The sequence below is a fragment of the Musca autumnalis genome, unplaced genomic scaffold, assembly GCF_047663935.1.
Source record: "Musca autumnalis isolate F117 unplaced genomic scaffold, ASM4766393v1 scaffold_2, whole genome shotgun sequence".
Classification (NCBI taxonomy): Eukaryota; Metazoa; Arthropoda; class Insecta; order Diptera; family Muscidae; genus Musca; species Musca autumnalis.
In genome coordinates, this window is record NW_027411755.1 from 151,599,222 (window position 1) to 151,743,400 (window position 144,179).

Sequence of the window (144,179 nt, forward strand, 5' to 3'; positions counted from 1 at the left end):
AATTTTAATAGGCAAAAGTTCATTCACCGTTTACATATAAACGTACTATTATAGTACGTTTATATGTAACCAGATTTAACAAACCCACCGGGTTTCAAATGTCAATTCCTTTGCGTATGCGTAAAATAAATCCTCATTAATATGGTTAACCCTGCAAAAGGCTATAATATAAACATTGCCTTACACTTAACTGGATTTAATAAGCCCACTGGGTTTCAAATGTCAATTCCATAGCGCAACCCAGCAAAAAGTTTGCATCCGCGGATGCAGTTAAATCACTAGAACAATTGCCGCTGGAGTACATCTTTTCCTATGAATTCACCTATGAATTTTAAAAGAGAGTGAGCAGCTAGGATTATTACATAAACACAAATTATAAAAATGCTCCATTACATTTAATCGTAATTGAGTTTACTCCTCTGCTCTGCATTTTATGACACCGCAACTGATTTTGCTTCATCATCCAAATGGTTTTTCATTTTCCCCCCAGCTCCAGTTCAAAATTTACAAAAAACTCCAACTCCACTTCAAAAATAATTTGCGTCTCGTGAATTACAACAATGTTCGTAAATTTAGTTTGTATTTCTTATTTTTTTTAAACAAATTCTTATAATTTAAGACACTCTTTCTTGTGTTCAGAAAAGAAGACTTCGACATTTTTAGGGATCAAAAAATTGGCTTGCTTGGCTAGGTATCTTTAAGGGAGTGCTTCAAAAATGTATCGAGCTGAGTGCATTTTTCATAACTCCGTGTGGACTGTATCGAAAGATGTATTGAAATCATAACTCTGCTTTGCACTACTTCCACACTTTTTTGCTGGGAAACGTCAAATAAATCCTCATGAAGTGCGAGAACCAGGAAAAAAGCTCTAGTGTAACCGTGGAATTATTTGACGTATACACAATGTCCCGGTTCACACTAGTAATTTCGCTGAAATTTTGCGTTTTTGCGAAAAACGCATAATTTCAAGAAACTGTTGAACACGGTTTCATGTGTTCGTCAACTTTGCTTTGTTGCAATATTCGTATGTCTGTGTTTAGACACACAAATTTCTCGGGAAAGTAAATTGAGTTTTTGGGAGAGAGCGGAGAGGAAAGAGCTCCTCAATACTCTTTCCTACCCCCTATTGCCTAAAAACTGAATTTACTTTACCGTGTGTGTAAACACGGACTATGAAACAAACAGTCCGTTTCATGTTACATTTTCTTTTAGTTTCGGGCCACACTAGAGGAATTTCAATGAAATTTTGACATGAAACTTTGCCTTTTTTGAGAAAAACACATAATTTCAAGAAACTAGTGTACACGGTTTCATGTGTTCTGCACTTTTGCTTTGTTGCAATATTCGTATGAAACAAACATACCGTTTTATTTTACATTTTCTTTTACTTTCATGTCAAAATTTCATTGAAATTACTCTTAGTGTGGCCCGGGACTTACTTTCATATCAAAATTTCAGTGAAATTACTCTTATAGCCCGTTTAGACTATACCCTTATACGATGATTAAGGGCATTATCTCGATTTAAGTGCTTAATCCACCCAAATCCGCCCTGATTTACCATACAAAATTAAATCAACTCAAAACTTGGATTTGTTTTAAATCAAATGTTAAATCGAAATATTTTGATATAAAACACTGCTTTTTGCTACTAAAAATACAACTATTGCAGTCTGTACCAATATTGGCAACTATGTTCATGTGTCGTTTATTTACTAGGGTGATGACTTTTTGACCTTTTTTCTCAAAAATGATTTCCTGTAGTGAGAGTGAATGAACTTTTGCCTATAAAAAATGTTCTCCAAAATTGTTTTCTTGTTGCACGAATAAATGATATTTTGCCTATTAATGACTAAAATAATTTTTATTCCATTTAAATATTGAAAAAGGTCCCGCACAAAGTACTTTAAATTTATGTGATACATGGAATAAAGCTTTATATGATATAAAATGATATATATGTAATAATATGGCGATAAAATTGGTGAGAAACAGAATCTTATGTCATTCTGGATATGTCGTGTGGCTTTAACGATTGTTTTGAGTAATTTATGTGCTTAAAGTGAGTCCAATCTATAAAAATTAAAAGCTTTTTGTGCGTGAGCTTTTTTCTATCGAATCACCTTGTATTTTATCTAATCTTATGCAAAAGCTCATCAAAATATGACACAGGGATGTGAGGTTGTAAAAAAGTCATAACCCTATTATTTACATTTTTCAAATATTATTTATTCAAATATTAAATATGTTGTATACACAAAGGAATTGACAGATGAAATTGAGTGGATTTGATAAATGTAAGCATAGTATAATTTCATGAAATTTTTTAATGAAATTCACGCTAGTGTGGACCGGGACCATGGATTACTGACAAAGAAATTTTCTCGGCAATGGAGTTGAAAGTTGGTGTGGCAATGAAAATGTGTGAGTGTATTCAGCTGTAAACAGATACAACGTTTGGGTAAAGTTTTGTGTCGTTTTGGCCGTTTTTACACTGTTGGGCATGATGCCGAAAAATTCAAATTCATTTGAAATGTATGCCGGCAAACAGATAAACGCTGGACTTTGGTATCGTCGTCGCCCTGTTGTTGTTGTTTTTTTCTCGACGCCCAACGCAAAACTTTAATCAAACGTTGTATCTGTTTTCAGCTTTCTTCGTCGTTTTCGAACTGCCACTTGCATGTGTAAACGGGAGGGTAATGCAAACGCCGTTTAATGTAAAGGCAAAACCTAAATTATTGCGTGCTGTGTGTGCGTTCTTCAAAACAACAACAAAATACATGTATATCAAATTTGAACAACTTGTATTTTATTTTGAAGAACGCACACGCACTAAGGGGTAGTTTACACTATATGTAAATGTCATATGACATGAAATTTTCCATCGTTATATATTCGCTAATATGTGTAATATTGGAGATTTTCCTTACGCCATTTACTCTGTGCATCCAAACCAGCAAAATGTAAAAAAAACTACGTCTCCACATTGCCTCCGTGGGTAAATATGGAATGTTTTTATTTCGTGTCATATGACATTGATAGATAGTGTAAACTACCCCTAATGGCCCCGACACATACGGTCCGTTGCGAGTGGCGTCAGGCGTTTAAAACAACAACCACATGAAAACTGTAAGTGATGCCAGGTTTGTTCATGAATTTTTCATGTGGTTGTTGGAACGCACGCGGCACTCAACGCACCGTATGTGCCGGGGCCTTAATTTAGGTTTTGCGCTAATACCTCGTATGTTTTACGCTCCATTTTCATTTAGGGCAAATGATAACTAATATATTTATTGTGTCTTGGCAACCCAGTTCTCCACAAGAGAAAAAACAGGCACATTTTCAGCCGTATTCCTCGAGAAAAAAAACATTCTAACGTTGACGTGTGAATTTTAAAACGTTTTTATATAAATAGAATTATTACTAAGATGCCGGACGAAGTACAGCAAACATTTGTTCGTAGCTTTATTGACTACCTTAAGAAACAAATCGATTCACAGGCATTTTCTCCAGATGCCCAAGAGAGCTGCGAAGTCGCAATTCAATGTCTTCAAGCAGCATTTGATCTAGGCGACGGGGAAGAAGAAGCCACAGCAGAACAGTCACAGACGACTGCAGCACCGGCAGGTACTGAAGCCGGTGCCACCGAGGCAGCATCTAGCACATCAAAAGTAAATGCCAAGGAGGTGAATCTTTATGAATTGTTTGAAATGCATTATGTGGAAAGAAATCCAGAAATATTGAAAATGACAGAGGCAATTAAGAACGAAGGTAATCGGTTGATGAAAGATGGGAAATATAATGAAGCTTTGCTGCAATATAATCGTGCTATCACCTATGATCCCAAGAATCCTATATTTTATTGTAATCGTGCTGCTGCCTACATTAGATTAGGTGATAATGAAAAGGCAATTACCGATTGTAAATCTGCTCTGGTATACAATCCAAGTTATGGTAAAGCTTATGGTCGTTTGGGTATTGCTTACTCCAACTTGGGCAAGTACGAAGAAGCACAACAAGCATATGCCAAGGCCATCGAACTGGAACCCGAAAATCAAGATTATCGCAACAATTTGGAAGTAGCACGTAATGCTCGCAATCATGTCAGTGCCAATGTGATACCCAATCTTCAGGAGGGACTTAATGCAATGATTTCCAATCCTGCCATACGCAATCTATTCAGCAGTGCTGAAATCGATTTAGATCAACTACAGTCAATGACACAAAATCCCATGGTCATGAATACAATTGGTCAATTGTTGTCGGGAATGCAAGGTGGTGCTGGCGGAGCTGGTGGTCTGGGCGGTTTAGGTGGTGGAGCTGGTGGTATTCCAGCCATGCCAAATGATATGTTACAATTGTTCCAAGGTTTTGCTCAACAATTGGCCTCTGCCAGTCAAGGTGCGAATGCAGGCAATCAGAACTCTTCATCGAATAATGATCAAAATCCACCACCGTCATCGAACTAGATACGCCAGGCAGAGAATTGATCAGCGAATTTGTTGGGTATTTTAATAGAGACGTCACAATATACAAAAAATGTTTAATTATTACTTTTTTAAATTAAAATTCTGTATTATTTTTTATGATTTTTGCATTTGCACTTTTCTTCCGTCGTAGTTTTAATGATCGCGAAAAAAGGTAGAAAGTGAAATATGTATAAAGAAAACAAATATTTAATATGTAATGTTCATGGACTATTCGTAAAGCAAACTGGTGAAAACTTGTAGCGATATTTTAAATACATATATAACAGAAAAAAGCTTATGTAATGCAGACATATTATATAAAATGCTTCGTAATAAGCGAATATATACAAAGATATTTAAATAAGATGGTCTTTTATTTACTTCCAATAACACGGAAACTTCCCTTCTAATAGATGTCATGTCCTGTACATTTTCTTCATCATCAAAAAATAATTCCACTGAACTTATCATTTTAAAATATTTTTTTTTGCGAATTGTGCCTTTTGTACAAAGATTTAAATACATAAATATTGGATAACTCAATTGTTAACATTTGTCAATAGATGGAGTTAAGCTCTGTTGTTACGATATCATAACAACATTCTGTTAAGTAGTTAACCATTTCAGGCGTTTTTAACCGCCAAGTTCATATTCAATGAACTGGCAACTGCTATGGAATACAATCCTGAGTTCAACTTTTTGCTTTTCTATAATTTGTATAAGCCGAATTGCGCTTTAATTTATATACTTTGTTCCATAAACATTTGTGCATTATGCATCTTTTACAGTCTTTACAGTTCTATGTCTGTGTTTTGTATTAATATACAGCCCTATTCTGAACATTCCCATGGGAACTGTTTCCCATGGGAGCGAAATTTCCCATTCCCACGTTTTCCATATTCTAAACGACGTGTTTAGTTACACCAAATTATTATAGCATACTTTTGGGAGCTGTAATTTTGTTTTGTAATACAAAATGCCTATTTGCATTGAATTCGCGGTTTTTGAATTAGATTAGCAAAAGCACAACTCACTTAATTCAACAACCGTGCATTGATTTATGGATTTTTAAGTGAATGGAGTCAGCGATGTGTGATGTTGTTCTAATAAGCACATTTTCTTTAGAATGTGCGAATTGGTGTAAGCATTTTTTTAATTAGTAGGCAAAAATAATTTTTGTGTATAAAGTAATCGGAACTTTTAAGTTTGTAACGAATTTAAAAATTTAACGAGTATATCGCTAGTTTTACTTATTCCTAATGATCGCTAGAACTCGTATTTTGCATATTTAAAAAAAAAAATTCAAAAAGATAAATTCGGATATTTTTCTCAATTATTGCATATTTTTGTGTGTTATTACATATCGTCACCATAAATTTCCGAAGAGGATCTCAAAAAAAAAAAAAAAATAATAATAATAATAATAAATAAATAAAATACGTTTTTGATTGAATCTAAAACTAAAACACGTGCCCTTGAAAAATTTCAAGCTTCTACGTTCAAAAATAACGATCCTTTTCAAGAAAAGGCATTTCGGAAAATGGAATAGCATTGCAATAATTAGGCATATATGTATGTACGTTTGTGTGATCGTTGTCGTGTCGTTGAGGAGACTAACACGTTTTCAATAGAACGTTATACGGCGTTTATATTATAGTTTTTTGCAGGGTTAACCTTCTTTATGAGGATTTATTTGAAGTACACACAAGAAATGGCATTTGAAACCCAGACCCACTGGGTTAACCCGGTTATATGTAAACGGCCTATTAGCCGTCTGATTTAAAAAGCCCGAAGGTTATATTACGAAAATGAATAAAAGTTGTAAAGATTGTATATATTATGGTTATTTTCCAATATATTTTAATAATTATTGCCAAACATTCTTTTGAAATTGATTTGTTTTTACTTGCTGTGCTGCGTTAACAGAATCAACCATGACTCTTTTCTCGTATTTCAATACATATGGTCTGTTCCAGAACTGCAAAAATCTATTTTACTACTTTTTCTTGTTTTGTTCGATAACATAAAGGAAAATTTTTTATCGGTGTGAAACAGATTCTTGCAGGTTTTTGTATCATATAAGAATATGCAAAATCCGAAGTCTACTAATGACATATTTTACAGTACATTTTGTATGCTTTTATTAAGCAAACACATGGCGATTATAAATATTTGCAATAATTTTGTCGTGTAGATGTCTTAAAATATGAAATTTCATAAAAATATGAAATTTCTTTAAATTTTTTTTTCAAACTCCCACACTGTTTGCTGGGGAGATTTTTCCCACAAAATTCTCCCACAATTCAAGATAGAGAATGTATACTTTTTTCCCATGGGAACAAATTCCCAATTCGAACTTCATTCAGAATGAGGGGAGATGGGAAATGGGAAAAAAACTCCCACAAAATGTTGTTCAGAATACGAAAATGTGGGAATGGGAAAAAATTCCCAACTCCCATGCGTTCAGAATAGGGCTGATAGAGTTCACAAGTTTGAAAAAACGGTGATCGATAACACGTTGCAAGTGTGACTCATTGATGATCCCTGGCGTTCACACTATATCGTCTCAATCAGGCACTGTCATAAACTTCACGCCTCAAGCATTTTGTTCGCCCCATTTACTCCTATTTTTGGCGCTAATGGCTATATCACACCATATGCATTTACACATGTATGTTGTCACTTTGGGTATACTAATATACAGACCATCTGATGTCATACATGTGAAAAAGCATATGGTGTGATATAGCCATAAGATTTATCAGGGTATTTAAAAAGAAGGGGGTACTCTTCTTCCATCAATAAAATACTCGAAAAATAAGCGTAAATGGGGTGAACAAAATGTTTGAGAGGTGAAGTTTGTCACAGAACATACCCGATAAATTCTCATAAAAATGCTTAATCCGAAAAAAAGCTCTAATGTAAACATGGCGTTATGACCTTTTCCTGATCGTAGCTGGATGAATATTCAACGGACCGTATGTATTTGGCGTATGTGCCGAGCAGGCCTGTGGAGTTTTATGGGCCGATTCCGTACAGCGAGGCGAGTCATGTCGCGTCGTCTATCGTCTCTGTGACAAAATTTAAAAAATGCACTACGTACAACGATAGAAAATCATCGTCGATAACAAGTTATTTTTATTTTATTTTTATTCGTTAGTAAAAATGAACGGCGACAGCTAATTTGTTGTCGCCGGAAAATGAATATTACGGCGACAAAATTTGACGTCGTCGTGCGACTTTTGCCATACGTAATGGAAAAATTGCAACTGGCAACGCGACACGACTCGCCTCGCTGTACGGAATCGGCCCATTAATCTCCGCGTCAGTACAAAACATAAAGCATGTTTACATTTATGAAATTCAGAGGATTTCATGTCAATTCCATTGTTTATACGTCAAAAAACCTCCAGTGCCTTTTTTTTCAAATGTATGCACACGTAAAATAAATAGGTGTTGATTTCGTAAGTCGAGTGTATTTCAGATCACAAATGTAAATTAGCTATTAGTTAAAAAATAGTTCTTAAGCGCTCGGCATATAATCGTCGTTAATTAATCATCGTTCCAATACGATTGTATTTATATAAATATTTCAAGAGTTTGATTAATATCTTGACGACATAAAGGACAGAATTTTATTCCACGTTCATCCATTATGCGGTCGGCACAGTTGGAGCATAAACAAATATGTTTGCAAGGTAACAGAAGAATGTTTCTGGTGCGCTCTAAACATACAATACAATTTAATACAGAATCATTGTTGGCTGTTGGTGTCACGGATGAGGCATGTTTATGGTAAATAGCAAGTAGAACCTGCGGTAAATAATACAAATAATTAATTGAGTTCTATTTACTACAAAAATATTGTACCTACCCTCTTGGAAATTCTAAAACTAGATGATAATACATCTTTTAGCCAAGAAAATCTGTTGGAATACTTCTTAGAAGTTTGTTTAATTGATGACTTTCGTCGTTGCCCTGTAAACTAAAAGAGAATTGAGGAAAATGATAAATAAGGAAATAGGTACTCTTATTTTTTATTTACCCTTTTCAAGACTCTACTAACGCTTATATGCCTTTTGGGTGTTTCTTCGTTGGGTTGAATTCTCTGTTCAGCTAGCTTGAAGTTATACAATAAATAATTTCGATTTATACGTCATTGTTTACATTTCAAAAGCCATTCATACCTTTTTCAAAATAACAATTGGTCCCACCACTGTATAGGCAAAATAGCTAAAAGCAATCTTCCTCAAATCCGGATGGAATAAGACCGCCACAAGTCCACAGCAAATCACTAATGACTCCCAATGATAAGTTTTCGAATAAGAATAAAAATCCATTGTAATTCTGACATTAGATTCGGCATAATTAGCATTTAATTTTGTTTCATGGTAATTGTGTGTTAATTTGGTGGGTGTGCCAAATCTACTTGTCTTGCCTGCCTGATACAACAATTTGTGTTTATGTACGTTGGCTTTTTTGTTTACATTTTTTTCTTTGACATAACCATGGCACAATTGCCAGATAGATGCATCAGCCAACAACTACAACAAAAACCAGTTCAGTATAAAGCGATTCACATAATTTTTTCAACAAAATGTTGTTAGGCAGATCTTAATAAAAGCATTATTACAAAAATTCACAATTTTTCGTTTAAATTTTTGTTTTTTTAATTTTGTGTTTTCAATCAGACAACGAAGCGAATTGATTTTTTCGGCGGCGGCGGCTCATCATTTGCAAGGACGGCGGCGGCGCGCCATTCGTACTTTTGTCGGCGGCGACTGAATTTCGGCGCAATTTGTTAAAAATCAAATATATACATACTCTAATTTTCTTACCTCTTGGAACCTCAAATATCGAAATACTGCTATTTTTTAGAAGGCCAAAACTTAGAACTATGCGTGTTGCGTATAAAAATACAAAAACAAAATACATGTATTTCAATTGAATTACATGTATTTTGTTTTTGTATTTTTATACGCAACACGCATAGTTCTAAGGGGTAGTTTACACTACATGTAAATGTCATATGACATGAAATTTTTCATCGTTATATATTCGCTAATACATGCAATATTGGAGATTTTCCTTACGCCATTTACTCTGTGGGCCCACACCAGCAAAAATGTAAAAAAACTAACCTGATCACAAATATATAAAACATTTGTTGCGGAAATCCATACTTCCCGAGATAGGGGCCTTTGAATTTCCAAAAGTTCCCTTGTAAAAAATGCCACCTAATAAGACAAAAATTTAAAAATAAAAAAATGTTGCTCCCTTGCTCTAGGTTTGCACCTGTCCAAAGGATAAAGTCTTAAAATGTCGGCCGAAGTCCGGCTAATTAAAGAATTACAATTAAACCAATTTTTTTAGCATAGTGAGTACATTCAACTTGCTCCGTATTCTGAATGACCAATCTTCTGTAGACCTTGGTGGAGGGTATAAAAAAGTTGTTAATGTATTAAAACTTCATATCATTCTGTTTTATATAAGAAACCGAGTTGGAACTGATCCTCACAAGTGATATAAGATTTTTTTTTTAAAAAAGTGGCAGTCTATTTGCACAAAACATACCGTGTAGAAACCGCTTTACCACTTTTGGGAATTATACAACTTTTACCACTTTATAATGTACAGGAACAGGCCAATATTATAGCTTCTTGCCGGGTGAACCTTTTTTACCGCGATTTTTTGACATATGGAAATGATATTTGAAACGCAATGTGTTTAATAAATCCGGTTATATGTAAGCGTACTGGATTCATTGCATTTTTTGCAAGATTATTTTTCGTAGCCAACAAAAAATTAGTCGACATGATATCCAAAACTTCAAAAACTGAAGGCATTACAATTCATGAAGGAAACCCAATAGACAATCGAATCGTTGATGACATTTTCGTCGACGATTCGTTGAGGAAATCTACGAAATTGTCATGTACGACAACTTGCATGACCATGTCTTGCATTGTGTCTTGGCAACAAACCCAAAAAATGCTCAAGAAAGCGAGCTTTGAAATAATTGTACATATATTTATGAAAATATTCAATTTTCTATTTGTAATAAATTTAATATTATAAAATCATAAAATTTGGAAACCGCGTCACGATGTAAACAATTATTTTTCATAGAAAGTGCATTAAATAAAAACGGTAAGTAAAAATAAGTAATTACATTAAAAATAATTGTAGTTATTCTTTAAATACGTGTATTTAGGTTTGAGGCATGGCGAACTTTGAAAATCGCAATATGAAGCACGTGGTATATGGTAAGATTTTCGAAAATATTAGTGGTTATTTACAACAGTCATTTATATGTATGTATTTTTTTGCAGAATCCACAAAGTGAGCGAGATCGCCCCCTCAGTCGGTTGGGGAAAGAAGTGAGTCGCGGAAAAGGTGGAAAAAAGTGCTGACATTCAGAACATGCGGGAATTAAGTATAATTAATTTAAGATAACATTTGTAGACATAATATACATATTTTATAATTTAATAAAAATAAAAAATTGACACACAACAAAATAAAATTGTCTTTAGTATGGTCGTTAACGACAAATAGCAAGACAATGTCTTTAAAGCAGTCGTCAACGAAATAATGGGTTTTTTGTCATCCAAGTCGTCATCGACGACAGCTTCGCTTACCATGTCGCCCATGTTGTCGTGCATGAATACTGGGACACTTGTGTGAAAAAGTCGTCAACGATTCCAAAGGGCTGTCTGCAAAGAGTCGTGAACGAAATGGAAATGTCGTGCACGAGTCATCAATGTTGTCTTGAAGACACTTTCTATTGGGAACCCCCCTTCGATTGTATATGTGTATGTATTGAGAAAATGATTCCTAGACAAGACACTAGGGTGACTTGATAAAGAAAAAGACTTCAATAAATACTTCATAATTACAAATTTGTAAAAATGTTTGTATAAATAGAAGTTATCAAAATCAGCCTTTGTCTTCTAGCCATTAGCATTCAAATACGCCTGATAAGCCTGGCTTAAACCACCTGGCGAAACGATCGTAGCGTAATGGTTGAGTGTGTGGTATTTCGCTAGAATTCATTTTTCAATGCAAAACTCCTTAGGCCATGTCAGCTCGATTAATCCAATTAATTAATTAAAAACTTTCATAAATAACGGCCTTCGTCCTAAAAAGACAATAATAAATAAAAAAAAATAATTAATTCACTAAAAAATTTCGGCGCGCGCCATCCTCGCTCGAATTGACAGCTGCGCATTTTTAGCCGATTTGAGCCGATGTAGTCGGCGGCGGCTAAACCCCTAAAAAATGATCGGCGGCGACGCGCCGCCGACTGAAAGTCGACTCGCTTCCACCTCTGTTTTCAATTACAACTTTTTTGACAGCTTGCAGTACATCAGCTGGGCTGATGCGGGTACCTGTAGGATGTAGAGGTAGGCCAGGTATGAAAATCACTGAGAAATGCCAACCTGCAGCCATGGCTTAAAAGTCAAATGGCATGGTACAATAATAATGGTAGATGTACCTGCATAGCTATCCCGTATTACAAAAAACATATGGAACTTAGAGCTTCACTTTTGGTATGTTAAAACATTTCTTTAGCTAGGCTCCAGAATATTCTTGTTGGAAAAGTGTTCCGAAAATAGCAAAAGTTCTTCCCAAACTTATGACAATGAAAAAATGTCATTCACTTATTTTCTACTTGACAAGTTTGGCTAATCTGACATCGTGATTGCTGGCATCCGATTTGCAGATAAATGTCAGCAGAATTTTTACAAAAATTCTAATTTTTACATTCCCGTACTTTTGGAACAAATTTAAATTAATATCAATATTTGATAAATTGTTCATTCGTATGTTTTGCTAAAAAAATCAACAATTTTATTTTGCCGCTCGAATACATATTTTTTGTCCTTGTTTTCAATTTTAAGATATAGTATTAGTCCCAATTTACATTGGGCGAGTTTACTTGCGGCAATTGTCATTTTGTAGGAGAGAGAGGTGAGGCACATGGTAACCCTTTGCCTCTCAGCACCCTCTCTCACCTACAAACTGACAATTGCCGCAAGTAAACTCGCCTAATGTAAATTGGGACTAACAGCAGAAGTTTTTTGTTGGAACAATTCAGCGATACATCTACCTTTATGATTGCATAATATCAAAAACAGTACAAAATGTCAGCCCTGCTTTTGACAGATTAGGCCATAAAAAGAAAAAAATTATAATCAGCTGTTAGCTGTGGCCTACCTTTACTTTATTCTACCATGCACTACAGTTTTTTGCCGGGTTAACCCACTTTATGAGGATTTATTGCTTAATCTGGTCAAATCTGACCAGATTTGCCATACAAAAATTAAATCCTCTCACGACTGGGTTTATTTTAAATCCGGCACAAATCCACCAAAAATACAGTGTTGTATTCGGTATTTGTGCAAAAAATCCAACTCTACTCAAAAAGTACCAAAAGTTGCAACTGTTTTTGCAACAGAGTTTGTCGTGTTTTACACGTTTACGATTGGTCGCATGAGATTTTATGGAGTTAATAAATCTAAAGTCATTTGAAAATCATAAAATTATTTATTTTTTTACATTCTTCTTCTTCTTTATTTACTCATCCGTTATCCGGATATAAGTGATCGTACAATTCATTTTGTTTTTTAATCCCAGCAAAATAAATTGGAAGTAGTGCAATGTAGACTGCTTCTATCACGGCATGTTTTGATGCCGTTCAAACGGAGTCGTGAAAAAGGCACTCCAATCCTCACATTTTAACCGCATTTGGATGCAATCCAAAGAATCACATCCACTTGTCACATTTTAACAACATCCGGATGCAGTTCAACGGAGTCGTGAAAAAGGCACTCCAATTCCTCACAATTTAACAGCATCCGGATGCAGTCCAAACGGAGTCGTGAAAAAGGCACTCCGTTCGCTACATTTTATTAGCAGTTGTTAGAGATCCCTATATGTACATAAATCAGATTGTACATCTCTACAGGCAGCGGCTTTCATTTTCCAAAAAGAGATAAGCGTGTTAACTAAAGCTGGCAAAAAATCGATGGCACTATCGATAATATCGATTATTATTTAAAAATTCAATATCGATAGATAGTTTTGCCTATCGATATTATCGGAACAAAAACCCCTAACCTGAATTTCATTCAAATAAATAGAAATTTCGCTGCTTTTCGGTTATGTGTGTGTGAGGAAGTAAGCCCGCAGTCCCACATACACATTTTTCGGCAAAATAAATGGTCTGTTCCAGTACTGCAAGAATCTACTAATTTTTACTATTTTTTCCGATAACATAAAGGAACAAATGTTATCGTAGTAAAAAATAGTAGCTTCTTGCAGGTTCTGGAACAGAGCAAAAATGTATTTTTTTATATTTTTTATAAAATAAATGCAGTTGTTTATTCTTCTTTACATTTCTCTGAACTACTTGTGCAAAATTTCAAGAAAATCATTGACATTTCCGCCATTTTTCATCTCCAAATTAATGGTGATGACAACTTATCGATAATATCGATAGCAATCGATATTTTAAAACATTATATCGAAAATATCTAATGTTGGGAATATCGATGGTTTGCCAGCTCTAGTGTTAACATGTCCAAACATTTGTTAATACAAACAGAAGAAAATTTCCGAATGGAGTGCTGTTGGAGTACGTGTCGAAATCTTAACTGGTGATGGGAAGACAACCCATTTAGCAAATGAAGCAAAAACAGTTCAGCTTGGAACAAATGCAAGCGCAGGAAACACGCATGTTTGCGATTGAATTCAATGGAGAATTTTCATCATTTGTGTTAATGTAATAAAGTTGTTAATATTTTTGTTTTGCACAAATAATAAATACATTTTATTTGTTCTGGCATATTTTGTAATGGCTTGCACAATTTCCGCAGAATGCCTGTACCAAACACGTGCTTTGGACTGCCTCCTATTCTACCCCAAAGGGTTAGTTAAAATGCAATGCCAAAGGGTCAGTTAAAATGCAGTGCCAAAGGGTTAGTTAAAATGCAGTGTTTTGGAGTGCATCTTTCAGTAGTCACGCTCTTGTAAAAATCATCAGTGAAAATGCATAATTTGATGCACATCCAGATCACTTGTACATATCATTTAACTGCATCTTTGGAGGCAAACATTTTGCTGGGATATTTATCGCATTATATTTATGTTATAGTATAGTGGTTGTCAGCTCTCTGTGTCTTGCAGCATTCAGCAGATCAGTTTCGTCGGTATAACCTGTCCAGTCCATGATGTTTTTGAGCCAAGATTTTTCTTTTCTTCCTCTAGCACGCCTTCCATCAATTTTTCCTTTTAAAATTGCTTGTAAAATGTTGTATTTATTGTTCCTTAATACGTGTCCAAGATATGCTATTTTGCGACTTTTTATTGTTGTTATTAACTGCCGGCTTACATTCATCCTTCTTAGTACTTCGTCATTAGAAATTTTCGCAGTCCATGGTATTTTCAGTACTCGCCGGTAAATCCACATTTCGAAGGCTTCCAATTTTCTTTCATCAGAGGATTTGAGCGTCCAAACTTCTGTTCCATATAGCAGCACCGACCAAATATAGCATTTTATAAAACGTACTTTCGTTGTTACGTTTATGTCATGGCTTTTCATAAGTTTGTTGTATTTACAAAAAGCATCTCGCGCCATCTCTATACGACTTTTAATCTCTTTCGAGGGATTCCATTGGTCGTTTATTAGTATCCCTAGATATTTAAAAGATCGCACTCTTTCAATTTCTGTACCTTGAACTTTTAAGGTCACATCTGCATGGGGATTTTTTCTGCTTATGACCATATATTTCGTCTTCTTCATGTTTATTTTAAGGACATATTTCCCACTTACACGTGCAAGTTTCTCCACAAGTTTCTGGAGACCGGATATACTTCCAGCCAGTAACGTGGCATCGTCCGCATACCTTATGTTATTAATTATTTTCCCATGAATTTTTATTCCGACGTTTTCTCCTTCTAGCGTTTCTTGGAATATTTTCTCTGAATATACATTAAACAATAAGGGAGATAGAAGACAGCCCTGTCTAACACCCCTTGAGATGCCAATTTCTTTTGTTGGTTCTCCACTTACTTCAATTCTTGCCGACTGATTCCAATAGAGACTTTTTATGCACATAAGTTCATTGTCTTGCATTCCTATATCATGTAATATTTCCATTAATTTATCGTGTTTGACGGTATCGAAAGCCAATAAAACACATGAATACATCCTTCTGGGCATCCCTACATTTTTGTGTTATAATTTGGATGCAGTATAGTGCTTCTCTTGTACCCATTCCTTCTTTAAACCCAAATTGGGTATTTCCCATGTGTGCTTCACATATTTTGTATATTCTACTATGAATAATCTTTAGAAATATCTTCAAGGCATGACTCATTAAGCTAATGAGTCTGAAGTCACTGCATTGTTTTGCATTATTTTTCTTGGGTATTGCGATGAAGGTTGATTTTAGCCATTCTTGTGGATAGTTTCCAGTGTTGTATATGTAATTAAAAAGGTTGACTAGTAGGTGTATATTGCTGGAATCAATAAGTTTCAGTAATTCTGATGGGATTTCGTCCGGTCCTGTAGCCTTTCTGTCTTTCAATGATTTTATAGCGCGTTCTACTTCGCTCTGCGTTATAGGCGTCCCTCTTCTTGGAATTTCCGAATCATCCTCATAAGATGATCGTTCGCTATCAGTAAAAAGATTGGTAATATATTCCTCCCATATATGCTTCCTTCCCTCCAAGTCAAATACAGCTTCATTGTTTTTGTTAATTAGAACTGGATTGGTTATTTTCTTTCCATATACTCCGGCGGCTCCCTTTAGCTTCTTGTGGAGGTTAAAATCATCGTGTATACTTTGTAGAAATTCAATTTCCTGGCATTTGGCATTCAAATTCGCATTTTTGGCTGTTCGGGTCGCAGATCGTATCTCCTTATTTATCTCCCAGTATTTTTCATAGTTTTTATTTCTGTATTTGCTTCGCTCATTCCATAGTTCTCGAATCTCGTCGGTAATCCATTCTTCTGTTCTTGATGATGTTCGCTTTCCCAGAGTGTTCTTTGCAGTCGTGTTTATAACATATTTCACCTTGTTCCACAATTCGTGCATATTTTCTTCATTCAACTGTTGTAGTTGTCCATTTATATTGTTTTGCAGCTCATGTTTAGTTGCCGAGCCTTTAAGGTTTTCAATATTCATTTTATTTTGGGGCTGTTTTATCCGATTTGATGCGAGCTTAATTCGTATATTTGCCACGAGTAAGTTGTGATCCGATGGCACATCTGCTCCTGGGTAGGTCGAACATTTTGTAACACTGGAGAAATATCTTTTATTTATTATTATGTAGTCTATTTGGTTTCTCACAATTTGGTTTTCATTGTCCTGTGGGGATTTCCAGGTGTATAACCGTCTGGGATGTAGGGGAAAACACGTATTGGTCACTTTCATACAATATTCCTGACAAAATTGCACTAGTCTGTCTCCTCTATCATTTCGTTCGCCTAGGCCATATTTTCCCGTAATATTTTCAACTTCTTGGTTTCCGACCTTGGCATTAAAGTCGCCTTGTATTATTGTTATTTCGTGTTTTTTTGTCATCTTTAGTAACTGCGCAATATCATTATAAAATTCTTCGACTTCATTCAAATTTGCATCTCCAGTGGGAGCATAGACTTGTATGATATTAAAATTTAGCGGTTTTCCGCTTATTTTTAACAACACTGTCCTGTCTGACTTTGGAACGAATCCCGTGACACAGGCCGCTATATGATTTTTAACAATAATAGATACTCCTCTTCTGTGAGCACCCTCCTGGTTTCCTGAATGATAGACCGTCATACTTTCTGATCTGAAATCACCGCATTCCGTCCACCATGTTTCGCTGACACCTAAGATATCAATTTGGAGTCGGTTCATCTCGCTTATTGTGTTATGAAGTTTTCCACTTTCGTAAAGACTTCTCACATTCCAAGTTCCAATTACAAGTTTTTGTTTAGTTTTACCTCCGGGGATTCTTAGCACCCTCTGATTGCCGGAGACTGAGGGCCGTTTGTTTTGCGTTGTATTGTTCATGTTTTGTACGATTTTCAAGGGATTATACATCAGTGGTTTCCCCTTGCCTTCTGATGGGTTTATAGTTTCCTTCTATATATCAGCCGCTCCACTGGAGTACAGACGCTGCTTGCTGCCACCGAATCTCGATCAGACGCTGCATTTTTCCTTTTTTTTTTTTGGTTCGCCCCGCATATTTTATTTTTGCGATACCCGTCATATCTGATGAGCGTTCCCCTATCCACCACCTGGGGAGGCGTCCGATGGGAGAAAACAAGGAGGAAAAAAACTCCGCACGGATTTTTTTTTACATTAGACACTTTTTTAACAAAAAGTACGCTTGATACCATGATACAAAAATGTATCCCTGTGTGTAAAATATACCAATATGAGCAAAGAGGGGATGCTATCTCATACGAGAAATTGTAAAAGTGTAACACACGACTTTATCAGTTATTTTGTATGTATACGTAAACAAACATCAGCTGACAGTTTATATCCTCGAAAAGCTAAGTGTAAGCAGCAAAGATTAACCCACTGGATCTATTAAACCCAGTGGGTTAACCTTCAATAGTGTAACCGGGGTATAACTTAGTTCGGTTTCTCAATGGGTGGAAGAACTCTACGAAGAAAATAATCAATAAAGATTCATATTTTGGTATATTCCCAATATGACGGTACATACATTTTGTATATATAACAATTTTAATCTTGGAAGTAAAGTGTGAATATTGCATTTTTAGTTTCACATAAAAGCTTTGTTCCAGAACTAAAAAGTTTTTACAAGTTTTACGACTTTAAAGGCCTGCGTACATAAGCTGCTTTGCCTGATTGCCTTGCTTTGCTGCTTCAATAAAAAAAATAAAAGAACAAAGAAGGCCGACCCAATTTCCAACTGATGGCAACCCAGTTCGAAATTTCGTCTTTATTCTATTATTTTTATTACGTCAGAAATGAAGCAGGTAAGCAAGGCAATCAGGCAAAGCAGCTTATGTACGCAGGCCTTTACACCTTTTACCCGAAAACCCGTTTCCGTACACAAAAAATTTGTAAAATGTTCACTTCTCTTCAAACAAAAATGGCGCTGAATGACGCTCTCCATGGTACAATCATGGCATAATAAGAGAGGTAAAGTCAGGCAAACATATGATTACAATTTTTTTTAAAAATTTGTCTTTGACAACACTCAACTTTCAAATGAAATGAAAACATGCAATTGTCAATTGTGGCAAATAGTATTTATGTATACATACTTTTATGACAGTTACCTTTAAAATTAATTTGAATTTACAAATTGTGATTTCAAACGAAATATTTTCAATTTTTCAAAATGAGATCCTGCTTTCTGTGTGAAAAAAAGGACTGTGGAAGAAATAGTTCCTTCTTCCACATCCCAACAGATGAGGTAATGCGCTTGAAGTGGTCAGAAGCATGTGGGATTAATTTCAGTAGTAAAGAATTTATATGCGGAGACCACTTTTTGCCATCTGATATTTTAAAGATTTCCAGAGGATATTATTTATTACCAACTGCCGTACCATTTGTTGTTACATCTGGATATGACGAGCTTGAGTAAGATTACAAATATTTCAAGAAAAGAAATAAATTAACGAGAATTTTTTGGTATTAGTGAATGTCTTATGGCCGTAGATGAAGAACGTGAAATCTTGGAAAGTACTGAAAATGTTATGGGCTCAGATGATGAACTTGAATTCTTGGAAAATACGGAATGTTTTATGGGTATGAATGGGGAACGTGAATTCTTGGAAAATAATGATACCGTTGACTCAATTGAAAATGGGTAAATATTTATTTAAAACATGATTATTTAAGTCGATGACATTGTCTTCATCGAAACAAACTAAGTCACTATGGCGTATACTAAAATTATATTTCTGCGACTAGTCTTTATTATTTGTTTTCATACCCTCCACCATAGTATGGAGGGTATATTAAGTATGTTTTTCCGTTTGTAACGCATTGAAATATTCATTTGCGACCCTGATTGTGTACCATTACACTTGTTTATTATAATACATCATTCGTCATTTATTATTCCAGCTCGAAATACAAAAATTCTTCAAGAAACTAAAAATGTTAAAAATGACCCCACTGAATTTATGGTTTTAGGATCCAATGATCAGATCAACCAGAATATAATGAATTCCTCTAATTTCAAAGAGCCTGAAAACGAAGGCGTGGCTTTATCTTCAAATAATCAGGTCAATCCGATTTCCAATTGATCCCTTGAATTTCGAAGAGGCTGAAAATGAAGATGTTGCTTTATGTTTCAATGATCAGATGAATACTAGTGAAATTGATCCCTTGCTTTGTGAAAGTTCTGAAAACGAGCTGGTGGCTTTAGAATCCAATGTTCAGATCAATCCCAGTGCAGTTGATCCATTTATTTTCGAAGGTATTGAAAACGAAATGTTGGGCTTTAAAGATGTACAAAGAGAACCAGTTGAAGATGTCGGGCAACTCCAGGGAGACGCTCTCGAAAAAATGGCTGGGTACGTTATTTTGAAACTGAATTTGAATGAATACGAAGATCACGAGAAAACCGGCTCTTGGGTGGATCAAATTTCTTTGGGCTTCCTTAAAAAACCTAATCAAGAGTTCTTAAAATATATTACAAGTCTTGAATACGTCTTTGCATCTATTAATGGCTCAAAAATAGATCATAATAACAATTTACAGCGTAGACTATTGCAACTTAGCAATCAAGTAAATTTACCAGAGAAGGTAAAAAAATTCTTTTTTAAATGCCGAATGCATTTTAGAATTAGACATTTAAATAACAATTTAGGAATAGTGAAAGCAAAAAGCAAATTGAAAGGATATTCAAAATTGGCAAAAATGAAACTATAATCGTTATTAAATTTATCTTCAAACTACTAAAACTTTTCAAATGTACGGTTTAGGATTTTAAGTTGTCATCTAACGCATAAACTATACAAATATCCGATATGAAATACTGTTGAAAATTAAATAAAAATATATTGTTCTAAAATGTTATATATATATAAAACAAAAATTTTTCTGTTGGTATTCATTTTAAAATAATCTAAGAAGAGGTACGTGCGTTTGATAATGGTGTCACGCGGTACTAATTTTAAATACATGTATTTTGTCGAATTTTCATCTACCACGAAATATTCAGACTTCCATTTACACCATACATGTTCGGACATATGGCCTACAGACGTTCTATACCCCCACCATTGAATTAAACTAGTTCTACGAAGATATTTTTATTGAAGTCTCATATAACAGCATATCCATGACAATACCTTGTGTCAAATGTGATTTAAATTTTCAACGTATCGCTCATTCACTCAGTGAGTTTCTTATTTGAAGGTTCTCGAAAATCATCATAAAGAATCGTCAAACAATGCTTAATCTTCTATATATTTACCACTCATGTCTATTTAGTTGTATGCCATTGATGGCCTGAGTTTGTAAAAGCGAAGTTGTTGTGTACATTAAAACTATAACAAAATACTCTTTCTAGCTCGTTTTCACGTTACCGACATAAACTGGTAGAATTAAATTACGGTATTTGAGCAAATTCAATACTCTCCAGCTGGAGCTTTTCATCCTAATTACAAAAATAAAAAGTTCGTCGAATGAAATAATCCCACGCTTCCCGGGATATGGGCCTTTCAAGTTCAGAAAATTCTCTTGTTTATAACTTCGCAATTTTTCAATGGATCATGATAATATGATTACCATCGTAAACTTTAAGGAATATCATACACAGTATAATGTATATCTATATTGTCGGGCTTCGGTCCGGGATGTAAGACTTTCTCCTATGGACAGGTGCAAATCTGGGACATGAGATCAAACTTTTCTATTCCAAGTAAACAACGGAATTTTCGGACCTTCAGAGGCACATATCTCGGGACGTATGGATGGAGTTTTTTATTGTTTCATTGTCGCAGTTATCAACCCAATAGAGCTACAAACGAAATTATTAAAAATTCAGACTTAAATGCACTAGATTGACTTCAATTACAAACATCTTACCCCCTAAATAGGTAGAATACCAGAATACCACACATTGCTCATTGTTTATCGCCAAACTTATTCGGTGCAAACATATCTACTGGGTTTTTAAATACATATTTTTGATGCTTTAAAGGCGATTAATTGCACACCATCACTTTTTTTACATGCATATATCACATGTCATACTAATGTTTGTATTATTGTTTGTTGCAAAAAAAATTTTACTTTCAACGTTATATGACTTGAGCTCCAACAATTTTTATTATTACACACCATTGAAGTAATTGGAGCCAATTTCATACATGATTACATTACAAATTATTTCTGCCAGTATTTTGTTTATTTACAATTGGATGTTGTTTTTGTCATTTCTTGTCATAAAGTCTGTCTGGTTACTTTCCCAGCAAGAATTGTCCAGCAAGAACTTTCTCAGAGAGTAAGGGGTTTTTATTCTCTTTTGCTAGAAAACCCTGTGGGGACGAAAATTCCAATTGTCGCAATTTAAGTAGTCCAGAACTAGTTCTAATCAGTACTAGTACAAATATTAGCCCCTAAGTAATGCGAAGGGAACCAATTGTCACCTTTTTATCCCCAAGTAAACGAGGAGGCGTCAGTTGCGACTTAATTAACTTAACTTAAACGACGAGTTGTATAAATAATTCACATTTACATTTTCTTCACAACTTTAATATAAATGAAGCATCCAATAACAGAAGCTAGTGTTGATGGAATGGATATCTTCGTTCATATTATTCATATAGTTCTGGTATAAAAAAGGAATACGACGGAAATATGCAAATCGCCCTATTCTTCTCTCTACCCGCTAGCAATTCCAATTGTCGCAATTTAAATAGTCCTAAACTAGAGGTAAGTGGTACTAGTTCACAATTGACCCATAAGTAATGTGAAGGGAACCAATTGACACCTATATATCCCCAAGTAAACGACGAAGCGTCAGTTGTGTGACTATTTCCCACCACTTTTTTTTATAAATAAACTGGTATATGACTGTAAACCTGGAACTAGTACAATTCCACCTACAGGTAATGCATAGAGTGTCAATTGGTTACCTCCTATGACATCCCCATGTTAAAGTTTACAGTTGATTGCACTGTGAGGGGTCAGAAGTGGAACTAGTTACTGTAACGCTGAGAATCGACGAGTTTCCGATGCCGAACTAGCCCATCGCCCAAGCGGGAATTGTAAAAAGTAAACAGACACCTTCCCAGCAAAAACCAGCAAGCAATCAGCTGATTTGCCAAAACACAACAATTTGTCAGCCAACAAAGGAAGCAAACACGTTGTATTTTATTAAAAATAAAAAAGAAAATGAAACAAAAAAGTATTTTTCCACTTTACAAATTTGTTCTCCATAAAACAATACAATTAGACTATGTTATTTCCACAATAAAATTGTTTTTAAGGTTCACAAACATAAATCAACAAAAAACTAAAAACGGCTGATTGATTGTTTTCAGGAAGAAGAAGAGCTTGCAAGTGCTTGCTAGAAGAAATTTGTCCAGCAAGAATTTGCAAGCTCTCAGTGAAAGAACTGTCAAAATGTCTCTCTCGAATCGCTCTCTTTTGCTGGTTTTTTGTGTTAACAGACGACTTCCAGCAACAATTGGTACAAGTTGTTACAAATTTTAGGGTAACCAGACACAGCTATATCTGAAAACGATGACGCATATACGCATGGCTGTATTTGTATTTTTTTTGATTGATGAGTTACAGATTTACAGAGTTGTATTGTCATTATTCTAATGACTTTACCTATATTATTATGCCATGGGTACAATAAAGTAGAGGTGGGCCAGGTATGAAAATCACTGAGAAATGCTACCCTGCAGCCATGGCTTTAAACGTCAAATGGCATGGTACAATAATAATGGTAGATGTACCTGCATAGCTATCCCGCATTACAAAAACATATGGAACTTAGAGCTTCACTTTTTATATGTTAAAACATTTCTTTAGCTAGGCTCCAGAATATTCTTGTTGGAAAAGTGTTCCAAAAATAGCAAAAGTTCCTCTCAAACTTATGACAACGAAAAAATGTCGTTCACTTATTTTCTACTTGACAAGTTTGGCTAATCTGACATCGTGATTGCTGGCATCCGATTTGCAGATAAATGTCAGCAGAATTTTTACAAAAATTGTAATTTTTACATTCCCGTACTTTTGGAACAAATTTAAATTAATATCAATATTTGATAAATTGTTCATTCGTATGTTCTGCTAAAAAAATCAACAATTTTATTTTGCCACGCGAATACACATTTTTTGTCCTTGTTTTCAATTTTAAGATGTAGTGTTACAGCAGAAGTTTTTTGTTGGAACAATTCAGCGATATATCTACCTTTATGATTGCATAATGTCAAAAACATTACAAAATGTCAAACCTGCTTTTGACAGATTAGGCCATAAAAAGAAAAAAAATTGTAATCAATTCTACCATGGTAGAATTCTTGCAAAAATGTTTGGGGTCGCTGGTAATTCATTGAAAAAAGAGAAGCTTTTTCAATCATTTGCTTTTGAAAATAAAAAAGTACATGTTTATTACGGCTTTATTCTTTTTAAGTTTAACAAAACACCACACATATTAACAAATATTGTACCGCCTCTATAAGCGGTGTTTAAGTGTGCGGCATGTCGTTCGGACCCTTGGGGAGGTTACATGTCAATAATATGGAGGAGTCTTTATGGGAAATATTTTTTTCGGATGAACAAATTTGTTCTTAAAAAAATATATGTATATCCCTAATATAATGGTCTGTTCCCGTACTTTATAAAGTGGTAAAAGTTGTAAAAGTCGTAAACGATTTTCATATAAATTTTGTGTACGGGAACGCAAAATGTGTAAAAGTGGTAAAAATTGTAAAAACTTTTTAGTTCTGGAACAGAGCTAAATATATAAAATGCCGTATCGAATTTGGCATTAACACTACAGCCCAGTTCAGTCAGCTGGGTATTGCTGCTACCTTTTCTTGTACTACCATGACAAACTCTTGTGCCAGACTTTGAAAATAACACATGAAAATATTTTAGCTTTTAGGAGAGAGCGGAGGTGAAGGAGCTCCCTTTCTCCCTTCTTACCCATAAGCTCAAAACATTTTCATGAACATTTTCATAGTGTGGCATAAGACTTACAATAATACAAAACTTTTTTAATGAAACTGAAGTTAATGTGTGATATCTGGATACATACTTTAAAAAAGAAAGTGCGTTATGTTCGGACCAAACACTTCTCCAAACACTGAATATCTCCATTCGACATATCCGCGAATGTAATCCCTGTATTCGAACGTGGATTTATATTCACCACTTTTTGCATGGAGGTTCTTCCACCAAAAAGATTTCCAAAATCTATATTACTGACGATATTTTTAAAAATTATGCTAATAGCCTCGAATTATAGAAAATATTGCGAAAGCTATTCTCTACGGGATTTAGAACCCAAAATGCCAGATAAGTTGGTTGAAAATTCTGGGATGCACTACCAAAACGTAAATCTATATGGGTAGATATGAAAGATTATTTAGTTATTGCTTCAATGCTGTTGGAGAATTTGGTTAAAAACTTGTGTATGGGGACTAAGCCGAACGTGATACGGTTCATTTTCAATTCTAAACATCCAAGGAATAATATATTATACTCTGTTCTAAATTTCAATCTAGCATCTAAAATATTGTGATCTCTCTCTATTGAATGTATATACTTTGTGGCAATATTGCATATACATAAAACAAACTAAAAACCTTTAAAATAGCTTTAGTCCTTAGGCCATGATCTAAGGAAGTATGGACGTGCCCCGAAAAAAAATTTACAGTCGTAAAGGGAGCCGCAAGGGGGAGCGCTTAATCTTCACTTTACCCAATTTTGTGTGGGAGGTCCCGAACGAGTGGAGTGGAACACAAGCCACATCTCTAAGTAATAATACGATGTGCAAAGTTTGAACCAAATCTCTTTCTCCCTTCAAGAGTTATCGTTAACAACATTTTACAGAAAAATTTTGAACTTTTGAGAGGGGAAGTACCCGAAGGGGTGGACCTACCGTTATTTCGATGAGGCACATTTTTGGTGTATATACCCTCGTTAGCCTAAAGGCTGAGGGTATAAAAATACCGGACTCGGAGAGATACTGACTACATCTTCAACTGTGGATGTATCACAGGAATGCATAAGTACAATCGTTGTCAAGGTGTCGATCATATGAGGCTTCAAAAGTATTTTTCCTATTGCATATTCTAAAATGATTTAAAATGAAATTAAAAATAGACTTACCCTTGCATTGGTGTTGCCCCCTTCCTATGTGAAAATTGCGAGCATGCGTTGAAGATTTCGCACATAAGTTTGCGTAGGCATCGATCAGTTAATACGATAGACAACCCGACCTGTATACGGACTATTATTATAGAGACAAAGAATAAATGTAGTTTCTATTATTACCAACTTTGAAAGGTCCCGCCTTTCTGGCCTTTAAAGTATGGACAACAATGTCCTACTGGAAACTAATAAAACTGCTTGAAACGGATAACCTGATTGTTGCATTAGCGGGAGCAATTGAGTTGGTTGTAAACTACTAAATCTTTCTCATCTTAGGTATTTTATTAAAAAACTCGTTTTAAAATACTTTGTACAAAAGGACTCTTAGTTATACTACACATACTTCTTATATTTAAAGTAATTATATACTAGATGGATTAAAAACAAAATCTCCCCACTATAGTCACGTATATACCGACATTGAATGCACAATATTTGTTCGACACAATGGGCACGTTTGACGTTGTCCCGAAAAGAGAATATAATCTGCACATTCATCGCACAAGCACAAATGTTTACAGGGTAAAAGCAGGACACATTTAGGACGATCACGACACACAACACAACGTTGATGGGTATCGATAGATTTCTCACTTGTTGCCGGTGAAACACTTTGACGTGGTAAACGTGATCGGGTGGGTGTACTATTTTGTGGTTGTCCATTTAGGGAGGGATTTCTTCTTTGGCGTCGAAATAAACGATTGTACAATAAAATTAGGCGACGATAGAATAAAACAAGTATCTGTAAAGAAATATAACATACATAGGTATATAAAATAAATAAAATTACAATAAGAATTGTTTGAGCATCTTATCAATTATATACCTCCAGACAAACGAACAAACAAAAGAGAAATTACTTACATCTTTTAAATATCTTATAGATCGGATTACAAATAAAGCCAAGCGTCTCTTATTATGCCATACAACAATAAGCACTGTCACCGCAATTGTTATCCGGAATATATCCTCTATTACTACAGTAACACTGTATACTATAGCTTTTCGTATTGTTGTAATAATTGCAACTATTGCATCTCCCACGGCGATAAGGAGGTACAGCAATATCCTTGGCACAAGCGTAATCAGCCACCATACACAGTCGGCTATTAGCAATAAAGCATTTCTCAGCAATTCAAAGAAATCACATACAAATGAACCTAACTTGGTGGCCAATAACTTCGAATGTATTCGGGTGTTGGAGAAGAATTTACTCAGGTGACGGCAAAAGATTAACCCAGCATCGATAACGCTACTCACTCCGCCATTTGCAGATGTTCGTACATAGTGCGAGACAGCACTAACACTTGCATTTAACTCACATAGAAAATTGTACAATTCTTCTCCTATGACGATCAAAGCGGCAAAGAGATCTCTAATAAAATGGCATATTTTCAACAATATCAAAAATATTGTACGTCCAGTGTGATAGCCGGTGCTCAGGATAAATACACTGATTTTGTGTAATAAATGCATAAACTGAATGACCGGAGTTACAATATATGCAAGCATTATTTGTTGTTAATAATTGATGTACGCTTCAGACATAGCTCTTTAAAAATAATTTCTGGAATACTTTGTTTTATATTTTTCTTTTAATTTTGAAACGGCTGAACTTTTGGGTAGTGTTGGCGATCCTGTGGACACAAAAGGCCAGAATTAATTCAAAAATTGTATATTGATTCTAAAATTTAATAAGTCCTCCATCAAAAACTATATTTGTAAACAAACAAATGTGAAAGCCGGGTGCATGGCCCAATTATAAAGGTCCTCTCTCAAAAACAAATGATTTTGATTTGAGCTGTCAAAATTCATATTTGTCATTTGAATTCGCTGTGAGGTAGAGAAATGTCAAACTGTAGAGGAACAGGTAGATGTATATCGGAAAAAGAAAACAAATCCACTTTATGTTGTACACGTAAAATGTCAACATTTGTTGTGTTTTGTATTAGAATTTAATTTACAATAACTTATTTTGGCAGTTAAAGATCGATCAGCTGGTATTTTCTGTTACGCCAAACAAAAATAACTGCGTCAACAACTTTTTCTCGGAAAATGTTATATCTGCATCTACCTTAATTGACAATAAAGAAATTCGCCTCAAACATATTCCGTGTGGGAGAAAACAAATTTTTCGCCTTTGTTTATGAATTTTGACATTTCAAATCTTTGTTATTGTTTGAATTCGCTTGAGAGAGGACCTGTATAATTGGGCCATGGCCGGGTGGCAGTTGTTTTTATTTTGAACAACAGAGTTGTATTTGCCACGGCGTGTAATAATAGGTGTGTTCGTTTGCTCAATAATTTGTACAAGTCCAGTAACTTCTTGTAATCGACTAAGGTCTTTTGCATTGTACTGTAGGGTAAACGAACAACATCCAGTAACAATTTGTACAAATTTTGAGTAAACGAACAAACATTATATGATTTCTTTTTACGAAATCCTAGAAATAAATGAAGTTTATTCACAATCACACAACACACAGACACGATAATTTTAATTAGAAAAAACAGGATTTTCACAGCACAAATGTTTATCAACTGATTTGACTTAATTAAAAAAAAAACATACGTTTTGCAAGTTATTTTAACAATTTATTTTCACTTTTCTTAATTGCTCTGTTCCAGAACCTGCAAGAAGCTACTATTTGTTACTACGATAGCATTTTTTCCTTTATGTTATCGAAAAATTAGTAGATTCTTGCAGTTCTGGAACAGACCACTTGTTTAAGTATTTCTGTTTTTCTCCATCATACAACAACAACATAAAACAGTTGCATTTTTCGGTAGTTTATGACGAAAAAGCAGGGTTGCGTATAATAGTATGGTATTTTCGTGCGTTGTTTATAGCTGGTTTATAGTACGGTTACACTACAGTTTTTTGCCGGGTTAACCCACTTCGAGAGGATTTATTTGACGTTTGCGCTATGGAATTGACATTTGAAACCCAAACCCACTGGGTTAATCCCGTTAAGTGTAACCGGGGTATTATACTGCACATATGCATCTACCATGATTATTGTGATATGTTTGAAATCAATAAAAAATGAGTGTAAACAACGGGATGTATTTCATGATTTCGTGAAATCCAGTGGATTTCCTAGCATAAGTATAAGGCCATGTTTATATTATAGCCTTTTGCAGGGTTAACCTTCTTAATGAGGATTTATTTGACGTATACGCAAAGGAATTGGCATTTAAAACCCAGTGGGTTTGTTAAATCCGGTGATATATAAACGAACTATAATAGTGCGGTTACACTACAGTTTTTTGCCGGGTTAACCCACTTTATGAGGATTTATTGCTTAATCTGGTCAAATCTGCAAAATCACGAAACGATGCCGAATGTAAACCATCGTCATTTATTTTTGTATGGTAACCCAGCAAAAAGAATTGGAAGTTGTGCAATTGGAGTTATGATTTCACAACATCTTTCGATGTCGTCCAACAGAGTTATGAAAAATGCACTCCGTTCGATACATTTTATAAGCAGTTGCTTTAGAGAATCCTATAAAACAAAAACAGTTGGTTGATCTCTACCCGTCGACATAATTTCTTCAAAAGAGAAACAAGTGTGAATATATTTCGAAGAATTTGTTATAAAATAAAAAATACAAACTAAAGTTGCGAACATTTTTGTGGTAATTTACGAGACGGAAATTTTTATTGGAGTGGAGTCCATGCCGAAAGCTGAACTAGTGATGGGAAGGCAACATAAAAACCCTTTAGGATGGCGATGCAAAATCAGTTGCGTTTGGATTAAATGGAGAACGGAGGAAGTACACTGAATTGTGTTTGAATTTAATGAAACATTTTTTAATAAATGTTTATATAATAAAGTTCTTTGTATTCTTGTTTTACACAAATAATAAATGCATTTTATTTATTCTGGGATATTTCGCAATAGCTTGCATTTTTACTGCATCTTTGGATTGATTAAAAACACAATCTGAAGAGAGCCTTTAAATTCAATCCAAAAGACTACATAAAAAGTTGTGATTTGGATCGAAAACGGAGTGCATCATAGTTGTGTGCTGTGGAAACAAAATGGAGTGCATCCTAGCTGCGCGCTCTCTTGTAAAATTCATAAGTGAATTCATAGGAAAAGATGTACTCCAACGGCAAATATACTGCACACTTCTTGGGAAATTACGAACAATTTTGCCTGTTTTAGCAAATAAATGACTATACGGCCCTAAAACCTAATTTTTGTTCTAATGTAAAAAGCATATAAAGGCCCGGGTACATAAGCCTTGAACGCATTTTACATTCAACATGTTTTATTTCAAATATCAATTCCATACACTATCTGTCAAATAAATGACGTAAACTCCCGAAACACTCTGTCGGGAAAGCCGACATTTAAGGCCTGGGTACATAAGCTGCTTTGCCTGGTTGCCTTGCTTTCCTGCTTCATTTTTGGCACAATAAAAATAAAAGAATAAAGAAGGCCAAGCAAATTTCGAACTGGGTTGCCCTTTTCTTTTTTATTCTTTTATCAGAAGCAAGCTAGGCAAACAGGCGAGGCAGCTTATGTACGTAGGCCTTTACTTTTTAACTTGTTTCTTTCGAGTCTTCCTAATGGGTGGTTTACACGATATGTTTTTTTACATATGAGTTGTCACTTTGCATATACATTTTGTATGGTAGAAGTGACAACTCATATGTAAAAAACATATCGTGTAAAGTAGCCATAAAACTTCAAAACAATGTATACAATATGTCAAACAAATTTAAAAACAATCAGGAACAAGTGTCATTTAGGGGCACCTCTCGGATCGGTCTGAAATTTATAACATAGATGGGACCCTGATCCCAACGATATATAGTTTTCCGGGGAAAGTCCATACTTCCCGAGATATGGGTTTTGACATTTCGGAAATTTCGTACATTACCACAATTAGGTTGTTTATGGGCACCTCCCGGATCGGGCTGAAAATTTATCATAGATGGCCCTTGGGACCCTGATTCCAACGATATATAGTTTCTCGGGGAGAAGTCCATACTTCCCGAGATATGGGTCTTGACATTTCGGAAATTTCGTACTTTAACACCATTACGTTGTTTATGGGCACCTCTGGGATTTTTACTATAGATGGCCTTTCCGAGGAGAAGTCCATACTTCCCGAGATATGGTCTTGACTTTTTTATTTTTATCACCATTATTTCTAAAACCTATGCAAGAGTATTTTCCAATGCGGCCAATAACTAATAATGGTTATTATATTTTCTAATAATAATTTAGTAAATTATTATACGTCAACATAATAAAAAAGTGTTTTTAAGTAGTCGGCCTTCGGCAGGGGATTTAAGACTTTCTCCCATGGACAGGAGCAAAAGTGGGCTACGCGATCAAAACATTCTTTTAAATTGTAAGTGTTTTTAATTAGTCGGCCTTCGGCCGGGGCTACGTGGGCTACGCGATCAAAACTTTCTTTTAAATTGAAAGATTCCTAAATAGCCGGCTTCGACCAGGAACTTAATCACCCTAGGCGTTCAAGTGTCGTAGACGTAGTCTTAGGCGTAGTCAATAATTTTTGGTATTATGTAAAATTTTCGACTACGCCTTTTTTGTAATAGATTGAAAAAATACATGGTGTTGAAGATTATTAATATTTTCGACTGTTACACACCACCCTGTTATAAAAAAGAAAACAGAAAATAGCGCCAGTTAGAAAAAAAACATTTATTTGTTAATAAACCATCAAAATGTTAAGTGTGGGCTATTTTATATCTGACGATGAGGATGAATATACTCGGAAGTAAACACTTAAACAAAAAAAAAAGGAAAAATGTTGATGCTTTGTTTTTAGATTTGTTCGTTACTTCAGGCTTACTAAGGATGCATTCAAATATGTTCTCGAGCAAATTGATCAGATTTTTATGATCAGATAAGGTCGACATGTGTACCAAATGAAGTGAAACTCTCAGCAACAATGCGGATACTTGCTGAAGGCAGTTATAAAAAGGCGCTGGCAACGATTTCAATATCAGCCTTTCACAGTCGTCTGTGAGCAATGTGTTCCGCGAATGCATAAATGTAATGTATAAGAAGCTCTGCCCGAAATGGATATCCTTTCCCACTCGAGAAGATGAGAAATATGAAATTAAGACACATTTTTTCGAAAAAAACTGGATTTCCTGGTGCAATTGGATGTATAGACGGGACACACATCAAAATTGTTGCTCCAAAAATGGAAGAACGGTTTAAATATTTGAACCGGAGGGGTTTCTATAGCCTTAATGCAACTGTGGTATGTTTTATTTCGTTTAAATAATGCACAAATTTATAATGATAAAATTGTATTTTGTAGGTTTGTGATCACAGGTTATTCCATGAGTGATACCTATGCTTATGGGGGTTATTGTGCGGGGATCCTGACTCACTAGGACCTGCTGCTATTTTGGATGAGATATGCTTACGCTTGGAGGGGTAACTGTGCAGGGATCGTGATTTTCTAAATCTTCGTGGATTATACATGCTTCAAACAGTTCTTCCTCAGTGGGTGTTTCTCGAAGCGATGAAGGCTGCTGGATTCCAATTGATTGATTGTCCGCGTTTACAATTGTATCCAATTGTTACAAGCTTGATGCTGTTTCTTCCGTGTCTGTTAGTATGTACTGCATGAAGGATCCTCCACCTGTAGTACGACATTCCGCCTTATTGTGAACTAACTTCTTCCTTAACATGAATTTGTAGTCAGCCCAGACTTTCATCCAACCCTCACCTGTTCGTACTGGCGGTCCTAACATATTGAGTTTTGTACTAGTTTTATTCCACTCTTCTTTCACGTAAATTTTTTTATTCCATTGCTGTAACCTCTGGCCAAATTTGGATTGTTCTGCAAAATCTGGACCATTGTGTCAAACTGCTTCTTGGTGGTGACTTTTGTTCTAAAACATGTGCAATATTATAAAATTTATACGAATATATAATCTTTTTGTAATATAGACACATACCTTTTGTTTAAATCCATTTTATTTGTTCGTTTTTATTAACGCTTTAAGAAATTTGTCTGTTGTCGTCAACAAAATCTCTAACGACTAATTTCACAGCGTTTCTCGTAATAGAACGCCTCCCGTGGTAGCAAAATTGTAAAAGAATGGCATACAGAGTTGTAATATCTCGTATACTACATACATAATACCAATTAGTCGTTGCGAAAATGTCGTGTACGACATACATAATACCAATTAGACGTTACGACACGTCAATTTGCAATTTTTGATACGACTACGCCAACCTGAAACGGATCGCCTCATTTTATATTGAGTACGTCCATTCTGTGCCGACCTTAATATGTTTGACGTCGTACGCGATGATATACGCTTACGCCAATCATTAAGGTGGACTAGTGGCAACACTGCAATTGTCATCACTGATAAACCCAATAGCATTAACTAACACATATGTATGCATGTGTAAGTAAATGTCAAATTGGATCTCACACTGATCATTTTATAAAAACTTTCGAACGAGGCGGACAAAAAAATAAATACACTCGCGCTAAATAAATTTAGTCAGTGCAAAATATATGTATTTTGAAGTCGACATTTTCTTTTTATTAAACACAGTAAATAAATGTATGCAAAAAGACTTTACATAGTGATCAGTGACTTTCTTCCATACAACGAGACATCGACAAACAAAGCAGAGTTTGTGATAATTTTCTTTTGCATTTTTATGCAAGGTAAGGAAGAAAACATATTGGTGATTTATGAGTGCGAAAATAAAATTTTTTTTCGATTAGGTTCAATAGTGCCTCGACATCATTATTTTAAATCCGTGCTGTGCCTGCATAATTCCAAATTTGTAACGAGTGCAGTTAATACATATTATTGGATAAAGTGTCCCAAGGAAAAAAAATATTGGATGTATGACGACATAACTATATTGCACAAGCCACAGAAGACGTCCGTAAAGAAGAAATCCTCCCAAGAGTGGTTTATCTGGACATATCCACACACATAATTTATGCGGTGATGTACAAATGAAATTTAAAATGTAGTGAAAATCGACATCAAAGCCTACATCAATTATTGCAAAATTGAAATCCTCCAATTAACATATTTCTCTCTTATCGAATTTTTGACATTTTATATAATATTTGTTTGCCATGAATAACGGTTCATAACCGACCTATTTACATATTTGTATGTATGTAATACATACTTAAACATATTTTTTGGGTTTATTGAAATTTTTGCCATTTCTGAAATTTTGCTTTTCCTGAATTTCTTGTTTTCTGTACATAACGGTACATAATTGACCTTCATGTACATAAATAGACATACATTTTTTTTATATTTTTTTGTAAATAACATCCCGTTAGGATTTAAGAATAGTTTAGTGTTTTTGTAAAAGAAGATGAGTGTCAAATATTAGAACACAACCCAGCAAACATTTTTTGACTTGACCCAAAAATAATATTTTAATGGGTAATTTTTTTCGAGTGCTAGATTATTGAGCTCAATCATCAGGCTATTTTAATAGACTTTTTGGTTAGTGCCATTGCACAAAATGGGGTTTTTGTTATAAACAAAAAAAATATTTTGACATTTAGCCTTTTTCTTAGTTTTTAGCTTTTTTCTATTTAATTTTTTTTAATGTTTAATTAATTTAATAATTAATGCAAATATGCAATTAATTTTTCATTTTTAATTTCAATTATTTTCCCTAAATATTATTATGAATTATGTTTAATAAAATGAATTTTGTTATGAATATGAAATGCTAAACTGACTTCGCATTTAAAAGGAATGTTGGGTAACCAAGGCTTTTAGGTTTTGAAGGTCACATTAAGGGACATTGTAAATTAAAGGTACATACAATGTCATAGGCGACAGGGTGGGACAAGTGTACCTAGGTATGACATTAGACCTCGTCATACCACAAATGGTCACAGGTAAGATACAACAATGACTCACAATTGACTTTGTGCAATATAATTTAAAATCAACTCTACTTTTAATAAACGTTTGGTTTCCGTGGCATGGAATGTTTATTTTAATATGTTCGCGCGCTGAAGAATAACGGGTTGAGAACTTACCTCCTGGATGAGCTAGCCAGGCAAATTTGTTATCTTACCATGCCCAAACCGACCTCGTATATTTTTCATACATTTTCATTCGATTTTATGCTTTGATTTTATTCAGCGGATAGCCGGCGCGTAACAAACCGTAATAAGGCTGAATATATTCTCCTATAAACAAGTGTAAAAATAGATCACGTGCACAAAACTTCTCTCCATAAGCTTTAAAACGATACCTATATTGCCCACGATATAATTGTAAAATGTCAATACCCATATCTCGGGAAGTATGGACTTCCTCCCAGAAAGCTATATATCGTTGTATTAAGGTTGCCAAGGGATATCTACTGTAAAATTTTCAGCCTGATCCGAGATGTGACCAAAAAACCCAATGGTGTTTAAGTGTGAAATTTCGGAAATGTCAAGACCCATATCTCGGATAGTACGGACTTCCCCCGGAAAACTACATATCGTTGTATTTAGGTCGCCAAGGGATATCTACTGTAAAAATTACAGCCTCACCCCAGAGGCGCCCGCCCCTAAACGACATTTAAGCCTATTATTCTCAAGTCCTATTACTTTTCATTTTTATGTGGTATGTTGGGTACTTTTTGAACAAAGTTGTATGTGGAACTCATTTTTCCAGTTCGCTCTTTTGCTACTTTTACCATTAAAAAGTATGCGACGTTTTTTTTTTAGAAAATATATGACAACACTGGTTCATATGTTATCTGTTTTTAACGGTTTTAAGTACAGTTGTTTAATATGCAGCACTGTTTCCTGTTTATTAGACCGCACACTCTTCCCACTCTCTCTCACACGCATTCAACGGAATTTATGCTGTTTGAGCTTTTTCAGTTTTTCAAAACTTTTGTTATGTTCATTTTGACTGTCTGTGTCAGTTGATGGTCTGCATGCAAAGTTGTAGCAAGTCGTCGTGTTTTCTTTTGTCGTTTCGTTGTTGTGTCCATTGGCTGGCTACTCTGGACAAAATTGTCTTCGTTTCCCCATCCCGCCCTACCAACCCATGACGTATTATTTTCATGTTTATTGTGGATGAAAAATTATTTAATTTTCAATAATTTCTTGTGTTAAAGTTTCCTGGGCGTACGTTTTTCTGCGAGTGTGTTTATATGTGTGAATTGGGTATTAGTTGGCGATTAGTTGCCCGTCAGCGTGCAACCAACAAAAAATTAAAAAAAAAACAATCGTTTTGAATACATAAACAAATATTGAATGCAAAGTGACGTCGTACAACAAGAAGAAGTGACGAAGAAGCAAAACAAAAATCCACAAAAGAGACAAACGACGAATTAATAACGACAACAAACTACTCTCCACTGGGGGAGAGGGGGCTAAAAAGTTATGTGGCATTAAATTTGTATATTCGGTGGCAACAGATTGTTGCGTAAATTGTGTTGAAAGAGTAAGAAGAAAAACATAAAAGATAATACATTTATTAAATTTGTTGATGGCGGGTTTAGATGTAAACAAACAAAATAAAGCCAAACAATAAACGTGTTTGTGACAATTTGCAACATAAAGAAAAGAGAAGGGCAAGAACAGATATGCACACTGTGCAAAAAATACAAAATAAAAGAAATTAAAAATCTGTGCTAGTGCGTCATCTTCCAGTTTTTTTTCTTTCCTTCTCACTGCCATTCGTCTTCGTCCTGCCAAGAAAGTCATTTCATCGTGTTGGCCTCCCAGTAGTGTTCGTCGTGCATTGTGTAGTGTAAAGATTAGGTTGTTGGCCTGTTAACCTAAAGTGAAAGAAAACCACCAAACAACTTGCCAATTCGCCTTTCTTTTTTTGCTTACATGTTCGTGTCCTTTCTTATTATTGCCAACAACTGTGGTATTACACCCCATCACCCCACCCCATTGTCTTCTGTAGTAATCGTATAAAACTTTTACAGATTTAAGTGATTACTCCCACTTGTCTCCTTCCCACAAAAACACTTATACAAATAGGATTTGTTGTTGTGATTGTGTGTATTTTTTCTTTCTTGGGAGAAAGGAAGTCAATCAATTACTCAGTGTGTGTGAGTGCATTGTAACGGTTTTCAATTGTGGCGCCGTATTATTTAAAAAGTCGTCATCATGGTGCGTTTAACGCGTAAAGAACGCCAGGACAAAATCAATTTATTGGCCAGCACCAATAAGGTCAATAGCGATGAAGTGGATGCCACAGATAATGGTGAGTAAAAAACATTTGTTTTTCCTCTTTTTCATATTATAATCTTTAAAGAAAAATCACAATTTACATATCCAAAGTATACTGAGAAAAATTATGTGTGAAATATTTAAGAATAAAGAAAATACCTATATTTGGAAGATATCTTATTGAAGAAAGTTTATGAACCGAATACGCAATAAATGTCGTTTAGGCGCATCTCTCGGATCGTATTGAAATTTGTAGCATGGATAGCCCTTGGTACCCTGATCACTAGAGTTGGGCAATCTCGTTCAATTGTACGATCCGAATCACTGTAATTATTCAAAGACGAATGAGTAACATCATAAAAACCAACGTGTGAAATTAAGTATACGCAGTTTTGTCGAAGGAATTACCGGTGTCCATTGAACGAGATATTGATCCGGATCGTTCAATTGAACGAGATTGCCCAACTCTAATGATCGATATATACGATACGAACGATATATATACAGTTACTGCCACTGAAAATGATGCAACCTGAAATAAAAAATGTAAACGTTGATAACTTGGAAACGAGTTGATAAGTTGTATTAATTACGTCATACAAAAATATTCTGTTTACAGTACCGTTATACTAAAATTTTACCGGAAAACAAGAAATGGGCATTTTTAAATTGAGCATTAAAAATGATGTACCAAAATAATCGATTCATAATTTCCAAATTCTTCGCTTTTTATGTCATTTTAGTAATCAGAATGATGGAATAATTTGTTCCCTATTGTTTTCAGCAGTTTTGTCATTGATTCTGATAGAAAAATGATGTTCTAGGCATAATTTTGGCATGATTGTAATTAATGTCCCTTTTAAGCAATTTGGCTAGAAATTTCTATGAAAAATCATTAGGGGTTATATCCAGAGTACGTAGAAACAATCTAATGATATCTGGAAAGTCCTGTATTAGCCAGCCAGTCTTTGACGGCGTTCCCCTGATGAAGGTAAAAATCAGGGCATAGGCATTGAAAATAGTTTTCAGAAATATTGTTAACAATGTTTTGACCATTCGAAATTTTCAATTTGTAATTCGAATTATTCTATTTGTAATTCGAATTATTTAATTTTTAATTCGAATTATTTCACTTGTAATTCGAATCATTTTATTTGTAGTTCGAAAGAACCAGGTATAAAATCAATACAAAAAATATTTTCTATTTTTTGTTTCGAATTTCAAAAAAAAAAAAAATAATAATAATAATAATTCAAATTACAAATGAAATAATGCGAATAACAAATGGAATAATTCGAATATCAAATGGATAATTCGAACTACAAATGAAATAATTCAAATTACAAATGAAACAATTCGAATAACAAATGGAATAATTCGAATTATAAATGGAATAATTCGTGTTACAAATGGAATTCTCGAATTACAAATGAAATGTTACGAATTACAACTAAAATTTTTCGAATTACATCTAAAAAGGTGTATCTGGGGCAGGGACAAGTGATATTTTGTTTACTACCTACAAAGCAGTAAGCCGCTCAAGCACCTGCGAACCGCTACCGAATGTGTCCAGATGTCGAGTCTGGACCATTCACATGAGGAGGCATGGATTTTGTCATGTTGCTCACTAGACAGTTGGTGCTGGCATGACATCAGCCATCGCATCCCAAGCATCATATTGTGGTACAGGATCCATCCCCTACACGCAGAGAAAAAATATTTTTCGGTTTTGTTGGAACAAAAATATCTATTTTGGTTCCAAAAATGTGTTTGTTTTGTACAAACATTGTAATCCAAATCCAAAAATACCATCTTTTGTTCCGAACATAGAAAACAAAAACAACTTTCGAATTTCCGTAATATTGTAAAAATCGTTAACAATACCGGTTGTAGGAACAATCATAATCTAAATTTTTTACAAAACATATTGTCAGCCCTGAAAACCAGATACTAAATTTTTTGATTTGAGTGTTTATACTTCTCATATACACTTTCCACACAACTTTGATATAAATATCGCGTATAATATTACGAGTATTGATGAACGCAATACATGGTTTGCTACTTTAGCTGACAACAAAGACAAACAAAAAACCACAAGCAGCCACCACAACATAAGGAATAATTAAACACCATAACAAACATGAAAAGGAATGAAGAATGAAATAAAGAAGAAGAATGAAACAAAACAGAAACAAATAAAAACAAGAGTCTCATTGTTGGTATACATACAAACAAAAACAAAGATAAAGGCAGCATGTCATACAAAAACCACAACTCACCAACATTGTTTTTTCAACACGGCATCGAATAGCGAGAGAAGAGAAAAAAAATTTCGGAGAAAAGAGAGAAATATTGTTCAGTTGACACAAACTATTTTTGGATTTAACAAAAACGATTGTTGGATTCACAATACTACATAAGGAATCCAACAATATGTTAACAATACATATTTTGCTCTTGGAATATTGTTGGATCAAACATATTTTTTTCTCTGCGTGTAGGCACATCCAACGTTACAGCCACGATATCCAAGATGCCATACCAACGGAAATCGATAGACTGTCAATGTCTACCTCGCCGAAGACTATTCAAACTCGCGCAGTCCAGCGACCTGTTAAATCGTATAAAAACAATCGTGTCCTACAACAACATCCTCCTACAAGGATTGCGGACATCAAACATTCCCTGGCCAGAGCTACCACAACATCCTGGCGCAACTGAGATCTGGTTGGTCAACAATACTTAACGCGTACAAAGCTTGAATTATTCCCGGTGTTGACGATATTTGCCCCCGCTGCACATTTTACTCTTGTCAGATCAACCCACAGCCTTACGCCCAATTGATCTGTAGCATCGACCTGTTGAAGTGGCTACCTTTCGGCAGCTATTCACACAAAACCCACAATCCAACCAAATATCTACCACAACCCAAAAATTTCTAACTTATAGAGTGAGAGGAGGGAAGTCTTTCTACGATGAGAGACCACAGGCCAAATAGCTTTGGATGTCCTGTGTCCAGGCTCGAAGAGTCATCTGCAATGTGCTTTCTCGAAGTAGATCCTGTAGATCGATACACTTAGAGCTAATTCTGCTAATTCGTTTCCAATTATATTGCTATGACCCGGGCCAGAAAAGTTTAAAGATAATGCGAATATCATGTAGAGAATTTATGGTCCAGGTCTTGAGAGCTCGAAGGGCCCTTGACTATCGATAGGTTTTGGTTTTTAGGACGCGCGACATAAATTAATGCAGCCACTCCACTCGGAGACGTTCGGAGTTCCTTCCCCATAGCCATTAAAGACTTCATGAGAAAAGACTCTATTGTCACCGGTCCTCTAAGGTTGCTTTCAAAGTCCTTCAATCAATTCTGCTGCTTTCCTTAAAGCAAGAATCTCTGCCTGAAGCTATTATTAAGCTTAAATGAGCATTTAATTAATGGGTTCTCGGAGTAAACGCAGGCGTCAGTGACTTCCTCCATCTTGGACCCATCTGTATATATTGCCAAACCGTCCAGAGGAGAATTACTTTCAGCTCGAATGTTCCTACTTGGAAAAATTACAGATAATTAGTCAAACCTGAAGGAGGTGGACATATAATGGCTAACGCGATTCTTGTCGTTTGATTCAAACTGAATATCAACTAAGTTTCAAACCTTCGCTGTCCGAAGTGTAAATTCGGCCACGATTTTGACTCGGAGCCTAAAAGCCGTCACAGTCTTAAACTGGCTTGGATATCTTGAGGTTGGAAATCCAGTATCACATTCACGGCGGCCTGAGGAGTGCTTTTTATTGCTATGGTAACTCTAGTGATCAGAAATGACGCAGCTTTTGGCACACATGATAATTTGAACAGATATTCGATACTCCCAAGATTTCCCAATAGTGTTCTTGTAGAGATATGTCAAGCGATCCAGGATTATACAAAGGTATGTATTTTGCTTCCAGAGAATGTATCAGTGCAACTTCTCCCACAACTGTAGGTTGAAATTCCCCAATTTTGCGTATTCTGGTAAATAGTCTTCTCCGAATTGACTCCAAGATCATAGTCATGGACTTAGCTTACCAATTGCACCAGAACACCTTTCATAAAGTCAGAAGACTTATCAGCGAAGGGCCGTCGTGTGGATGTAATTTTACATATTCTTCTCAACGTGTCCAACCTCCTTATGTAAGTCGGCTTCTATTCATTTACACTTGATGTAAACGCCCTAACATCTACTGATCTTTTGGCATGTAGGTCACCTTTACCTCTTTTCATAGACCGGATATGTGCGAGAAACGCAGGCAGGCTTTTGTAACGTGCCAACATGTTCTCGTACAAGAACTATTACTTTACCATACAGAACCAGCCATTCAATAACAGACCTACGCTACGTCATTACTACCCACTCGCAGAGAAATAACGTCTTAGACAAGGGAGATTTGCATTTCAGTGCAACATCACAACATCCATTGTCATTGCCTGCAACAAGTAATTCTCATTTATCCCATATGTCGAGTTTGTCAAATATTCCAGAGTTGATGATGTTGAGTTGTTGATGGCGAGCTTACTACTGCAGGGAGTTAGCGACACGGGTTGGAATAAAAGACAGTTCTAAATTCTCCAACTTACACTTCGGTGCTAAAGCATTAGGAATACTTTTTGAGGGCTACCCATTAAGTTGTGGTGGCTAATACATACACAGGGCTTTCGAGTCAGCTGTCCCACAGGGTCTTCGGGTCAGCAGTTCCTTTGGGTCTTTGGGTCAGCTGTCCCATTAGGCCTTGGGCAAGCAGTTCCACAGCGCCTTCGAGTCAGCTGTTCCATTGGGCTTTCGAGTCAGCAGTTCCACAGGGCCTTCGGGTCAGCTGTTCCGTAGTTAGCTGTCCCACAGGGTCTTCGGGTCAGCAGTTCCACAGGGCCTTCGGGTCAGCTGTTCCATTAGGCCTTGGGCCAGCAGTTCCACAGCGCCTTCGAGTCAGCTGTTCCACTGGGCTTTTGAGTCAGCAGTTCCACAGAGCCTTCGGGTCAGCTGTTCCGTAGTTAGAAACTAGTAGCGCATGGTAGATATTATGCCATAACACTAGACGAACACTGAATAAATCGTTTTCCCAAGCATCAAGAGCTATCCCAGCGTTTTCTCAAGCATCAAGAGGCAAACGCCGAGCCCATCGTGTTCTCGATCATCTACAGCCGAACACCGAATACATCGTTTTCCCGAGCATATAGAGCCAAATCCATCGTGCTCCCAAGCATCAACAGGCGATAGCCGAGTACATCGTGTTACCGAACTATATGTCCGTCAGACACCGAATACATCGTAATACCGATCATTTATTGTGCTCCCAACGGCACACGCCCGAACACCGAAAACACCGATTCCCCCTCCAGTCTGTCTGAAATATCTTCTCACCAACGTTCAATCCTAAACTATACTAACTGAATATATTTTTATCGCATTTAAACACAAGTAGATTGTTAACTAGTATTTAATCAATAAGGAATGCGATTTTTGCCCCCAGGAAAGGGGGAGTACTTGTCTTCTAATTTCGTAAGGTTTAATGGGTTCTTATGGAGACGCTGGATGCGACTGACCTTACCCCAGCCGACGACAAAATCACGTTACACTTTAAAAATCTCTACCAGTATCTTTAGCACAGGCTGCGCTAAATTCTGATGCATTGATGGTTTTATACCACCTTGTCCAGGTAATTTTTAGGCTGCAAGTTGTTAATCGTCCATTGAAGTCTTGGGACACTAGTTAATCTGTCTATCAACTATTCGTCCTCTGTAGTTCGGGTTTGATTGTGGCCTGGTGTAGGCAAGATATCATCAAAGCTCGCCCAACCAGATCGAGGACCTGATCCTTAGATAGTATTTTGCGAAACCTAACCGTTTCATTTACTCCTTCTATAGACTCACTAAAATTGACCCAAAACTTTCTGAAACACTTTCATTGCCCTTTTATGGGATTTTGGAATTGAGACTGGTTAGGAGTCACGCAATACCGTCTCGAAGTATTTGGATACCTTCTTCGCCATTTTAGACCTTTTTTTCTGTCGTTTTTGAAGGCTTTGACTTAGACGCCTTAGTCGAAGATGTATCCTTATTTGAACAGGAGGTTCCCTCGGTCGTAATCTCCTCAGGGGCCTCGATAGGGACTTCTCCTGTTCTTGAAGTAGAAATTTCGTTGATAACTAGTTCAGTTCCCTTTTGGCTGTGGGAGAATAGTTCTTCTCGAACTTATTCACAAACTTGAGGTTAGACCTTATAAGCTGAAATACCCTTACGCTGATATTATCCGAAGAGCCCATCGGTACGCTTTCTTATCTATTGCTTCTTTAGCTTTAGCATTTTTTGAGCCCTGTCTCCTACCACTTTCCTCCTCCAATGCTATTCAGGTTTAAGAATGATCTCTAAAAGTTATAATCAAATTATCATCTTTTTTGAGTCCTCCTAGAAACCTTTTTTAAAAATATCCAATGTTCATGGTCCATTTTGTAACAAACGTAACTTTTTGTACAGGTTGATGTACATTTTATCTTTTGTAATAACTATGTATCTATACATCTATCCATATAAATATTTATTAAAAAGATACACTGCATAATCTTTCCGATATTCACAGCTTTGGTACATTCGACATGTCTTGTCTGTTATTTTGGCGTGTGTGAATATTTTTAGCTTTTGATTGCTGCCATTTGTCTATTTGACGCCTTGCTGTTATGGAAAAATGAATGTACAGGTCATTGTCTTATTTTTAGTAGTAAAAATAAAAAGAAAATAAAAAGAAACATACACTAGGCAACAAAACGTGATGAAAAAATACATTCTCCAAAAGTACCACTAATTACATTGATTTAATTGAAAAAAAAAAAAACAAAAATACCAAAAAATGGCAAAATTCAAAGTTTGTCTTCTTGAGACGTTAAACCTTCTAAAAAGTCGAATACATATGGGTCGAATGTTGATGCGTTATATAACTCTCGAAGAGAGTAACCGATTTGGTCCAAACTATGCACATCGTTATTTTTCTTCCATACATACATAGATCAGATACGAATATGGACTATATCGGGCTATTTCTTCGTGTATCTCCGACACAAAATTTCTCGTAAAAATTCAGTTTAAGGACATGTTTCGGATCATTCTGGATTTTTTACAGCAGTTTGTCCAGGCGTCCCTTATGACGACGATATAATGAATTCGTATTGGAAAATGCGTCATCTAAATGCGTCAATCTAAATGAGGCGAAATTTCCCAAAAATTTCCCAAAATTATACCCGTTGAAAACCTTTTACAAAGTAATGATATATTCCGATCAATTTGAGGAATGATTCTTCATCTATCAGTCACTACATGGAGAAATAAAGGCCTCTCTAACATACATATGTCCCAAACATAAACAGTCCCTAAAATAACAACTGTTTGGGTTCTGCAAACAAATATTGCGAAAAGACTTGTTTCTGTGTCCCGACCCATTTAGGGTTAAAAATATTGAAAAAAATAAATTCTTAGAAACGGAATAAGTAAAACAAAATGTCCTTTAACGAGGCTCGAAACACAAAATAAAATATTCTACATATTTATATGTAAAAAAATTGGTGGCAAGGTGCAAACACTCATTACCGTGGCGTATTTTCTAGCCACGGTAAGACAAAAGGAACACTGGAATGACATTTTCAATATAAATTGGAGATTATTCAATCTATGATAATTATTTAATAAATTTATTTATTTATTACCCTCAAAAAAATTGTTAGAAATGGAGAGGAAACAGAGTCATTCCCGTTGGTTTAAAAAAAATTTAAATCCATAAATATACATGGCTCACCGCAAATTAATGAATAAAATAGTCTTATACAACAGTATAAGCCAAAAAATAGTTATTAAACCCCATTCTCGCACTTTGCTGTTTTCGACCCACAAAACAAGTCTTTTCGCAATATTCACCCCTAAATATTATATCAATATTAAATGCAATTTCTTTTTTGTCCAATAAAATATTTCCATTCACCTTTTCGATTCAATTATAAAATGTTCAGTTATAATTTAAATTATGTACTAAAAAGCACCATTTCTTTAAGAAAACACAGATATATTCACTCACTTTACCGTCTTTAATCAACGATTGTCTTGATGAAACTGAAGAAAAAAATACTCCCTATCTTTTAGGCTTGTTTATTGCTATGTTGGTTAAAGCATAGTACACACGGTCCAACAAAACTGACAGTCAACGCACTTTTACGGCAATTTTCTGGCAAATAAAAACTTTTAGTTAGCTAAAAATGATTCAAATACAACATTTAAGGTATAATTTAGTGATTAGGAAAGTAATTATTCAGCTAGACTTTGATATTAACGAAATAGACCTCGATGACTGTCAGTTTTGTTGGACCGTGTGTACTATGCTTAACTGTGAGTTACATTCAAAAATGACTGCTTGTGGAAGAATAAATCGCAAAAACGACAAAGAACGAAACACAGGCGTTTGGCCGCAAACACACCACCAAAGCAAAAACAAACTTTTCACCCTCCCTAGGTTGATAAATTTTTGCACAAGTACTTATGAGGGCACGGGAATGAGAAATATCAACTTTGGTCCATATCGGTTAAGATTTGGATATAGCCCCCATATATGTATATTAGGGTTATGACTTTTTGACATTTTTCCTCAAAAATGATTTCCTGTAGCAGGGATGAATGAACTTTTGCCTAATAATCACTATGCTATCGTTTATTCCATTGAAATATAAAAAAAGTTCACGCACAAATCGATTTTAAAAAAATAATTTTTTGAAAAAATATATGAAATGAAAAAATTTTTTTTTTTCAAAAAAATATTTTTTGTTGCACGAATGAATAAATATAAGCCTACTAATAACTATAATAACGTTTATTTCATTCAAATATTAAAAAAGTCGCGAAAAAAGTCATTTTGAAAAAATTTAAATTTTTTGGTTTTTTGTTAAAAAATGATATTTTTGAATAAAAGCGTTTACGACATTTTTACGATTCTCAGAATTGAAGAAAAATAGTGAGAAATAAATTTTATGTCATTTTAATTATCTCATGTGGCTCTAAAGTTTATTTTCAATTATATATCTGTTTTCAGTGACTTCAAAAAATTGTCCATAATTTTGATAAATTCAAATTTTAAAATCAGTTTGTGCGTGAGGTTTTTTCACCGAATCACCTTATAATTAAGATTTTATGTAATCTTATGGCAAAACTCATCACGCTATGATACAGGGATATGAGGTTGTAAAAAAGTCATAACCCTAATGTATATCTTTCCCCGATTTTACTATAACTCGGTCAAAAATTGTTGAAAATACTCAGGGGCATAAGAAAATATCACATATTAAGTTTGAAGGCTATTCTATTAAAATTGAACGAATTGTAGCAAAATCGGGAAAAGATATATATGGGGGCCATATTCAAATATAAACCGTTTGGACAATTTTGTACAATTGTTTTATCTGTCTTGGTAGTTTTCTATTCAACGACGCATGAGGTCATTGTGTGATTAGCGTCTATATTTAAATATATGCCATAAATTGTGTATTTTTATTACCCACGAAGCATTATGCCTGCTGGGTGCATAATGCATTTTTAGGTACATCGTGCATTTTGTGCGTCTATTTATTTTTGTGTTAGATTTTAAGGTATATTTAAAACAAATAACTAAATAAAGAATGAGTCTCTCTACATCCACGAGGCAAATAACATCTCGCGGCGGTTTCATTTTCTTTTTGTCCAGTTTTCTTGGGTGCGCTTGTGATGAGATCGAGGAGTCGTCTCATCATTTGGTGACCCCCGACGAGATAGGCTCGCCAGTTCAAAAAGGAAATTTGTGTAGTTTATTCGTTTTAGTGTAGTGACGTGTTGGGCTCGCATTTTTAAAAAAGAAAAGTGTTGTAGTCTATCCGTAATTTAGTACCGAGATAAGCGCGTAGTAAAAAGTTACTACGTTGGATTTATCCGTTATTTTAACTAACGCAATAGGCGCGTTGATGTTAGTTAGGTGAAAGGCCAACAGTCAAAAAAAAGGCAGTGTTGCGTCGATCACCATAAAGAATCGCGTAGTGAAAAAGTGTCTATGGTAGGATTCTAAAGGTTATAAAAACCAAGTGTAAAATAAAGTGACAAAAAATAGAGCTTGCGAAAATGAATTTCGAAGAATTCATCCAACATCAAAGGATGTTGGGCGAGTATATTGTGTCGTTATATTTGGAACTGAGCAAAATTGCTCAGAACAGTGTATCCAAGGGGACTAGGAAAAAGTGTGATGTCATTGTTAGTTCCTTCACGGAAGCCAGAAGGGATTTTATAGACAATGATAGAGAGCTCCGGAATATAGAAAAAGTTCCATATAAAATGCACAGCATATTCGCATCAGGTGTGCGGTATGCAATTAAAAAGTTTGACGTATTATATCATCAGGTGAGAACAGACATGGGTGTAGAGTCGAAAATAGTTTCTTTGGAGTCGCGAACTCCTTCTAGATTCAAATATATAGCTGAGATGGACAGCTTAAGTTCATTAGCGCAGTATGAAAAAAGATACATACTGCGCCATTCTAACACAATAAAAGGTGGTTTAATAAGAAATTTGGAATATTGTTTGAATGAGTTGGAGACCGAGATAAGGACTGAGTTTCCAAATAGAATATATATCAAGGAAAGATACGATATTGCATCATCATATTGCATATTGATGGAATATTTGAGGGAATTTCCTGAAGAAGATGATCTGTTGGAGAATTTCAATTTTTTAAAAATTTGCTACCACATAGTGCGAGAATAGCGCCTAAAAGAGTCAGAATTAAGGATTATCTAGTAAAGTTTTCAGGTAGTGTAGGGTCCACTCAGAAAGTTGGTGGGGACACGGAAACTACGGAAACTGAAAATGAAAACGTTCGCGTTGATGTTTCGCGAAAGTTCGAAAGTGTAATAAGTCTACTACGGAAAGAGAATGATAAGTTGAAGTCCAATTTAGAGCAAAAAACGAAAGCTTACTCAATTGCTGAAGGAAAGGCTCAAGATGAAAAAAGGAGACGTGCTGAGTTAGAAAACAACATTCAGAGTCTGTGTGAAGAACTTGCGTGCAAGGAGCAAAATCATTTTCGAGATATTAATGAAATACGCTCTCGTTGTCAAGTTGAAATAGATGAGATGGACGGTCGCATCTCTAAACAATACGAAGCCAGATTGCAACAGTCTTCGGAAGTGATACGTGAACAATACGAAGAATTACGTGCCTCACGTACACGTATTGATGATTTGAAAGGTTACATCCGAGAATTGGAATCTACAAATGCTGTATTAAATTCCCGCAATTGTGACTTAGAAAAATTGCTCGATAGTGAACGTGCACGTCATGTTGCTGACATTTCCAATATGGAAGCCGACTTTCAACGATGCCGAGATGAAATGTCACAACAACTACAAGAAAGTGCTGTCGACGACAAAGTACTATGTGGCGAACAAGATATAAGCCAAACGGAATATTTTGTAATCAGCAGAGAGAATGGCATACAAATTTCCTAGGGTGATGCTAACGCAAGGGTACAAAACAAAGGTACCAATGAAGTGGGAATCGAGTGTTGGCAAATTAAACGTAAAGACAAGACGTTCTATTGCCCTCACTACGAAAAAATGGATGGCGGTGCCAATATGACGGCCGGCTCTTCCTATGTTACGGGCGCAACACATGAACCACCAACCAATGTTATTATGGTATCACAAAGATGGCAAAGTGGAGATAACATAGAGATATCGCTGAATAATGCCGATGGTGAAGAAGGAAATGATGCCAGAAGTAGTTTTCGAATTTGGTCTGGTTATGATGGTATAATCAATAAAGCAATCACAATTAAAAAGAAATATCCTACCAAACGAAAATGGATATACTATGTAATTCATCGATGGAAGAGGGATCCACGTCCTAGCTGGTTGCTGAAGGTGTTGGGTGCCATCACCTAGATTTAAGTCCTTATAACGTTTTATATTATATTTAGCAGTTCCAAAATGAAATGTAATTGTAATAGTACTAAAATTATTTAGGTTATAAAAAGATAAGATCCATATACATACATACATATAATTGTTAAAAGATTAGGATCTTTTCACGGTGGGGAGTATGGACAATTTTGTACAATTGTTTTATCTGTCTTGGTAGTTTTCTATTCAACGACGCATGAGGTCATTGTGTGATTAGGGTCTATATTTAAAAATAAGAAAACTGTCGGCCATAAATTGTGTATTTTTATTACCCACGAAGCATTATGTCTGCTGGGTGCATAATGCATTTTTAGGTACATCGTGCATTTTTTGCGTCTATTTATTTTTGTGTTAGATTTTAAGGTATATTTGAAACAAATAACTAAATAAAGAATGAGTCTCTCTACATCCACGAGGCAAATAACATCTCGCGGAGGTTTCATTTTCTTTTTGTCCAGTTTTCTTGGGTGCGCTTGTGATGAGATCGAGGAGTCGTCTCATTACCGATATATCTCAGAAGGCTTCGGAAGAAATGTCCAATTAAAGGAAATCAAGAGCCAAGGTGGCAATCAAAATACATATATACTCTACGAAATATTAAGAATTTATATTTTTTTAATCAAATTTAAATTTTTAATTTTTGATAACGGTACAGTGCCCATGTCCAGTTGATGTCAACTTATTGTACTAAAATTTTACATTTATAGCCCACCCATCAAATCCCAATCCAAAACTTTTAATATTATCAACAACATTTTCAGAAACAATTATTTTCGTGGTCGTATAATTGTCATGTGATTATCGCTTATGATTACCTGGGAAATATTTTAACTTCGTTATGGATGCACATATCGACAAAATTCTTTCAGATTCGTCGTATCTGTAGTGAAATTCTGTAACTCATTTTTCGAGTTACCGACAAAAATCGGTAAAATTAAAACGTAAAATTACAAATGAAAAGTATCAATAAAACTTGACAACATCGTTGCAATCGGTAGGATTTAGCGGAAACTTAATATTGGTTGTTAACTTACCAAAAAATTTCGTTAATTTCTGAAATCGTAAACATTTTAATTTTACCGACTTTTGTCGGTAACTCGAATTACAGAATTCCACTACTGATGTTTTTACTGTAAAAAAGAAACATAAACATACATATATAAAAGTTAACATCACTTTTTCGATTTTTGTCTATTGCGGCAACAATGTGCGTCGCCGCTTCTAAATCTTCTATTGCACCATACACACAGCCAGGGTTTAAAATGCTAACGCCATATTAGCAAAAATTTCCGATCATCAAGCTTAACTCTAAACGAGAAAATTAATAAATAACACTGGTCAACACGACTTTTGTTTCAACCGAAGTTGTTGTTGTTTCTAAATGAAATCGGCGAGCTATTTTCAAATCTGGTCACGGTTTTTCTCCATCAGCTCCAGTTCTTGAGATATAGCTCAATATCGGTTTTTACGAGTTTTACCCAGAATTTCGTTATTTTAAGAACATGTTGTACGCTCGATACAAAACGTTTTTTTTTAAATAATAATTATGGCGGATATATGACGATTTTTAGGTTACGGGCGAATCTTGGGCGCTATGAACTTTATATTATATATTTGAATACAGGACTATATAGTAGACACCCTGAGCATATCCGGAATGCCATATGAATCTTCTATGACTTCCCCCCATGACGTAATTACAGCTTAAAGTACTCAAAATATGCAATTTTTACAAGATTCATCGTATGTTTTCTATATTTTTTGATATATATTCGCCATAATTATTTCAAAAAACGTTTTGTATCGAGCGTACAACATGTTCTTAATATATTAGTGTCGAAAACCCCACAAAAATATTTGTTTGTATCCGCAAATAACGAAATTCTGGGTAAAACTCGTAAAAACGGATTTTGAGCTATATCTCAAGAACAAGAGCTGATGGAGAAAAACCGTGACCAGATTTGAAAATAGCTCGCTATTTCATTTAGAAACAACAACAACTTCGGTTGAAACATTCAACTTTTTCAATTTTGTTGAGCAGTGTAATCATTAAAAATGATCTTCGCACTTACAGGCAAAATTTCAAAAAAAAGCAACGAATATTTGCAGCTTTTCTTCGAAATATGTTTAGCAACAATGAACAACGGCAACATGTAGCAACAAATTTCACAAAAATATTGCTAGATGTGGTATCCGATGGAATTGTAATTTTCGAATTTCGAAAAAAGTTGAGTTGTGCTGAATTGTGCTAGGTTTGTGCCCATTTGTGCCGAAAAAATGTTTTCGAAATTCGAAAAAATGGCTGAGATATTCGAGAAAACATTTTTTTTCATTTGTGCCGCAAAAATTTTTTCGATATCTCCTACAATTTTCGAAAAAAACCGATATTTTCGAAAATACGATAGAATTGCAATTTTCGAATTTGGAAAAAACAAAAGTTGTGCTGAATTCTACTCAATTTGTGCCAACTTGTGCCGTTTAAATTTTTTCAATATCTCTAACCGTTTTCAAGATATGGTAATTTCGAAAAACCAGTATTTTGTATGAAAAATCACTGTAATTTCTGCAATAATGCAAATATCGAGATGATTTGTGCTGAGTTTGACTCGCTGAGCACAATTTTTCGTCCATATATTGGAAATTTCCAACTTTACTCGTTACTCCCTCAAAACGAAAAAATCGTATCACTTCCGTTTAAATAGGATTTTTTTAATTCTGTAAATTGTGCTAGTTTAGCACACATTTTTCGACTTACATTGCAAAATTCCATCTCTACTCGTTACTCGTTAAAATCGCAATTAGTATTTTTCAACGAAAAATCACTGTATTTTTTGCAAAAAATGCAAACAACAACTTTTGTTTTTTCGAAATTCGAAAATTGCAATTCTGTGATGTATTCGAAAATATAAGTTTTTTTCGAAAATGGTACGAGATATCGAACCATTTTTTGCGCACAAATGGGCACAAACTGAGCACAATTCAGCACAACTTAAATTTTTTCGAAATTCGAAAATTGCAATTCTGGAAACATTTTTTCGAAAAAAATGCTTTGTCGAATATCTCAGCCATTTTTTCGAATTTCGAAAAAATGTTTTCGGCACAAATGGGCACAAACATAGCACAATTCAGCACAACTCAACTTATTCGAAATTCGCAAAATTGCAATTCCATCGGATACCACATTATTGCTAGCGAGGCTGATGCTATTTGATATTGTCGCTTTAATAAAAAAGCATCGGAAACGCATACTCATATTTTGCAGCACACATGATCAACACATATCAGAATAGAGAATAAGCTACAAAGTTTCAACGGCTTAGCCACGTTTTCAGCAAACAATTGTTTTTGAGATCAGGGTTACCAGTGTAATGCATTCAAAATCACGATATAATTAATTCCACTTTTTCGTTCAAAGGACATGGGATTTTTTGGTGAAGCCGTTCAAAATATATTTTTTTATTTTTAAACAATAATAATTAATATTCTTTAGGTTCTGCCATATGATGGGAGCATTTTGTCATTAAATGACATCTTTTTTAATACTGCGTTGGCAACTCTTGTGACAAAAAAACACCCTCTCTTGCTTATTCGCTGCGACGAATGGTCTGCCGACTGCTAAATATGTAGCGTGGTTGACGATTATGCCTAACGAAAAAAAGATTAGGCGTAAAAAACAAATAAGCAAAAATGCAAGATCTATTTAACAAGTCATGTAAGTAGCACAACAACAACTCTATTTTGGCCGAAAATTCTTCAATATGTCAAAATGTTTGTTTAAGTTTTCCTACAATTTATTCACAATAACAAAATATTTGAAAGATTGAAACCAATCAGCTGGCCGTTTTACGCCACCTTATAATTTCATCATGGCAAAAATGTACAAAAATAAATATGCGTTCGGTTGCTTATTTAGCCGTGTGTGTGAATACTGTGTAGCAGTTGAAGTGTACAGCTAATGCTAATGTTTTTAGATGCTGGCTTTTAAACCCTGCACACAGCTCTTTATTATAAAATAAGTGACAGCCCTGTTGCTACGCTCTTTGACAAAACCGCTCTCTCCACTTATAAAAAATATGTTGTAACATAAAAATATGTTGGTACGCAAACAAATAAAATTGAGATATGTTACAAAATGTTGCAAACATATATTTGTTTGAATCTAAACATATTTCTTATATATATTTTCCTGCGTGTACGATGAGAGACCACAGGCCAGACTGTTTTCGATGTCCTTGTGAATTGTACGAGTTCCGTCTTCTTTGGGTTGACTCCAAAACCATTGTCATGGCCCAGTTTGCCAATTGTACTCACATCATCTTGCAAAAGGTGCCATTTATTAGTACTACTATATTACTACCTTCCCTTATCACCAGAAGTCAGACTTTTTTATTTCTCTGTCAACAGTTTTTTTTTTTTTATCGCGGAGCTCTCTTCTATGTCCGAATCCGTTCCACTAGGATAGAGGAAATTCCAGTGTTACTGAGAGGGATATGAATGGATAAAAGCTTTATATTAGTAAAAGGTCCCCTCTATATCGAGAAAGCCCGTCAATGTGATATTTGGATTTTCCATGTTCTTCTCATCGAGTCCAGTTTAACCCTATGTTAGGCAGTTTCTACTTATTTACACTTGATGTGAGCGTGCTGAGATCTACTCATCTTTTTTTGGAATCTAGTTATGCCCTAATTCCCAGATCCAATAACCATTCTATTGTTTTTAATATATAGAAAGAAAGACTTATTTGTCTATAGTCCTTGGAAAATGTTGGATGTAGGTCACCTTTACCTCTTTCCATAGGCCGGGTATGTGCGAGTTCACGAGCGGTAGTTCACGAGACGGACATTTTTAACGGAGTGGAGTGCAGTAGGAGTCCCTGTCGAAAGCTGAACTAGTGTTGGGAAGGCAACATAAAAAACCTTTAGGATGATGAAGCAAAATCAGATGCGCTAGGATTAATTGAAGAACGGAGAAAGTACTTAGGAATGTGATTGAATTTAATGAAAATTTTTTTAATTTGTGTTTATATAATAAAGTTCTTTGTATTATTGTTTTACACAAATAATAAATGCATTTTATTTATTCTGGGATATTTCGCAATGGCATGCATTTTTATTGCATCTTTAGACTGACTATAAATGCAATCCGAAGAGTGCTTCTAAATTCTATCCAAAACACTACATCAAAAGCTTTTGCTGGGTACTGGCTCCGCTACATTCGAGGCATTGAACGTCCGGTTTGATCCGGCTGCCACCTTTGTATTTGTATAGTTTTTCTGAATTGGGAGCAGCATATCCCGGAATGCCTCCTCCGGATACTTTTGATTCGTGCTGGGACGGAGGAAAACCCAAGACCAAATATGGATGTACTCGCTTTATCACATGCGCATCTATCACACTCAAACTTCAGTGAGATGCGACGGTGCAGGAAACAAAGCTCAACAACAACTGCAGCTTACAGCGATGTAATGGTTACAAAGTACTTAGGAAGGATAACACAAGACGTGGAGGTGGAGCTTTCATATTGCACCAGTCTCTTCAAACAGCACTATCTCGCTTGAGTCTGGCTCTAATGACCCGTACATGTAAAGTAGTCACAGTTCGCCAGACATAACCATAGTGTCTCCTGGTCTGACAAATGACGTCACCTGGCAACACGTCCTTTCCCTTGGATCTGACCATATCCCCATTATTTTCTCCATTAGCCGACCACCGATTTCATCACCTCTGAACGCCGCACGTTCGTCAATCATATGAAAGCAGATTGGCCGAGTTTCAGAGAGTTCATCAATCACCGCGTCAGAGAACTGATCAATTCTTCTGATGTTCGACTAGTAGAGAGGACGTTCCGAGACATCATTAGTGCTGCAGCAGCTCGCCATATATGTACAGGCTGGTTGAATATCTGAAGTGAAAGCAAATTTCCCAGCAGAGGCGACGGGATTATCAAATGAGAAGCTTATCTTCTTCGAGCTAACCCCAGTGACTCCAGAGTAAAGAAATTGACACTGGAAGTTAACAGGTTGGTCGGTGAGCATAAACGGAACTAAGTGACTAAATCATCTGAAGAGTTGCAACATTGGAGTCGGAGTAAGTGAATTGTGGGTAACGGTTAAGTCACTATCGAACACTGGAAAGGAAGAAAGGACAGGAAGAAAAAGGAAGACAGGACCTCAGTCACGTTTGGCGATGTTACGCTGACTGATTCGAAGAGGTGCTCAAGTTATTTTAATTGAAAGTTTGTCGAGCACAACGGGAGTGACAGGGTGAAGATAAGATTACTATGCCGTATTAGATCTGTTCCTGCTGAAGAGGAACCACCACAATTCACAATGGATGATGCTGTAACAGCAGGGTAAAGTTAAAACAGCAGAGAGTCGAGTATTTCACCGAAGTTCTCAACCCGTCGCTAGCCAACCGCATCGTTCTTGACGTCTGTAAGATGGGTAGGGTGTTCCATTACTGAAGCCACGCAAGGATGCCCGAAATGGCGAATCGTACAGAACGATCTCGATTAAGTCGCCCGTAGCAAAGACTCTTAAGGGCAGATCAAGCCGTGGTAGTAGAATGTTGGTGGCGCTCGACTTATCAGAAGCCTGTGATACTGTCATGTACTCCACATTATTTGAGGGCATTGAGCAGGGTACCTAACGTCCGGGAAAGTTTGAAACGTTTGATAATCAATTATATGTATGTGTGGACGTCAGTCATACGTCGAATTCAGGAAACTCTTTAATCTCATTCATTCAGATCGTAACGCATGTGGATGGTTTACGATATTGGAGTCTGGTACCTTCCCTGGTGTCATTTGTGAAAGTCTGAACTCCCATTTAACTGATCTTAGCACCTTTTTCAACGCGAACAATATGCAAATATCTGAAACTAAATCTGCGATCACTCTGGAGCACATGGATTGCAGAGGTGAAGGCTGAGTTGAATGTCATGGTCGGTGGTAACAGAATATCGACCACCAACTAGCCCGCCCATGCCACAGTTATCTGCGACAGGCTGAGATGTAGGAACAATGTCCTCAAGTCCCTAGTCTGTAGCAAATAAAGAAACCTTGTTGACCACATATAACGAGATAGGTCGGTCTGGGTAGCGCTAACATTTTTATAAAACACCGAATATTCTTCCACTGGGTAACGCTAACATTTGTGTAAAACACTGACACCGAATAGCTTACCAAAACCGATCTATCGCGTTATATGTGGTCAACAAGGTTTCTTCATCTGCTACGGGCTAGGGCCTTGAGCACATTGTTCCTACCGGCCAGAATGCCGCAATGAAAACTGCAACAGTTTGCCTACTCATGTTTGCAGTGGACCATCTACATGAGGAGATAAAGATTCTTCCAGTACATCGACCCAATGGCATGCTGTCGTTGCAGTACTTGCTCTGGTGTTGCCGTGCGAGTCATCCTAATCGCCGTATGATGGATAGGTATGTTGTGCGCACCAGTCACTACACATGATGGCCATGGGGAGTTTTTACAACTTTTGGACTATGGACTTCACCCTGAAAAACGCTTGTCCCGTAGTAATGGGATCAGCGAATACAAGTTGTAGCAAAACATTAAAGCGATTCGAGAGCAGGTCGTAAACTGCACTTTTCCGAAATTTTGTGTGGGGGTATTTGAAGGAGTGGACCGATATAGTCCATATTCGAAACTGATCTATGTATCACGGAATTATTACAAGGAGGAAAGTATGGACCAAATCCGTTACTGCCTTCGATAGTTAATTTTTGAGAAAAGTTTTAAACTTTTATGGAGAATATACCTGAAGGAGTGGACCGATATGGCCCATCTTCGAACTTAAACTAAGTTTGAACATGATATTACGAATGTCGAATTCGGTTAATCCGTTCGATAGTTATCATGCGCTCCACTAAACATTTCTAAATCGACTCCAAATTGCTTGAAACATTTTTCGTCCAAACATACTTGGGGTCTAAAACCATTATTTCGATGAGACACATTTTGGTCGTATGAAAGTTTGAACATGTTTTTACAATATTTTTTACAGGCTAAGAAATTTTGAACAGTATTTCAAAATTTTTTAATAAGAAAGGATTCTGATTCACTGATGCGTCTTATGAACCTCGAGCTGTATGAGCTTTATGCGATAAACTTTACGACTGTTAGTTTCAGTTTTGAGTAAATCTCGAATATTGTTTTTTGTGTTGAAAATTAATCGAACAAAAATTGTCTACAATAACTGCCCCCCCCCCCCTATTCAGTAACTTTTTAACAACTTTAATCAATGCTTATTTTACAAAAATTTCATTTGTTTTGCAGTTGTTACAAAAACAAAAGAAATTTTAACAACTTTTTAATCGATAAAGGTTACAGTATAGGCCTACTGGTGTTTGGTAGTAATTCGTTCGAATTGGATTTCGAATCGTATTTGAAGAACAGAAAATGTATGTTATTATTCATTGTATACAAACTTTTGTTTGACAGTGTATTTGTTTGAGGTATGCCAACGAATATTTGTTTTTTATTTATTTTATTAAGTTTATGCCGTAATAAAGCAAGACACACAAAATTTATGAAGATACATAATTAAGAAATTTGTTTTTTTTTTTCTTCTTCTTCTTTTCTTTGCCAGATGCTTACAAAGATGGTGTCGATGGGAAGCCACCAAAATTGGAACGTTCTTCAACAAATGAAATTTTTCTCAAAGGTCTTTTGCTAAGCAATCCATCAACGCCGAATAAAGAACTTTTGGTAAGTGTGTTAATTTTTTTTCTTATTGTTTTTTGTTTTGGAAAATTCTTTAAAAAATATGTACTGCAATGCTACTATTTCCGGCGTGTCACAATTTCACAGCGGAAGTATTTCGACGGTATGTCTGTCACCCCAAACTGCTAAGTAATGTTGTTACCCATACCCATTGGTAACGGACATTTTTTAATTGACCCATATATAATTATTTATGTAGAGGAATTGTGACTTTCGACATTGCATGTCCGTCTGTCTGTCTAACCGGTTGTCTTGATGCCACGGTTTATGGTTTTTATGCCTATTGTTTCTGGGGTTTTTTTCTGTTTTGTGTGAAGAGAGGAGGTGTGTTACCAATTTAGATTTGTTTACGAATGAACTTCAAAATATGCCAAAGAAAAAACAAAAATGTAATTGTGATAATGCCTATAAAATGCAGAGATTTAGGAAGCAATAAACGTAATTTATTTGGGGAAATTGGATTCGATAAAATGTTGTGCAATTCATTTAAAAATTTGACCTTTTCTTTAGTATACTGATTAAGAACTTTTATAATAGACATTCACTATAAGATGGAGGGTATATTAACTTTGTAATTCCATTTGTCGAAGTATTCTTAATCAGCATAAAATTCTAAATCACATTATTATTAGTCTTATTTTGCTGTAATTTGGATTTTACGAACAGATTTATAGCGTTCCTGTTCACTTAAGGGGTTATGACCACTTGCAAATTTTACAAAATCGTAAATTTTTTATTGGCTCATATTAAAGTTCAAGTATAATGAGATATGAGTGTTAGAAAGAAAAAAAAATCATTGTGATTTGTATGTAATATCGAAGTTTTAAGCGGATGATCCGATCTTCCTAGAGAGACTTAAAAAAATATTTTGGACGGATTTAATGCGAAAAGAAAAATTATTTTTTAGTTAAAATTGGTTTTTAAAATTGATAGTTTTTAATTCCATTTCGCTTAAGCAAGACAATTAGGTTCTTAATGGTCCCACTAAAATATATGCTGATCGGTTTATTCGTTATCGAGCTACAGTAGGCACCGCAAACTGCTTTAGTAGTCCACCATTTGTGCAATATTTTTCAACAAAAAAAAAAAAAAAACAAATTCAAGGTGTGACCTTTCAGATGGAAGCAAAATCTTCTTGTTCGGCCACGAAAACGCAACAAAATCGATGAGAGCCGTACATTGCAGAACATTTCGAAGCTGAAAAACGCCATCTAGTGGTACTTTTATAGCGGTTCTTAAAATAAAGGACGAAAAGCACGTTGAAGGAAGCGAGTTAGAAGGTCGAAGTGCTCTACGAAAATAATCCTCATTCGATTCGACTGAAGATATGTCATCTCAAAAATAAACTGAAGCAACAGTGAACAAAGATATAAGGCTAATTCTTGAGGGCTTATAGGGTCTCCAGCAAAATATTAATCACGCCATAACGCGGAAGTTCGACTCACGGCGGATCTGTCCTTCGCGGTTCTTAATATACTCACCAAGGACATCCATCCCCAAAAGGAATTATCTCTTCCCCAGACTTTCACCTCCATTTTGTTGCATAGCGTAAGGAAACCAAAAAATTTTATCGAAATATTGGAAGATATGGGCGTGGCGTGCGCTCCTAAAGATGAAAATTTTTCTCAATTTTGCAAAATATGCAATTTTTCCAAATTTCTGGAGAAAGAAATGGCTATTTCTCAGAAACTATAACCGTTATTGTGTTAATTATTTTTTGTTAAGTAGGTTGGATTGTGTTCGTTTTAATAAATAACCGTAGCGTTTACATATAGTGAGGTACTTTATTCCAATTTTAGTGGACTAGAACAATTATGGAACAACATGGAACAAGGCTTTTTCACAAATTAACATTTTTTAAATAAATGAGTTTTTCATATGAGTTATACGGCGTTTAGATTATAGTTTTTTGCAGGGTTAACCTTCTTTATGAGGATTTATTTGAAGTATACACAATGGAAATGACATTTGAAACCCAGACCCACTGGGTTAACCCGGTTATATGTAAACGGCCTATTATATAAGTTTTATGAAATCCTGAGGATTAGTTTTTCTTTCAATTTTTAAACAAATTTTACATTTCTTGAAAACAATTTTTTATATTTTTTTATTTTTAAAAATGCTTTAAAAATTCAATATTTTTTATGGTTTATTCATTGGGGTTTGATCTGTTTTAATAGATTGGCAAATATAGAAAGCACAAAAACACATTTTGCCGCAAAATATGAAAACAATTCAAACCCTTAAATTTGACCATGAATTGCTCTGTAACTACTAGATCGGTCTGAAAATCGGAAAAAGAGTGTTATGCAAATATTTCTATCCGTTCAAAAGTTACAGGAACAACCATTTTGAACCACACAAAAAAGATGAATTAATACCTAATTTCAGTCATTTCGGTGGGATATTGAGCCAAAAAATTTAAACGATTTCGGTGGGATATTGAAAGGTTTATACCCCCAACGAACTCTAAATTCAACCATTTCTGTGGGATAGTGAGGCCTCAATCTTCAAAATACGGAAAATTGGGAAGTACCGTTCTATGTGGGCTGTGTATAACGTGGACCTATACAGACGAAATTTTAGTGGACCAAATTCTACTCGCAACGAAACCTGAATACAAAATTTCAGCCATTTCGGTTCGATATTGACGTCACAACCTTTAAAATACCGAAAATCGGGAGGTACCAATCTATGGGGCTATATGAGGACGTGGACATATCCGACAAATTTCAGTTGGAAAGTTTTATACTCCTAACGAAGACTAAATTCAGCCATATCGGTGGGATATTGAGGTCACAACCTTCAAAATACCGAAAATCGGGAGGTGCCGTTCTATGGGGCTTGTATGAAGATGTAGTAGGAACGTTTTCTACCCCAAACGAAGCCTGAATACCAAATTTCAGCCATTTCGGTGGGATATTTTCAAAAAACCCGAAAATCGACAGATACCGTTCTATGGGGGCTATATCAAAGCATGGACCGATATACCTCATTTTCAATACCAAATATACTAGGCGTAGTAGAAACTTCCATACTAAATTATAAAGCTATGTTTTAAAAATTGCGAGCTGTATCTTGATTCCAACAGACGGACGGACAGACAGACTGGGCATGGCTATATCTACTTAGAATTTGTTTGCTGATCAAGAATATATACACTTTATAGAGTCTCCGACAAATATTTCGGTGTTTTACAAATGGAATGACAAATTTAATTAGGTATACCTTCCATATTATGGTGGAGGGTATAAATATAATAATGACCCTAAGTAGCATAAAGTTCTGTCTGTGGAAATCGAAATAGAGCTTGCACAATTGAAAATGTAGTCATACAATATGTACAGATGTTTATATTACTCCTAGGATGTTTGGTTTTGAAAATGGGTTATATCGGTTCATGTTTTGGTATAATCTGATCTGATCCGATTTGTTGATATTTTTAATTAAATGCGAAACATTGCTACGGAGAATTGTCGGTACGTTTTTATATGGACCCCATACAACGATATCGCCCGATTTTCAATATTTTGAAGATTTTATTTAACTGAAATTTCTGAAATTACCCTCGGTTGAGAGGGCTCTTATACGTAGTAGAACACTCCACTCCACTCACTTTCGGGTTGCTCTATAAATTGCCGCTTAAAAACATGCGCACCTCTTCGAATCCTATACCAATGTTGGTTCTGGTGGTCCAGACAGTTTTTCCGATTATGTTCTCCTACCCACCCGTTGACTTCAAGAAAAAAATCCTTAACTCTTGGATCTTTAGGGTTCGTGCCTAAAAAATTAGACACGAACATACACGAACATGCACGAACACGGACCAAAATTTTTATGCACATTCACGCACAAACACGGCGTTTTTCGAGAAGGCACGAACACGCACACTCACGCACGAAAATACAAAAAAAGAGAAATCGATATAGATGTACATTTTTTGTTCAAAAAATATTCATATGGGGTTTTCTGAGTGAAATCGGACACTTTTTCAATATGAGGTTTTTGATTTCCTTTATTATTTGCTGTGGTGATGCTGTTCATCAACAAAATATTTCAGTATATTATCTGATTTTTTCGACCAACGGCTCCAGAACTCGTTAGAACTCGCGCCTTGAAAAAGTCGAATTCTATGAAAACTATATGCAAAGAAATACTCATAACTTCTTTAATATTGGTCCAATTTGAAAAAATCTTTCTTGTATGTTTTGTTGTATTTAATAAAAAAATAGAAGACAATTTGGCACAATATTTAAAATCAATTTATTTCGATATTCTTGACATTTTTTGTATAAAACTACGATCAATTACAAAAATTTTATGTCCTATTTGGTAGTGGGATTCAAATGATTATTATTTTTTTTTTTAATTTTTTAGAATTTGTCAACATAATTTTTCCGAAAATTTTGGCTTTTTTATGCGAAGATCAATTTTAGTATTAATCTTTTGATTAATTTCTCGTTGAATTCGAGCTTGATGATAAATAATGCAAGTGAAAAAGGACGGCCGACTATTCGAACCCATGACATGGCCTGTTTCGCCTTTGGTAAAGGCTCCTCAGACATATAGGATGTGGGACGGCTTTGCTATCATCTAACTTTTCCTCTTTCAAATGCAAGCTTAAACATATCGCGGGAAAAACAACTTCATTCAGTTATACCCACTAATGCTGGTACACCAATTTCTAAACCATTCTTAAAATCGGAAAATAAATATGTTTTTGGTAAAATAAGATATTTTTCGCAGTAGTATATAGGAAAAACGTTATTGAAAAAATAAAGGAAATAAAAAACCTCTTATTGAAAAATTGCCCGATTTCACTCAGAAATCTTTATATGTACTTCTAATTTTTCTAAACTTCCTGGCTAACTCTTTTAAATATTTTAGATTAGACTGTTTCCAAAAGTTTAAAACATCAGTCTGGCTAGATACGGCACTCGACAATATGTACCAATTTCCGTATCAATTGGAGACTTTTTCATTTTTCGTCTTTTTGCCATTTTGATCCAAAAACTCTGAAAATGCGTGTAAATGTGGCATTGTAATTTCCTGCTCATCATTAGAAAACTCGATGTTCTCACTTTGTATATCAAGAACCATTGCTTTTACATTAGCTAATTCGTCTCCTTAGACGGCGGAAATAAAAGTGTCTCTATAAGATGTGCCATTGTTGGTACAAATCGTTTAAGAAATGATTGTTTAGTTTTAGCTTTCAAATCTTTCATGAATTGAGTCAATGGTATCAATTGAACAGACTCTCAAAAGTTTTTTAGACCAAAGGGCAAATATGTGCGTAGTAGGGTACTTTTCCGAGCTTAATTTTTCGAAACACTCTTTGAATATTTTATGAAAACCCAATAGAGGTTCTAGCAATCTTTAAGTCAGATATACGATCCACCTCATTCTTTTGTAGGAAAATACTCTTAATCTCATTGTGGACTTGGTATATGCTCTCAAGCATGTTTAAAATATCTTACAAGGTTTTTTGGACAGTCAATCAGTTTTCCCAATTCGGGAAGAGGATGTTTTTCAATAACACCATCCATAACAGATAATACAGTCAGTTAAACTTCTGATTTGCAAATAGAGTATATTGCGTTAACCCTCTGGGTAGTTTTTGTGTTTGCTTCTCTCACGAACAAAACAAATTGCAAACAAACATCATCTTTTTTTACTCATACTCTGGCCTCTCCATAACAAAACTGTAATAAAAAACCGACTAGTCATTTTTTGGTCGGTTTTATATTCTTGTTCGATTTTCGTGTTTAGTATGGTCACTTGCAGGACTTCTAAAGGCAGACCAAAAATTTAGCACGATCGTGTCACATAGTGCAGATCGTGTTTAGTCGTGTCGTGCAAAACCGTGTCGAACAAAAAAACACGATCACGCACGGCCAAAAATGTATTGCGGCACGACACGCACAAATACGGCGTTTTTCGAGAAGGCACGAACACGCACTACTCACGGCACGACACGCGCCCACCTCTAGTTCGTACGTCGAAACTCATGGCGCTTATTTGCACGCCTCTGCTGGGAAATTTGGTATAATTTTGGGTATTCGAAAAACAGGTGATTTTCAGGAACATTCTCCCAGCTACCCTAGCATCTGAGGGACTGAGCTGAGAGTCTGAGAGAGTTGAAGCTGTGATTGATAAATTCTCTGAGCCCTTGAAAATCAGCTTTCCCATCTTTCATAGGTCATGAAGCCGGCTATTGGTCTGTTGACGGAGACGATGATAAGAAGGTGATGTGGGCCATGAGAAATGACGGGTGGTCAAGACACTTTATTTATTGGACTGTGTACTACTACGGTTGTGTCCCGCTGTGCTGGGAAGATCCATCCCATCCTCGTATGAATGTTTTCCCAAAAAATAACTACTGATTTCTGGTGACATGTAATTCTTAAAATAATGAGTTAGTAGGTCGATTTGTAATGAGTATTTTTGCTGGATATGTCTAGGTTCAAAGTAGATTTTCGCACATCCTGCAATGCGAATGATATTGACCTTGTACTTTACATATACATCCGTCAGTGAACATTGTATTGATATAGAGGATATTCTGTAAGTAATTTAATTGGCAGAAGACCATTGCATATGCTGCAAGGCGGTTCATATTGGGATTGCAGTTTGGACCGTCAGAGCGTTAATTCTAAGTTCGTCTTTTATCGTTCTCATGGGTTAACTTGGCATTGGAAAAAGGATGATCTGTAAGAATTTCAATTGACAGAAGTCGTTTGTAAAAAAATTTATATTATAAACATCTTTCACAGACCTCCTACCAAAAAAAAATTGGGTGAGGCAGTGTTTTGGTTTTTTTATGCCACTGGCTATTCCTGCATACTTCTTTGACCTTCTACCATTGCTTAATATGTTAATTTAATGGCATATTATATGTCCGCCCATCATCGTCACCATCAATCACAGCTGACAGGAGATATGGACATGTGTTCCCCACATGAATATGCCTTCATTACCGCCAACCGCCCACCCTCATCATTGGCGAGTACATAAACAAAATTCACTTAATTTTGTGTGGTTTTCCTCAAAATTGCACCCAAAATCCAAGCAATTTCATACATCCCTCCATATTTCCATCAAAAATGAAAGGAAGAAAAACACACCGAACTAAATCACGCAAATTTCAAACATGTGATGGCGTGACCTTTGCCTATTTGGAAAAACTAGTGATTTTTGCGATTAGTTATTCTCTGCGTCCTCCTCCTCTCCCGCTTTATGGAATTCGTATGTGTAGTAGCAGTGAAAGTAATTAAGAGAACACTTTACATGTTTAAGCATAAAATTAACACAAATAGATTTAAATGATAAGATGACGATGACGGCGACAACACATGAAGTGTGTGTGGATTAGGGTTATGACTTTTTTACAACCTCATATCTTAATTATAAGGTGATTCGGTGAAAAAACCTCACGCACAAACTGATTTTAAAATTTGAATTTATCAAAATTATGGACAATTTTTTGAAGTCACTGAAAACAGATATATAATTGAAAATAAACTTTAGAGCCACATGAGATAATTAAAATGACATAAAATTTATTTCTCACTATTTTTCTTCAATTCTGAGAATCGTAAAAATGTCGTAAACGCTTTTATTCAAAAATATCATTTTTTAACAAAAAACCAAAAAATTTAAATTTTTTCAAAATGACTTTTTTCGCGACTTTTTTAATATTTGAATGAAATAAACGTTATTATAGTTATTAGTAGGCTTATATTTATTCATTCGTGCAACAAAAAATATTTTTTTGAAAAAAAAAAATTTTTTCATTTCATATATTTTTTCAAAAAATTATTTTTTTAAAATCGATTTGTGCGTGAACTTTTTTTATATTTCAATGGAATAAACGATAGCATAGTGATTATTAGGCAAAAGTTCATTCATCCCTGCTACAGGAAATCATTTTTGAGGAAAAATGTCAAAAAGTCATAACCCTAGTGTGGATAGATGCTTGGATTGGTGGGTGGGTGGTGATTGCCTGACCGGCACTCAATGAGAAATTAGTGCAAAAATTTATTGTGCCCATGGGTAAAAATAGACTAATTTACATACACATTTATTTGGATTTATTTTTTTTTTTCGTCACAAAGGCAGGACATGATGGCGAGACAGGAGGCGAATTAAAAATAGAGTTATGAAAGTCGCAAATGTTCATGAAATATGAAATAATAAATTTAATTTTCATCACGAAATGTGTCATAAGCTGTCATAGGTTGACATGACATGGATTTATCGTTATTAAGGGATTACAGTTTGAAGGGCCACTGTAAAACTCTTATCATAATTCTTTTGGCGAACAATGACTTAGTTTTCAATGCGACAAGGAAATACGAAAGAAAGTTGTCTTAAATTTTGTCCAAGGAGATTTGAAAGGCTGAGAATTAACGATCACTTCCTGCTTCAGCCCTGTGTGTTAGGTCACTCTTTTGCTGCAGAATTGAATGCGTACCTTGGCTCTGCTACAAGGAAATGGTCAGAATCGATGTATTCTCCTCGAATCGATCGGTTTCTGTTCTATTATTTCCATTTGGACCTTGTGTATGTCGATGTGTTCGAACCTGGCCCAACTCACTACCAAGTTTTTTTTTCCACTGCAAAATCACTCAGCATCATACTGTAGTCTGCAGTTCCGTGGCCTATTTTAGCACGTAAATTCCACTATTCCCACGATCTTACCTCAGATACCATTGCAATTAAATTATCTTTTTGTAATTTAATTGCATTTTCAGGGATTGGGACAACAACGGCTGGTGTTAAGTGCTGCGTGTGCGGCTGTTGTTGGGGTGACTGCGCGAGAGGATGTGTTCACGCAGCATGCAGCGACAATGTCCCTATCGTAGTCCTTCGCATGGACGAGTCCAGAACAACCCTTGAGATGCACCCACTCCGGACATATATTGCATCTCACTGAAGTTTGAATGTGCACACATATAGCACATATAAATTGGTCCTGGGTTTTCCTCCATCCCGGCACGGAGCAAAAGAATCCGGAGAAGGTATTCCGCAATATGCTGCCCCCCATTGCAAAAAAACGATGTACATATAAACACGTATACACTGTTCAATGCAGACCTAACTCGCTTAAGCCTGGCTCTAATGACCCGTACATGGAATGTATGGGGGGTAGTAGTCAGGTGCGAACTGCCGAGGTAGAGTTGCTGGACATCCCGCCTATAAATAGCTGCACTCCAGGTTATAGACCCAACATTAGCCCTCTTTTGGAAGGTCGTAACCGACTGGTCTTGGGGGACTTTAATGCTCATTATAAGTTGTGGCATTCGGTCCTCGGAAACGACCAGAGGTGTATAATACTGGCTGACCAGATTGATGGCTCTACGTTTTGCAGGTCAATGAGAACGCCAGAATTAGCAGAGAGTGTCACAATTCGTGTCATCGTGTCATCTGGTCTAACAAGTTATGTCAAATCACCCGGCTGGTTGAATACCCGAAGTAAGACCAAACATCCCAGCAGAAGTGGCGTTATAAGGAAATGAGCGTGATAAGCTTTGTCGTACCAACCCCAGAGTCAGGGAGCTGAGAAGTTTACAGGTTGGTCAGTGAGCATAAGCGGAACAGGTGTTTAAATCATCTGAAGAGTTGCAACATTGGAGTCGGAATAAGTGAATAGTGGGCGACGATTAAGTCACTCTCGATAACTGGAAAGAAGGAAGATAGGACCTCAGGCACATTTGGCAGTTTGTCGAGCATCCCGGGAGTGACAGGACGAAGAGAAGAGTACTACATCACGTCAGATCTATTCCGGCCTAGGATTAACCACCACAATTTACAATGGATGGTGTTGCGAATGTCATCAGGAACGTTAAATCATCCAAAGCGTTGGGCCATGATGTAATCTCCATGGCATTGTTATAACAGCTGAATGTGCCGGGAGTCGAGTATCTCACCAAAGTTTTCAGCCTTTTGCTTGGGTAGGCTGGTCCCGCTACTGAAGTCAGGCAACAATGCCAGCAAATCTTACAGACCCATTTCGCTCCACCCCACGTTGTTTGAAGGCATTAATTAGACTACCCTCCGACCAAGTTTGAAACGTTGGGTAATCAATTATGTGTGTGTGATGCCAGTCGTACGTGGAATTCAGGAGCAGGAAGTCCAATCCCCGTAGACTGAAACCGGGAGTTCCCTAAGGTGGGTTGGTATCTTCAGAACTGTTTAACCTGTACCTCTCCTGTATTCCATCCCCTCCAGACGGCATTGAGATTTTAAATGCCTGATGTCATTTGTGAAAGATTAAATTCCTATTTGACAGGTCTTGCCAACTTTTTCCACGCGAGGAATATGCAAATATCCGCTACTTAATCTATGGCCACTCTGTTCATCACATGGTCTGCAGAGATGAGCAATGAGTTGAATGTCATGGTCGATGGTAGCACAAACTGTCCGACCACAAACTGTCACGTCGTCTGCATATGCCACACCTATCTGCGATAGGCTGAGATGTAGGAACACGGTCCTCAAGTCGGCAGTGTTTGATGTACAGGTAAAGAAACCTTGTTGAGCACAAATAACGCGATAGGTCGGTCTGTGGTAAGCTATGCGCCGCTAGTGTGGTTTGCGAATATAAGTACAACGCGATGGAAAAAATATTCAAATGCTGAACACCGACCTGAGATCTGCAACAGGACCATTTAAATAAGGAGATAAAGATACAGCAACACAAAGGCTGGATTTTGTTGCAGTACTTTCTAGGGTGTTACCGTGAGAGCTATCCTAATCACCATATGATGGATAGGACCTCCCTCCACCCAGACATGTCGGCAGGGATCTGCATGATCTAGAAAGAGAGGTCCAACGTTGTAAGAGAGAACCTCTAGATCAACAAACCTATCAAGCAAATTTAAATAGCATTCACCTGAATGCAGTCGCAGATGCCATAAACAAATATTGTGGGATTGTGGTTCTCGGAGAAAATTCCCATCTATTGCAGCTGAGGAGCGTCAGCTGCCACGACAAATCAGAGCAGTTTTGACTCAACTACGATCGGGATGGTGCAGCCGTGTGAATTCCAATAGGGTATGGATTGTCAACACCGTGCAAAACATCTGCCCAGCATGCGGCATAGGTCCGTACTATACACTGCACATTTTAAACATCTCTGCCAAGCCTGTTCAACTAACTCCAGTAGATCTGTGGATACGTCCCATCGACACAGTCAAATATCTAGAGCTGGAGATAGACCCAACGCCAAAGGGATTTTTTTTAAAGAAATGCCCCCCAAAAATCCAAAACGTGGATTTTAAAAGAAATTTCCTCCAGCAACATCTACAAACTGTGTATTCCAACCTAACCTCTTGATGAATTCACATGTGAACTATTCTCGACATTAGGGAGTGATGTTTCCTCTTCTGGCTTTCATAGAAATATTTGTTCAAAGGATGTTATTTAAGGGAAGATTTAGTTTGGTTCTTTTTATTGGCGGGTGTTTTGTTTAGCATTTTCTCCCCAAATATTTATTTTTCTTCGCAATTTTGATAATTAACAGAACTCGTATTCTTCTACTTTAGTAATGGTACTCTTCTCCTTACCAATAAAAAGCTCTACCTTTTAACAACTTACATGAAGTTACAACAAAAGCTTTCCACATATTGGTGGCATCTGTAAATACCACATACATATGTATGTACGTCTCAAGCCCAAAACTTTAACTTGATAAAGTTCAAAAGAAACGTAATCAAAAAACGCTGTCATAGTCATTTTTAGACAAGAAATTGTACTATGGAAACCGGTCGGAGGATGACAAAAACAAAAAAAAAGTATTTTGATAAACAAATATACAAATAAAACAAAATCTAAACCTTACAACAACAACAAAAACGACAGCAAACCTATGTTCAGATTTAAAAGTCTTTTGTGCATTTTTTGTAACTTTTTTCGGCGGCATAAAAACATCGATTGATTTTTGCTGTTGTTGTTGTCGTTGTTGGGTTTATGTATTAAATACCTGTTTCTTGAGAAGACGTGAAAGAGTTTACACCTACTTTGCCTAGTTGTGGGTATGCCCCGCATAACCAGTCAGTATGCATGTTTTAAGATAAAAACCAACATATAGGTTAAATGGAAGAGTAAACTTGCCAAGTTTGTACAGATATTTAAATAAATGAAAACATGTGTTAGCAACATCGCTATTGTTGCATACAAAGGTACATATTTGGAAAATATCGATCATATTACGTGTTATAAAGATATCGATTCTTCTATAATTATCGTGCCAGAAAGTGATTACAGTTGGTCATGGTAATATTTTTAAAATTTTAAAAATGTGCCTCATCGAAATTATGTTTTAAGACCTGAAGTATGTTTGGACGAAATCTGTTTCTTACAATTTGGAGTCGCTTTAGCCATGTCCGTCCGTCAGTCTGTCTGGCGCATACTATAACTCTCGAACGAAGCAAGCGATTGGGTCAAAAATTTGGCATTCGCAATATTTTGTCCAAATTTAGTTTAAGGTCGAAGGTAGGTCATATCGGTCCACTTCCTTGGGGGTTTCCCAACAAAAGTTCAAAATGTTTAGCTAAAATGTACGCACTATAACTCTCGAAGGAAGTAACCGATTTGGTCCATACTTTGCACATCGTAATATTTCTATCAGACTTAGATCAGGTTCAAATATAGACTATATCGGTGCAATGAACTGGAATTTTGTGTGGGAAGTACTCTACGCAACATTTCAGTTCACTGCAGTTTAATACCTCCTCTCGAATCGTTTAGATTTTTATGAAAAACTGGCCCGAAAACTGTTAGAAACGCCTAAGGCCATCATATGCTGCTACAACAACAACACCAATGTCCGTTAACGAGGAGATGAATGAGAAATATCCAATAATAGACGAAAATTCCAACGTTATTATGACACTTAAAATAAACAAATCACCAGGAGAAGGCAGTATACCAGCCGAAACACTAAAGAAAGACTACCAAACAATTCAAACCCACGGCGGCGGGTTCTTTGATACCGGATTGACCCGAAACCACACAACACCTGTGTTCCGGCTGCCATCTCAGGGTACATATGTTTATATTTGTTCCGGAATGCCTGCTCTGGATTTTTTTTTTTGATCCGTGTCGGGACGGAAGAAAACCAATACGGATGTGCTCGGTTTGTAACATTCGCATCCATCAAACTCAAACTTTGGTGAGATTCATTATATGCCGGGGGTGGGTGCATCTCAGGGGTTGCTCTGGACTCGTCCATGTGAGGGACTACAACAGGGGTTATGTTGGTGCATGCTGTGTGAACACATTTCGGTGTGATTCGTCGTCATCACAAACAACAGCAACCACACACGCAGCACTTAACGTCAGTCGCTGATGTACCAATCCCTGAAAATGCGCCCTTAATTGCAATGACATCCGAAGTAAGTTCGAGGAAATTGTGGATTTTATGAGTCGGAAGAATATTATGGTCGCGGGGTGCCGGAAACCAAGCTTAACAACAACTGCAGCTTACAGCGTTGTGATGGTTACAACGTACGGAGGTGAGATCGAACGAGAAGTGGAGGTGGGTTATTAGCTTTTCTATTGCACAATACAGACGTATCTCGCTTGAGTCTGGCTAAGGACCTTACATGGAATAAATAGCTGTACTCCAGGTAATTGCGGAACTTTAATGTTCATCATGAGTAGTGCTGGCTGAGCAATGTTCAGTGAGCACATTGACAGCTCTACGTTTTGCTCGGTCAATGACACAGTTAACCAGATGTAATCATCGTGTCAGCAGGTCTGGCAACGGTTAAGTCAATTTTAAACCCTGGAACGAAGGAAGATAGAACTTCAGTCACGTTTGGCAACGTAACACAGACTGATACAAATAGGAGCTCATGTTATTTTAATCTGTAATTTGTTGAGCATTTAGGGGGTAGGGCGAAGAGGATACTACATCGCATTAGATCTTTTCCTGTCCATGAGGAACCACCACAATTTAAAATGGACGATGTTTCGAGTGCCCTGATGGAATCTCCATGGAAATGCTGAAACAGCTGGATGAGCCGGAAGTAGAGTATCTCACTAAAATTCTCCACTAGCCACCCGAAGTCTGGAAAATGGACATGGTGGTCCCGCTACAGCTAGGAAAGGATGCCAGCAAGGGTGAATCGTACCGACCGATTTCGTAGCGATTGTACATACCGATTTGTAGTCCGTAACAAAGGTCGTTATCCATCAGCATTGGCTGAGTAAAAAGCATATCGCTACTCGCTATCTCCACACATATTAGGCGAGGACTCCACCAGAATAATCGTGCCATAGAAAAGTGATGGTGTCGCTCGACTTATCAAAAGCCTTTGATACTGTCAAACACTCCACGCTGTTTGAGGACTGTGAGCACACTATCCTCCGCTAAAGTTTGAAACGTTCAATAATTATTTATACATATGTGAGTACACCACTCGTACGTGAAATTCACAAATAAGAAGTCCAAGTCGCGTAGATTGAAGCAGGGAGCTGATATCTCCGGAACTGTTTAACCTCTACCTCTCCTGTATTCCACCACCTATAGGCGGTATTGAGATCGTAACGTATGCGGAAGATTGTACGATCTTGTGCTCGAGTTCCTTCCCTGATGTCATTTGTGAAAGGCTGAACTCTTATTTGTCTGATCTTACTATATTTTTCCACGCGAGCAATATGCGGCACCACATGGACGACTGCCCAGGTGATCACAGAGTGTATTGTCATGGTAGCAGAATTTCGATCACCAATTATCCCAAAATTCTAGGGGTCACAATCGACGACATATGCAAGTCCTGAGCTACGATGTAGGAACAAGGTCCTCAAGTCCCTAGATGGCAGCACTTGGGGTGCAGATAAAGAAACCTTGTTGACCACATATAACTGGATAGTTCGGTCTGCGGTAAGCTATGCGGCCCCAGTGTGGTCTGCGAATATACATATATAAGTGCAATGCTATGGAAAAATATTCAAACCTGTCAAAATGCTGGCCTAAGAACTGCAACTCATCTCTTCAGGGACCATCTAAATGAGGAAACAAAGATTCTTCCAGTACTGTAACACAATGACATGCTCTCGTTGTAGTACTTGCTCGGTTGTAACCGTCATAGCTATCCTAATCACCATATGGTGAATAGGAGCCCTACTCCGGCATGTTGGGTGGGGATCTTCATGATATATGTAGATCTGCAAGCAGGTTTAAATAGCATTCAGATTCGGTCGCCGATGTCATAAACAACTATCGTGTGATTGCGTTCGTCGGAGATTATCCCCCATTTATAGCAGCTGAGGGGCGTCTGCTGCCATGACAAAACACAGTATTATTGGCTCAACTACGCTCGGGATGTTGCAGCCTTCAAAATTCGAATTTGACTAGGATTGATAACACCGTGCAAAAAACATCCGCCCAGCATGCCGCACGACTCACTGCGCTTTTTCAACTGTCCTGCCAAACTTACATAACTAATTCCAGTAGCATTGTGACTACAACCCATCGAAGCAGCCACTTTTCTACAGCTGGATATAGACCCAGAGCCAGATTAAGCTAAAACGAACTTGCAAACATATCATATGACGTTACAAAAACAACAACAACCAAACAGTTCGACGCACGGAGAAATCATAAAACTCTCGAAAAAGGCGACTTTTCAGTCTGCAACAACTGGAGGGGGATCACCCTTCCTAACTCGAATCTGACCAGTGCACTGGTAACCTCAAATATCAAATTACAAATAGTTCGGACATAAAATGTAGCGTTATAAGGGGTTATACAAAAATATTGACCCAAGTTGACAATTTTTGGGGGAGAACATCAGATGTCAACTTAGAGCTAGTTCGTAATCAGTTGAGCTAACATGCCCTAAGGAGTTTGTATTGTGTGAATTCTAGCAAAGTCCCACACAGCCAACTAATATGTTACGATAATTTCGCCTGTGGTTTAATTCAGCTTATCAGGCATATCGGATGTGAATGGCTAGAAGACAAATACGAAGTTTGATAATTTCTATTTATACGAACATTTTGGCAATCTTAAAATCTAACAAAATTTACTACTTTAGGGTGGTGCCGCATTAAAAAATTCGACATCGAATTTTTCCCTTTGAGTTAAAACCATTCTAACCTATATAGACAATTTTTGGTGGAGAGGTTTTGTGACCAATGAGAACATCAAATAATAGCAAATTCTGTTTAAAAATTTAGCTAAAATCCTCAGAATGCCGAAAATCGAGAGGTCCCGTTTGAGGGGGCTATACCAAAACATGGAGCCACGTTGACAATGTGGATGCAAAATAATAGCGTTCTACGAGGGGCACTAGAAAACATTCTGGTATAGACAACACGCAGTATCGGCAGGCATTATTTGACATTTTTTGAAAGTTTAACAGTTCTTGTATTGGTTTGTTTAGAGTGGCTTGATTGAGATACTACCTCCAAAAACATGATTTTGAACGCTTTTACAGCATCTTCTGGCGACGAAAATCGTTGACCACGCTTTTTTTCTTGATGTGGTGGAATCAAATGAAGTCATTGGATCGCCAGTCAGAGCTGTACGGCGCATGACCCATCAATTCCACGTTTTGTTAGGTCAAACAGGCGCTGGTTTGAATAGATGTGTGAGAGCTCGCGTTGTCATGATGCAGAACGATTCGTTTTCTCTTGTTCGTTTCTCGAATTCCTCAGGAGACTTCAGGCAAACAAATTGTAGTGTAACACTCAGAATTAACCGGTCTACATTTCTGAAGCCATAGAGTGGGCTCACGGTCAGTTCGTTGGATTTGACTCGCTTTCGAGGACCCAAACGGTCGATCCCAGTTTTGTTTCGGGCTCCTAAGCAAAGATCCAAGATTTGTCGTCTGTGACGATCTTTTAAATGCCGTTTGAAGCACCGCGATTCTTTTTATTCTCAATTTCTTTGCACCAATTCAATTTTTAATTTTGTTGGATCTAACGAGAAAAATCCATTTTTGCGACCAGGTGTTCATGCAATATCAAATGTTAGTTGGTGGAAGAAATGCCTAAGCAGGCCTCTATCTCACGGTATATGACATGTCGATCTTGCATTATCCGTTCACGCACGACTTTCTTTTTTCTGGCACAACCTCCGTTTTTGGGCGACCCTCACGACCTTCGTTTTTGGCGAGTGTCAGGTCACAATTTAATGAATTAAGCCAGTTTTTCATAGTGCTATGGGATGGTCCTGATCGATGCACTCTTGGCGTGATTATCCACGTCGTGATTATCCAAAGTTGTGAAAAATTATCGGACGAAAATGTTCAGAAGTAAATTCCATTTTTTTGGAAAATGATTTTTTCATATCACTGTAAACAACCCAAAACATGGTCGTATGTCAAACTGTCCTGAGTACGCATAGGCTAAAAACTATCAAACTTTCCAAAAATGTCAAATGACGACTGGCGACACTGCGTGTTGCCTAGGCCAGAAGGTTTTCTAGTGCCCCTCGTAGCGTTATTGTTAACGCTAGATTGACGCTAGTATCATAAGCTGCTGTTGCAAAAGCAGAGGTTAACTCCATCTTTTGACAAATGTTATCATTTAATTCATCCAATTTTCGATAAATTTTCTTTCGGTGTAATTTAATATTTCCCCTTATTTGCTTTTTATGGAATGTAAACTCAATTCGTCCAATTAATACCCAAATGAGAATATGACATGTTACTTTAGTCACCACATCGTTCCAACTAACTACTCACGCTATGTCGGTGTGTATTTTGAGTATTTAGCCAGTCTGTCTGTCTGCCACTCATGTTGGCTATATGCCAAGCCACTCTGTAAAGCTGTTAAGCTAACACAAAATTCCCTCCATTCTCATTTCTGTGGCTGTAGCAGTAGTCAATGAGTTTGGGGCTTGGTCGCCACAAATAAAACCCACCACAAGTTAGTAACATTTGGAGTGTGTTTAGGTAAGGTTCGGTGTTCGAAATAACCGCTTAAATCGTAGTAATACAACAACAAACGGTTATAACGCGAGATTGTTTTGCTCTCTTTTGACTCATTTGTGAAGTTGGCTTAAATTGTTGTTGTGTTGGTTAAAGTTTAAACCTCTCTTGTTCACTTGCTCTTCTCGTGTGTGTGTGAGTGTTTGTTTTCAAGCTTGTGTGACTCCGTTTTAAACGAATCTATGCTTAATTGATATTCAACAGTTCTCTCTTTCGTTTGTTCGGAGATGAAATTCTTATGGAAATCGAATGAATTTTTAAGGTGTATCCCCCATTTAAAGCTATTCAGTCATCGCGTATAGTTGCTTAGACTGCAAAAAATTAAATAAAAATATTGTTTATACAAGTGAATTTCGATAAAAATTATTTTAAATATTTATAAAGAAAAAATATTTTAAAAATAATAAAAAAGAAGTGAAGAATTCTTATTCTCCACTTTAAAGAAGTGTGTGTCTGTGCCTGACAGTGTTTTGCCTGTACCTTGCAAGTATTGCCGTGTGCTGTTGCATTTAACGAACTAAAAAAGGTACACCTAAGTGCATTGGCATGTTAAACTTTGTGTATTCCACAACAAAAGCAAAAAAAGTTTATGGAACAACTAACCGAAAGTTGCCTTGGTGACCACCATTATTCTCTATATCTACCCGAAAAAAGTAAAATTGTTTTAGAGCCATCCATCCAGTCAACAATGTGTAATAACCAAAACAACTAACCAGTTATAACCACTTTTTCTTTAATTCCCACAAACAGCCCCCACTCTATTAGTCTTCTTTCAACATAACGGTGTGGTGGTGGTGACGGGTCGGGCACATGATGACGTATCCGTATATGCATGGGTAGTATGAGTGTGTGTGAAGTTGTGTTGTGTGTTTAAGCCATGACTGGTGTTTTTATTTTAAACAGAATGTGCCTCAAGATTCCAAGATGTTTGGACTTGTGTACCCTACACTATACGTGAGGGGAGTGTTATTTAAACGTGTGTATGCAACTGCCCGATATAATCACTTTAAACACCGTAAGTTGGACATATGGGAGAATATTATTGATTCCATTAGCGGAAAATTCGGTCTTGATGACGAAACCCCTCATAAAGGAATTAGATTTCGCGCTGTAAAAAATTGTTCAACGAGGTTGGGTAAGAACATGCGGAGATAAAAACACGACACATGACATAGGTATTCATGCGATTAATACCTCCGATCGAACCGATGAACATGCGAGATAAAAACACGACACATGACATAGGTATTCATGCGATTAATACCTCCGATCGAACCGATAAAAGATTGAGAACATTTTATTGTAGACACAAAGAGATGATTTGATACAGCATGGAAAATTTTTGAACTTTACATACAAATGGCGCCCAACGCGGATTAAAAAAATTGTTGTAACAGTATAATTTATTATAGTATTTCAGTATATTTATTCTGCTTAATTCAATATTACAACTTTGAATTTTTTTCCAAATAAGTTTTTTGCCCATTCCACCCTGGAATATTATCCGACCATCACCAAAATCAATAGGCTTCTTCCTCCTTGGGACACGAAAAATCAAAATTGCGACCTGTAGCATGACTAATAGGTTTATATGGACTGACGTTGAAAAGGTGCAGTGTGTCGATTAGGGTTATGACTTTTTTACAACCTCATATCCCTGTATCATAGCGTGATGAGTTTTGCCATAAGATTACATAAAATCTTAATTATAAGGTGATTCGGTGAAAAAACCTCACGCACAAACTGATTTTAAAATTTGAATTTATCAAAATTATGGACAATTTTTTGAAGTCACTGAAAACAGATATATAATTGAAAATAAACTTTAGAGCCACATGAGATAATTAAAATGACATAAAATTTATTTCTCACTATTTTTCTTCAATTCTGAGAATCGTAAAAATGTCGTAAACGCTTTTATTCAAAAATATCATTTTTTAACAAAAAACCAAAAAATTTAAATTTTTTCAAAATGACTTTTTTCGCGACTTTTTTAATATTTGAATGAAATAAACGTTATTATAGTTATTAGTAGGCTTATATTTATTCATTCGTGCAACAAAAAATATTTTTTTGAAAAAAAAAAATTTTTTCATTTCATATATTTTTTCAAAAAATTATTTTTTTAAAATCGATTTGTGCGTGAACTTTTTTTATATTTCAATGGAATAAACGATAGCATAGTGATTATTAGGCAAAAGTTCATTCATCCCTGCTACAGGAAATCATTTTTGAGGAAAAATGTCAAAAAGTCATAACCCTAGTGTCGATGCTGGACAGATGTTTTGCACGGTGTCATCAATCCTTGTCCTACAGGAATTTAGACGCTGCACCATACCGAGCGTAGTTGAGGCAAAACTACACCGGTTTGTCGTGGTAGCTTAAGCTCCTCAGTTGCGATAGATGGGCGATGTTCTTCCCACGTTAGTGTGATAGTGCGACTGCATCTGTGTGAAGGTTTACTGATCTAGGGATTCTGTCTTCTAGATCATGAAGATCCCTCCAGACATACCTGCCTGGGGAAGTCCTATCCCCACGATTTGTTCATCTAGGGGTTCTCTCTTGTAACGTTGGACCTTTATTTCTAGATCATGAAGATCCCTCCAGACATACCTGGGTGGGGAAGTCCTATCCAACCTATGGTGATTGGGATGGCTCTCGTTGTAACACCCGAGCAAGTACTGCAACGAAAGAAAGCTGTACTGTACTGGAAGAATCTGTGTCTCCTCATGTAGGTGGTCCACTGAAGATATGAGGAGGAACACTTTTTCATATCTCAGTGAGGCATTCTGACAGGTTTGAATATTTTTCCATCGCCTTGCACTTATATTCGCCAGAGACCCACCTATCGCGTTATACATATGTGATCAACAAAGTTTCTTTATCTGTACCCCAAGTGCTGCCGGCTAGGGACTTGAGGATCTTGTTCCTACATCTCACCTTGTCGCTGTTAGCTTTGCAAAATTTTCCATCGCGTTGCAGTTGTATTCGTGGACAAAACAGGCGCCGCTTAGCTTACCACAGACCGGTCTATCGCGTTATATGTGGTCAGCAAGGTTTCTTTATCTGCTAACCAAGTGCTGCCGGCAAGGGACTTGAGGTCGTTGTTCCTACATCTCAGCTTGTCGCAGATAGATTTGGCATGCGCAGACGACGTGAAGATGCTGTCGAATGTGACCCCTAGAATTTTGGAAGGTTGGTGGTCGGAATTCTGCTGGCATCGACCATGACATTCAACTCAGTACTCACCTCTGCCGTCCATATGGTTAACTGAATGACCGTAGAGTAAGTGGCGGGTATTTTCATATTCCTCGCGTGGAAAAAGTTGGAAAGATCCGTCAAATAGGAGTTCAGACTTTTACAAATGACATAAGGGAAGGTACCTGATGCCAAGATAATCATCAGCATACGTTACGATCTCAATGGCGTCTGGAGGGGATGAAATACATGAGAGGTAGGGGTTAAACAGTTCCGGAGATATCAACTCACCTTATGAAACTTCCTTTTTCAATCTACGGGGCTTGGACTTAATAATAATTGTTTCACAAACATCCGGAAGTAAAATCATTCATAAATTTGTGTTGGATCTCGTTTCATTGCAACATCGAAGGAAACTCAATTGCGGATGAACTGTCTCCTCGTGAATCGAAGTCAGCCTACCTCTGTGCTACATCTGTAGCAGTTACAACAACGATATCGGACTTGCCAGACTTGGCACCGAGCTGTAAGGTCCTTTAACCTAACTTCCACATTTAATTGTCATTGGATAGAGACCAATGCGACAGTATTCCAAAAAGTTTTCAGTTTCCGTTGACTGACTATAGCATCACCAGGATTAGGCAATAGTTGTCACCGTCCTTTTGTCTAACGCAGACCAGAAAGCCCCTACACTTTGGGTCAGACGAAGGTGGATTTGTTCGAGAATACGCTTGTTGGGAAATCACCATGGCAGGTCTCTTTATTTCGCATTCTTGAAGCCATGTTGCCCTCCAGTATATCCGGATATTTGCTGTTTATTATGACCAAAAAAATATCAGGTCGGAATACTATCAGTTTTAGTTCCATATAAACGGACTGGGGGCCCATACTGTGGTGAATTTGGTACGATCAGCAAATAAGAAGGTGTAACACGACTGTTACACTGATGCACTCTGTGTTTACATTAACGTAACTTTCTTACTGTGAGCGGAGAAACTTAATCACCTCCTTCGGGTTTTAAGGATCGAGGGACTGAGCTAAAATCGAGGAAATTGGTGGTATTTTTGACCATGTTCGAGATCTTCTTATATATTGTGTCGTTGTCACAAAGAAGGTAATAGCTCTCAATCAAAATTTTCTTAGGAACCTGGATATATGTATGGAAAAGATACTGGCCTAATAAAGAAAACGCCATCACCATCAAAAATAGTTTTATTTTTTCTTAAGTAGTCCCCAGCATGATTTTTACAACTTTTTATCCACTCAACCAAATTGTTCAAGCACTTTCTCCACTCAGATTGAGACATCTCCAAAAGATTGGTTTTGAACGCTTCAACAGCGTATTGTGGCGACGAAAATCGTTTACCACACCTTTTGTTCTTGATGAGCGGGAATTAAATGAAGATATTAGGATCCACGTCAGGGCGGATGACCCATCAATTCCACGTATTGTCAGGTCAAAAAGCGCAGGTTTAAATCGATGTGTGAAAGCTCACATTGTCATGGTGCACAATGATTCATCTTCTTTTGTTCGTTTTTCGTATTTCTCCGAAGATTTCAGTACTACGTTCCACATAGTAGTTGCATGTTCAGTTTAGCCGATGAAACGGGCGACCATTTGCTTTGAAGTGCTTCTTCCATAAACAACTTTCGTTGGATTTGGCTCGCGGTCGATTGGTTTGTTTCGGATTCATACGCATGGATCCAAAATTCGTCTACGATCTTATAAACGTTATTTGAAGCGCCGCCGACAAGAGCCTTTTTGAGCGATTGTCAAATTGTGCTGGATTTAACGAAAAAAACTCTTTTTTGCGGCCAGGTGGTGGAAGAAATGCCCAAGGATGTCTCTATTTCGCGCTATATAACATTATCCGTTCTCGCACGGCCTAATTTTTTACTGGCACAACAACCTTCGTTTTTTGGCGAGTGTCGGCCACGATTGCATTCTTTAAACCAGATTGTCACACATGATCGTATGTCTGTCCTGAGTACGCTGAGGCTAAAAACTGTCAAACTTTCCAAAAAATTCAAATAGAGTCTGGCAACACTACATCTTGCCTAGGCCAGAAACTTTTCTAGTTCCCCTCCTATATTGTCTATTTTACGAATTGTGATGTAATTGAGTGAGTTTACTTCGTCCGTTCTGCATTTATTACAAGCGCAACTGATAACACTTCACCATCCAAAGGTTTTTTTATTAGCCGTTCCAATCACCAGTTCAGATTTCGACAAGAACTTCAACTTCACTCCGTCATGTGAATAACCGCAAAAACGTTGAAACCTTAGTTTGAATTCATTATTTTATAATAACATTTTGGAACTTTATATACTTTGGAGAACGGAATACTTTTTTTAGAGTGGACCAACTTGTTCCTTAATCTAGTTCTATAGTTCCGAGACCGATATAGTTCAATGGATTTCTTTCTTGAGTTAACGCATCTAAATAATGAACCAAGAACTATTTACCAGGTCACTTAAGTAGCACAGCAACAACTCAATTTTGGCCGAAAATTCGTCAAGATATCAAAATGTTTGTTTACATTTTCATACAATTTATTCACAATAACAAAAAATTTGACAGATTGAAACTACTACGCTGGCGTTTTGCGCCACCTTAAAATTTTATCATGTAAAGAACAAAACAAACGAAATAGATCGAAGTGAGTGTGGAATTATAGGAGGGAGAATGAACCTTGAGAACGCAATAACTGTTTATGGTTCCAATAGTTCCTTGTCCGGAATAGCTCTTTGAAACTAGTTAGTTCCGCAACTAAACAACTCTAGTCTTTTTCACCACTCCATGTGCACAGCATCGAAATGAATGTACATTGCACGACTTCCGATTTCGTTTTGCTGTAATAATTTTATTATATTTTTCTTTCCAATACTTGTGTAGCGTATTACATTTTCGACTCTGCTGATTAGGCATTTTTCTATTTCAAATAAGAAAACACCCAACAATAATCAGTTAACTAACGTGATTTTATGTGAGCCATAGTAAAAATGTGTGTGTTATGTGTGCGTTCGTTTATGTGCGTGTGATTTAAGCCCGCTGACCATTAAATGATCAAAACTTTATATGGAGAATTGTCTTAAAATTTAACATGGTCTTAACAACAAGAATTGTGTAATATTTATGTTTTTTCCAAGAGTCGCTCTTTTTCATGCGCTCTCTCACCGATAGTTTCATGGTAAATCTCAACTCTTTTTTAATTTTCTCTCTCACAAACTCTAGCCTGAGTAAATTTCTCTGCAATACTCTTCGTTGATGTTATGAATCAAGTCGAGCTTGGGAGTGGTCGTCGTAGTTGTGGTTATCTCGCTCCACAAAATAAAGTTTGTTTTTAAAATTCACAAAAGGTTTTCTTTACAAACAATAGGGCCAATGTTTTGATGTGTTGTTGTTACTGCTGCTCAATTGTTATTGTTATTATTTGGCATTAAATTTTTATAAAATAACAAACACCTGCGCACAATTTACCATTTCAAGGTGTTGCAGTATTATTTTTTTTTGGGAGGAAATTCCTAAACGCATTAAAGTCAGGTGTCATTACTCTATTGTGAAGCAAACAAAGAAAATAATAAAAGAAATTATTTAAACCAATAAATAAAATAACATGACATAATAGGAATTTGTTTTTTTTACAATGGAAAAAATGTTAAAAAACTTCCTAAATAAATTTAACTTGAATATAGCAACAATTTCACTTCAAGCCGATTTCTGTCTAGATAACTGTTTAATATGTCAATTATAAGTAGCCAAGGCACATTTATATAAGATAGAAGAGACAATCAGCTGTATTTTTACTTTTTTTTTGTAAATTTGGTTTTCAAAATGTAATAGGGTCTACTCATGAAATTTGTAACTTCGAAATTTGCTACCATAAAATAGGTACTTCCTTTCGTCGTAAACGTGTAATAACAATGACATATGACAGTTCTGTATGCTTTATATTTACATTTTGATTCAAATTTGTTTTATTTAAGACAAGGCGAATTTAACAAGGTGATCCAATAGTTGACGTTAGGTTGTAGTCTTCATTTGCTGTCAAATTTTTTTGCGCGAAATTTCCACAAAAGTTAGAAGAAAACGTTAAAATATTATACGCGAAGCTTAAACAAAGCTGTTGTACACAGATATTTTTTATACAAGCGAAATATATTTTCTTTGACATTAAATTTTCAGACGCAACAATGTTGTTTTTGTAAATTTGTTAGTTGTTGTAATTCATGCATTTACTAGTGCCGCAAATATGGGTATTAGGATCTGTACGATAAACCAAAAATTTGTACAAATTTGAAGAAATCTTTACTGAATGCTGTTCGATAACAAAATTGTCGCGTAAAATATGGGCATTCAATTTTTTTGAAAAATATTTTAGTCGTTTGCGTTTCAATCAAAGTCCCAATTTACATTAGGCGAGTTTACTTGCGGCAATTGTCAGTTTGTAGGTGAGAGAGGGGGCTGAGAGGCAAAGGGTTACCATATGCCTCAACTCTCTCTCCATCAAACTGACAATTGCCGCAAGTAAACTCGCCTAATGTAAATTGGGACAAACTAAAATTTTCTACAATAACAGGAGTTTGTAGTAATTCGAATGAATTTGAATTCGAATCGTCTTAGAAAAACATACCGTTATAGAAAGCTTTTAATAACAAGAAGAAAGTATCAGTCAGCTATGCAGACAGCCTAGGATCTAAAGAAAGGAAGTAAACACAATACTTCTGACTTCTATTGGAGTTTTTTGATTTTTGGGCCAATTTCTCAGGGAATATGGACTTGCCACCGAGGTTCCCATACAAAACTGTTGGTGCTGACTTTTCGGCGATCACATTCTTCACCCAATTTGATCTTCAGGGTACTTAACTTTGGCAGCTCATCTCTCGCTTCTAGCGCAACAACTAGATTGTCGTACGATCTTGACAGGCTGGCTAGCAACATGATGACATACAGCTCCTCCTGTAGAGCTATTCCAGTCTCTGCCAACTTTTCCACTATAGTCACAAAATTACAAATGTACTCCTGTACATCTTTATTTTCTGCCATGCGCTTCAGGATCAGTTGCTTGAAGAGGGTCACTTTTCTTACCGGTCCCTTTGGTCTGTGCACATTAGGGTTATGACTTTTTTACAACCTCATATCCCTGTATCATAGCGTGATGAGTTTTGCCATAAGATTACATAAAATCTTAATTATAAGGTGATTCGGTGAAAAAACCTCACGCACAAACTGATTTTAAAATTTGAATTTATCAAAATTATGGACAATTTTTTGAAGTCACTGAAAACAGATATATAATTGAAAATAAACTTTAGAGCCACATGAGATAATTAAAATGACATAAAATTTATTTCTCACTATTTTTCTTCAATTCTGAGAATCGTAAAAATGTCGTAAACGCTTTTATTCAAAAATATCATTTTTTAACAAAAAACCAAAAAATTTAAATTTTTTCAAAATGACTTTTTTCGCGACTTTTTTAATATTTGAATGAAATAAACGTTATTATAGTTATTAGTAGGCTTATATTTATTCATTCGTGCAACAAAAAATATTTTTTTGAAAAAAAAAAATTTTTTCATTTCATATATTTTTTCAAAAAATTATTTTTTTAAAATCGATTTGTGCGTGAACTTTTTTTATATTTCAATGGAATAAACGATAGCATAGTGATTATTATGCAAAAGTTCATTCATCCCTGCTACAGGAAATCATTTTTGAGGAAAAATGTCAAAAAGTCATAACCCTAGTGCACATCTCTCAGAGCTTTCCACGTCTCTTTCGCTGTTGTGCAGTTCTTGATGTGAGCAATCTGCACTTAATATGATGGTTGCTGTAGCCTTCTCATCCTTAGTTTTCCATGCGGCAACTTCGCTGGCATTCTTCTCATTTGGAACAGGCTTCTCCATCTCACCATTAATCACCGACCACAAGTCTTGGAAGCTCTGTGGAGGGAAACAACTCTCTAGGAGCTCATCTGGATACACGAAGATGGAACACTCGAGTAGTTATTATGCCAGTTTTCATTGCTCACCGCCAGAACACTGCAAATCATGTGTGAAAACTTCCACACCAGCAAAAATGCAGTGAAATTACGTCTCCACATTGCCAGCGTATGGAATATGTTTTTATTTCGGGTCATATGACATTGATAGCTAGTGTAAACTACCTCTTATCACGCATTGGGCGAACAGTCCGGTTTGTATGGAATTAAAACTGGTAGTAGTGTCAACTACGAAGTCTGACCGAAGATGAAAGTGAAATCCATACATCGGATCGTCAAATTGATGCATGTAAGATAGAGCTGGAAGCTCTGTGGAGGGAAACAACTCTCTAGGAGCTCATCAGGATACAGGAAGATGGAACACTCGAGTAGTTATTATGTCAGTTTTCAATGCTCACCGCCAGAAGACTGCAAATCATGTGTGAAAATGCGATCCAATCTATGACAACCTTCAGCTAAACCGAGCCAACAAGTTGCTTCTCTTTGCCAAGGATTGGATATGACTGGAGCGAGAAGTATCTACCGCACCACAAAGCATTGCAAATATCCTCTCTTCTTAATCTTATTCTCCCTTTGTCAACAATATCTATTTTCTATATTTTTTCAGCCACAAGGTCTCCGAATGAACGTGGTGTCTACTATAACAACTACGCGTCTTTTAATCTAACCTAACTAATACCTTCAAAAAAGTCGAAAGAGAACCTTCTAAAGGGGGTCTGGCATTGGATGGTATCGACCCATAATGCGTCCACAAAGGTGCCAGTGTCAGCCGGCTTTCAAAATGTGTTCTTAAGTACCGATATAGTTCAACTTCGTATTTGATATAAGTTTGGAAGGACGAGTACGATGTGAAAAGATTGACCTAAATCGAGGACTCCCTTTATGAGCCATAGTTTGTGGCCGTTAGGTGTTTACAGTTTTAGGATAATTATCTCAATTAGTATTGGGTGCCACCGTGGTGCAATGACATGCACACCCGCTTTTCACGCTTAAGGTCGCGGATTCGATTTCCCGGCTAGGCAACGCCAAATTTTCAACGGTGGCAAAATACCCCTCTGTGATGTTTGCGACATTTCCTGAGTATTTCAGCCATGTAAAACTTCTCTACAAGTGGTCTCTTGAGACACGCCGTTCGGACACGGCGATAAACAGTAGGTCCCATATCATTGAGCTAATATGAATCGGGGTGCACTCATTGATATGAGAAAAGTCTCCCTTGTCCCGTCTAGGATGTTTGTGTAATTATTATTATCTCAGTCAGTATAGACACGCACGGTGCACCTAAACTAACTTTAAATGAAAGGTTCTTACACCTGGGAAGTTTTTGCGGATTCTGAAACTGCAATGTTCATAGATGGTTTTCACGATTTTGCATGGAAACCGCAAGTCCTATCGAAATGGGACCAAAGAAAATGTTGTAGCCAAGGCCTATAAAAGGTCGGCCATTCAGAGTTCTGTTAACAACTTTTGACTACAAACATAATAGATTTTATTTATATTTTGTATGACCGTGTTGTTGTTTATACTTTGGTTGTGTATTTTTTATACCGGGCTAATTCGGTCAAGTGTTTATGAAGTAAATAAAACTAATTTATTTCATTTTATACTCAACGTTTCGTTGGGTTAATTCCAACTTCTTCAGGAGCCTTTATTGAAAATCCTGTGACAAAAACATGTAATTTATTTCCAAATCCTATTCTGAGTTTTCTCTTTGTCGAGTATTTTGACATTTTGAAAGTCGGCAACATGTCCCCACTGTTTTATATGTTGGGCTAATAATAAAAATAATAGATTTTATATTATTGTGATTTGAGTTTCTTGTATTTTAAATAACAATAATGGTTTTGACAACAAACATAACAATCAGGTGGGCTTAGTGTCCAACTGTACAAACTGCGGTTGTAGCAGTGAAAATTCTCTACAAGATTTAGGTAGGTTTTACCATTTTTGAGATGCACAATGTCATGCACAGTGCGCCCTAACTGACTTTAAATTAAACCCGCTTTCACCTGGGAAGTTTTTGCGTATTCGGAAACAGACAAGAGTCCCTAAACTGCTATTGTTCAAACAATTTTGCAAATTTGTGTCAGAGGTACTCGAATAAGTGGATCATTATAGTCCATATTCGAAAGTGATCTATGTCTGGAGAAAATATTACGACGTGCAAAGTTTAGATCCAATCGGTTAATCCATTTGGAGAGTTATCGTGTGCACCATTTTAGCGAAGTAGTGGACCGATATGGTTCATCTTCGAACGTGATAGGTTTGGACAAAATATTACAAGAATAAAATTTTGGACCAAATTTTGTACCAATCAATTCGAGAGTTATCGTGCGCCAGTCGGAAAGACAGACGGACGGACGACTACAAATTGTCTGAAGCGGAATTCAAAACATAATTGGGGTCTAAAACCATTATTTCGATGAGGCACAATGTTGGTGTATATACCCTCTTTAGCCTGAAAGATGAGGGTATAAAAACAAACTTAATATACCCTCCATAGGGTATAAAAACATGGACAAAAATCATTGTGCTAAGCCTACCCGAAGCCTGGGTACTTGCGCCAACCGGTAGAAGAACGATATCACCTTAGTTAAAACGATTCCATTGGTTTGCCCATGTCATGAGAATGAGCGATGATGGACCTACTAAAATTGCGTATGCCAGCACACACAGAACGGGAAGGCCAAGGCTCCGATGGAGTAAACAAAATCAACATTACAAATTAGGAAAGCATATCTAAGATCGGCTTATTGGACAAATGTGCTGTAGAGGTCAACTTAAAGGAAAATGGATTTTAAGTTGAAAATAAAAATCGATTATGTATCCTAAAAAATTTTGTATAAAGCAATACTCCTATCTTCGCTCTTTCCGGGAAGTATTGATAAATTATTGCTTAAACGATCTTGTGTTTCCATTCGGACCAGTGAAGTTTCCTTAATCATGCTTTTCAGGGTTCGAAAATTCTTTCAGTAATACAAACAAAATTTACCTCTTTTGGTATCACCCTTATAGTACGTTTACATTTACGAACTCCACTCGATTTCAACTGTCAATTCCATTGCTTAAACGTCAAATGAAATCCAATGGATTTCAGTTGAGTTTTCATTTGACGTATACGCAAGGGAATTGTTGACAGTTGAAATCGAGTGGATTTTGTAAATGTAAACTAAGCATTACAATTTCATTCGCTGCTAGGTAGACTAATGTTTCAGTGGACTAATAGGTTAAAATATCCTTATTACTGGAACTACCAATATATAAATTAGATAGAATATATGGGACTGATATATAGCGCATTTACATCACAAAGGTTTAAGAAAAAATCGTTATTTAATTTGTCAAACCCATTGTATAAATAAAACACATTTTCTTCTAAAGTGCTATACTACTCATCGACTTTCATATTGTACTACTTTTATGACACCATCTCCATGTCAAATTAAATATGAATATGGGTTCAGTTATATGAAAAACATAAATTTGTGAGCATACTTTTAGTCGAATATTTAAACAATAAATACAGGACTACAAGTTTTTAGAACTGGGAACATGGAGAACAATGATAATGAAGAATCCTCTCTCACAGACCTTCCTTTCCACCTACAAAATGTAAGATGCCGGTACCGTCTTGCTGAGGGGTTAGTCACAGCTAAATATTTTGAAAATCCAATAGCAAAAATTGAGATCCCAACGCAACTTTAAAAAAATATAAATTTATGGATAATTATTTTCCCATTGATTAGCCACAGAATGTTACTATTGATCCGTTATGAATTATTCAGTTTATAACGAATTATGTGGTATTTCTCGGTGACACATTTTATTGATTGTTAATCAAATAATAACAACAACTAAAACAATAACTCAACTAACACGAAGCCATATGCCTCATCGTCATGTAGTAAATAATCATACATCAATGAAGTTATAGTAAGGTACTACCACCATCCAACCGAGTCTCAGCCAATAAACCAGTCAGTCCGCAGCAGCAACAGTTGCCAATGCAACCGACAACGGTTTGTGGTTGACTTGGTTACAAATGTTGTCTATAAGGAAAAAAACAAAACAACAAATACTTGTATTGGAAACTGAAATAAGGTTAAAGCCCTTTTAGCGATTTTATCAATACAAAAAAAAAAAAAAAAAAACAAAACTCTTGGAAGTAAATTCCTTCATTTGTTGGTAAATTATTTATTGCACTCACTTTTATTTTATGGGGCTTCTTTTTCTTCTCCTTCTTCTGGAGACTTGAATTAATTCTCAATTAAAAAGAAAATTTATTGGTCTGTTCCTTTACTTCTGAAAATGGTAAAACCGGCAAAAGTAGTAAAAGTTGAAAACTGCTCCCATATGAATTGTATTGTGTGTGAAGTAAAGGAACGCTTTTCGAGTAAAAAGTTGTAAAACTTGAAGATTCTTGAACGTAAAGGAACAGGGCTTATATGAGAATTAAATGAAAGCTGACTAACTGAAATGTGGGGGAGTTAATGAGAGCTTTGTTTTAAGAGGAGACCATTGAAAAAAATGTGTGAGAGAAGTGAAAAATAAAAACAATAGCACTTTCTAAAGGTGGCTGAGTAATTTCTGTGAATACCTGTATTTTTGTACGTATGTATGTAAATATGTGTGAATTACATGTGCAGTATGAAAGTTTATTTACTTGGCTTTCTGTCATTTGAGGTTCATTGCAATTGTTAAATTCATACGGGCTACATATATGTGATGTCATGAACGCGTTATTGTTCTACAGTGAGTTCAAGAAGTGGGTATGTAGCCAGCAAATCAGACTTTCAGAGTTTTAATGAAAGAGTAATTCATATTTGATTATTTTCATGTTGGAAACTAATCGTTGTTTTAAGCTTTCTTAAAAGATTTCTGATAATAATTGCTAATAATTGCTGGATTCCGGAACTTTGGCACATCGTAATATTTCTCTGAAACTTAAATCCAGTTCGAATATAGACTATCTCGCACAATCCTTTCCGGAACCACCCTCACAAAAATGCAAAATTTAAAGGCTGTATCGATGGCAGACCTAGTAAGCAAACTTCTGATTCATAGAGAACTCGAAATACATATTAAATAACGTTAAACTAAGTTTGGAAGAAATTTTTGAAAAAGTTTTAGAGTTATCTTGCGCAATAAGCATTTTAGTATGTGCTGGCAGGGTTTTTGGAGCTTTTGGGCCATTATCTCAGGAAGTATGGACTTACTCCGGAAAATATTGTACCATTTTAAATGGGGTCAATAGGACAACCTACTGAAAAAAGAATCAAAACGATCCAAGATGAGCTTTAACTTCGCTTTTGCCGAAATTTATGCGGAAGGTATCCGAAGGAGTGGACTGATGTAGACCATATTCCAACCTGATACCCTGCGAGATTTATCATGCAGATTTGCCATTTTGGTTTGTGCCGTCAGGGTTTCTTGGAGTTTTTAGGCCAATATCTCAGGAAATATGGACTTGCGCTCGAAAAAAGTTGTACCGTCGTGAAGAGAGCCGCAGGTACAACCTAACGAACGAAATTTCAAAACGATTGGAGAGGTGCTCTTTAACTTCACTTTATCCGAATTTTGTGTGGGAGGTACCCGAAGGAGTGGTCCGATATAGTCCATATTCGAACCTGATACATGAGTGGATGAAATAATACGATGTGCAAAGTTTGGATCAATCACAAACTCCCTGCGAGAAGTATCTTACGGATTTGCTATTTTGGTTGGTGCCGTCAGGAACTTTTTCTTGGAGCTTTTAGGCCATTATTTCAGGAAGTATGGACTTGCGCTCGAATAAAATTGTACCGTCGTAAAGAAAGCCGCAACTACAACCTAACGAAAGGCATTTCTAAACGATCCGAGAGGTGCTCTTAAACTTCACTTTATCCGAGTTTTGTGTGGGAGGTACCCGAAGAAGTGGACCGATATAGTCCATATTCGAACCCGATCTGTATCTGGAAGAAATAATACAATATACATATCGATTGCTACCTTCGAGAGTTATCGTTCATACCATTTTACAGAAAATTGTTGAACTTTTGTGGGGGAGGTACCGGAAGGAGTGAACCTATATGACCCATTTTCGAACTTAAACTAAGTTTGGACAAAATATTACGATACCCAAATTTTGGTTCGAATCGGGTGATCCGTTCGAGAGTTATCGTGCGCATCAGCCAGACAGACGGACGGACATGGCTAAATCGACTCCAAATTGTCTGAAACGAATTTCGTTCAAACATACTTGGGGTCTAAAACCGTTATTTCGATGAGGCACATTTTTGGTCGTATCAAAGTGTATATACCCTTTCTAGCCTACAGGCTGAGGTTATAAAAATGTGAATTTTGACCGCGATTTATTAAAAAGCGCTCAGGCGACTTTGTTTTTTTGTTTTGATTTTTATTATGTGACCTAGGTTCGCTGTTGGTAGCCGCACATCAGACATATCGGCTGTGGAGTGGCTTCTCTGTCATCGAACTTTTCATTTTTCACATGCGACATACATATATCAGGGGTTCAGGGGCTGGATTCTTGTTCTATGAAAAGTTGAAATGAAAAATATTTCCTTTATATTTTTTTCATTTGACAGTTTTCTCCTTTATAAAAGTTTTCATTCCAAATTTCATCGATACAGACTTCTTTATGTTATATAAGGACCACGTTTTTTTCTACCAGATAGACTTTCTTTTGTCCGTTTATGTGATATCATCAAATTTTAGATTCTATGTTGATAACCCCATTCTTCAGATTTATTTTTGTCCTTCATGAAGTTCGGCTATAGAGACTCACTTCAGGGGATCAATGCGGACGTTGTTATAGGGACTCAGTTTTGTCCGTTGCAGATATTCAATTCTTAATCACATAGATTCTGCTTTCAGTTCGGTTTTTAAACAGTTGACCGCTGTTTAAGACAGGGATATGCACTATATTTTTCTATTGCATACTTTAGGGGCGTCATTGTGTGAGTGCATACTTTTTCAATTAGTTCAATTGCGTGTGTGTAGAGAGAAACGTTCACAAAGAGCACGTGTGTGCTCTCTTGTCTAACGCTGGTTTAAGCCTATTTAAATATTTCTCAATATTGTTTATGCCTAAAAGTATGCACATTAGGGTTATGACTTTTTTACAACCTCATATCCCTGTATCATAGCGTGATGAGTTTTGCCATAAGATTACATAAAATCTTAATTATAAGGTGATTCGGTGAAAAAACCTCACGCACAAACTGATTTTAAAATTTGAATTTATCAAAATTATGGACAATTTTTTGAAGTCACTGAAAACAGATATATAATTGAAAATAAACTTTAGAGCCACATGAGATAATTAAAATGACATAAAATTTATTTCTCACTATTTTTCTTCAATTCTGAGAATCGTAAAAATGTCGTAAACGCTTTTATTCAAAAATATCATTTTTTAACAAAAAACCAAAAAATTTAAATTTTTTCAAAATGACTTTTTTCGCGACTTTTTTAATATTTGAATGAAATAAACGTTATTATAGTTATTAGTAGGCTTATATTTATTCATTCGTGCAACAAAAAATATTTTTTTGAAAAAAAAAAATTTTTTCATTTCATATATTTTTTCAAAAAATTATTTTTTTAAAATCGATTTGTGCGTGAACTTTTTTTATATTTCAATGGAATAAACGATAGCATAGTGATTATTAGGCAAAAGTTCATTCATCCCTGCTACAGGAAATCATTTTTGAGGAAAAATGTCAAAAAGTCATAACCCTAATGCACATATAACTACATGGCTCAATTAATATTAACATTGAAACATAGATGGCATTTGTTTCCTATAAAATAACGCGTTCTTCCGCATTAACCTTTTGTTTACCAAGACGTTGATGATCTTTTATGAGATTCCATAGCTTCAACTGTTTCTGGCCACAGTTTGCATCAATTCCCTATAAAGGCCCTCAGTATTGAAGTGTTATAACGTCAAACCGTTACTAATATAACATATTATACATACATATGTATGTATGATGATTTAAATGCGTTTACCATTCGCTGCTAGTGAGCTATGAATGAATGATTCATAGAAAGTAATTGCAATGGCATTCCTACGTTAATAAAATTGTACAATATGTACGTTAGGGTTATGACTTTTTGACATTTTTCCTCAAAAATGATTTCCTGTAGCAGGGATGAATGAACTTTTGCCTAATAATCACTATGCTATCGTTTATTCCATTGAAATATAAAAAAAGTTCACGCACAAATCGATTTTAAAAAAATAATTTTTTGAAAAAATATATGAAATGAAAAAATTTTTTTTTTTCAAAAAAATATTTTTTGTTGCACGAATGAATAAATATAAGCCTACTAATAACTATAATAACGTTTATTTCATTCAAATATTAAAAAAGTCGCGAAAAAAGTCATTTTGAAAAAATTTAAATTTTTTGGTTTTTTGTTAAAAAATGATATTTTTGAATAAAAGCGTTTACGACATTTTTACGATTCTCAGAATTGAAGAAAAATAGTGAGAAATAAATTTTATGTCATTTTAATTATCTCATGTGGCTCTAAAGTTTATTTTCAATTATATATCTGTTTTCAGTGACTTCAAAAAATTGTCCATAATTTTGATAAATTCAAATTTTAAAATCAGTTTGTGCGTGAGGTTTTTTCACCGAATCACCTTATAATTAAGATTTTATGTAATCTTATGGCAAAACTCATCACGCTATGATACAGGGATATGAGGTTGTAAAAAAGTCATAACCCTAATGTACGTATGTATGCACAATTCCATTACGTGTTTTCTGTATTTTTTTTTTCTTAAACCGAAAGTTGGTGAACTGTGGCTTGCCGATAATGGCTTTGTGATGATGATGAAGATTGCAATATATCTATGTCTGTTTTTTCTATTTTTTATTTGCTACTTTTACGCTGCAGCTTTAAGACGGGTTATATTTAGTTCGCCATTCTGTTTGTACGACTTCTAGAAATAATTTATGTTGAGTTTTGATCAGCGTAACATTTACTGTTGGATTTTGATTTACTGAGTTTCTGTCATTGGGATTCAAAAAAGGAGACAATCCCAGCAAAATTGTATGGATGTGGTTCCATGCGATGTCATGATTTCACAGAATCTTTTGCATTGAAGTCGTGGTAGATCCGATCTCCGATCATTTGAACATCCAATATTTTCTTCAGCTTTCGTTGTGACCCTGTAAAGATAAAGGTCATATGTACATATGTAGATTCAAGTATGTTTTGTATTGATGGTGCCTAAAAATATGCAAACAACTATATATCTACATATCGTCACCTGAAATGCCCAAACACGTAACCCTCAAAGTGTTACGTTAATGGTTACGTCTTTGGGCATTTCAGGTGACGATATATCTTTAAATGGATATCATTGAAGTATAGAAGGCGTTAGTTTCGTACTTTTTATGGCGAATTAAACATATATCTTTCTTCCGCATCAACCGGAAGTCTACATCTGTAAGAAACATATGGCCACAACTAAAATGGGTTTAAAAAGATAGATCTTATCGGTCCAATCCTTCGGGTACTTCCCACCATAAAAAGTCAATATCTGTGGGCCTTAATTCATCATTTTTTGAAGTAATTTCAATGACATGATCGTTCAGGGAAAATTATACTTCCCGAGTTAATGGCTTGGAAAGTAAAAAAAACTGGAGCAATTAATGACGTTTTGATACGATCAAAAATTTTCCTCATCGATTATGGTTTTAGACATCGACATGTGTTAAGACCAAATGCGTCCGCCCTTTTATCCGGCACCATAACTTCTTAAAGGAGTCACATTTCTTCCAAACTTAGATCAGTTCGAAAATCGATATGAACGGATCACTCCAGAAAATGTCGCTTTCATGAAGTAGCATAGAAGTAGTAACCTCGAGCTAGTTCATCTGCAATTTTGATTCCCGTTATATTACTATGACCTGGACCCCAGCAAAATCTAACGATATCTTCTACATCATAACGAGCCTTTCTGCAGTCAAGGATAGCTTAAGGGCCGTTTGACTATCGATATATGTATATAGCTACGGGTTATTGATAGCAAGAGTCTCTGTTTGAAAGACGCTACAGCGATCATTAAGCTTATATGAGTGTTCGCTTAATATTCGCAATAGACACCGGTGCCTGTGCCTTCCACCATCTTGGATCCGTCTGTTTATATTACCAGATCTTCCAGAGAAGAATTACCTTCAGACCAAAAATACCTTCTTGGAATAATTACTGAGCGTAAGTCAAACCTGAAAACCACTAACTAAAATGACTAGTGATCACTTCGTGTTGGTACTTCCCCATAAAAGTCCAACATTTTCCACTCAAATGCATTTAAGGGCACTTCGGTGGAAATTCGAAAGGTTCGAATATGGACTACACCTTTTTCAGATGTAATTCGAAACATTTCAGTTGTAATTCGTAACATTTCATTTGTAATTCGAGAGTTCTTATTGTAATTCATAACATTTCATTTGTAATTCGAATTATTCAATTTTTAATTCGAATTATTTCATTTGTAATTCGAATTATTCCATTTGGAATTCGAATTATTTCATTTGTAATTCGAATTATTTTATTTGAAGTTCGAATTATTTTATTTGAAATTGCATATGAAGTCATTCGAATTACAAATGAAATACTTCGAATTACAAATGGAATAATTCAAATTTCAAATGGAATAATTTGAATTACAAAGGAAACATTTTTAATTAAAAATGGAATAATTCGAATTACAAATTGAATTATTCGAATTACAAATGAAATACTTCGAATTAGAAGTGAAATGTTAAGAATTCTCGAATTACAATTAAAATAATTCGAATTACATCTGAAAAAGGTGTATATCAGTCCACTCCTTCGGGTACCTCCCACACAAAATTACGGAAAACTGCAATTTAAGACCTCCTCTCAAATCGTTTTGATTTTTTTTGCAGCAAGTTGTAATCGAAGCCCCAATTACGACGGTACACGTTTTTAAGGGGCAAGTCCATAGTATCAGAGAAAATGGCACAAAAGCTGTAAAAAGACCCACAGCCACTGTAAAAACCCACAGCCACCCACAGCTGATGCGTAAGACACCTCTCGAACCGATGCGGATACTGCGTTGGTCCAAACTTTGCTTAGCGTAATATTTCTGCGAAACTTAGATAAAGTTCGAGCATGGTGCTTTTCCACTCCCCCATTCCTTCCGGTACCTTCTCCACAAAAGTTCGAAAATATTCGTTAAAATTGCTCCCGCGATATTTTTAAGCGGAGCAAGGGAATTGGTCGAAACTTTCAATCTCGTTATATTTTGTCCAAACTTAGTTTATGTTCGGTCCACTCTTTTGCTATTTAGTCCTCGTTTTCCACTTGAAATTTGCCGGTATAATTTCACGTCTTCGTATAGATTTTCGTTCTTTTGAAGATTTTAGCCTTATTAGCACACCAAAATGGTTGAAATTTGGTATTTAGTCTTCGTTGGGGGTATATAACTTTCCATCTTAAATTTGTATGTATAGGTCCACGTCTTCATATAACCCCCATAGAACGGAACCATCCGATTTTCGGTATTTTGGAGAATTTAGCCTCATTATCAGATGCAAATGGCTGAAATTTGGCATTTAGTCTTCTATTGGAGGTATACAACTTTCCATCTGAGATTAGTTGGTATATGTCCTCGTCGGATAGAACGGTACCTCCCGATTTTCGGTATTTTGAAGGTTGAAACCCCAATATCCCACCAAAATGGCTGAAATATAGCATTTAGTCTTCGTTGAGGGTGTAAAACTTTTCACCTGAAATTTGTCGGTATAGGTCCACGTCTTCATATAGCCATAGAACAACGGTACTTTCCGATTTTCGTTATTTTGAAAATTTTAGCCTCATTACCACACCGAAATGGCTGAAATTTGGTATTTAGACTTCGTTGGTGGTATACAACTTTTCACCTGAAATTCGTCGTTACCTTCCGATTTTCGGTATTTTGAAAGTTGTGGACTCAATATCCCACATCGAAATGGCTGAACATTGGTTTTTAGTCTTTGTTGTGGTTATAAAACTTTTCACCTGAAATCTGTTGGCATCGTGGGCCTATAATATATAGTACTTTCATAAACAAAAGGAAACTAATAGTTCCTATTTACTTCAATACAGATCGTGGTGGAAAGCATAAAAAGTTCGGCCCGGTCGAACTTAACGCCGTTCATACTTGTTCTGCTTGTACTCTATTTAAAACTGTCATAGAAAGTAAACAATAAACTACAAAAAAAAAGAATGAAAGTCCCAATTTACATTGGGCGAGTTTCCTTGCGGCAATTGCCATTTTGTAGGAGAGAGAGGTGAGGCATATGGTAAGCCTTTGCCTCTCAGCACCCTCTCTCACCTACAAACTGACAATTGCCGCAAGTAAACTCGCCTAATGTAAATTGGGACAAAGAAAGAAAAGTGAATTATAACTGAATAAAAAATGGATGAATAAAAAATAAATTGATGGTCGGAAACCGTAGGAAACATTGGCTGCCATATGAAGAGCACTAAAAAAGCCAAGTAAAATTAATTAATGCAATTATAAATATATGTATGTGAATATGTCTACAAATGTACATAAGTATGTGTGTTTTAAGCAAAATTTGCCGCGTGATAGAAGAAGAAAACAAAAACAACAAACACTGGCAATGCTTCTTATGTAGTTCAAGTTTATTTCAATTTTTGACCTTCATTACAAAAGCGCAATTAAATGTGGATAAATGTGACGATTTTATGATGTTTACAAATTACAGATACAAATTCTACTGACCTGACCTAACCTTCATTGGAATTTGTTAAATTGCAACAAAAGTTTCCCCCTTCAACATCTTCCTTTCTTGTCATTGGCTTGAATCCCACAATGAACAGAGAGTTCAAAAGGTTAAATAGTTCATTAAATATGCTATTATTTCTGAAATAATACAGAAAAATTCCCAATATTGTTTAACTACTTATTGTTGTCTATTTCTCTTTATTATGTTCTTTCCCACCACTTCCCAAGCAACTTAAACGGCATATGGAGTGGTCACTTTGTTTGGCGATTTGTTATTTCCCCAGTTATTAAATTTTTTTGATGGAGTACTGCGTGTTTGAATGGGTTGTACTTTAGCGTGAGTGAGTGTGTGTGCGAATCTTTTCCGCCCAAGACTCTCTCTGTGTCTTGACCTACGCAACATTGTCAATTAAAGCCACTTAATTAAATTATTTTCACAGACTTATTTTGTTGTTTGTTTTGTTTTCTGCCAGGCCATAGAATTTGATAACGATTTTGTTTCCATCTATTCTTACAGTTGAATCCAACAGAACCACAACCAGTTCCTGCATTTTTGCCAGCTCATTTAAATAACAAACCCATCTGTGACGATATTATTAGGAAATTTTCACCATCCAGACGCTTGGAGTCGAGAGAATTAGCAAAACTTTTGGCACAACCTCATTTTCGGGTAAGTAGTTTTATACACACTTTTCTAGTTACTTTATAATTTAAAATACATCTAATTTCTTACAGGCCCTCATACGTGCCCACGATGAAATAGGTTACCTTTACGAAGCCCGTTTAAAAGCTGCCGGTGGCTCCCTGACAAAACTTGAAGAAATCTCACAACGAAAATCTGGTGGTTATCTCTTTTCTCCGGATTTATTTGCAACGAAAATGCCTATTGAAACAATAAAAATGGTCGGATTGCGTCGCAATCCAAATCAACCTTTGGGCCTAACCGTCGAAATCGATGAACACAAACAACTGGTGGTGGCACGTATTTTAGCTGGTGGTGTTATTGATAAACAAGGTTTACTGCATCCTGGTGATGTTATTTTAGAAGTAAACGGTACACCAGTGCACACTCCCGAGGAACTGCAAGTAGAAGTATCGCGAGCTAAAGAAAATCTCACATTGAAAATTGGTCCAAATGTTGAAGAAGAAATTAAATCGGCACGTCTACAGAGGGGCCAGGTAAAACAAAATGGTGTTGCTAAAATTGAACCGGGCAAGAAGTTGACGGTAGGTGGTGTTAGTTTGTTGTGAATGAATGTTATTTTATTTAATTTATGTTTTGTAAATTTATTTATTTACTATTACATATTAATGTATTTATTTATTATTGCTGTTATAATTATGTATGTATGTAGTTGTCATTTACTTAGTTTCTTAATAGTTACATTGAATGTCTTCATTGGCAAATATTTAATTTTTGTTTGGAGATTCTGACATTATCCACACTAATGCTTTATACCAAAATTCATGTAAGATCCCCATTGAAACAGGGAAAACTTTTTGCATTCAATCATGGTATGAATTTCAACATGTAAGAAGAAAGAATTTTCAAAACGATTTAAAAGCTAGCTATAAATGGGACTTAATTAATTAATTAAATTAATTTAATTTTTATTTGACAAACACAGTAACCTAGTCCATAGGGCCATGAGCGGTTCCAAAAACAGCTATACAATAACTACCCTCAGTTACTTATATCTAACAATATTAATCAGGACAATCATGAATAAAAATTCCGTGCGGAATTTGTTACCTTTCCCCAATTTCACAATTTTTTATTCCCGTATTTATGTATGTCCAAAAAGGGAATATTTTTGCCAATTCGGAGAGAATATTTCATAATTAAGTGATTCTAGTAGTTTCTAACGTTTTAAAATATCAATTTTAAAAGAATTTCACTTTTTTAAATTATTTTCCGTGCGGAAAATTCCGAGGGAAATATTCATGATTGCACTGAAGGTGTTTCCACCAAGTCTTCACGCAAAGATAACTTTATCCTTCATTGATTACAAAAACACGACTTGGGAGGATTTTTTTAAGATACAATTGCGGGACCATAAACTGTTCAAAAACATGGGGCCCATATCTCGGGAATTATGACTTTCCCAACAACGAATTTATGTATGTCATTGGAATAAAGATTACAAGATCTGCACTTTATACAAATTACAACACGATTCGAGAAGTGGCCCTAAACAGTATATAACCGCAAAAGTGTTGCACTTTTGCACGGGAGCTATCCGAAGGAATGGAGCAATGTAATTTTAGGTTAAATACATATGTATGTATTACGAAGAGTAAGCTTAGACGATGACAGTTATTCCTTTGAAGAGTTATCGTGCGAATTTGGTATCTGTAGAAGTTTTAAGAGCTTTCGGGTCCTTTTCTCGGGAAGTATGGACTTTTCCCCGAAAAATGTAATCACAATTATGAGAAATACGTTGAAAATTTCAACACAACCCTTGAACATGTAAGCGAAAACTTGTGTACTTTTGTGAGGGAGGTATCGGAAGGATTTCTCAAGCAAGCTCAAACTGCATTTAAGCGAACATTTTGAATTTTTGTGAGAAAGGTACCCGATGGTGTTGTCCGATATAGACCTTCTTAGAACTTAATGCACGTTTGGAAGAAATTTTACTTTGTGCAATGTTTCGGACACTCAATTCGTTAATTATCGTGCTTATCAGGTGTAGATAGAGCATAGTGTGTGGCGAAGACAGCCTGCTCAAAACAATCCAAAAGGTGGTCCTAAACTGCACTTTTGTCCATATTCAAATCCAATATATGTCTGGAAGAAATATGTATAGGAAGTGGAAAGTCTGGATCAAATCGTTAACTCCCTTCGAGAGTTATAGTTCGTTCGCACCATTTCACCGAACAAACCAAAAGCTGGTCCTAAACTGCACTTTTGTCCATATTCAAACCCAATCTATGTCTGGAAGAAATATTACGAAGTGCAAAGTCTGGACCAAATCGTAAATTCCCTTCGAAAGTTATAGTGGAACCATTTCACCGAACATTTTTGAACTTTTGTGGGGCAGCTACCCGAACCGGTAGACCGAATGGCCCATATTCGAATTTGATCTAATATTTCAATGTACAAAGTTTGCACAAAATCGGTTACTCCCTTCGCCCCGAAACTGATTAGGTGCCCTGATGGAATCGAGCATCTCAGTCGTACAGACTGATTTCGCTTTTGTCGCCTGTGGCAAAGATTCTTGAGGCTTTATTCCACCGCAGTGTCAGAAATAGCTATCCAGTTGCCGATCATGGGTTCCCTGAGCTACATAGCACGACAACAGCGCTGTACGCCATCTTCACACATATTAGTCGAGGACTCAAGCAGAGCAAGCTGTGCAATAGGAAATTTTTATATGTGTGGACACCAGTCATAGGTGGAATTCAGGAACACTTAGTCCAAGCCCCGTAGAGTAAAACAGGGAGTTCCCCAGGGTGCGATTATATCTTCGGATCTGTTAAACTCTACCTCTCCTGTATTCCGCCACGTCCAGACGGCATTGAGATCGTCCAATGGCATGCGGATGATTGTACGATCTTGGCGCCAGTTACCTTGCTAGACATCATATGTGAAACGCTGAACTCCTATTTGTCTGATCTTACCACCTTTTTCCACGCGAGGAATATTCAAATATCCACCACTAAATCTACGGCCACTCTGTTCACCACATGGACTGCAGAGGTGAGCACTGAGTTAAATATCATGGTCGATGGTAGCAGAACTCCGACCACTTACTATCCCAATATTCTAGAGGCCACATTCGACAGCAAGCTTGGACAAAACTGAACTTTTGTCAGTAAAATATACAAAAAATGCCCATAGCCACGTATCCCGTGACTATCCTATCTGCAAATGCTGTCATCCGGACTAGAAGTTGTGGCTATAACTCTGCGAGGTATTTTGGCAGTAGGGATCATGGCCAGCATACAACCCAAACTGTGCCAGAGCCATTTATTGTGTGGATAAGGAAATCTTTCGATACCTTATCCGACAATTTATGAACTAGTCACCCTTGAAAATTGCTGCGCTGGAACACATCACTCTCATTAAACAACCTGTTGAGAAGTTTTTGTCTTCGAATCACTAGCCTGCAGCTTTAGCGGCAGACACAGGTTGAATCGCTGCCACTTCGGCTTCCCTGACTTCGAGCGTGAACCGATGGACTAGACGAAATATGACTTTTTGGAAGCAAAATGTTCAAAAAGGGAATGAAAATTTTTCATTTCGTACGTCCCTGCTTGAGACCACCGGTTTATAGACTGTTGATTGTCTCTGGGTCTGGGAGTGGAAACATTCGATAGGTAAAGAACGTCGAAACGAAGCTTCAATCTTATCTCCCGGGATTCCGCCTGCAATAGTTCTCGTGGGGATTTATATATGTATACTGTTTTATAACTGTGTGTGTCCTTTCTCCCTTCTAAGACCGGGGATTTACAACTCTTGGGTATGTGCGTTGTGAGTTGCTCCCTGATTAAGATGGGATGACCGTGGTGTCCATCTCATCGTTCGACAGGGGCTCATGGGAGAATTTTCCCGACTAAGAGACGCACTTTCTCTAAGGAAGTCGAGCAATTCCCTGCTTTGCATCTGAATTGAGTCACTCGTCCCCTATCAAATCTGTGTCTTTTGCATCATATGCAGCATATTCCGTGCTCATAGCAGTGATCTTCAAAAAGGGTGTTATGTCTAAAAAGGAAATATTTTTGCCAGTTCAGAGAGAATATTCCATAATTAAGGGTTCTAGTAGTTTCCAACGTTTTAAAATATTAATTTTGAAAGAATTTCACTTTTTAAAATTATTTTCCGTGCGGAAAATTCCGAGGGAAATATTCATGATTGCCCTGATTATGTTTTTGATATTTATGCATATTTTCCGTTAGAATTAATAAATAATTCTTATATAATTTAAATTTTAAAATATTCAATAAATATTGCAAAGTCCTATAAAAAGGAAATCCTTTACCAAACCCCCGAAATGCATGACTAAAACCGTGCTTGCAATTTTTGTTTTGTTTTCAAAATGATTTTGAACAATTTGTTACAAAAAAATATTAATACGATTTGCTAATATTTTCCAATTGGAACAATGTCAATCAGGCCAAAAATGTATAATTCATTGGTAAAAAAGATCCATACTGTAAGTAGAAATTAGGCAATAAGAAGTATTCCAGAACCCAGTCATTATCATAAGTGGTTATAAAGTATGTAAAATTTATATTAAATCAAAAATAACTTTTGATTTTTTCTTCATATATAGTGTTACATGCGTGCCTTATTTACTTACAATCCCTCAGAAGATTCCTTACTGCCATGCAAGGACATCGGATTAGCCTTCAAATCGGGAGATATTTTACAGGTATTTATCAAATTCCATTTCCTTTTTTTTGAAAAATACTTAATAATTCTTATTTTTTCCAGATAATTAATGTTAAAGATCCCAATTGGTGGCAAGCTAAAAATATTACTGCTCAAAGTGACCAGATTGGTTTGATACCATCTCAGGAATTGGAAGAAAGACGTAAGGCGTTTGTAGCTCCCGAAGCTGATTATGTGCACAAAATTGGTATTTGTGGAACAAGGGTAAGTAAGTTTGCACCCATAACTAGGGTGACCCAAAAAACAAAATTACCTTTTTTGGATTTCCTACCCCATAATTTTTGATCCATTTTATGGTGATCGCTTAACATTAACCCGTGCCAACCTAGCGATCTTTGTTTCCATAGTAATTTGTATGGTATTTGTATTTTCACGAAAATTTTCATAATGCCACAATTATGGTCCGAACGATGAAAAAACGTTGTCAGTCCGTTACTGTGGCTAAAAAACGATTTCTACAATTTTTTTTTTTTTTTGAAAATTGGATCGGATTTTGATATAAACTTACCCCCAGTTTTTGTAACTTATTTTTGTTCGTTCGTCTATATTCGTAATAATTTAGGCATTCATAGCTCAGCCCCCAGATGACATACACATCTAATTTTTCGTATACCCGTTCCATATATCATTAAGGATTCCTCATTTAAAAATCAGCGCTCTACATTTGCTCTAAAGCGAGTAAATCGATCTACAAAATTTGACAATTCGTGTGAGAAGAATAAAAATTTTTACAAAAACTGGGGGTTAATATTAACTTAATGCTTTTTCAAAGTGAAATTGACTTGTTTCATATTATTTCATTATTTTTATTTTTTTCTTTCAGATCTCAAAACGTAAACGTAAGACTATGTATCGTTCGGTGGCAAATTGTGAATTTGACAAGGCTGAGCTAATGTTGTACGAAGAAGTTACTCGTATGCCACCGTTCCGTAGAAAAACATTGGTATTAATTGGTGTATCAGGGGTCGGCAGGCGAACACTAAAGAATCGTTTAGTTAATAGTGATCCAGATCGTTTTGGTTATGTTATACCTCGTAAGTACGAAAACAAAATAAAGCAAATTGGTTTGGGGTTTAAAATGGGACAGATATGAACCATGGAACCTCGTGGAATACATTGTGTATCCAATAAATTAAAAAATAAATAAATTAAAAAATTTACTTTCAGACACCACCCGTCCCAAGCGTGCCCTCGAAGAGAACGGTGTCAGTTATTGGTTTGTCGATCGTGAATGGATGGAACAAGAAATCAAAGAGAATAATTTCTTAGAATATGGTGAACATAATGGAAACCTGTATGGTACACATATACAGACGATAAAAGATGTCATCAGTAGTGGTCGTATGTGCGTGTTAGATTGTGCTCCAAATGCATTAAAAGTTTTACACAATAGTCAAGATTTGATGCCATTTGTTATATTTATTGGAGCACCCGGTATGGAACAATTGAAATCCATTTATGCTGAACGTCGTGCTACCGGTTCTAATAAAAATTTAACGGTGAGTATTTTAAATATTATGGTTTTTTAGTTAATTTTTTTAATACGTTCTGTTTTTTGGTTTTACTTGCAGTTTGATCGCCAAAGTTCTATACGTTTTAGTTCGAGACGTGCCCGTACCTTGGAATCATTGGCATCATTATATGAGGTAAGTTTGTAAAGTCCTTAATATATTCTACAAATCTACAAAATTCACCTCTATAACTGTAATTTCCTAATGCAGAAGCTCCTTTAGTCATACAAAAATATGGAGCTGTAAATTTCATTCTGCTGGCACGCCTTTAGACTTCAGTCCCCTGAATCTGACAAAATGTTGTTGGGTTCGGCTAAGATTAAAGAATATATAGTATCAGTTACCTCTGTTGAAACATTTGATTTGGCTTCGGTATCGGACCAACATGAAGGAGTCTAAAGATTTTGTTGTTGTTGTAACAGCATATCATAAATCATATGCCTGCTTAATCTGACTCTGAGTCTATCTCCAGTTCTAGGAATGTGGTTGCTTCGATGGGTTGTATCATCAAAGCAGTTGTAATAAGAGCGGTTGAAAATTGTGCATTGTGCCGTACGGACCTGTACTGCATGCTGGGCAGATGGTATTCACGGCGTCAATACCAGCCCTATAGGAATTTAGACGGTAGCACCATCCCGACCGTAGTTGAGCCAAAACTGCTCTGATTTGTCGTGACTGTTTACGTTTCTCAGCTGCGATAGATGAGGGATGTACTCCGAGGACCGTATCCACACGATATTTGTTTAGGGCATCTGCGATATTTATTTAGAGTCCTATCCACCATTTGGTGATTTGGATGGCTCTCAGGGTACATTCATTGTATGTGGTCAAAAAGGTTTCTTTGTCTTCACCACTAGTGCTGCGGGCTAGAACTTGATCACCTTTTTCCCACATCTCAGCAGATAACTGTGGCATGCGCGAATGACGTGAACATGCTGTCGAATGTGACCCCTAGAATCTTGGGGTAGTTAGTGGTCGGAATTTTGCATTCCATATGGTGAACAGGTTGGACATAGATTTAGTAGGGGATACTTGCATATTCCTCCCGTAAAAAAGGGTTATAGGATCAGTCAAATACGAGTTCAGTCTTTCACAAATGACACCAGAAAAGGTACCTGACGCCAAGATTTACAATCATCCGCATACTTTATGATCTAAATGCCGTCTGGATAGCTATTTCTGATGCTGGGGAGGAGTAAAGCCCCAAGAGTCTTTTCTACGGGCGACAAAAGCGAAATAGATCTGTACGATTTACCATTGCACATTTTCCAGACTTCGGGCACGATGTGGGTGGCTAGCGACAGGTTGATAACTTTGGTGAGATACTCGACTCCCAGCTCATCCATCTGTTTCAGCATTACATGTAGATGTCATTAGGACCCAACGCTTCGGATTATTTAGCTTTTCTGATGACCTTCGCAACACCATCGATTGTAAATTCTGGCGGTTCATCCCCGACAGGAAAAGATCTACTGCGACTTAGTACTCTTATCTTCGCCCTGTCACTCATGGGGTGCTCAACAAACTCTCGATTGAAATAACTTGCGCACCTCTTCACATCAGTCAGCGTAATGTCGCCTATGGTGACTTAGGTCCTATCTTCCTTATTTCCAGGGTTAGAGAGTGACTTAACCATTGTCCATAGTTCACTTATTTCGGCTCAAATGTTGCAACTTTTCAGAGGATCGTGGCATCAATTCGGGACCAATACGAATTGAGGCACTCGTGTTTACCTTGGCAGCTTGCATCCTTCTGCAGCGATGGATGGAAGATGATTCCCAAGTACGGCATTCACACTAGAGTTCGGCAATCTCGTTCAATTGAACGATCCGGATCACTGTCCTCGTTCAAAGGCGAATGAATAACGTGTGAAATTGAGTATACGCAATTTTGTCAAAGAAATTCCCGGTGTCCATTGAACGAGATAGTGATCCGGATCGTTCAATTGAACGAGATTTTCCAACTCTAAATCACACTGTATCTCTATACTGAGAGAGTTATGTGTTCGTGAGAGAGGTAATGAAATCAGGCGTTCTGCTGATGGAGACAAATATGGAGAGATGGAACTAAGGTCTCGTCATTTGTCAGAAAACGTAGAGCTATCAATCTGTTCAACCGGCGCTATATCTCTCTGGACCGAATGCCACAACTCATGATGAATGTTAAAGTACCTTAAGAGCAGCGCAGATTAAATTTATTGAAAGGACCTGTCTATAATTCGTTGCCGTCGCTTTAAAACGCCATTGTAGTAAACAATTCCGCTTGTTAATCTTAATCGGTTATGATCATCTGCGGGGCGCTTTCTCAAGTTAGTTTTCAAGTAGTTAACTTATGTAGTAGCATATCGGTGGACTGAATCGCTCGACTTAGTTGGAGCTAGTTCATCTGCTTCGCTTACAATAATACTACTATGTCCTGGACCACTGCAAAGTTTAACAATATTTTATGTAGCATACAGAGCCTTTCTGCAATCGGCAATAGTTCTGATAATTAAAAAAAATGATATTACCACAAAAAAACAACCTCAAACATTCCACTATTTATCTTTAATAATAGATTTTCAACATTTATTTTTAAAAATTAAGCTCTAACGATACTTTCTTTTTATTTTCCAGGATGATGATTTAATATCCACCGTTGAGGAGAGTGCATTCGTACAACGAAAATATGAAAAATACTTTGATATGGTCATAGTCAATGAAGATTTCGATGACACGTTCCGGCAAGTTGTTGAGACGCTTGATGAGATGAGTCATCAAGAACAATGGGTGCCAGTTAATTGGATATATTAATTAATTCCAAAAATATATGCAAAAAACATCAACTTTTTATACTACGAAAATAAATTATCGATGCTTAGAAACTATGACGACGAAAACGATGAAGATGATTAAGACGAGTAAAGTTTAACAAACAACAGCTGCTGGCTGCTGCTTCCTCTAAACAAAGCTTTTTGCTATAATGAAAAATTAATTCTTCAAAACATAATTTTCCTCATATAATACTATTATCAATAATACAACAACAAAAACAAGATACAAAGTGTTCTTATTGTTAATTTTAGCTTTTAGTGGTCGAGTTTTAAAAGAATTATACAACATTTAACACACTTCTACTTCTTATTAGAAAAATCAAAGTAGTTATTATGCCTCTGTGTGCGTACATACATGTGTGTGTTTATTAAACAAAAGAGGATACGTATTATTAAAACTCAAAATGCAGTTGTTAATTTCGTTTGTTTTTTGTTAAAATATTAAAAACTTTATTTTAGTATATTAAACATAACCATGAGATGAGAGGAATTACACATTTTCCCTTTACATGGCCAAAAACTTAGTTGATTTCCTTTCAACAAAACTAAGTGCAAAAATACAAATCGATTATTTTTTTATAATTTGTATTCACAATGCAAACTATTTGTAACTCGAATTCGTCCATTTACAATCTAATTGTTGCAATTTTTTATAAATATATATTTTTTTAATTTTAGTTTCATATTATTTTTTAAATTTTTATATAATTTTTTTTTTCTACTGAATAAGTACAAGCATGATGTATTTAATTTTTTTCCATAAAACCATGTTTTTATTAGCTTTTATTAATTATTTTTTATTAGCTTTTATTAATTAATAAAAACAATAATTCAATATTACGAAGAAACTTGAAAATAAAAAACATTTTTCTCTGCATTTAGCAATAGTAAGAAAACAACACATATATCATCTACAAATACAAATTATTAATGTATTATTACAACAACACAAAAATTATATATTGACTTTAAAACAAAAAAGATTATACTACTCTGAATTATTCATTATAAACTATACTATTACTATTATGATTATTATAACAAACAAAAATGTCAAAATATAATGTTAAAGCTGTTTTGTGCTTGCAAACATAAAAACAAACATATGTATTAAGACGTGTTATACAATATAGAATGCATATTTGGCTCAAATTTTAAACCGTAGTTTTAATTATGTTGGTGGTACACTAGCATATGTATATTTGCTGTGTATGTCTGTTGCTGTTACAGGTCTTATTTCATTCGATGTCGATATTCACCATCAGTGCAAATCGACCCATTATTATTTGGGAGACTATTTCTGCTTACTTTGTTAAAAGTAGCTTTTGTAAGCTTAAGGTGTCATCCTCGGTCGTGCAGCCCAACAATCGGATTTTAGTGAATTTTTTCCATGAAAACTACCAATCTTTTTTAGTAGATTTTTTTCATCTGAAAGTGTACATCTCGAACTACTTTCGGTATATATTTATTTTTTGTTCAAAAATATTACATACTTTTCTGACAAAAGGCAGCATACAAAACACTGTTTGTAAAAAAAGCGTATTACGGTATCATCTCTAGCTCGAAAACGATCATCATATATTTTTGTGGGCTTATTAAGTTCGTAATATTGTTGTAACAATATATGATAGTTTTTAAGTTCGATTTTTTGCTCCATCTACCTCTGGGTCCATCTTCAGTTTGAAACAAGATTATTAGTCACATTAGGCACCTTATAATCTTGTCTTTAAGCGAAGGGGATTTTCAAACTATCCTTTGTTTTTTTTAATGCCAATTTTTAGCAAAATAAAAAATGGTATGCTCTTTGGCCATAAGACGGTATTTTTGTTTTAAATTGACCCCTTATTTTTTCAAATTATTGTGTATTAAAAACGCAGTTTACTTCCTTTGACATTTTGTCACTTTATGGGCTATTATATACATATTTCTTTTACTATTGGATGGATTTGAAAACGCAAAGTAAACTAATTTGAGGGCATTAAAAATATAATTTTCACATTAAAAGATAACGCCAAGACTATCCTCCTTGAAATTGAATTATCACTTTTAACTGCTCATATCGACGCCTCCAAACAATAGTATGCTAAGTCGACTTAGCATGTTTTCAAGTTCTTTACATTTTTATATTTAACGTCCTTTAACTTAAATTCTGTCAAATTTTGGTAATGATTGGACAATCCGAACAGAAGTTATAAACAAATATTTCCTTAGCATAGTACTGAAGGTCAAAGAAATTTCCAAACTTTTAGAGCTTGTCCTGCAAAACTCGCTTTTCAGAATTAGCAAACTATTATTTGGAAGTGTCGAACGTCCTTTAACTTAAATTCTGTCTAATTTTGGTAATGATCGGTCAATCCGAACAGAAGTTATAAACAAATATTGACTTAGCATAGTAATGAAGTTCAAAAAAATTTCCAAACTTTGAGATCTTCTCCTGCAAAACTCACTTTTTAGACTTAGCATACTATCATTTGGAGGTGTCGATATATTCGGGTATGTTCTGAGACACACTTCACGCCTCAAGCATTTTGTTCATACCATTTACGTGCATTTTTCGAATATTTTATGGACGGACTAGGGTGTACTCTTCTTTTTAAATGCACTAGTGAATCTTAGCCCCAAGAAATTTGCAAAAAATCGGAGTAAATGGGGCGAACAAAATGCTTGAGGCGTGAAGTGTGTTTCAGAAAATCCCCGATTATTTAAAGCGTTCACACATCTCTTTGCATGCGATGGGTAGGAGCATTATGCATCAATAATTGAAACAAGTAAGAACGGCGATAAGTTCGGCCGGGCCGAACTTTTTATACCCACCACCATAAACTATATTGAAAGCAGATTTCAACCATAATGTGGCTAAAACTACAAAAATACTGAAAATACTAAAACATGGACCTATAACGACAAATCTGTGCAGAAATATGACATAAATCCAACGTAGACCAAATTATGGGGTAATTGTGAATGAAAACCCCCCGTAAGTTTTGCCTCTCTGCCGTTCCAATTTAAAGGAGAAATTGAGAAAACTCACGGGAGATTTTTAATTCAGAATAAACCCCAATGAGTGTGAGAATAATATGGCTAAAAACTTCAAAATACAGAAAATCGGGAGGTAGTATATCAAAACGCGTCACTGTACTGACCATTCTCTGTTGAAATGTTTTAATACCCCAACGAAGCCTTTATACTAAATTTCAGCTATTTCAGTTGGATAATGTGGCAAAGACCTTAAAAATACCCGGAGGTACCGTGGTACGTACGGTACGTGGACCTACACCTGCAATTCTATGGAGAAATGTTTTTTTTTACAGACAACAAAGAAATATTAGCTATTTCGGTAGGATAATGCATTTAAACATTCCCAAAATCGGAAAGTAACATTCAATGGCGGCTATATCATAACGTTTACCTACATCGACAATTTTCTGGAGAAAAATTTTGTAGCTCAAACGTGAACTAAATACCAAATTTCAGCCATTTCTCGGTTGGTCAATGAGGTTAAAACAGATCAAAAGTCCAGCATTTTTCGAAGGAAGTAACCGATTTGGTTCAAAATGTTCACTTGAAAATATTTCTTCAGAATAGTGTAGATTAAGGACATGTCTTTGACCCAAAAGCTCTAAAAAGCATTACCGACACCGAGTGAAATGACAGAAGATCACGATAAATTACGAATTGAATATCCGATTTGCCCGAAACTTTGCACATCGTAAAATGTACCTTCCAAACGTAGTATATGAAGTTCCTAGAAGGCCTATATCAGACATCTTACAGGTACCTCCTTACACAAGTTCAAAATTTTTGCATAAGTAGTTACGATTTTTAGTAACTACTTATTTAGTGGCCCTATTTTAGTACTTATTTTAGTGGCCAGAAATAAACATTCACGTCATGCGCTCGTTAAAATAATGGGTTAGTAAGGGGTTTTGTAATGAGAATTTCTGCTGGGAATGGTGCAAAATCTTTAAAAAATCGCCCAACTAAAGTGGCTGGCAGGCGGGACGTTAGTCCAACCTTTGCACATCGTAATTTCTCTCAAACTAAAATCAAGATTATAATTGTTCCACAAACATCCCATACGGGACAAGGGAGACTTCTCCCATATCAATGAGTGAGTGTACCCCGATTTATATTTGCTCAATTATATGGGACCTACTGTTTATCGCCGAGTCAGAATGGCGTGTCTTAAGACACCACTTTTGTAGAGAAGTTTTACATGGCTGAAATAAATGTCGCCAACATTACTGAGGGGTATTTTGCCACCGTTGAAAATTTTGATGTTGACTGACCGGAGAATCGAACCCACGACCTTCAGCGTGCATGGCGGGTGTACATACCATTGCACCACGGCGGCACCCTATAAGATAAGCATTTAAAATTTTTATCAATGTAATTCTGATTACAAAAATTCTAAAAAATCCTTCCATGACCAACTACAATGACCAGTTGTATTGGTAGTAGAGTTGGGTAATCTAGTTCTTAGTTCACTGTACTAGCTCCAAAACGTATGAGTAACGTCATTGAATCTAACTTGTGATATTACGTACACATAGTTTGTTCTTTCAAATGATGTGGGTGATTGGAACTGCGTAGTGAACTAGATAGGTCCATATAGTTCATTTTTCACAACTCTACTTGGTAGTAATCCAAAAGAATGACTCTCAAAATTAGATCCTCTTCCAAGATTGTCTGTCCAATAGTTAAAATGCCCTATAATTTTACCGTCAAGTTCATTCCTCCAAAAGAGGCCACAAAATTCTAAAAACCCTCTAAATACAAAATTTTCGGTAAAATACATTTTAGGTTTGAAGTCGGAATTCGATCTGTCCATAGGCGAGCGTCTTAATTCAGGCTGGGGTTATATCTCTGTCGGTAAAGCCGACTGATACTTATAAAAATATCATACACCTCTCTTCGTTGAATATTTTGTGGCACTTCGAGTTGTTATTGACTGCAGGGTCGACCTGTACTCTGTGTTATTTCCTTCAGTAGTCTCAAGACATATCGATGGCTTACTTCCTCAACCTAGTATCTACAAAAAAAAAAAATCATTGGAGATAGAAAACGATTCATTTTTTGATAAATCGGTGGTTGGTTTTTGCAGCTGTGAAATTTATTTGCGGCATGCCATTACCAGCGAACATTTGCATTCTCTTGTTGCTTTTACACTGATTATGACATTTTATCATTTTTTGTTCTTTTAACCATAATCATTTTTGTTCTTTTAACTTTTACTACCCCTCTTTCTCTTTCTGAAAGATTTTTAATTTTTAATCACTTAAAACCCGTTCCTTAGTATCCTCTGCCCCGCATCGTTGTCATCCAGTAATATGAAAAATCCTTCACATTACTTCATTTCATTTCAAATTCACATAAATTAACCTTAAACAATACAAGTATTTATGTTTTTTTATTTATTTCCTTAAATGTTATCATTACAAAAACCTCTTGACATTATTTTTAGAGCATCCATTTCTACATTAGATGTAATTTGGAATATATATTATTAGTAAATTCCCAAAGTCTTTTCCATAACAACATGGGGTTGACGAATGAATTCGAAATTCTCTGGAACACCCAAAAAGTCTGGGAATGTGATCATTTCATCACGGCCCAATAAAACGTCTTCCATCATGCGGCTGTAAAAAGGGGGAAAAATAGGAAATTTGAAATATAATATAATTAATATATATAACATAATTAAATATATAATATAATTAAAAATAGAAATTAGAGGATCGGTACCTGAAACATACATATGTTTGATATTTGTTATACCCTTAGCATATAACGGGCAAAATGTGCCTCCTCGAAATAATGGTTTTAGACCCCAAGAATGTCTGGACGAAATCTGTTTCAGACAATTTGGAGTCGATATAGGAATGTGGGTCTGTCTGTCGATAACTCTCGAACGGATTAATCGATTTGGTCCAAAATTTGGCTTTCGTAATATTTTGCCCAAAGTTAGTTTAATTTCGAAGATGGGCCATATCGGTCCACTCGCAAAAACTATGCGTACGATAACTCTCCAATGAAGTAAGTAAGTACTTTGCACATCCTATTATATCTACCAGATGTAGATCAGGTTGTAATATGGACTATTTATGTCAACTCCTTCGGGTACCTCCCACACAAAATTTCGAAAAGCGCGGTTTAGAACCACTCTCTAGAATCGCAATATAAGCCTATGGGGCGATTAAAGTTCAATTGCATTTTCAGTGATTTTTCTTGCAACAGGTTGCACTCAAGTTCCCTATTACGATGGTACAAGTTTTTTGAGTGGCAAGTCCATACTTCTTGACCCGGAAACTGTAAAAAACCCCTACCTTCTATGAAATCCGAAGGTGTTGCTCAAAGGCTTTGAGCTTTAATCCAAAATTCTGAAAACATCTCTTTTTTGTTTGGGAAAAGTGTTTAAATTCACACAGGCTGAGCGTATATCTCTGCTTGCAAAGCCGACTGATACTTTTTTAATTGTTTTTATTGAAATATTGATGTCTGATAGTACTGTAATTTTCGAAAAATAAACAGATGACTTGGAAAACATAGAAAAATCCAACAAATCCCGTTTATAAACGTGGACCAAATAAGTATCTGATTAGTTGAGTATTTTTCTGTGGTGCTTCTTTTTATTATTACTGCAGGAAATGCTGAAAATCCTCTAAATACAAAATTTTTGTGGGGGAAATGAATTTCAGTTATGTAGCCGGTATTCGATCTATCCATGATTAGTTGAGGTCTGCCTATGCTCCATTAAAGAAGAATCAGCAGAAATTTGTGGTTTACGTCAGACATATGAAAATTCCCAATTTTACCGGATTGACCCAAAACATAGGGTTTCGGCCAGCGCCTGCCAACCTATGCTTCTACATAGGTTTCTATGTTGCTGCAAAATATTTTTAAGAATTACTTTTTGCTAAAAGTCATGATTTTTCGGGAATTTTGAAGCCTATATCTTGGAAAATCCCGTCTTTGGCGTTCATTCTGCTTGGTAGTAGTAATCATTATCTAGAATGCATGTATTTTCACCAAAATATTTCAAAACCAGTAAGGAAAGGATCAAAGTCGGGCGGGGCCGACTATATAATACCCTACACCACTGTGAATATGTAAAATATATATGGGAGCTAAATCCAAATCAGAACAGATTTTGATATAATTTTTCACATTTATTTATAGACCAAATTCCGTCACATAGTCCATATTTCATCAAAATTGGACATATATAGCGTGTTTTGTGCATCAAATACCTCAAATCGGTCGACAGTATATATGGGAGCTATATCCAAATCTGAACCGATTTCGATATGATTTGCAACAGTTGTTTCTACACTCACCACCGTCACACATTCCAAATTTCATTGAAATCGGACAAATATAGCGTGTTTCGTGCATCAAATACATCAAATCTGCCTAAAATATATATGAGCTATATCCAAATCTGAACCGATTTCAATATAATTTGGCACACTTATTTTTAGGCCAAATCCCTGCAAATATTCCAAATTTTATTGAAATCGTACATATATACCGGGTTTCATGCATCAAATACCTTAAATCGGCCGAGAACATATATAGGGGCTATAGCAAAATTTGAACCGATTTCTATATAATTTGGCAGACTTATTTCAAGACTAAATACCGTCGCACATTCCAAATTTCATTGAAAACGGACATATATAGCGTGTTTCGTGCACCAAATTCCTTAAATCGAGCGAAAATAAATATGGGGGCTATATCCAAATCTGAATCGATTTTTACCAAAATAAATAGCGTTCGTCCTTTGGCCAAAAAAACTATCTTTCCCAATTTTCATGCAAATCGGACAATAAATGTGACCTGTACTTTGTTTAAAAAAATACATAGACAGACGGATATGCGTATATCGACTCAGAAAGTGATTCTATGTATATCCCTAAAAGGAACTATGGGTCTATCTCGTTTCCTTTTGCATGTTACAAAGTAATGCACAAAGACATAATACCCCTTACTACAAGGTGGTGTAGGGTATAACTAACCACTAACAGACCTTTACAGAAAATTGTTCAACTTTTGTGGGGGAGCTACCAGAAGGAGTAAACGATGACCATCCAGACTTTCGATGGATATAGCTAATTCAACTCCAAATTGTCTTAAACGAATTTGATCTCATCGTATCAGAGTGCATAATCATGACAACCAATTCCTCTTTAATAATTATACTGTCTTACCTTGACTGTAAGAATGGCAAACGACCAATTTGTCTAGCAGCATGTAATTCCATGCCCATTTTCAGAGGAGCATTCAAACCTTCACGATTTCTCAAAACTTGCATTTGCAAATTGTATTGATGTGTGTCATAGTTAGCCTCGGAATCACGCAGCCGATGGATATGGGCAACTTGCATCAGGCAATTACTTTTGCCGGGACCAGCTACAGTTGGGGAGGCATCCAAAACGGTATTGGCAGTAGGTTGAACTTTAATTGATTGTTCCTGCAAGAGGGCATATTATTAATTGGGAACTTCTTTCCTTTAGCTCCAAGTGTAGTGTTTTTATACTGATTTCAACGAAAGTTCCATAAATACCCATCGAAAATCAATACAAAAAACACTCTGTGGAAAAATTTTCCGTGAGCGTTAGCTAAAGGTTATGCCATCAATTGCTCCATAGAACATTTTCTAATTAAATAAACTTACCATTTTTTTAATGAGTACAAACGAAATGTATTAACAAAACAACAATTTTTTCGCAATATAATGAATGCTTCTTCTTCTCTGTCAACTGCTTGATGACTTTGTTTTTTTCGTGACAGTTGTGGCTCGTAAACACTACGAAGTTGGTTGCAGTTTAAGGGAAAGAAGTTGTTATGGCAACTATGAATGGCATTGCCATATGATGTTGTTAATCTGGTTTGTGCCTGAGCTGAAGAAAATTTGTAATTAATATGTCATTTATATATGCCATCATTAGCCGGATTTATCGCATTATCAGGTTTTATCATGGTACAATTAGAAAGGTAGATGCCTCAGCCCAGCTGATCGAATCTAAAACGTCAAAAAACTATGAATTCGCCATGAAAAATCAAACCAAAAAACCATATGATTCGGTAAGTAAGATATAGCATGTCTACACCTTTATAGACAAACACAAGCGATAAAAAGAGACAACAAGAGACCATTTGGCGAAAATTTTGACAGTTTACATTACAAAAAAAGTTGCTTTGTTGTAGCAATTCGCCGATGCATCTACCTTTCTTATTGTACCATGGGTTTTATGTCCCAATTTACATTAGGCGATTTTACTTGCGGCAATTGTCAGTTTGTGGGTGAGAGAGGGTGTTGAGAGGCAAAGGGTTACCATATACCTCACCTCTCTCTCCATCAAACTGACAATTGTCGCAAGTAAACTCGCCTAATGTAAATTGGGACTATTTGCTAAATTATTTTTTATTTATTTATTTGCTGGCATTAGGTGATTTCAATGCTAATGGAAGTTTTATCATTCCGTCTTGGATAACGAACTGAGAGGTACAAAAATTTCACTTGGCCATAGACTAATAAATTTATAGACGTTTATTTGCTCTCAGCATTTATCTTCGAAATTTTCGAAAATTGGTAGATGGCGTTAGTAGTTTTATATAAAGTTACTATAGATTTTAAACTATTTATTCTGATAAAAGACAAAATATGGATAATCTTTGGCCAGATCAACATCCTCATATAAACAAATCCAAAAAAATATTGTAATTTGCTCCAAAACATTGTGCAATTGTGTGAAAAGATTAGGTACTTTGCATACCGGCGACACCTACAAAAAGAGAAGACACTACAATCTCTTTGTCTATGAATTTATTAGTCTATGACTTGGCTTTAATCATATTCATATGAGCTCTGTTCCTTTGCGTATAAGAATTCAAGTTGTACCACTTTTTACTCGAAAAGTGTTCCTTCACTTAATGTGAATATGAGAGCAGTTCACAACTTTTGCTACTTTTGCCACTTTTACCATTTTTAAAAGTAAAGGAACAGACCAATTATTGACACAATTAACAGACTTCATAACTTCTGACCTTGGCACTTTCATGGAAAATCTGATAACAGTCGGGGGTTCAGAAAGTTGTTTACGAATGTAACTGATAGGTTTAAGTTAATTTAGTTTAATTTCCGTTAATTTAAAAATTTGAATTGTAAGTCCCAATTTACATTAGGCGAGTTTACTTGCGGCAATTGTCAGTTTGATGAAGAGAGGGGTGAGGAATATGGTAACCCTTTGCCTCTCAACACCCTCTCTCACCGACAAACTGACAATTGCCGCAAGTAAACTCGCCTAATGTAAATTGGGACTATCGTAAAGTTTTTTATTATTATTATTTGTTTTGTCAAAATCATGTAATTATTGTTTAGTTTGTTACTTCTTTATTCTTGCATTTGTTTGTTGTTGTAATTACGTCATTAGTGTGATTGTCCACTTGCCAAATAGTAGTGTTGGGCAATCTCGTTCATTGAGCGGATCGATCTTTTTCATTCCGTTCACCAAAAAGATCCGGATCTTTCACTTCGTTCGTTGGCTCTTTTTCGTTCAAACGAAACGATATGAGCCACTTTGTGTGTGTGCAAATTTGTGATGCTAGCACTGACGCAGCTTGTGTGAGTTTGTCTGTGTGCAAAAAAATGGTGGTTGTTACTGTTTTGAATATGGACGAAAGAAGCAAAAAGAACGAGGTGAACCATATGAGCCATTGATTTACTGAACGATTGTAGCTAACTGAATCATTGATTGTTTTGTTTGTGCAAATTTGTGAGTTGATTGCGTGAGTGTGTTTGTAAAACTAATTATAATCTTAAGTTCTACATAATATCATAACAACTCTATCTAATTATAACGTTTGTAAATAAAAGGCTCAATAAATTAAATCTTAAATCTTTGTAGAACTAAAGGTGATGGTTTTGCTGCCAATTTTGTAAGCAGCAATGTCTTGGCCATCAGGGATCTAAATGAACGATATAAAAGAATGTGCTGGATACGGATCCGTTCGTTCTTTTCACGGAGTCGTTCCTTTGAACCGGTTCGTTCATGAACGACACAAGTCTACCAATTAGGCGCCCGTGTGCGCTCATTTAACGTTGCTCTCTCCACACACACAATTCAACCCATTGAAAAAGCATTCACTCACACAATGACGCCCCGTAAAGTATGCAATAGAAAAGTATGGTGCCCGACGCTGATCTACGCCTATGTATGTGAGTCTGGTTGTTCACTTAGTTCCAGGTCTGGCAATGTGCGCTTGCTGAGAGCAAGTGAGCGAAAACTTCAATGTAAAATGCATTGAAATGTATGCTCACTTGCCCTCAGCAAGCGCACATTGCCTGACCTGGACTTAGTTCGAATGTATGTCTGTGTATTCGATGCACAGATACGAGGTGTTGTCAGACGTGTTCTAGAGGATTCTTGAACGAGGGAATTTTTAGATAAATTCAGGTGGAACTAGCAAGGACGAGTTAGTTATGAATTTTATCGCGAAGTGTAAACATCGACTAGTAAAGAAGTAAAGTAAAGCTGTGTACTTAGCTATAACAGTCAGTTCCGAATAAGTGTAATAAAGTAAATAAAGGATTGTAGAACCGTAATCTAAAACGAACCCTGTTTTATTTGGTACAAATCGGATCGGGGAATAAAACAACGTCTACACGGAGATTGGTAAAACCTAATTCCGTAACAGTACCTTTTTGTATTTACTAAGAAGTATATATAATATAATAATATACATATAGCCGATAATGTTCATATTCATCCAAAAATGATGCTACAGCATCTTCTGGGCGAATACAAAATCGCATAGGTTTAAAAATTAACGAAAGAACGATTCACAGAAGAGTGGTAGACGCCGACTACCAGCAAAAAAACTTTCATATCGACAACAAATTAAAAAAGCCAGACTGGAAGCCAGACAAGGGATTGGACTAATTCATAAAATAATGAAATTATGGATCTAAGACATTTTGATGGGATCTTGGAGCCAAAACTTTCAAAATATGGGGGCTTTATGAAGACATACAGCAATTCCGATAAATTTTAGGTGGAAAATATTATACCCTCAACGTAGACTAACTACTACATTTCAGCCGTTTCGGTGGGATATTAAGGAGGCAACCCTGAAAATAACGAAAATCTGGAGGTACCGTTCTATGGGTTCTATATGAAGGCGTAGGCATATAACAACAAATTTCAGGTGGAAAGTTTTATACCCCCAATGAAAACTAAATACAAAATTTCAGCCATTTCGGTGGTATATTGTACCGAAAATCGGGAGGTACCGTTCGTGGAGTCTATATCAAAACGTGGACCGATATAGCCCATTTTCAATACCAATCATCCTAGGAGTAATATAAATATCTATACCAAATTATAAAGCTCTATCTTAAAAATTGCGAGTTGTTTCTTGAGTTCAACAAACATTTAATTTACTAAAAAGCACAATTTTTTTAAGCAAAGACAAAACACTGATTTATTCACTCACTTTACCGTCATTACTCAACGATGTTCTCTAGAACCAGGTCAGGCACCATACTTTTATATTGCATACTTTACGGGGCATCATTGTGTGAGTGCATGCTTTTTCAATGGGTTGAATTGTGTGTGTGGAGAGAGCAACGCTAAATGAGCGCACACGGGCGCCTAATTGCCTGACCTGGCTGTAGAACACTGATGAACATTGATGTCCAATTGGGAGGAGAGAATTGTTGGGAGAGTAATGTCCCTTTGTTAAACAACGGCTGACATGGCTCTCATTTGGATTTGTTATTCTCTGTTGTTACGACAACCACGGTTGCCACTGGGTAAACAAATTGTCTACCAAAATTTTCCGAAAATGTTACCAAAAAGTTACCAGCAAATTAAATTTGCCATTTCGTTTGGTACACATCGAAATATGCATCGGAAACCCTGTAAAATGTATATATTCTAGATCAAGCCATTTTTATATAAGATAAATGCATGAATTACAACAACTAACAAATTTACAAAAACAACATTGTTGTCATTGAAAATTTAATGTCAAAGAAAATATTGAATAATAAATTTTCTCTATTTATTCGAAGTTCGCACGTACATATTACTCGTGAAGTCTATAACTTCAAAACTATGTGTTTAATGTTTGTTTATCAGAAAGTAAAAAAAAAATTATAAATATTAATTGACAATTAACGAAAAGAACAACTTCATAAACTTCATATTGTATTTGACACTAGTATTACGGGTGAACCTAATCAGCCGGGACTTGCTTTTACCTGTATTATTGTACCATGAATCAAGCCTTACCCCCTGTTTTTGTAAAAAATTTTATTGCTTTCACACGAATTGTCAAAATTTGTAGATCGATTTACTCGCTTTAGCGGAAATGTGGAGCACTGATTTTTAAATGAAGAATTTTTATCCATATATGGAACGCGTCTACGAAAAATTAGGTCTGCATGTCATCTGCGGGCTGAGCTATGGATGCCTAAATTATTACGAATATAGACGAACGAATAAAAATAAGTTACAACCAGTAAGGAAAGGATCAAAGTCGGGCGGGGCCGACTATATGATACCCTACACCACTGTGAATATGTAAAATATAAATCGGAGCTATATCCAGATCTAAACCGATTTTGATATAATTTGGCACATTTATTTCCAGACCGAATTCAGTCACACATTCCAAATATCATTGAAATCCGACTTATATAGCGTGTTTGGAGCGGCAAATACGCGAAATCGGCCGAAAATATATATGGGTGCTATATCCAAATCTGAACCGATTTCGATATAATTTGGCACATTTATTTCTAGACTGAATTCAGTCACACATTCCAAATTTCATCGAAATCGGTTATATATAGCGTGTTTGGTACAGAAAATACGTGAAATCGGCCGAAAATATATATGGGAGCTATATCCAAATCTGGACCGATTTCTATATAATTTGGCACACTTATTTCTATACAAAATTCAGTCAAACATTCCAAATTTTATTAAAATCGGACGTATATAGCGTGATTGGTACATCGCATACGTGAAATCGGGCGAACATATATATGGGAGCTATATCCAAATCTGAACCGATTTCGATATAATTTGGCACATTTATTTTTAGACCAAATTCAGTCAAACATTCCAAATTTCATCGAAATCGGACATATATAGCGTGTGTGTTACAGAAAATACGTGAAATCGGCCGAAAATATATATGGGGGCTATACCAAAACTTGGACCGATATAGCCCATCTTCGAACTTGATCTTCCGACGGCTAAAAAAATGGTATTCCCCAATTTTCAGCGAAATCGGTCAACAAATGCGACCTGTTTGTTGCGAACGGACGGACGGACGGACATGCATAAATCGACTCAGAAAGTGATTCTATGTATATCCCTAGAAGGAACTATGGGTCTATCTCGCTTCCTTTTGTATGTTACATACAAATGCACTAACACATAATACCCCTTACCACATAGTGGTGTAGGGTATAAAAACAGGGGGTTAAAAAAGTTACCAAACCAAAAACGAAGTTACCAAGTTACCAACCCTATAAAAAGTTACCAAATTTGGTAATATTCTACCAACTGTGGCAACGGTGACGACAACGTGCAGGCGTGTACATCAACGCTGATGAAAAAAGAGCAACATAATTAATACCATTTTTATACCCTCCACCATAGGATGGGGGTATATTAAGTTTGTCACTACGTTTGTAACTACTCGAAATAATCATTGTAGACCCCACAATGTATATGTATATATTCTTCATCAGCGTGCAATTCTACATCGATATAGCCATGTCCGTCCGTCTGTCCGTCTCTCCGTCTGTGGAAATCACTCTAGCGTCCGAACGGATTGACGTAGGTGGATGAAATTTTGGGAAAATATGATATATTTACGTAGGACTTTTGGTATTGAAAGCGGGCTATGTAGGTCCACGCTTTCGTATAGCCCCCATACAAAATGACGCGTGACGCGTCGTCGTTTTAAGGAATTTTTAAGATATTTGGCCCATTTTACCACCGAATTGGTTGTAATTTGGTACTTTGTGTCTCCAGAGGCCAAAAAATATTCCTACCAAAGTTGGTTTATATTGGTCCACGTTTTGGTATAGCCCCCATATAACGCCCCATAAAAAGTACGCGTCATTTTAATATATTTTGAATGTATTAGTCCCATTTGACAACAGAATCGGTTGTAACTTTGTATTTTGTGTTTCCAGAGGCTAAGAAATATTTCTACCATAAAATGTTTATATAGGTCCACGTTTTGATATAGCCCCCATAGGACGATATCTCCCGATTTTCGGTATTTTGAAGGGTTTGGCCTCATTATCACACCGAGATGGATGAAATTTGGTATTTAGTCTTCGTTGGGGTATAGAACTTTCGCCCAGAAATTTGTTGGTATAGGTCCACGCCATCATATAGCCCCCATAGAACGGTACCTTCCGATTTTCGGTATTTTGAAGGTTGTGGCCACATTAATCCACCGAAATGGGTGAAATTTGTGGTGGAAGGTATAAAAAGTTCGGTGCTCTTGAACCAATTTTAAATGGAAGGTGATTCACCTAGGAAGTTTTTGCAGATTCTGAAACTACAATGTTCATAGGTGAGAAAAATCAAAAAACAAAACATCGCTGAAGCGTTTTTTAAATTAATCGCGATTCAATATAACATTTTTAGGGTTTTTTTTAGACGATTTTGCACGGAAACTGCAAGGTCTATCGAAATGGGACTGTAGCTATGAAAATTCTCTACAAGATTGACCTTTATGATATTTTCGTAGGTTTCACCGTTATTGAGATATAGAAGTTCAAATTGGGACAGTGCATTCACTGTATCGTCTCCTTATAACAAATTTCATGACTGAAATTTCCTAACTTAAAATTATATCTCAAAAATGGTAGAACCTAGGAAACAATTACGAAAACCAATCTTGTAGAGAATTTTCACAATTATAAGATTTCTCTTGTCCCATTTCGATAAGATGGTAAACTGGAGAATTTTCACAGCTACAACATTTTCTTTAGCCCCAGGACTTGCGGTTTCCAAGCAAAATCGTGAAAAATAAACGTAAAAATGCGAAGTCTGGCCGCGATTTATTTAAAAATCCCTCCAGCGATTTTTCTTGTTTTTGGATTTTTCTCATCTATGAACATTGCTGTTTCAGAATTCGCGGAAACTTCCCAGGTGTAAGCGGTTTTCATTCAAAAGTTAGTTAAGGTGGACCCTGCATGCCATTGTTTTATAGATGGTCATACAGTCAGTACATTGTCCCAATTTGAACTTCTATATCTCAAAAATGGTAAAACCTACGAAAATACCAGTGAGATCAATCTTGTAGAGAATTTTCACTGGTACAACATTTTACCGCTATATGGGGGCTGTAGGAAAAAATGGACCCATATTCATGTATTGTCATCCAAATCTGAAAAGTGTGCAAAGTTTCAGTTCGATTAGTCAACTGCATCTGTGTGGAAAATGAGTTACCAGATTTGAATAGCAAGTTAACCCTCCGTTGGACACCAGAGTCTGGCCAGGCCTTTTTCATTTTATTTTGCATTTTAAACTGGGTTACGATAAAGCTATGAACCTGAGATTCCAGGTAGCTTCATGAAATTTTCTTACCTTTCAAATGAAGGAAACAAGAAGTCAAAAGGATCACCAGATAAGGAGCTACAAGGATTTTTTGACATATATATCACATTCGTAACACATGAGTCTGGCCAGACTCCACCAATTTTTTTTCGAAAATTTTCCGAAATTTTTCTTAAAATTTGATTTTTCCGACATTATTTGACAAAATGAATATCCTTTTATGAAACTTGTCATATTTCACCCTACCATGTCTTCAAAATTGCACATAAAAAGGTCGCAAAAGCAGGATATTGGTTTGAAATCAGTGAATGTACCACAACCTAAAAAAAATCCCTTGCAAATAGGGTTACACTTGTATTCGAGACAATTATACACATAACTGGACTAATAAAACCCATTACATAGCTTTTCTGCACTTTTTGTGGGGTGGATTGGTCCAAATTATGGATTCTCCACATGAATTATAAGAAAATCCTTAGGATATATGCCTTTATTTACCTCTTGAAATCATCGTTATTGCACTGCAATAAGCTGTAAAGGTATAAAATAGACACTCTTCATTCTGAATAATAGGCCAAAACTAAATAAAGTGCTTCAAAATGAAATATAAATAGGATTTTCGAGCAAAGAGACAAGAAAACTACGAATTTTTTACTACGTAGGCATATGTCCTGTTTTACTAACTTGATAATATCATTTAAATGTATAGTTTTTCGGCATGTTTTTTGAAAAACAAGGATTATTTATTAAAGATTAGGTCCTTTAAACATATTCTACAACTTTTTATATGAAAATGTTAATTAAGTTTACTAAAAAAATATAAATAATTATATGGGTCTGGCCAGACTCATGTGTTACGAATATGACAAACAATATTGGTGTCCAACGAAGGGTTAAATAAAAAACCATAAAAACACTGTAAAAATGGACCGATATTGGTTTTGATTTCATATTCATGTATTGTTATCCAAATCTGAAATGTGTGCAAGTCCGATTAGTCCGATTGGTCGACTGCAACTGTGTCAAAATTGAGTTACCAGGTTTGAAATGCAATTTAAATAAAACACCGTTACAACACTATAAAAATGGACCAACATTGGTTTTGATTCCATATTCATGTATTGTCATCTAAATCTGAAAAGTGTGCAAAGTCCGTGTTTAGACACACGGGAAAGTAAATTCAGTTTTTAGGCAATAGGGGGTAGGAAAGAGTGTTGAGGAGCTCTTTCCTCTCCGCTCTCTCCCAAAAACTCAATTTACTTTCCCGAGAAATTTGTGTGTCTAAACACAGACAAAGTTTCAGTTCGATTGGTCAACTGCAACTGTGTTAAAAATGAGTTACCAGATTTGAACTAAACGGACACCAAAGCAAGTTAAATAAAACACGAAACATTTTTTTCTTTAATATCTAAAAAGTTATGAGTATTTCTTTGCATACAGTTTTTAGACTTTTCGACTTTTTCAAGGTACAATATCTCTGGAACCGTTGGTCCAAAAAATCTGAAAATGTACTGACATGTTTTGCTAATGAGAGGCATCAACACAGCAACAACTAAAGGAAATCAAAAACCATTTTGTGAAGACGTGTCCGATTTCAATCAGAAATCCACATATATTTTTCATCAGCATAAATTTCTAAGTCGAAATAGCCATATCCGTCAGCTGAAATCAGAAGACAGAGCTTTATAATTTGGTATAGAAGTTTCTATATCCGCCATAGAACGGTACCTCCCAATTTTCTGTATTTTAAAGGATTTAGCCTCAATATCACTCCAAAATTTGGTATTTAGTCTTCATGGGGGTATAAAACTTTTCATCTGAAATTTGTCACGTCTTCATATAGTCTTCATTGAACGGTACCTTCCGATTTTGGGTATTTTGAGGTTGTGGCCTCAATATCCTCCCGAAATGGGTGAAATTTGGTTTTTAGTCTTCGGTGGGGTTATACAACATTCAAACTGAAATTTGTCGGTGTAGGTCAACGTCTCCATATTGCTTCAATAGAACGGTACCTTCCGATTTTGGGTATTTTGAAGGTTGTGGCCCAATATCCTCCCGAAATGGCTGAAATTTTATATTTGGTCTTCATTTGGGGTACTTAACTTTCCACCTGATATTTTTCGGTATAGGTCGACGTCTTTATATTGCCCCCATAGAACGGTTCTTTCCGATTTTCGGTATTTTGAAAGTTGTGGCTTCAATATCCCACAGAAATGGCTGAAATTTTATATTTCGTCTTCATTTGGGGTACTTAACTTTCCACCTGATATTTTTTGGTATAGGTCCACGCCTTCGTATAGATATGGAGGTAGTTTTGGAAATTCGTAAATATGTATGTGTACGAAAAGTACTAAGTGATACTAAATTTGGTACAATGTGGATTTGGGTGAACGGATAGAGCTGGAAACCTGCGTTTTGGAATTAACACTCCTGTTGGAGTATAGAATTGATATATGGATGTAGTTTTGGAAATTCGTACTTATGTGTACGAAATGTACTAAATTTTGCACACTTGGGTTTGGGTGAACGGATAGAGTTTAACTCCTGAAATTTGGATTTAAGATTACTGTACTCCAACAGATTGAGGTAGTCTTGGAAATTCGTACTTATGTGTATGAAAAGTACTACATTTCGTACAATTTAGATTTGGGTGAACGGATAGAACTGGAAACCTCCAATTTGGAATTAAGATTACTATTGGAGTGTAGGATTGAGATATGGAGGTAGTTTTTGAAATTTGAACTTATGTGTACGTAAAGTATTAAATTGTACTAAATTTGGTACAATAAGGATTTGGGTGAACTGTTAGAGGGCGAACTGCTAGGAATTTATCTTAAACATCTAAAAAACTTCTTCATTTTGCGATTTTAAGACTGGTTTTGTAATTAGTGTACTAGCATTAGTGGGCATTGCTGAATGACGTTTTTTTTGTACCCGCGACAGGATGAGCCACTTCATATCTCAAATTCAACTCCACTTTCGTATTTAAATAATCATCTTCTTGAGAAAATCTTACTTTAATAATTGGTATATTATTTGCCTCGGATATCCATTCATGTAATTCCCAAACCGTGGTCATTTTATTATCAATTTATTAAGCTTATTGTCCGGCTGCTACACTTATTGGTAACCCATTTTCAAAATAGAAAAATGACGCACTTTTTCAGATGTTTAAGATAAATTCCTAAATGAAACAACAAAACAAATGTTCAAAAATGTATTTTTGTATTGTTTTGGTAAAATAACAAATGTTTCACACGGGTATAAAGGAAAAATTGTATTGAAAAATTAAAAAAAAATCAGAAAAAATAGTAATCGTCCGAATCCCATTACCACATAGGACTTAAAATGTTTGTAATTGAACGTAGTTTAATACAAAAAAAAAAAATTAAAGAAAATCGAAGAGGTCGAACATCTTTAAAAATTGATTTTAAATATTAAATCGCGAAAATAGCTTCCAAGCCGACTGTGCAAATTTTTTTGCTATTTTTTAATAAATAGCTGATAAAACAACGAAACATACAAAAAAAAGTTTTTTTCAAATTGGACCAATATTAAAGAAGATATGAGTATTTCTTTGCATGTAGTTTGTACAGAATTTGACTTTTTCAAGGCGCGATATCTCTGGAACCGTTAGTGAAAAAAAATCTGGGAATATACTAAAATATTTTGCTAATGGGCAGCATCACCACAGCCAAAAATAAAGGAAATCAAAAACCTCATCTTGAAAAAGTGTCCGATTTCACTCAGAAATCCCCATATGTAAAAAAAACTGAATAAGTCACTTAATTAAACAAATAAAAACATCTCAAAAACTAAATAGAGTAAAAAAGATATTAAAAAAGTTAAACAACTTTGTAGAGACAGTGAACAAAAAATTATAGTTTAATGGTAAAAAATTGTAAACTTTAAACTAATAAAATCATGCTGAACTGTACCGAAAAATAGACATCAGAATTATCATCGAATTAATCAGTCAACCAAAAACAATTCTAACAAAACAACTTATTAGCAACAACAAAGTAATAAGTCTATCAAAACTCCAAAATGATATGTTGCAAAATTTCACGCGTACGTGACCAAAGACCACCCATCGCCTCAACAAAACACTTTCCATCCCAAAATCTCCAACATCAGTAACCCAACAACAACAATTAAATCAATAGGCTACAAAGGAAATTTGGCAGTCATCATCTCCTCAGACAACACTTCATCCACTCCACTTTTGTCCTCCAGAAAGAAGAAGAAATAGAGAGAATATAATCATCATCATCATGGCGACTTTCAATGTATTTGATTTACTGAAGAGAATTCCCGATTTTCACGGTAAACCTGAGGAGCTCCCTCACTTTATTCAATCAGTGGAAGAGCTAAGGCAATATGTCGAAGTTCCAATTATAAATTAATTTGATTTACAGATTAGACACAAAATTTTAAACAGAGCTAACATTGACTAACGGGTGCCACCGTGGTGCAATGGTATGCACGCCCGCCTTGCACGCAGAAGGTCGGTGGTTCGATTCCCCGGCCAGGCAACACCAAACATTTTTCAACGGTGGCAAAATACCCCTCAGTAATGTTGGCGACATTTCCTGAGTATTTCAGCCTTGAACAACTTCTCTACAAGTGGTGTCTTAGGACACGCCGTTCGGACTCGGCGATAAACAGTAGGTCCCATATCATTGAGCTAAATATGAATCGGGGTGCACTCATAGATATGAGAGAAGTCTCCCTTGTCCCGTATGGGATGTTGTGGAACAATGTTTTTTTGTTAACATTGATCTTATTAAAAGTAATAGCCCAAAAAATTGGATAGAAGTAAGAAATGCTTTAAAAAATAATTTCAGTATAAATGAGAGTATAGAAAGTATTGTAAATAAAATAAAACTATCGGAAATGGGAGAACATATTGACGAATTTTATGAATATATAATGAGCTTATTAACCAAACTGAATTTAAGAGCAACAGCTGAAGAGAACAATGAGTGGTACACATGTAAGAATAATGAAAAAATGGTACTAAGAGTTTGTATAAATAAATTACCTAATGAGGCAAAACTAATTCTAAATGCTAGAAATCCAGAAACTCTTTCAAAAGCTAAGGAAATATTAATTGAGACTGAGTGCCTTTATCAAAATTTTAGAATCTGTAATAAAAACATAAAATATCATACACAAACTTTTTCACCAAAACATAACTATTCTAAAAACAGTATTGGTACCTTTAATAATTACAACAGAACTCACTATAATTGTACAGAAGAACCAATTGTTTACATAGATCAAAAGAGTAAAATAAATAATTATCAAGAACATAATTGGAATGAGATTCCAAACTTTCAAAACTCAAGTAGGAGTAGTACTCAAAGCCCCAAACAATCAAGCAATTTCAATGGTACACGAAAACAATATTCTCATAAAAATAATAACTATACACATTTTTATAAAAATTCGAATCAGCAACAACATTATAATATTAAAAATCAACAAGCGAGAAATCCTAATGATGTTTCTATACATTTTTCAAAAAGTTATTATAATAACAAAGAAAACTTTCGACCGAACTTGCATCTTCAAAATACAGATAATACAGATGTTCTTAATACTAGTAATAAAAATAATAAAAGAATATTTAATGATTATTCGAATCGAGTACAAATTCATGAAGATAGTCAAGATTCTAGGGATTTAGGAAACATAGTACAATCAAATTGTTACTCAAGATCTCTACCCTATTTAATGATAGGAGCTAGTTCGATCACAATGGAGAGTACTGTAGGCTCTGAACACATAGTAGAAAGTATAGTACCAGATTCTAAATGTGACGTTTATTCAGAAAATTGCAAAATTACAAACCCGATTAATGACATACTAGAAATAACGTCGACAAAAACAAATGAGCTTTTAAATCATGATAAACATAAAACGTTAGAAGATCAAATTGATGTAAATACCGTAATGAAATCAAGAACAAAGTCAAAACAGTATTTAGAAAGTAATTTCTCAAAAGAAAATAACAGAAATAAAAACATAAACCTTTTAAAAGAAAAGAGAGAATATAAACATACTAACTCATGTCAAATACCTTTAGAAATATATACACATTTAAGTGGTATGAATCCAAGTAATAAAAATAGTAATACCCAGTTATCAATATATAATTCATCTAAAAAGAACTATCATAATTTTATTTTAGATTCAAAAAGAAGATTTAAAAGTCGACATAAATTAGATTCTAGTATACAAAAGAAGCAAATCTTAAAAAGAAACAGGCAAAAACCATACAGAGATATCATATTGCAAAATAAACATAAACCTCCTATTCCACCTTTATATAAAAGAAAACTATATGAAATTAAAGACCCACAAAATTATGTATACAACTACTATGAGAGAGGAAAATATAAACATAAAACAAAATATGAATATCTATTCGATGGATGGAAGTTTAAAGAGAAAAATAATTATGCAAATTCAAACAATTTTGTTAACCCGATTAATAACCAAAATAAAAGTTTAGTATTTAAGTAATATTATCACATTAACAATATCACGATTTAAAGACATTTATTGTAACTAATATTTTATGATATACATTCCAGGAGGAATGTAATAACAAGGGATGGGGGAGTCACATTCGTCTACCCACCTTAATATCCTTTTCCTAACTCTTTGTATATTTCACTCAATATTGGTATTATCTCTAAAATCCAAACTTCTTTCCAAATTCTTTTATTTCAGAACTTAGTTTAAATCGTACTCTCTACTTAAACTTTCACTCTCTCTCTTCCAATAAGTACTCTCTTGCTCCCAAATTTCTCCCACTCACTCCCAATTTGACTCCCAATTTATTATTATAAGTTATCATCAATTCTTGTCATTTTAAAGAGATTATTTTTCGTTACTCTAATTGATATTATAACAACATGTTTTAGCTAAAAGAGGGGAGTTGTAATCGAGGTCTTGTTAAGTTCGTACCATCATATTTTTAAGACATAATAATATTAAAATGTGAAGAAAATATGCAGCTAACTAGAATTCCACAACACGCTAAAACACTATTTTTTAATGAAAATTAAGCTATTACCTCCTCCTTCAAAATCCACTATAATATTTTGCTGTACGTATTAGTTTCGCGATATTTTGAATATATTTACTTGCACTTAAAACATAGGTTGTACTCACAACAAAACATAACAGTCAAATGTTCCGACTTTTGAAGCTATTCTTAAAAAGATATTGTTCGAATGAAACAAAAACTTATATATTTTTAAAAAGGTCCATGTCATAGCTGTCAAAGTTGCCAGATGTTGTACCAAAATTTTGACATTCATTTTTTATTTTTGGCCAATGCACGATGGGGCCAATAGCAGGTTTTCGAGGCAAAAAGTCATTTTTTGAAGTGAAGAATTTGAAAAAAATAATAACGGATTTCGATTGCCAACACTCTGAATCACTAAAAATAAGAAAATAAATCAATCTGGTAACATCACATAGCGACATACTGATCTGGCAATGGTGACATATTTTCTTATGCATCATTTTCCGACATTCATTATAAATAAGTAGTGAAAGCATTTTAGGCGCCAAAAAGAACATTTCAACATTTTTATATTTTTTAAACATGGAAAGCTCTTCAATGGGTATGTAAAATAAGATAGTGTTAACAAATTATAAAAATGTTATGTGTGGTAAATGTATTTTTGAGTTAAGATGTTATGTCTTTTTTGGAGTATTTTGCTTTGTTATCCATGTGTTCTCTGGAGTATAACTTTTGAGATCTAGGTAGATCTAGGATATTATATATATGTGGTGAAAGGTATTAATGTGTACTATCATTTTGTGAAAAAAATAGCTGCGCCTATCTGCGCCTTTTCATAAAAATCTGATTTCAGATGTCGTAATACTTAAAAATATGGACATTTTTATGTTTTGGTTGGCGAATAATCGGAAACCCATTAATGTTACCAATTGGATTTCGGAAAAATTTAACAGACGTATATAATAATAATAATAATATATAATTTCAAAGATATCGCAAACTTTGGCTTTTGTGGCGGAATCTTAGCCGATTTTTACTAAATTTGGAACCTTTTTTTTATTAACTTATAACAAAGCACAGACAAAACCATGAAATTTTAACATATGTATATAGGGGAGCTATTTCTATATCTGAACCGATTTCAATATAACTTGACAAACTTATTTGTAGTCCGAATTCCGTAAAATTTTCCAAATTTTATTGTAATTTGATGGAATCAAATTTCAATCATTTTCCTGAAATCGGACGAACATATATGGGAGCTATATCCAATTCTGAACCGATTTCAATATGATCTGCCAAAAATGTTTCTAGACCGAAATCCGTCACACATTTCAAATTTCATCAAGATTGGACATACATAGCGGGATTGGTGCACCAAATACCTAAAATCGGGCGAAAATATATATGGGAGCAATATCAAAATCTGAACCGATTTCAATATAACTTGGCAAACTTATTTGTAGTCCTAATTCCGTGGTATTTTTCAAATCGCATAAAAATTGGGCAGAATTTGCGTGTTTGGTCCATCAATTGCTTGAAATCGGGCGAACATATATACGGCAGCTATATGTATATATGAACCGATATGAACTAAATTTGGCATATTAGTTTCTAAGCCCTTTATAAACATCTGTACAAAATTTGGAAGGTCTAGCTTGCCCCAGTGATTTGTTGCCTCGAAAACCTGTCATTGGCCCCATCGTGCAATGGGTGGATCCACTGTGCGGTTGTGGAAATACGTACCATAAGTATACCAAAAGTACTAAGTGGTACTCAATTTGTTATTGGGTCTAGATATAGAACTGGAATCTGTATTTTGTTTCAGTTAGGGTCAGTGTTGGTGAGTAGCTTTGGTATATGAACGTGGTTTAGGAAATACATATTATATATTAATACCAAATGTACTAAATCGTTCTAAATTTGGTATTGGATGTAGGGACGCAGCTGGAATTCAAAAAGTTGGCCTTTGTCACTGTCAGTGTGGAGGTTAAGTTATGGAGTTTTTTTTAAGAAAAACTTACTATAAAAGACACTAAATGACACAGAACTTTGTAAAATTTGTTATTGTGTAGATTCTTGCAGTACAGGAACAGACCAGATAATTATTTATAAGAAACAAAGATAAAGTAATTTCGGGGGTTTTGGGTTCCCTTGGGAATTTTACATTTAAGTTTACGGGTTTTGATTGCTTAAGTCTGGGATATTCCTCCAATGGCTTAACGTCGTATTACTCTCTATTTCAGAGAGTAATGTTTACAAAACGAACTGACAATATTGCAAAATTGGCTGATCGCTACAATATCATGATTTCATCCCGGTGAAGGGAATGTTCACTAGGCTTTTGAGCTTTTTTGATATGAAATTGTTGGTAAAAAGCGAGGTCTTACAGTATAGAATATTTACATTTAAATGAGAATGATACATACTTCTTGCCTTTCCCAAAAAGCTTCAGAATAAAGTATTTTGCATCAGAATAGAGTATTATTTAATTGATTAATATATATGCAGAATTTCTATTGTTATTGACTAGCAACACTTTAATTGGCTATATAAACCAATCACATTTCAATAAAGAATATTATACAATCGAAATTTCTTAAATTAAATACGAAAAACTATAAATCTCAATTTTTTTATTGGAAAAGTATTGTGGTATTTAAAAAAGTATACCTAAAACTATTGGTCGCAACATGGTCAGAGTCAGGTATGTAATAAATGTATATGGGGATTTCGGAGTGAAATCTGACACTTTTTCAAAATGAGGTTTTTGATTTGCTTTATTTTTTGCTGTGGCAATGCTGCTCATCAGCAAAACATTTTAGTATTTTTTAAGTTTTTTACTAACGGTTCTTCTCATCAGCAAAACATTTTAGTATATATATATATAGCGCATTGAAAAAGTCGAATTCTGTAAAAACTATATCCAAAGAAATACTCATAAATTCTTTAATATTGGTTCAATTTGTAAAAATCTGTTGTTGTATTTTTTGTTGTTTTATCTGCTGCTTTTTTTAAAACAAAAAAAAAATGAAGAAAAAATTGCACAGTGAGCTTGGATGCAATTTTTGCGATATAATATTTAAAATAAATTTTTAGCATTGACCGTACTCTTCGATTTTCTTGTATTAAACTAATTAATTACAAAAATTTTAAGTCCTATTTGGTAGTGGGATTCGAATGATTACTATTTTTTTTTCTTAATTTTTTAAAATTTGTCAATAAAATTTTTCTTTTATACCAGTGGGAAATATTTATTATTTTGCAAAAGAATAAGTTACATTTATATAGATTTGTTTTTATGTTTTATTAACGAATTTATCTTAAACACCTTAAAAATTTCTTCATTTTGCGATTTTAAGAATGGTTTAGTAATTAGTGTACCAGCATTAGTGGGTATTACTGAATGAAGTTTTTGTGTACTCGCGATAGGTTTAGGCATTGCATTAGAGCTGGCAAACCATCGATATTCCCAACATTAGATATTTTCGATATAATGTTTTTTAAATATCGATTGATATCGATATTATCGTTAAGTTGTCATCGCCATTAATTTGGAGATGAAAATGGCGGAAATGTCAATGATTTTCTTGAAATTATGCAAAAGTAGTTCACAGAAATGTAAAGGAGAATAAACAACTGTTTTTATTTTATAAAAAATGTAAAAAATACATTTTATTTTACCGAAAAATATGTACGTATGACTACGGACTTATGACAAGTTTATACTTGCGCTCCAAAATCCACTGGATTTCACAAAATCCTGAAATACACCCCGGTGTTTACACTTATTTTTTTGTTGATTTCAAATATATCACAATTATCAAGGTAGATGCATATGCGCAGTTGATCGAACATGAATTTTCAAAACAAGTTGTTGTAAATTGAATTACACGGTGCTCTTGAAACAATTTTAAATGGAAGGTGCTTACACCTCGGAAGTTTTTGCGGATTCTGAAACTACAATGTTCATATATGAGAACAATCAAAAAACAAAAAAAATCGCTGGAGCGCTTTTTAAATAAATCGCGATTTAAGTTGACATTTTTAGGGGTTGTTTAGTTTTTCGCGATTTTACTTAGAAACCGCATTTCCTATCAAAATGGGACTAAAACAAATATTGTAGCTATGAAAATTCTCTACAAGATCGACCTTTTTGGTATTTTCGTAGTTTTTACCATTTTTGAGATATAGAAGTTCAACTTGGGATAATGCACTGACTGTATCGCCCCCTTATATAACAATGTCATGTAGGGTGCGCCTTAACTAACTTTTGATGATAACCGCTTACACAGGGAAAGTTTTTGTGAATTCTGAATCAGCAGTGTTCATAGATGAGAAAAATCCAAAAACAAGAAAAAATCGCTGTAGGGATTTTTAAATAAATCGCAGTCAAAATTCACATTTTTACGTGTTTTTTAGGTTTTTACGATTTTGCTTGAAAACCGCAAGTCCAATCGAAATGGAGCTAAAGAAAATGTTGTAACTGTCAAAATTCTCTAGAGGATTGACTTTATCATTTGTTCCCAGCTTGTACCATTTTTGAGATAAGGAAGCTCAGTTTACATTTTTAGTTTTTTTTTTGTTAGGGTTTCGCGAATTTGCTTGAATACGGTAAGTCGTATCGACATGTGACCTGAGAAAATCTTAAAGCTGTGAAAATTCTCTACAAGACTGGCTTAAGTAACTTATCCTTAGTTGTAACATTTTTTAGATATATAAGTTTAAGTTGGGAATTTGCAGTCATGACATTGTTTTATAAGGGGGCGATACAGAATTGAATTGAATTTGAATTGTCCCAATTTGAACTTCTATATCTCAAAAACGGTAAAACCCACGAGAATATCAGAAAGGTCAATCTTTTAGAGAATTTTCATATCTACAACATTTGTTTTAGTCGCATTTTGATAGGAAATGTGGTTTCTAAGCAAAATCGCGAAAACCTAAACAACCCCTAAAAATGTCAACTTAAATCGCGATTTATTTAAAAAGCGCTCCAGCGATTTTTTTTTGTTTTTTGATTGTTCTCATCTATAAACATTGTAGTTTCAGAATCCGCAAAAATTTCCGAGGTGTAAGCACCTTCCATTTAAAATTGTTTCAAGAGCACCGTGATTAGTCATCAAAAATATACTACAATATAGAACTTTACAACTTCATTTCGAAAATTATCGTAAAATTATGAAAAAATGAAAAAAATAAAAAATGATTTTATCGTTGAGACATCATAATAATAAAATTTAATAGATAAAAGCTGTGTTCGGAACCTGCAAAATATTACTACTTGCAGTAGTTTTCCCGTTTAGTGCTACAAATACGTTCCCGTACTCCGAAATCTAGCAAAACTTGCAATTTTGCAATATAATTTTTGGCTAGTAGAAACTAGCAGCATATTCTTTGGCATCTAAATACGATATCTGATACGCTGATTTTAACATTTCTGCTGGAGTTTTTGCAATTTCCGCCATTTTTCCGTTCCCGCATTTTTTAAGAAATTTGTATGGGAAAGCAAAATTCTTTTTTTCTAACATTACCATTAAAAAATACGTGAACACAATGAAACATGCATTCTAACAAAATAATTTAATAAATTTTTACAAATTGTTTACAATTTTGATACTGAATTTTTTGTTGCAGCAATTGAGCATCTACCTTCTTAATTGTGATACGTGAAAAATTGCTCTGTTCCAGAACCTGCAAGAATCTACTACTTTTTACTACGATAACATTTTTTTCTTTATGTTATCGAAAATAATAGTAAAATTTAGTAGATTCTTACAGTACTGGAACAGACCAAGTGTTGCAACTTTTGGTACTTTTTTAGGCAAAAACAGGGTTGTATATCATGTGTCCTGTGATTTCGAGGTTGATTTCGCTGAAATCATGAAATGAGATGATTTCATTTTTGTATGCGAAATCATGATAAACTTTCCCTGATTCCGCGCAAAATCACGAAACGCCTTCGAAATCACGAAACGACGCCGAATGTAAACCAAGCATTACTTTCTAACACACACACACAACCGAAAAGCAGCGACATTTCTATTTATTTCAGGTTATGGGTTTTTATTCCGATAATATCGATAGGCAAAACTATCTATCGATATTGAATTTTTAAATAATAATCGATATTATCGATAGTACCATCGATTTTTTGCCAGCTCTACATTGCATATCTCAAATTCAAATCCTCTTTTGTATTTATATAATCACCTTCTGAAGGAAATATCACTTTAATATTTAGTCGATTATTTGGCTCGGATGTTCATTTATATAATTCCCGAACTGTAGTTATTTGATAATCAATTTACTTGGTTTATTTTCCGGCTAGTTCAATAATTGCTGAACCATTTTCAAAATCGAAAAATGAAGCAGTTTTTAAGATTTTTAAGAAAAATTCCTAAATAAAAATAAAAAAATTTAACTTTTTATTTTTTTGGTAAAATGACAAATGTTTCACACTGGTATAAAGGAAAAATTGTATTGACAAATTTTAAAAAAATAAGTTAACTTGAAATTTTTGTAGTTGATCGTAGTTTAATAGTACAATCATTGTTAAATATTGATTTTGTGCGCTGTGCATTTTTTTCTTTTTTTTATAGAGCAGATAAAGCAACAAAAAATACAAATCAGATTTTTTTTTTCAAATTGGTCCAATATTCAAGAAGTTATGAGTATTTCTTTGCATATAGTTTTTACAGAATTCGACTTTTTCAAGGCGCGATATCTCTAGAACCTTTAGTCAAAAAAATCTGAAAATATACTAAAATGCTTTGCTATCAAAAACCTCATTTTAAAAAAGTGCCCGATTTCACTCAGTAATCCCCATATAAAAAAAGAAAATGAAACGTCATGACATTGTACGATGAAAGACATTTTTACACAATCATAGAGAGGATTAGTATTCTGTTCAAAATGGTTTCCAAAAATTTTCTGTTGTAAATTTTGTTATGTGACACCTTCTTCCCTGTCATTCGTCAATCCATTCATGTTTTCTACCTACCTACTGGACTAGCCGTTGATTGTAACCATTTTCCATTTTGTGATGGATGCGGATTCGCCTTAGAAAGGTTTTAATGAAATTTAAGTGAATTCGAATCAAAACTGATACAAAGACATTCTTCAAAAACATCATGGAAATAACAACAACAACAATAAGATTGACAAACATCATGCTAACGTGTCAAATGATTTATGGAGATCTTTAATTTATATCAAGAAACCATGGCAACAACAATAATTCATATACATTCCTTGTTAGTTTTTTTAGTTCGGTTTTATGAGAGGAAGGCGAGTGGGATGCTGTAGAAATATCACAAGTTCAATCTTTTTAAAAAATCGTTATTTAAAATGAAGAAGACTTTATGTTCCATTCCCCATACACACATACATGCACACATGCATAAAACCTCCAAGCAAACTGTCTATGAAATTCGACAAAGTTTTATGGTGATGATCACGGTATGAGTAACTAACTGGGTATCTTAATTGAGGATCTGTCTTTGTTTCTTTCAGACATGACGTGACTTTGTGAATTCGGCCATTCAGGCAGGCAGGCATGGCTTCAGCTGTCATTACTTTATTCATCAAACCATCCATCCATCCATGTCATTGATGCATCTGCCTGAATATATGGGTCTTTGAAAGATTCATCCGAATTCGTTCGTATCAATTTAATTCAATGTCATAAAGTTTATGATACCTTCTATTAAGAGTTATTCGAAGACATGGTTGAGGGAATGCATTGCCAGCCTTCTCTTCACACTTTGTTGTGTGACTGGAGTGAGTGTTCTACTCTACCCCCTGCCTTTGTAATAAGCTGTGTGTGTTATATTGGAATATCTTGTTTTTTCCTGCCACCCCATACTTCATAATTAAAGGAGAGTGTTATAAATTTGTGTTAATGTTTATAACAATAGGACATCCACAAGTATCATATGCTGCTATCAAATATTATCCTTCTAAGAATCCATTTTTGTTTTCCTTTTGATTTGCGCCATTTTGATTTTGAAACATTTTGGGGGATGAGATTATGTGAGAAATTTCAAATAAAATTATATTGACAGATGATAAAATTAAAAAAAAAAATATAATAAAATGATTGTATCCTCCTTCGAAGTGTTATGAAACATTTACATCCCTAAACTTTTTGAAATACATGGCTAATATTTCAACGATTTTTACAATAAACCAACGTTATTGTTTTGGGAGTTTAGTCCTGTAATAAGGAAAGCCAAATTTATCCTTTTCTGCCATGACTGTCAAGACTGGCTGCAGTATTAAAAAAAAACAACATTACGGGATTAACTTTTTATATCCTCCCCCATGAAAAAATAAGTTATTGTTGTATTTTTAGAAGCACAATTCTACATTGTTGGAGTTCAGCAAAGCACTTTCAGGGATGTTTGTTCTACTGGACCAGATCCAGCTGACATTTGGCTTCTTTAATGTCCATTCTTCTATTGCCTTATAATTTACATTATATTATATCTATCTATATATGGGAATTTCTGAGTGAAATAGGACTCTTTTTTTTGATTTTCTTTATTTTTTGCTGTGATGATGCTGCTCATCAGCAAAATATTTCAGTATATTTTCAGATTTTTTGACTAACGGCTACAGAGATATCGTGCCTTGAAAAAGCCGAATTCTGTAAAAACTATAAGCAAAGAAATACTCATAACTTCTTTAATATTGGTCTAATTTGAAAAAAATCGTATTATATTTTTTGTTGTGTTATTAGCTATTTAATAAAAAATAGAAAAAAATGGACAGTGGGCTTGGATGCAATTTTCGCGATTTAATATGTAAAATCAATTTTTAACAATGATTGACCCCTTCCATTTTCTTGAAATTTGTTTTGTATTAAGCTACGATCAATTACAAAAGTTTTAGGTCCTATTTGGTAGTAGGATGCGAATGATTACTATTTTTCTTTATTTTTTAAAATTTGTCTATACCAGTGTGAATAATTTGCTACTTTACAAAAAATACAAAATTACATTTTTTAACATTTGTTTTGTTGTTTTATTTAGGAATTTCCTTAAACATCTTAAAAACTGCCTCATTTTTCGGTTTTAAAAACATAACTCAAGAACGGCTGAACTGATTTTAATAATTCGGAATCGCGTCATGGCAGAAAAGGAATCGCGAAAATCTACGAAAATTTACTGCTAATCTATGTCTTCCCAATTTAATTTAAGTTTTTTTTGTTTGTTTTGTTTATTGTTGAAGATTCAATCTCATTTGATTGCTTGAGTTGGAGTATTCCCCCAATGGCTCAACTTCATTTATTACCCTCTATTACAGAGATTAATGTTTTTCAAAACGAACTGACAGTGTTGCAAAATTTTACTGATCGCTACCAATATCATGATTTCATCCCGGCGAAGGGAATTATCAATTGGCTTCTCAGTTTTTGAAATTATGCTTTTTTAGCGAAAAACCGAACTCTTTAAGTGTCTAGTATTTTCATATGAATGAGAATCACACTCACTTTTCGGAAAAGCCGAACTATATCGGTCTCGGAACTAATTGGAACGAAGGAAACAGAAAGAACGATGAAAGAGGAAGATTCATTGAACTATATCGCTCTCGGAACTATTTGGAACTATGGAACTATATTAAGGAACTAGTTCCTTTTGGGAAAAGGAACTAGAAAGATCGATCCGCTCCAGGAACTAGTTTGCCCAACTCTACTATTGTGATATCTTCGTTGTTTGACCACCTACGACAACCTTCTTTACATCGTTAGAAAGGTGATATTTTCTACTTTTGGTATACCCTTATGAAAGCTGTGATATTCGCTTTGGAAAAACGTTGACTTTTTCTCCAAATAAGTTATTTGCCCATTCCGACCCCTAAATATTATCCGACCATCACCAAAACACGCAAAATTTGGTGACGATCCGATCATAATTGCGACCGTAGCGTGATTACAAGGTTTAGATGGACAGACGGACAGACACACATAGCCAGATCGACTCGACTCAGACAATCATTTTGGTATATATAAGTATGGGTCTACGTCAGAGCTGAGCAAAATCGAGAGAGAGAGGCAAATTTAAGGGAGAATTAATATTTAATTTTATCATTACTTATTTCAACAATTTTTAAACGTTAATGTTGTCTAAAATCGTCCACAATGCAAATTATTAAAAAATATAAATACAAAATTGCATAAACTTTTAATTGTTTATGGTTCACAAAAAACTAAGAGTACGTTTTCTTAATGCTAGCACACAGGCGTGATCAGCCCTGGTCTACGACCATTATTTCGATGCGTTACAAACTTTTTGGCCAAAACCAACTTATAATACCCTTCCCACATAGTGGTGTAGGGTATAAACATGGCGGAATTGTCTATGTTTTTTGTTGACATTTTGCACAAGTATTCCACAAAAATATAATACAGAAAAATAATTGATTTTATTTAATAACAAGTAAGAACGGTGTTATGTTCGACCGGGCAGAACTTTTGATACTCTCCACTACGAACTGTATAGAAGTAAATAGGAAAAATTATTATCCTTTCGTTTATGAAAGTACTCTTATCACATGCAGGAGCAGAATACCTTAACTGATAACACTTCCTTTAAAATAGCGTATATGGTGCGTCATTGTTGTTCTTACCAAAATATGGACCAACATTTACAATTTTCCGAATGAGCTTTTGTATCCTCTCGCAACACACACCATTAAATTACAGCAATCTCGGTTCGAAAATTTGACAAAGAACTCTGGAAATACATTCAACTTGGAAATACCAGTTAGACTAAAACCTCGGATATATGTATATGTAAAACCAGGATATCTCCTGGGAACACAAAATTCCAATTAAAAACTAATTCTTTAGAAAAATGCGACTATGATCTTCAAAAAATATTTAAATAATACAAATTAAATTCAGTTATTCCGGTTGAATAATGTGACTTAAAATTTTAAAAATACCGAAAATCGGGAGGTACATTTCTATGGGTGCTGTATCAAAACGTGGACCGATGTAGCCTATTTTCGATACCAAACATCGTAGGAGTAATAGAAACTTCTATACCAAATTATAAAGCTCTATCTTAAAAATAGCGAGCAGTATTGTAGTGTATTTCAATATTTATTTTATACACATGGCAACTCTGTTTCTATGTTATAAATACTCCTTCTATCAATGTATTTTTTGTACTAATTAACTATTCGCTACATTTTTGTAACTGCCATTTTGCTTACTAGTTACTATCTTTGTGCAGTTCGATTTCAACCATCAGCCAGATCAAAACGTTCAACCTCCATTTTTGATTAATATTAAACTTTGTTGTGTTAAGTATTTAATAAATAATTATTGAATTAAATATTATTCATCGCGTGCTTCTTTTTATTTCAAAATAAACAAGAAGTATCTTAATTTCAACACACGGACGGACGGATGGACGGGCATGACTATTTCGACTTAGAATTTTATACGTCAACAATTATGCATTTGTATTCGTATATTTTGCTTACCATGTAATCGGCAATATATCCCGTACTGCCGACTCCGAACTCTTTTGGTCCGATGCCGGGATAAGGAAGAACTCCGGGCCATGGATATGTTTCGTTTGTCAGAATGGCATCCACCACATGTCTACATCAGTGAGATGTAGGAAATGGGTGCACTTCCGAGGCTGCTGCTGTTTGTCGTCGTCGGAATACGAGACAGCCCTGCAGTTACCCCAACAACAACAATGCTTTTCAGAGCCCTGGAAATGCATCGTCCCTGCAATTCAAGTCTTTTGGCTGTAATTTAAAAAAAATTAAAAACTTTGATTTTTCTTGTGGATTATTTTAATTTGGTCTTTTAATTTTTTTACATCAAGTCGAGAATATGATATCAGATAAATGGCCGCCACAGTTAATTGTCATTTGAGCCTTTTTTATGGCATTTTACATCACTTTGGCCAAAACTTCCGGCGATAGGTCTTTAAGAGCTGAAAGATATTGTCTTTAAGAGCTGAAAGAGCCTGAGGCTTGTTGACATAAACCCGCGACTTCAAAAAGCCCCACAAAAAGAAGTCTGGAGCGCCTCATCACTCATGATTATTTTTGATGAAAAATCATCTTCCTCTTGGTGGTGATTAAAGATGGATTGATCGTATGTTAGACGCGATTGGCGGTCAAATAAATAGTCACCAATATTTCGCGTTCTGGAGCAGTGTAGCGTAACATTGTTTATCAACGTGTATTTCGCCTGTGTTTACTACGCAAATGTCAAAACAGAACTGACATTAGGGGCCAATCACAAAAATTATAGCATTTTCTGATAGGGGGATTACTTTTGCGCCACCAGGTACTGAGCTCCTTTAGGCAGTTTTGGCCTTCTGAAAGAGCAAATTTTGGTAATTTATCAATATTTTCACGAAAAAAATCTGTAATAGGCCAAAATATCCAAATAACGAGGCAAAAATTACGAATTTTCTAATTTTCCAAAAAAGAAAAAAAAAACTGCAAACCGAAATGTAGGAGCTCGATTTTCACTATAGACGTATGGCTTAGTGGACTTTTTTTGCTCAGTACAATACCAAGAATCAGAAACGCAAAACGCCCATTAAGATTTTTTTCTTTGCACACTAATCGCCCCTACCTAGTGTACATACCGCCGATGAATAATTGTGCCCTGCGTTATATGACTGATATTAGTTCGCTTTTGGAAGATAATAACCGTCTGGTGCTAGTGGACTTTAATTATCACCATGAGTTTTGGCATTCCGTGGTAGGCAATGACCATAGGTGCATAGCGCTGGCCGAGTAAATTGATAGCTCCAAATTTTGTACGGTGAACAAAGACGCATCTATGAGAATAAGAGGAGGTTACCTCCGCTCGCCAGACATCAACATTGTGGCACCCGATTTGATAAATTCCGTGTCCTGACAAATTCCTCAAATCTTCTGGTAGTTGAGAAAATTTTTCGGAACATCATCCCAGTTGCATCCGCTCACTACATATCTGTACCCAAATTAGAACCCTAAAGACCCGAGAGTTAGGGAACTTACCTTTGAAGTCAGGGAACTTAACTTGAAGGTTTCTGAAACACTGTCTGAACATGAAGTGCTCCCTCCCAGACACATGGAGCTTGCCGCAGTT

At 35.5% G+C, this 144,179-nt stretch overlaps 5 protein-coding genes and 1 long non-coding RNA gene across 15 annotated transcripts; 3 read left to right on the forward strand and 3 right to left on the reverse strand.

Annotated features, from left to right (window-relative positions):
* The first annotated feature begins 3,287 nt into the window (after positions 1 to 3,287).
* Sgt (small glutamine-rich tetratricopeptide containing protein) lies at positions 3,288 to 4,829 on the forward strand. Its single transcript, XM_073969556.1, has one exon. It carries the CDS (start codon positions 3,428 to 3,430, stop codon positions 4,466 to 4,468), a length of 1,041 nt encoding a protein of 346 aa, XP_073825657.1. The 5' UTR covers positions 3,288 to 3,427; the 3' UTR covers positions 4,469 to 4,829.
* Positions 4,830 to 7,924: 3,095 nt separating this feature from the next.
* LOC141393130 (uncharacterized) lies at positions 7,925 to 9,192 on the reverse strand. The gene is made up of 4 exons (XM_073966085.1): positions 8,656 to 9,192; positions 8,514 to 8,588; positions 8,343 to 8,453; positions 7,925 to 8,281 (listed from the first exon to the last, which is right to left on the reverse strand). The coding sequence occupies exons 1-4, from the start codon at positions 8,806 to 8,808 to the stop codon at positions 8,048 to 8,050; spliced, it is 573 nt and encodes a 190-aa protein (XP_073822186.1). The 5' UTR covers positions 8,809 to 9,192; the 3' UTR covers positions 7,925 to 8,047.
* A 151-nt stretch (positions 9,193 to 9,343) lies between these two features.
* LOC141393131 (uncharacterized) lies at positions 9,344 to 10,898 on the forward strand. Its single transcript, XR_012410009.1, has 3 exons — positions 9,344 to 10,618; positions 10,683 to 10,734; positions 10,801 to 10,898. It is a non-coding gene; the product is annotated as an uncharacterized lncRNA (long non-coding RNA).
* Positions 10,899 to 26,117: 15,219 nt separating this feature from the next.
* LOC141393132 (uncharacterized) lies at positions 26,118 to 27,652 on the reverse strand. The gene is made up of 2 exons (XM_073966086.1): positions 26,719 to 27,652; positions 26,118 to 26,596 (listed from the first exon to the last, which is right to left on the reverse strand). The coding sequence occupies exons 1-2, from the start codon at positions 27,364 to 27,366 to the stop codon at positions 26,258 to 26,260; spliced, it is 987 nt and encodes a 328-aa protein (XP_073822187.1). The 5' UTR covers positions 27,367 to 27,652; the 3' UTR covers positions 26,118 to 26,257.
* Positions 27,653 to 33,311: 5,659 nt separating this feature from the next.
* Positions 33,312 to 108,577, forward strand: vari (MAGUK p55 subfamily member vari). 10 transcript variants are annotated; one of them, XM_073969557.1, is made up of 12 exons: positions 33,312 to 33,545; positions 33,606 to 36,744; positions 36,806 to 37,086; positions 57,648 to 57,766; positions 98,225 to 98,377; positions 98,443 to 98,934; positions 102,984 to 103,082; positions 103,145 to 103,306; positions 103,926 to 104,136; positions 104,270 to 104,601; positions 104,674 to 104,748; positions 107,229 to 108,577. In XM_073969557.1, exons 3-12 carry the CDS (start codon positions 36,990 to 36,992, stop codon positions 107,403 to 107,405), a joined length of 1,917 nt encoding a protein of 638 aa, XP_073825658.1. In that variant the 5' UTR covers positions 33,312 to 33,545; positions 33,606 to 36,744; positions 36,806 to 36,989; the 3' UTR covers positions 107,406 to 108,577. The 10 variants fall into 10 exon arrangements, with proteins under 10 accessions (XP_073825658.1, XP_073825660.1, XP_073825662.1 ...); XM_073969559.1 differs by having other exon boundaries at positions 33,606 to 37,086; positions 98,443 to 98,886; XM_073969561.1 differs by lacking the exon at positions 33,312 to 33,545 and having other exon boundaries at positions 35,768 to 35,918; positions 98,443 to 98,886.
* A 4,225-nt stretch (positions 108,578 to 112,802) lies between these two features.
* On the reverse strand, positions 112,803 to 116,233 carry Pomp (proteasome maturation protein). Its single transcript, XM_073966087.1, has 3 exons — positions 116,103 to 116,233; positions 115,636 to 115,898; positions 112,803 to 113,064 (listed from the first exon to the last, which is right to left on the reverse strand). The coding sequence occupies exons 1-3, from the start codon at positions 116,103 to 116,105 to the stop codon at positions 112,932 to 112,934; spliced, it is 399 nt and encodes a 132-aa protein (XP_073822188.1). The 5' UTR covers positions 116,106 to 116,233; the 3' UTR covers positions 112,803 to 112,931.
* Between the last annotated feature and the right edge of the window lie 27,946 nt (positions 116,234 to 144,179).

What these genes read in the sequence shown, in the direction of transcription:
- Sgt (XM_073969556.1), top strand. Translation starts at nt 3,428, where the DNA reads ATGCCGGACGAAGTACAGCAAACATTTGTTCGTAGCTTTATTGACTAC.
- LOC141393130 (XM_073966085.1), bottom strand. Translation starts at nt 8,808, where the DNA reads ATGGATTTTTATTCTTATTCGAAAACTTATCATTGGGAGTCATTAGTG. An exon ending in TTAGTAGAGTCTTGAAAAGG is followed by an intron (nt 8,454 to 8,513) that starts GTAAATAAAAAA and finishes ATTCTCTTTTAG; the next exon opens with TTTACAGGGCAACGACGAAA. An exon ending in GTTTTAGAATTTCCAAGAGG is followed by an intron (nt 8,282 to 8,342) that starts GTAGGTACAATA and finishes TATTTACCGCAG; the next exon opens with GTTCTACTTGCTATTTACCA.
- LOC141393132 (XM_073966086.1), bottom strand. Translation starts at nt 27,366, where the DNA reads ATGCTTGCATATATTGTAACTCCGGTCATTCAGTTTATGCATTTATTA. An exon ending in CTATAAGATATTTAAAAGAT is followed by an intron (nt 26,597 to 26,718) that starts GTAAGTAATTTC and finishes ATTTCTTTACAG; the next exon opens with ATACTTGTTTTATTCTATCG.
- vari (XM_073969557.1), top strand. Translation starts at nt 36,990, where the DNA reads ATGGTGCGTTTAACGCGTAAAGAACGCCAGGACAAAATCAATTTATTG. An exon ending in TGGCACAACCTCATTTTCGG is followed by an intron (nt 98,378 to 98,442) that starts GTAAGTAGTTTT and finishes AATTTCTTACAG; the next exon opens with GCCCTCATACGTGCCCACGA. An exon ending in AACCGGGCAAGAAGTTGACG is followed by an intron (nt 98,935 to 102,983) that starts GTAGGTGGTGTT and finishes CTTCATATATAG; the next exon opens with TGTTACATGCGTGCCTTATT.
- Pomp (XM_073966087.1), bottom strand. An exon ending in TTGCCATTCTTACAGTCAAG is followed by an intron (nt 113,065 to 115,635) that starts GTAAGACAGTAT and finishes CCCTTTTTACAG; the next exon opens with CCGCATGATGGAAGACGTTT.